At 43.9% G+C, this 144,179-nt stretch overlaps 3 protein-coding genes across 5 annotated transcripts; 1 reads left to right on the forward strand and 2 right to left on the reverse strand.

Moving 5' to 3' along the window:
* Window positions 1-10,498: 10,498 nt before the first annotated feature.
* On the reverse strand, window positions 10,499-19,532 carry C19H2orf49 (chromosome 19 C2orf49 homolog). Of its 2 annotated transcripts, XM_069494789.1 has the most exons (5): window positions 19,418-19,532; window positions 17,159-17,325; window positions 12,947-13,073; window positions 12,698-12,820; window positions 10,499-10,684 (listed from the first exon to the last, which is right to left on the reverse strand). In XM_069494789.1, exons 1-5 carry the CDS (start codon window positions 19,514-19,516, stop codon window positions 10,628-10,630), a joined length of 573 nt encoding a protein of 190 aa, XP_069350890.1. In that variant the 5' UTR covers window positions 19,517-19,532; the 3' UTR covers window positions 10,499-10,627. The 2 variants fall into 2 exon arrangements, with proteins under 2 accessions (XP_069350890.1, XP_069350889.1); XM_069494788.1 differs by having other exon boundaries at window positions 12,698-13,073; window positions 19,418-19,516.
* Window positions 19,533-21,930: 2,398 nt separating this feature from the next.
* Window positions 21,931-77,106, forward strand: TGFBRAP1 (transforming growth factor beta receptor associated protein 1). Of its 2 annotated transcripts, none has more exons than XM_069494345.1 (12): window positions 21,931-22,010; window positions 43,714-44,415; window positions 48,485-48,679; window positions 50,689-50,843; window positions 62,502-62,584; window positions 65,416-65,757; window positions 67,475-67,532; window positions 69,079-69,222; window positions 71,121-71,264; window positions 71,808-71,967; window positions 73,622-74,055; window positions 75,755-77,106. In XM_069494345.1, exons 2-12 carry the CDS (start codon window positions 43,728-43,730, stop codon window positions 75,929-75,931), a joined length of 2,580 nt encoding a protein of 859 aa, XP_069350446.1. In that variant the 5' UTR covers window positions 21,931-22,010; window positions 43,714-43,727; the 3' UTR covers window positions 75,932-77,106. The 2 variants fall into 2 exon arrangements, with proteins under 2 accessions (XP_069350446.1, XP_069350447.1); XM_069494346.1 differs by lacking the exon at window positions 21,931-22,010 and adding an exon at window positions 26,955-27,023.
* Window positions 77,107-95,111: 18,005 nt separating this feature from the next.
* GPR45 (G protein-coupled receptor 45) lies at window positions 95,112-96,230 on the reverse strand. Its single transcript, XM_069495099.1, has one exon. The coding sequence runs from the start codon at window positions 96,228-96,230 to the stop codon at window positions 95,112-95,114; it is 1,119 nt and encodes a 372-aa protein (XP_069351200.1).
* Between the last annotated feature and the right edge of the window lie 47,949 nt (window positions 96,231-144,179).

The following is a 144,179-nucleotide window of genomic DNA, read 5'->3' on the forward strand; positions in this document are numbered from 1 at the left end:
AAAGGACACAAGCCACTTGAGGCCAGAGACAACATCTTGTTCATCTTTATATTCTCAACACCCTAGCCACTGAGGGCATACTGGAAGCCTTCAGTGTTTCTGAAAAGAAAAGAAAGATAGTAAAGAAAGTCACTGCTGTAAAAATAATACTTTGAGCTCCCAGTTTGGCAGTAGTATGTAAAATAATCTTGGAGAACACAGTATACGATTGGGAAGCACTGAGCCAATTTGTGGGATAGAGCATTGCACAGTTCTCTTGAGAACTATAGCATAAATGACCTTTTATCCTTCGTTTTCTTAGACAATGCAGCATAAAATGATATGCTATGCAACAGAAAAATTCAGTGGAAATCAAGTCTGATCTATGCTGAGCATATGTGAAATCAGTTTCTTAATCTGGGTAACAGTCACTGTTAGAAATGTTTGATAATGTCTGAGATGGGTCTTCTGGATTTATAGTTGACTTGAAGTTTTGCTTAAAAAGAATAACTCCATGCCTTGTTTCGCCGTTTTCTACTTCATAATGTAAAAGCACTCCAGATTTCATTTTAGAATGAAACCTTACTGTGTTCTTCATTAAAACCACAGATACATGAGACTTACTCAATCTTACACTACCCAACCTAAAATTAATGCTTAGGGGGGAGTTCTACTTCCAGTAAGTAGCTCCAATTTGACTAATCTTCCCTCAAATAACAATCATTCTGGACAAAGTATTTTTTAAATTTTTGAAAAATTGGAGCATGATCCAAAGCGGGCAGAATACATTGGAGGGGAGTGGACCCTTGGAAGAAAAGAAGGGTACTGGGGGATTTTCCCATTTTGGCCTTTTATCCAAGGGCAGGCCCCAGCAGGGCGGTTTCCTATTAGGAAACCTGCAGTCTTACTGGCTTAAAGAACCAAAGTTTGGGACAAACAGCCTCTGGAAAGTAAGGGAGAAAAATCCTGGAAAGGAGAACCCCAAGTTCTTTGTATGAACTCCCTACACACTTCTGAGTGACAACTGCTTAGATGTAGGCCACATTCTAAGCAGCCGGGACGCTCCAAGCAGCCTGGCATGGCTAAAAGCACAGACTGATGGGACTTTAGGAATGGTGGTGTGCAGAGCTCAGCTGACCCTCTTCCTATTAAAGAAAATTACATATATATTAATATAAACCAAAGTCTCTGAAAATTTCCCAAAAGGCATACAACAAATAAACATTCATTCAGGAAAATCTATTAATACTAAATCTTAACAAGAACAGTGAAAGTCTATGGCATTTGAGCCACAGCCTGATCCCATCCCCAATGTCATGTGACAAGCTCTACTCTGGGCAGGGATAGCCAAGAAAGTAAGAATTCCTTCCCCTCCAGCTACTCGTATAGGGCTCTCCCCAGGTGTGACAGGCCAAGAAACCTGGGGCTCCAGTTGCCCTGGCCTGCTCAGAGTGTGGAGGTTCCACTCTGGGAGGGGTAAGCTGGAGCTACCAACCACTCACACAAACACATACATGTAATTTCACTGAATTGTGTAAGTTAACCTCAATAAAAATTTAAAATATTTTTAAATACGTTTGCTATACTTTTATAGTTTCCTGTACTGGATAGTTATTTTCAAGCTTGTCTTTTTTCTTTAAATACAGCAAGCCAATGTGTTTGACCTTTACTTGATTATTACAATATATGAAAACTCTGGGGGCCAGTCTCCACTGCCTGATGTTGGGACAGCCCATGCTGGTCCCTTGTTTCTGTGTATACTAGTGCAACGCTGACTCGTCTTAATCACAGCCTTTAAAAAGTTACTTGTGGGTGTCTCCTGAGGCTTAGAATGAGGATGTCTTCCTGTAGAGATGACTGCCATTGCCTCTGCCAGCCGCCTGGCCCACCACCAGAATAGAGGGGCAATCTGGGACCCAAGTCATTTCCTGAGTTACTTTCACCCTCATGGGGGGGTGTAAATTTTGGCTACAAATCTGTATGAGAGCCTGCTTGCCTGCCTCCACCAAACTTTGTCCCTTCTTCTTTCCCTTTCCTATTCTTTCTCCCTATTTTCCTGTTTCTTCTTTCCCTTACCATTGTTACTTTGTTTCCTTCCTTGGTTACTTCCTCTCTTTGTTACACATTCTACAATTTTAAGATTTACATTTATTTTATCCATTTCAGTGTCTTAAGCTTTGATTTATCTTGAAGAATAAATTGCACACTTAAACCTTATGGTAATATTTAGAATATTGTGAAATTCTTAATAGAACTAGTCTACCTTCCATGAAAACCATGAAAATTTCAGTCATTGAAGTAAATAAAAGCAATAGTTTCACTTATGAGGCAATCACTACATGAACTCTAAACATGGCAAGAAGCTCAGTAAATGCTGTGATGCAGCATGCCCTGGAACTATGATTACTACTCTCTCAAAAAACTTTTAAGGAATGTCTGCAAAAGAACTCAGTGCTGTTGGTAGAGTGGAACTTTCGAGACTAGCAGAGAAATCCTTGTCGTCACATAAATGAAGCATGGGGTAGAACACATTGTTGACTTGCTACAACTAGACACAACTAATCTGTAAGCAGAGGGGCTGCCCTTGAGTCATAAATCAGCCCAATAAAACTCCCTTGGAAAAGATTTTTAAAAACTAGCTATACTAAAGCAGAATAAAAGTACTGTTAACTTGTGTATCAATCACATTACTTTAAAAACTTACATAATCAATTCTCAATCATCTTTAGTGATGCCCAGACATGAGGGCATCTCTCATTTTCTGTCTGGCTATTAAATGACAGATTGAAAGGGCTTAAGCATAAGGTAAATTCTAGAAATACAGAGAAATAAGATGTGGAAAACACTTAAGGGTCAGAGTGAAATCCATCTGCTTGACAAAGCCAGAAAAAGAAGCCCAGAAAGAATAAAGCTTATTCAAGACTGCACAGAGGCCAACATTCTAGAACACACCGGGTCTCCTGTCTCCTAGTCCATTGTCCCCTAAAACATGAATTATTTTCTCACACATAAAGGTGATTATGGGGCAAGTGCCATCTCTGAAAACACAGATTTTTTTAAACACAGAGAAGGAAATGTCCAGGTAATACACATGCCAGTATGTATATAAGCTACAGAACTGACCTTTTAGTGCCAAAAAAGTGAGAATAAAAAAATGGAAGTTATAAAAATGAGAGTGACTTTATCCCAGACATCTATTAGAGTTTATATAATTAACATATGAGTAAAATAATCTCTCAGGTTCTGAGGATGCTATGGTTTGAATGTGTCCTTCAAAAGTTCATGTGTTGGAAACTTAATTGCCTTTGTATCAGCATTAAGAGGTGGGTCCTTTAAGAAGTGATTAGGCTGGGAGGATTTGCCCTCATGAAGGAATTAATGCCATTATTAGGGGAACAGGTTAGTTATCATGGAAGTAGTTTCCTGATTACAAAAAAAAAAAAAAAAAAATTCAGCCTGATTTCCCCTGTCTTGCACATGTACTGCTGCCTTTCTGCCTTCTGACATGGGATGACCCTCTTGGACTTCCTTGCCTCTAGAACCATGAGCCAAATAAACTTCTGTTCTTTATAAATTACCCAGTCTGTCTTATTCTATTAATAGCAGAAAACAGAATAAGACAGAGGGGATCATCTATAAGAAAAATCTACTCTGTTTTTGGTTGGTTTCTATGGTCTTCAAAGGATTAAAAAGATAACTGATAAACTAGTGCACAGAATAGTATGACTTTAATAATTATTAAATATTCTTTAATTTCTTCTCAAATTATTGTTTAGACTGAATCAATTTGAATAAAAAGACAAGGCCCTTGAGGGCAGGGACCATGTCTTATTTACTCCGATCCCTTATTTAGAACCTGAACATATAGTAGATACCTTATAACTGTTGAATGGGTGAGATGTTTGTCCAGGGATTTTTTGTTTAAGAAAATAGATAAGTTGACATGACATTCTCTTTTTCATTAAAATGACAAAACTGCAAACTCTTTTAAATGGTATGACTTAAGTAACACTGGAAATGAATTTATAAGACTAAAGGCAAAAGGAATTATACATAATCACTATATTCTAGTTGATAAAGCTGTTTCCCACATGGGTACAGGTTAACAATTCTGCAACTTCTGTACAAGTGTACTAGAACTGAACAATTAAGTAAATAAATGGATGGTGACTGGTGGTAGCCATGTTTCTCGCTGGTTGAATTAGAGGTTGCAGACAAGCAAGTGAAGAAGTCTAGAATGATTAGTATGCTAATGAATTAGAGTTGCAGACATCAGTATGAACTCATGTTTAACTTATTAGAGATACAGATGGTTACATAAAGAAATATATATATGTATGTGTATATATATACACACACACACATACACAGTGTTTAATAAACAAATAGGTATTTACTTGCTCTGTCAGTTGAGAAGGCCTACAAGGAATGACACTTCAGTAGCAGTGAGTACACCTAGTGCCCAGATCTTGGTTTTTTAATATCCTTCTCCAATAAAAGGAGCCAAGGCTCTTCAGAGAAATGGCTAATTCTACGACTTGGGCAAGAAATATACAAAATGAACCTGGAGCATCTTATAGTGCCAGGAAGTTAGGTTATGCCCAAAAGAAAATACAATGATGGGATAAGTCATAGGGAAATAGGAGCCACTGAAAGAGCTTTCAATGGCAAAAGCTAGAAAAATTTGAGCCAAAAAAAAAAAAAAGAAATTAGATTTTAATTCAAAGTATAAAGTATCCATGAATCATACTACATCAGATAAACAAATTAATGGAATTAATGGAATACACAAATCACCTGTGCAGAATTCCTTTATGTATGTGGCCCACAGGTACAGCATAACTCCCTACTCCTTAAATGACTTCCTTCCAAAGAGCACAATATGAAAAGTGGGAAGAGTAACTACAGTGAAGAAACCTGACAAAAACTTCAGCCAGATGACCCAGGTTAACCTCAAAAGTGATAAATAGGCTAGGCATAGTGGCTCACTTGCCTGTAATCCTAGCACTCTGGGAGGCCAAGGTGGGAGGATTGCTTGTGCTCAGGAATTTGAGACCAGCCTAAGCAAGAGTGAGACTCTGTCTCTACTAAAAATAGAAAAATTAGCTGAGTATCCTGGCGAGCGCCTGTAGTCTCAGCTACTCAGGAGGCTGAGACAAGAGGATTGCTTGAGCTCAGGAGTTTGAGGCTGCAGTGAGCTACCATGCCCCTCTATCCAGGGTGACAAAGCAAAACTCTGTCTCAAAAAAAAAAAAAAAAGTGGTATGTTGTATAGTGTGTGTCCTCAAAATAATGTGATGAAAATGGCAATCTACTTATGTGGGTTTCCCCCAAAAACCCCATAGCCCCAATCTAATCATGAGAAAAACATTAGAAAAATCCCAATTGAGGGACATTCTCCAAAATACCTGACCAATACTCCTCAAAACTGTCAAGGTCATCAAAAACAAGGAAAGTCTGAGAAAATGTCACAACCAAAAGGAATCTAAAGAGAAATGATAATGAAATGTTAATAATGTGGTACCCTGGGTAGGATCCTGGTTCAGAAGAAGGATATTAGGTAAAAACTAAGGAAATCTGAATAAAGTATGGACTATAGTATTTTGACAATGTGCCATACTAATGTATGGAAATAGGGAAACTGGGTGTGAGGTATATGAAAACTCTGTACTATCACAGCAATTTTTCCATAAATACAAAACTATTCTAAAAACTTTATTTTTAAAAAGTCTATTTAAAAAAATTATATAGCAAGGCAGAATAGACATAACAGAAGGCTTAAATACATATGGTGTTTTTTTATTTATGAAAAACATTTGTCTTTCACCATAACTAGTATTCTACAGTCTCCTAAGGATCTGTTTGTCAAAGAAATAATACTTTAATTCAAATTATTTACCTAAAGACTAAAAAACAAAACTTGCATACTTTTACTATACGAAAAAAAGATGTTTAGGGCTATGATATACTTATAGAACTAGTCTTATTTTTGGCTAAACTGAATGCTTGGTTAAGTCTGAAAAGAGTTAACAGCTTCCTATTGCTATTAGAATCAAATCCAAAGTCCTTACCACGGAGTCTTACATAATCTGGCTCCTGCCTACCTTCTTTGACTTCATTTTAAACTACCCTCATCCCTATTTGCATTTACTTGAGCCATACCAGTCTTTCTGTTCTAAAAACCTATTAAGCCTTAGGGCTTTCAGATTTTGCCCTTGTCTGTCACATGTTCTGTACTCCTGGGTAGCAAACTACCCCCAACACTTACAATCCCCATTTTATTCACTCACGATCCTGAGAGTCAGCAACGTGGACTGATCTCACCTGGGACATTCACGCAGGTCTGGTCACCTGGCACTTAGACTAGGGATGGGTGACTAGCAGTCACATGTGTGATAGCGCTGGCCATTGGCTGAGCCACGTATTTCCAGGGGGCAAGCCCGGGCCCTTTCACATGGCTGCAGCAGAGGTCCAAGGGAACAGAAGCATTCACTGGATCAAAAGCAAGTTACAAGGCCAGTCCATACACAAGTGGTGGGAAACAGACTCCACTCCTGATGGGAGGAGCAAAACAGAAAATGCAGCCATCTAAAATCGACCACGTGTAGGATGCTCTTCCTGAAAGCTTTCCATAGCTGTCCTATAGTCATTCTCCCTTTAAAATGTAATCTTTTCAGAGGCCTTTCCTAACGACTGTAAAGTACCTCTTTACCTTCCTCATCTTTCACCAATTTATCACCCTGTTTTATTTTCTATCATTACGATTACCCATTATTATTCATTCTTCACTTGTCTGTCTCCTCTATGGGAGCAGAAACTTAATCTTCCTTGTTCACTCCCAAGAGCTAGAATAGTAGGCACTGAACAAATATATAGGCAATTCACATCTTTATTTTTTATTTCACAATAAGGAAGATAACCAAGTTATTAAACAATTGAAAGAATAAAGCACTTCAGTTAGTAAAATGTACTTTAGTAAAAACAATCTAAATGGAAGTAAGATATTTTCTCTCTTCTGTCCAGACAAAAAAAATGAAGGATCTACTTTTTAAGTTCAAAGCAGAAAGCTACCCGAGCCTTTTGTGAACTAGTTAATTTAGGGCTTCAGTCTCCAAATATAATAACATTAAGATACTAGTTTAGAAATTAACTTTTTTTTTTTTTTTTTTTTTTTCAGATCACCCCAACACAAACAACCTCAACTGAATCTCTGGTTTATCTCATTTTGTTAAGAGCTCATCACATGGGAAGGTTCAGGGACTTCTGCCTCTATCCCTCAAAAGCATAGTGGCAGTCAGCATGTCAGCCTCTGTAGCCCCAAACACTCAAAACACCAGACCACTCTAGCCATTCTACCATCACAGCAGGGGCCCCAAAATGTGGCTGGACTATTTGTATCATGCCTAATCTCAATCAATCCAGGTAGACAAGGTTGTACTATATAAAGAACACTACTTTCTAATATAGTTTACTCAAATAAAAACAGATCAAGTTATTACAGAATATTTTTACATTTTATTTTTTTATGAATGACAGACCTACTCAAGATAATTTTATTCAGTTTATTTAAATAAGGATAAGGCTACTTAAAAGACTTTTTACATACAAAAATTTACATTACAAGGTTAAACTTTTCTGTACTGAATTACAAAACCTGCACAAGCATTTAATAAAAGAGCACACTTATAAACATTTTGACCATGTTGTATAGCCTCTAAAAATTACTGAAGTTCAACAGTAGTAAATAAAGGAAGCTCTTACATATATATATGATTTAATCTACTGGCAGTTTTACTTAATGTAAGTTTTTAAAAAGTCACATTGCTATTGAATGAGTCTCTAGATCAGTTTTAGAATCTTCTCTCAAAACTTAAGTCAACCAAAATATTATTTCAAATGATAATCCCAATTCTTAAGTATTTTAATACTAGCAAATATATTATGGCCTCACAGTAGTAGTTGAACCAACTTTCCAAAGTGCCTGGTAGCTGTCTACATTAATAAGGCTATTTTGGAAAACTGTACAGTCTTTACAGCCATTGAGAAGTAATTTAGTGCCCTGATGCTGCAGGGTCTTGAAACTTTCCAGAATTCACAAAGCAGTCTATGATCCCTTATATGTAAGAGGACTGGGGGTCAGACTATTTTCACCTCTCAGTGAATGAGTAGGGCCAAGCAAAATGACTTGCAAACCTAAGCCTGAAGCTTAGGATCTACAGAAATGAGGAAGGAAAATGGAAGTATAGGGAAAGGGGAAAAAGGAAAATGGGGAACAATGAGGGAGAGGAAGAAAAGAACAAGGACCAGGTGGTAGGAAGAACACGGTAGGAAGTGGTAAAGTGCCTGTAACTGTACCTTTACAAAGCCATCCACTGACTCTAATGCTCTTCATTTGCCTACCCCCAAAATAAGAAAAGCTGACTTTACTGGAATATAGAATCAAGAGCAATAGTATTAACCCATGTTAGTGAGTAAAGGGTACTCTAAAGAGTATTCTAAAGTTGTTCGCCATTCAAATCAAGTTTTCTAACCTTTCCACCAAACTAAAACAACACTTCAAAACATAAGACTCCCAGTGCCGCTGCTCCAGATCCCCATCATTCAGCACGCTTTATTATGCGGAGAAAGACATGTCAAGATAAGCAGTATCCATATACCTTCAGAAGGCACAGCGCTCTAAGGTGGGGAAATTATGTAATACACAGTACATGGTTTAGCGCTCCTCTGTATTTCAAACTCAAAATAGCTCAATAATATGCTGCTATATGAGCATTGATTCTGAATGTTCATAATATAAACTTCAATTTGAAGCAACAATGTTACACAGTTCAGCTGTTATTACCAACCTACTCTGTAAGTTAAATATACAAATTAAAAATTAATTTCACTGAGTAACTAAAAATAAGTTCCCACTGACTTAAAATTGTCAAATGGCTAACTCTCTCTCAAGTAAGAGAGAAATGCAGATGGAAGCAGAGGGGACAACTGAATATAAAATATAATTTGTCATTCTACCCTAAAATCTGAACTTTTAAAATCTCCCTTTACATACATTTACGTATAGGATCAAAGTTGCCCACCAACAATATTACATATATCAGCCCTGCAGATAACTAAACTATATATTTAACAATTTACTATAACAATTTATTCAATGCTTAGCATGTATCAATTTTGTCTTATGCATACACATTTAGAGTCTGAAATAAAGGCAAAGTGGTTGAAAAACTATGGGGTTAAAGTCTTAGTACAGTACTTACCTGCAAGGCTGAATTAATTTTTTGGAAGGCTATTCAATAGCTGAACTAAAATGTTTGTTTTAACAAATCAAAAGAGGTATAAGACTCCTCTAAAACATACTGAAAAAGGCAAATCCTCATTTGAAGATCAATCATACAAGGAAAAAAGTATAAAGTATCCTTTGCTCTTGGTTAGAAATACATAGCAAAAAAACAGAAACTAGAACTTATGTATATAAGGTAAACTCTACTTTCCCAATGACTTCCATTATACAACTGGAGTGATAATACCACTTGAACAAAAATAAACAAAAAACCTTACTAAATAATCCTGTGTGGGACAGCCCTGTGGGCAGCTGTCCATGTTACACCTGTAGGAAGCCTCACTTAAGCCAGGAGTCCATTTTCCTATGCGTGCACTCGACTACCGACTCCAGTAGCTCTTTAACTGCCAATTCCAGATGACACTGATTTTCCCCCCACTGCTATACTTCCTAGACTTTCATAAGTTCTAGAAGTCTACTACCCCCCGCCCCATTCTTTAAACTTGCTGCCATCAAGTACCACCTCTAACATGATTACTCAGCCTGAAGATTTTTAAATCAACTTCATTCTAAAAAGATTAAGCTCCTAGGAGGGAGTAACAGCCAAACTCACAGTGACATCACAGACTGCTCATGAAATGAGTATGTTGGACTGCTGCATGACAAGAATATTCTAAAGGATGGACCAGGTACAGGACTGACCAGTCAACTCATAGTATATATCAATTCTGTTATGATTTCAAGAGAAGGAGCAACAGCAAGCACTGATTTCCCATTTGCTTTTTATGGGAAGAGCAATGTTAGCAATTAATGAATAGCAATTTTATCTGTATATCCTGAATAGTTTTCCAGCAGTACTACAAAGATGCTTTTCTTGGTGAACCTTTGAGGATGAATGTGGCAATATTTACTAAAATATTGTGACAAACTGTTATATGCTTCTACTGGTAAAAGAAATTAATTAAAATATCAAACTACTAAAATATTGGAGTTTTTTAAAAAAAAATCTCAAATTTCCCCAAAGACTCTGAAAGAGGCTGAGAGTAATTCCTAAAATTCATTAGATGCTTTATACCAGACTTGCAGCTAATGATTTGACTAGGGTCAATAGAAATGACATATACTAGGCTATTAGATTAAAAAGAAATTCTTTCCTAATCAGAGTATGACAGGCAAGAATTTTAAAAAAGAAAGGAAGGGAGGAAAGGAGGGAAGGAAAAGAATGCCTTTATTTTTCTGAACCTATTTTTAAACCTCTTAAGAAAATTCCACAATAATCAGGATCTCTGTAAATACTGTCAACATATATGAACTTGTTTGAAAAACTACAGTTACAGTTATATTTACATTTTTGGAAACTTTCGTTCATGGCCATGTGACATGTTGTATCTTTCTCTTTGCTTCTGGGGGTTTCAGGTTATTCTGAAAGACATAAACAGAAATCAATTTATACTTGCAGAAATGTCAGAGAATAACTAAAATGAGTATTTTAAACAACCAAGGTTTACTATTGCTATACTAATGAAAGATCACTGCTGCCATCTGGTGGGAATATATTTTAGGAGAGTAGATGGGGAAAAAAGCTTCCCCTGGCTCCAATTTTTCTAGCTCTGTGGTTCTCAAATGTTTGCACATTAGAATAATCCAGAGCACATGAAAACATGCCCAGGCCTGGGCCTTATCCCAAAACCAATTAAACCAGAATTCAAAGGAGGTAGGGGGACGAGGCTCTGACTCCTTTTTGTTTTGGAAGCTCTTCAGGTGATCTTAACAAGCACAGGTGAAAACCACTGACTGCTCCAGATCTGCGTCCTCCCTGCCTAGCCCATGTCCTCCCTAAACTTCACAATCCAAAGTCAGTGGGAAATGTTAACAATAGGAGAAAAGATTTTACATATTTATAAACACACACATATACACATATATCTCACACCTCTGAAAGAATATATTTCTTTGGATAGAGAAATGCTGTTTAAGAGCCTGAAAAAAAAAAAAAATCCTCAAGGCTCATTCCTTATTGCAAATTTGAGATGTGGCTTATTCTTCCAACTCTTATCTCACACCCTCCTCCTCTTTCCCACAAAGGTGGCTGAAAAAAGTATGAAAGCAGTATGGTGTGCGCCCTGGGATCAAACCAGCCTGAATTCAAATTGCAGTCTGGTCACTCACTAACTCTGGAATCCTGGACAAGTTTATTGAAATTTGATAAGCTTCTGTTTCCTCACATGTGAAATGGGAAAAACAAGAATGCCTACTTCATAGGGTTGCTGAAAGGATTCAATGAAAAGTAAGAACTCATGGCTGGTCAAGCAGCTTTATTTTTCCAGGATCTACTATTTTAGAAATGTTTGAACTCCTCTGAGTTTTGATCCCTTGACTCACAATTAGAAGATGATAATAAAGTCAAAGTATACTACAGGAATAATGACTATAAAACTGCTAGGTATTTAAAAGTAAAATCACTTTTCTGAGGAGCCTAAGGGAAGGATCAAACACATATATTACATATAGATTACATATATTAATATAAATATAAAGCCATCTCACAAACGGTAAATTGTGTTACTGTACCAAAGTTGCCAACATATGAACTCCAAGTATCCAAATGGTTCAATATAGTAGAGCACAACATAGTAGATTCCCCCAAAACTTTCTCTATTCCTCCAAAGCGAGGTACATTTCAGGGATTGGGGAGGCAAGTGGTAAATCTTAAAAACATTCTGGTGTGGTTGTAAGTAAGGTAAGCACAGGACAGACTTAAGGTCAAGCCCCAAATGCTACTTAATAAATGTGTGAGCCTGGACAAATTATCCAACATTCTGAGCCTCTCTAATAAAGGAAAACTCTTTTAATTCCAAGACAGTTAAAGGAACTAAATTAGAAAAATCTAGGAAAAGTATGTAACAGACTGTCTCTCTTTACACATTTTAAGCAGAAAAAAATTGAGTCCATTTTTTTTTTTTTCAGACAGGGTCTAACTCTGTTGCCTGAGCTAGATTGAAGTGGCATCATGATAGCCCACCAAAACCTCAAACTCCTAGGCTCAAGTGATCCTCCTGCCTCAGCCTCCGAGTAGCTGGGACTATAGGTGAGTGCCACCACACCTGACTAATTTTTTTATTTTTTCTAGTAGAGATGGGGTCTTGCTATGTTGCTCAGGCTGATCTCAAACTCCTGGCCTCAAGTGATCCTCCCACCTTGACCTCTCAAAGTGCAAGGATTACAGGTGTGAGTGCATTTTTAAAAACATTAATCATCATGGATTTTCAAATTCCAGGGTTCAAGCATATAAGTAAGGAGATGTAAAAATCAGACAGACCATTAAAGGGTTCAAGAACAGCATACAGCACAGCCGACACCCACTTTGGGGTAAGAGGTAGATGGCTCAGGTTTCATTCACACCACTACTAGCATGGAAAGCACCCCCACACTTACCATGGCCTCTGCTTCTTCTTTAGGAGCAACTCGCTTTAACTTCACTGGAGTAGTTCCAACAGGGGACAAAGGTGGTGACTTCACAGAGCCCAAAAGACTTTTCCTATGCGTTAAGTCATGGTTCTGTTTAGTGTCATTATTATTATGTTCCGTTTTATTGTTCATAGGCAAATTGGAAGACAAAATTAGGGGTGAAACACTTGGAGAGGAATTTGATAATTTTCGAAAGGCATTACTGGTAAAGCTTGCCTGAGGGGGAGGCTTGAGTCGATCATTATCTCCATTCTCTGTCTTTTTCACTTTTATGCTTGTACTTGTTGAACTTCCATCAAATACAATGAGGGGTCTTTTCCTTAACCCATCAACAGTGCTACTCCTGAAATCAAAGAGAGGCACTCTTGAAAAAGACCATCTGGAATGGAAAACCAGTTCACTGGAATTCAACGTTAAAAGAAACAATAACCAAAAAGATTTATTGATACGAATACTTTAAGGACTACTGGAAATGAAATTTTCATGTTCACTCTAAATGAAAGAATTTCCTAGTGCTTTATTTCAAAGTTTAAAATATTTATGTAAAAAAATTTTAAAGTTAGCTTTAATATACATACAAGATATAGTTATTTTTAAAACATCAATTAACCATTTAGTCCTACAATTTAAAACAGGATTTCCTAGTTAAAAAAAAAAATCATAAGGTTATCTTACCCACGTAATCAGATATTATCTAGAAAGGATAATAAACCGTAAAACTATACAAAGACCACCACTTTAGCAGTCTACAAATAATGAGGCACAATATTCTATTCCATTCACTAAAGGTCTCTAAAGCCATGGCATTTTATAAACTTTTTGTTAACTATTTGTATCATTTTAATTGTAAAATTTGGTAAGCGTCTTCATATTCAGCTTCTGAAAAATCTAATTTCCACTCTTAATGGTAAAGGTAAATAATCAAAGCATTCATTTATTTATCATTGTACCTCAAGCTATACCACAAATCTGTCTATGAAAAAAACCTATCAAATATGTTAAAAGAACTTGAAGTAGCCAGTTACTAGGAAGAACACTTTGGCCTTGCCACTCACAGTGTAATCTAAGGACCAGCAGTAAGAGCAGCAGCAGCATCTTGGGAACTTGTAAGAAATGCAGAATCTGGGGCCTCAATCTGAACTCCTGAATCAGAATCTGCATTTTAACCAGATCCCTAGGCAACTAGCCAAACTCACCAATTCTTGGGTGGTGAGTCTTCAGTCTTCAGTGGTGACTGAACATCATTTGGTGGAAGATGAAAAATAAGCTTACTGTATACCCACTGTCATTGCAGAAGGGAAGAAAGACTAAGAGCAAGGCTCAACAGATTGTCTGAGGTCAATCTGGGATGCAAGAGGCACATTAAAATTTGAGAAGCATCTCCCTATGGATCTGGTCCTAGCTGTGTGACCTTGGGCACATTACAGCACTTCTCTGTATCTCGGTCCCTCCAAAGATAAATAAGTGGTTCAACACTATGAGATGATCTCTTGGATCCTTCCAGTTTTAATGCTCTGATTCAAGAATTAAATCATAAATTTTTAAAACAGAGTCAAAGATCCTTTCCAAGCTGATATTGAAGGACTAATAAGGATGGTCATATGAAGTTTGCTTCAGAAGAAAAGTATAACCAGCACTGAAAGATTTGCTTACTAGAACAATGTGCCTGAATGTGTTGATCAGGAAGAAAATAATGCCTGAATAAGAGCCAAAGAAAAGTAAATTAAAAGGTATATGTAGCATAATCCATAGATTTAGGAAAGTTAACACGAACAAAGTCTGTACCAATATGTAACCATCAAGTTTAAAATGATGCTTAATCTGAACTGAAATGTGTTCTTGATCAAATGAGTTCTTCAAGACTATATGTGTATTTATTTTTGAAAAGACAATGAGCACACATGTATTCCTCAACTATTCTTCATGCTTGGGGAATAATCTCTATCATGAGTTTTTCTTTATAACTACAGATTAAAACTAATCAACTAAGGGCTACACATTTCCTTTTAACCCTGCTCTCTTACTGTCTTTTCCCAGTGTCTCTAGTGCACTGCCTACAATAGTGCCTTACCAACAGAAGGCCCCAAAAAGAAATTAAGTAATTGATCAATAGCACCCACTGTGATATAAAAGACACAGAAGAGGTAACTAGCTCACTCAGGGATCTTAGGATACTTTGTCCACATTAACTAACAACACTGAGCAATCCAATATAATTTTATTTAAAACAGAAAATTCATTTGCTTTTGGTTTTATAAAAAATAATTTAAAAATTTTAAATAGTATGTGTGAAGCTATTAGGTTGGTGCAAAAGTAATTGCAGTTTTAGCATAGTTGGCATTTGCCCTTTAATATTGGAATATGTTCTTAAACAAATGTGGTTATGTTTCATTTTAATGCACATTTCTTGCTTTGTTTTTTTTGCTACTGACCTATTACTTGCTGCTTATTTTATATTTATTTTAGACCATGGAAATTATGTTAGACAAAAAACAAATTCAACTGATTTTCTTATTTGAGTTCAAAATGGATCGTAAAGCAGCAGAGACAACTGGCAACATCAATAACGCATTTGGCCCTGGAACTGCTAACAGTGCAGTGGTGGTTCAAGTTTTGCAAAGGAAACAAGAGCCTTGATGATGACGAGCACAGTGGCAGGCCATGGGAAGTTGACAAAAACCAATTGAGAGCAATTATTGAAGCTGATCCTCTCACAACTACATGAAACATTGACCATTCTACAGTCATTTGACATTTGAAGCAAATTGGAAAGGTGAAAAAGCTCATTAAGTGGGTACCTCATGAGCTGACCAAAAAATCAAAAAAATCATCGTTTTAAAGTATCATCTTTTCTTCTTATATGCAACAACGAACAATTTCTGGATTGGATTGTGATGTGCAATGAAAAGTGGATATTATACAACAACTGGCAATGACCAGCTCAGTGGTTGGACCAAGAAGCAGCTTCAAAGCACTTCTCAAAGCCAAACTTGCACCACAAAAAGGTTTGGTCACCATTTGGTGGTCTGCTGCCAGTATGATCCACTATAGCTGTCTGAATCCTGGCGAAATCATTACATCTGAGCAGTATGCTCAGCAAATCAATGGAGAAGCACTGAAAACTGCAATGCCTGCAACCTGCATTGGTCAACAGAAAGGGCCCAATTCTTCTCCATGACAACTCCCCACCACACGTTGCACATCCAATGCTTCAAAGGCTGAACGAATTGGGCTACATAGTTTTGCCTCATCCGCCACATTCACCTGACCTCTTGCCAACCAACTACCACTTCTTCAAGCATCTTGACAACTTTTGGCAGGGAAAACACTGCCACAATGAGCAGGATGCAAAAAATGCTTTCCAAGAGTTCATCAAATCACGAAGCATGGATTTTTATGCTACAGGAATAAACAAACTTATTTCTCGTTGACAAAAATGTGTTTGATTATAATATTTCTTATTTTCATTAATAAAGATGTGTTTGAGCCTAGTTATAATAATTTAAAGTTCATGGGCAAAACCACAATTACTTTCACACCAACCCAATAGATGACAGGCTCTTCTTTTGTGTATCATTCAAAGACCTTAGAGTCTTATTTCACCCATCTTTTTTTTTTTTCAACATTCAGCAAATTCTAGTGGCCCTACCTCCAAAATACATCCAGATTCCCACTACCAAATTTATCATCTTAGTCAAATAATTCCTTACCTGTACTACATCACAGCCTCTAACTGGTTTCCCTGCTTCTACCCTTGCACATATCCGCCCCCCGCCCCATACACGTACCTTAAATCACTTCTTAGGACAGCAGTTAAAGTGATGTTGTTAAAATGTACATCTGACGGTGTTACCACTCTGCTCAAAACCCTCCAGTGGCTTCTCATCTCAAAGTAAAGCCAAAGTTCTCGCAGTGACTTGCAAAGCTTTTCATAATCTGACTACCTCCCCACTCAACACCAACAGATCTCTTTCCTCCTAGTCTCTCCACTCCAGCCCTGATGGCCACTTTGCTGTTCCTGGTATATGATGGGCACACTTCTGATCCAGGTTCTTGTATTCTGCCTGGAATGCTAGCTTGCTCTCTACTTGCTACAAGTCTCTCTACTGAAATTTCATTTTCTCACTAAGGTGGTTCCTGGCCACTTGACGGAAAATTATAATCCCTCTCCCTGTTTCACCTTCCTCCTTAGCATTTTTACTACATAATATACCATATGCTTAACTTTTTTATGTTTCTCCTAATGAATGTATGAGCTGAAAATTTTGTCAGTTTTTTTATTCACTCCTATAAGCACAGTGCCTGGTGCTAAAGAGATAATTATTGAGTAAATGAATAGTTTTTACTTACGTTTACTTGAGGAAAAAACAAAAACAGAACTATTTAGTCATATAAGATAAAATGAAAACTAGAACCACTAAAAAGTACCTTTTAGTCTCATTTTTTATCTCATGTTGTTCTCTTTTCTTTTCCATCATTTTCCCCCACCTATTCTTTGGCAAATCCCTCTGAGGCAATGGTATCGCATGCTGGACATAAAGGTCAGTAAGATTGTCTTTGTTTATTCTTACGTCATTTTCAACAGCTATGTTCTTCTGTGGAAAAAGAAACAAAAGTAATTTCAAAACAACATTTTTCATTTTAATAACCACCTTACCCAACATGGTAAAACACTACTTCTTAAATAACAAACTATAAAACCATTTTCACAATCACACACGTGCTTAAAAGTCCTGTAAGGTACTGCAAGAAGTGGTATTATACATAGGTTAGGCTCTGTAAATATTCATCTTAAAGCCTCATCTTAGAGACAATGATCACATTTCCTCAATATGACAAGGACTGCTGCCCACAACTGCTCAGCCCACACACCATTTCCAGAAACATCATGATAATCTATAAAGGGGACTGAAAATGGGGGACTGACTGGGGGAAACAGACTAAAGAAAGCTAACAACGATAATAATTACCACATTCTGCCAATAAGCTAGCTTGAGTGCTAGTATTGTGATTAGATCAGTCAGATAGAGGTCTCAGTCTCATCCTGTATGTTATTTCCTGTGTTCGTCTTATGTAATGTTTCTTGAGGTTAGTTACCAAGATTTCATACAGCACCACAGATGAAACTGTAATCTCCTTACTGATGACAATAGTAGCACATCATTAGAACAGCCCACCTCACCCCCCATGTTTTCACTGATCCTTTCAAGTGGCTTCCAGTTGCTGTCCAACTATCTCTATCTAGATCACCTCATTCTCCTCAACATCATGGAAAACATATAGCATAAGCACAGGAGTAGCCATGGAAACAGAGTTTGATTTGGGAAGGAGAATGAAAGTAAGATCATTGGCTCTTCAATTTCAATTCAGAAAGGCTTGAAAACATTTGTGTGTAGTACAACTGACAAGACAAACCTATGTCCTTTGATAAACTTATCCCAACTCGTTTTTTTTTTTCAGATGGAGTCTCACTATGTTGCCCAGGCTGGTCTCAAACTTGTGGGCTCAAGTGATCCTCCTGCCTCAGACTCTTCAGTAGCTGGGACTATTGGTTCACACCACTGCACCTGGCTTTTTCAAATTTAAAAGCATATCTTACTTTTCTCTCTCATACAGTGGGCTAACTAATTGATTCTTATCCAGTACTCATTCAGAGGTAGGGGAAACCCTAGGGATTCTCTTGAACAATATTTCAAGAGGATTCACAGGCTCTTATTTTGGAAAGCAATGCCCTAGGGCAGTGGCTCTCAAAGTGTGGTCCCTGGACCAGAAGAAAAAACTGGTTAAAAATGTAAATTTTCAGGCCACATTCCAGAACTATTGAATGAGAAACTCTGGGGAAAGAGGTCAGCAATCTGTTTCAAGAAACTCTGCAGTGATTCTGATACACTTAAAAGTTTGAAAACCACAGGTAAAAGGTAACTGACATCATAAAAATAATCTATTTAGCAGGAAGGCTTGAAGAAATTAGTGAAAGATAGGGTACTAACAGGAAAGCCAAACGGAAAACAACAAAATATGCCACATAACATCCCAAGAAAACGTTCAGTAATTCTCTATCACTTTAAACAAAACATCACTTTTTTCTTTTCTTTTCTTTTCTGTTCTTTTCTCAATTTTCGCCTATTACCAGAGGCCACACAAGCTGAAAAAGAGCAAGAGCAACAAACAGAGCCAGAAGTCCTGAATCCTGGCTGTACCATTTACAGATGGTGTGACTTTAAACGAGTCACTTCATCTTTCTGGGACTCAGTTTCACCATCTTTAAACGAGGTGAGGTGTAGAATGGACGATTTCTCAGATGCTTTTCTGCTCTGACAGTCCATGATTTCTACCTTCTGTATCTATTCTTCTTCATTTCCTCAGGCCCTTGCTTACACACAGGCCATTGGGGGTCGCCTTAGGACTCCTCTTTCTGAGCTATCAAAAACCCAGAAAGGTTAAGTTCTACTTCCCAGGAATTCCGGATATTTGAAGGACGTCTCTTTTTCGGTCAGTGGATGAGGGGCGGGAGTTAGGGGATACCTAGCTGGTCTGTGTGTTCGGAGAGTAGTACAACAGTGCGGAGGAATGATGACGACGGGAGTGTCCGTCGTCACCGAGAGCTATTTGGGGTGAGCCCAGATGCGAGCGGCTCACCCGAGGAGGCCCACCCGTCCGCCCTCCCTCCACTTTGGCGCACCCAACCTGCTCTAGAGTGAGGAGAAGGAACTCCTGAGACAGCAGCTCCGGATGCAGCAGCAGTTCCGAGTCCGTGCAGCTGCGACCGCCCACATCCCCCGCCATCGTCGTCGCCAGGAGACCCGGTCCGGCTACCCACAAGGCTCCGGGAAGGAAGCGTTCCGGAAGTGACGTACTAGAAATGTAGTCTGAAGTGTGTCGTCACTCTGAATGCGCCGCGCGCAGCGCCCCTTGCCCCACTTTTCCCAGCGGGGTGGGGTTCCGGGGCCTGCGCCTGCGGACAAGTTCTCCAGGGGATGGGAGAAAAGATAGGGATGTCAGACGAAGAAACGAATAGCGTGTCTAGTTTTGTAGGAAGAGAAAGAAGAGCGAAGTTCGCGGATCCGGCTACGATCCGTCGCGCCTCCTGTGACGTCCAGTGGCGGAGGCCAAAGGGATATCTGGGGCAGCCTTGAGGGAAAGAATCCGGCGCGCGGGGCCCGTAGACGTTACTCTAACTAAATACGGCACTTGCGGTGTCTGAAATTCTCTTGGTTTTTTTCTTTTTTAACGATGCTTTAAAAAAACATCTTTTGTCTCCTAATCGGCCTTTTATATAATGTAAGTCCAGTGAGCCCAGAGACTTTATTTAATTAATTCCCAGTAACCCCGATGCCTGGACATGTAGGTATTCAAGTATTTGTTCCCTGAAACAATACTCTGAATTAACCTGCTCACATGTGAAGACTAATAACCAGCTGGGAAACGCCAGCAGTATCAGCTAAACGTTTGTTAGAGATTTACTGTGTGCCAGGTACTGCATTGTACATAGATTATTTCATTCCTTAGAACGGCTTTGAGGTGTAAATTACTAAAATGCCTGTTTTTCAGGTGAGGAAACTAAGGTGTAGAAAAGATCATTTTCTCCGTATCACAGAGTGAGGAAGGAGCAAAACTAAAATTCAAGTACATTTTCTCTGTACTTGTTAATAACTACAATGCAGTAGCCGTTTTTAATTAAATTGTTGTAGGTGTCGATTATGGTGTACTGCCTTTTCTTTCATCATTCATGGGGGAGAGATACATCCCCAAATAGTTTGTATATTTAAAACTTGCATACATGTTCTGAATATTCTTATTGTTTGCATCCTGTATAGTGTATCATTTTATTGGAAATTATGGCACTGTGTACAAAAATACAACTCTGAGGATGCCAAAAGATAAACCCTGAAAGAGTACTAGAAAATAAGCGAAATACTGACTCAAAAAGACAAGTTAGGCCAGGCGCGGTGGCTCATGCCTGTAATCCTAGCACTCCGGGAGGCCGAGGTGGGAAGATTGCTCAAGGTCAGGAGTTTGAGAGGCGCCTGAGCAAGAGTGAGACCCCCGTCTCTACTAAAAAAAACCCAGAAAAAATTAGCTGAGCAACTAAAAATAGAAACAAACAAAAAATTAGCCAGGTGTGGTGGCCAGTGTCTGTAGTCTCAGCTCCTCAGGAGGCTGAGGCAGGAGGATTGCTTGAGCCAGGAGTTTGAGGTTGCTATGAGCTAGGCTGACGCCACGACACTCTAGCCCGGGCAACAAAGTGAGACTCTGTCTCCACCCCCCCCCCCAAAAAAAAGGCTAGATAAAGCTGAGAGGTTTCTGTGTTTTTTTTCATAATCATATATATATTACTTGATGTCTAGAAACTAAATGTCAGTGCTGGGAGGAAACTTAAAAGTTAGTCTGGTTCTTTCATTTTAGTGACAAGGAAGCTGATCTGAAAGAGATTAAATGACTCACCCCAAAATGAACAGTCTTAAAACTGACCTGAGTCAAGTATTTGAATGTCCTCAGTTGGAGTTAAGTATATTAGCTTCATGGTATTAATATCATGATACTCCATATCCAAAATATGATTTGATTTTCATAACAATAGTGAGATTAGTGTGATTGGTATTATTATCCCCATTTCCTTCACAGGGAGGCACATTGTTTTAGTGTCAAAGCAGCTACCTTGAAAGGATCCTGGGCTTGAAACCATACCTCAGTTCAAATTTTATTCTGCTGTACCAAGCCCTTGGGTGAGTTAGTCTTTCAGCCTCAGTACCCCTTCAGGCATGCTGTGCTAACACCTTCTGTAAAGAATGATCAGTGGAGCAGAGATTACATAACACAATTGGTGCAGAGTAAGTGCTTAAGAGCCAGTAGCTAGTTTTTAGAAAGTTTTCCATCTTAGGAGATGGTCTAGAGAAGGAGAAAAAGAGCAGGCTTTGGAATGGCCCAGAGATAGATTATAACCCTTAGCTCCTGTACTTGTCTAGGACATATACTCACTCTCCCCCAGCTGTAGTTTCGTCACCTCTGAGATGGAAATTAAAATGCTAGTGTTGTGAGGATTGGAGCTAAGATATGTGAAATGCCTCTCCTGTTGGCTCTACCTGGAGATTTGTGGTAGTCTATTGACTGTCATCAAAGGAGAGAGGTGACAAGATGGTGGTATAAGAGGAAAAAAACCTTTAGTTTCATAGGCTGAAAATGTGGTTACAGGTTCTTGCTGTGTTCCTTCTCCCTGTGGTTTTCTGAACCAATAACCTGAAGCCTCAAGCTCTTCATCTGCAAAAATGTTTTGTATCAGGTAAGATCTTTTTTTCCCTCCTAGTACTTACCAGTTTAAGAATACTTCCTTGCTTAAAACGAAATGTATTTTATTTATATTATTTTAGGCACCTCTGATGCATATATCTCAGGATAGAAGAAGTGTCCTCTGAGACAACAACAAATCAAGATTAAGAGGGGAAGAACTAGAATGAGATTCATACACTGTCCCTCCCCCATCCAAGAGAAGGAGAGGCTGTTTGGTAATGCCTGCTCACTCCTTCCTGGGCAGAACCTTTGCAGAATGGAGCCTGGGAGAATTTGCAGTCTGCTAAGGGCATTTTAGTCAGTTTCTGACGTAGGCTGGTAGGGAGGCCCTTGAATTTGCATTTCTAACAAGTTCTGTAGTGATGCTTCAAATATGTCTAAGCGGAAGGGTTACCTCACAGAGATTTCTGCCACACTGCATGCAAAGGAAGCCACAGATATCCCCAGCCCTGAAGCCTGAAACCAAAACACTGAAAATGAAACACCAGAGTGGACAAGGAACATCTCAGAATTTCTGTGGGAACCAGTGACTCAAGGACCTGACATCTCCTTCTTCTCCATCTTGGCACTTCAGAAATCGTCCCAGCCTGGATATATCCCTGGGGAAAGGGAGAGATCCTCCCCTTGATAAGATTATTGTCACTGCAGCTAAATGGGGCCTTTATGTAGAAATCAGTTTCACTTACAGAAAAAAATTTTATTTATTACACATTTGAGTTTGTAGACTGAATCTCATTCTTACCACAGTATTAACTGTGAGCATTATATAGTGGCCATAAGGCACTAAACATTTTAAGCTTAGTATTGTGAGGATTCTCACTTAAAGACTGTGAGGTTTTATTCATTAACATTTTTATTTGGTGGCTATAGTTGACAAGGACAAAGCTAAGAGGAACCAACAAACATTGCCCTGCCTGACATTGTAATCTTACTAGGTGGTAGGTTCCTCTAGAGCAGGGTGAATACATTTCCTTTGACTCCCTCCCCTAGTCACTAGTATACAAAGTGCTTGTGTTTAGTAGGTGCTCAATAAATGTTTGTGGAATGAATACATTATGAATAAAATATATACTCAGGATTTTGGATGCTGATTCTTGTGTAATATTTAAGATATTTATGTTACAAATACTGTATCAGTTATCAACAATATACCTGAGCATAAATACAATTAAGGGGCTTCAAAATGAAGTTAACAGTTTAAGCAGTACTTCACATTTAAACCTATATTTTTAGCTATTTAGAACAGGGTTAATTGATGACTTTTTTAATGTCATTTCTCATTCCTTTTACAACCAGATCATAACGAAAACGCATTTAAACTGCTGGCTTTCTTATAAATCCATTGTCTTAGTCATTTCTGGCTGCTATAACAAAATACCATAGACTAGGTAGCTTATCAACAAGAGAAATTTCTTTTTTACGGGCCTGGAGGATGGGGAATTCAAGGTCAAGGTACTGATAGATTCAGTCTCTGGTGAGGGCTCATTCATCATAGAATGCACCTTGTAGCTTCCTCCTCACAAGGTGGAAGAGGCAAACGGGCTCTTGGGCTTCTTTTATAAGGGCACTAATCCCATTCATAAGGGCTCCGTCCTGATGACCTAATCACTTACTAAAGTCCCCACTTCCAAATACCATCACCTTGGGGATTAAGTTTCAACATATGAATTTTGGGGGGACACAAACATTCATATGATAGCACTCATAGGTTACTTCTTTCATCTTTAGGTTCTCAGCCCCCAGAACAGTGCCTGCTACCCAGCACAAGAACATTAAGTGTATGCTACATGAATACAAATGAATGAATCTTTCCCAATCCTCAGACACTTCCTAATTGAGCTCCCCGGTCACCAAACCTCTATAACACATTACTTTTTTGCCTTGTTATCTGGTTGGGTTGGGTTTCTCTTCCACATCCCACTAATTCAGTGGTTCTCAAAAATTGAGTGAGCATTAGAATCCCCTGGAAGGGTTGTAAAAACAGTTTGCTGGGCCCCATCCCCAGAGTTTCTGATTTAGAAGGTTTGGGGTGGGGGCACAGGGATTTGCATTTCTAACAGGTTTGGAGGTGATACTGATACTGCTGGTTGGCAACCATACCTTATAAGCCACTGTACTACATTAAGCTGCCTGAGGGCAGAGACTGTCTTCCTCATTTCAGTATCCCTTTCCAGACTCTGGCATAGTATCTGGCACATAAGTGCTGCTCAAGAAATAGTTGATTTGAATAATATAGTTCAAAAAGTTTATTTTACTGAAACTAGATTACAAGTATATGAATGTGTGTGTTTATATGATTAAATGAGCTAATACATGTAAAAGCTCTTAAAACATGGCACATAGTAAGCTATGTTTGCTTTAAAAATGTCATAAATGTAACTGCTTAACATCATCTTCTAAAATAACTCCAAGCATCCTAGATGTGTGTTTTTAAAAGAGATTATACATTAGGATAACAGAAACTTAGTGTTAAAAACCTCTTTTAAAGATAATCATATTCAACAATGTTGACCATCAGAAATTTTTAAAAATTGGCTTAGTGCTTTCTACATGCAGCAAGATATGGGAGAAAGTATGGTGGCCATGCTCCTTGCCCTCCTGAGGTTATACCCAGTGAGGAAGTGAGAAGCACAGGTTATGTGGAAGTGTGGAGACATTAAGTTTTGGTAGTAGACAGCAACTATTAAAGCATTCTGTTGTATCTATGCAACTCTTAATCTTCATTAATCTTCTATTTGAACACATCCTTTTCACATTCTATAAAATACTCTTAACATGTTTGGTATGGGTCCAAGGGATATTTAATAAATATTAATCAAGGAAGTTGATAGTTCATTTGAAAACCATGACCTTGATATTTCTTCTTAAACAGAATCAGTAGAAACAATACAAGGAATTTAGAGTTAGTCTATGCACAAATTTGCCCGTGTTTATAGTACAGGCATTTACCTATAGACGCCTGTCATTTGTGACATAGACTTCTCAGCAAGTTCCAGAAAGAGTAGATGTTTCTAGATGGAATAACATGCACATGTGGAGCTTGCTATTCTAAGAATGCTATGGCAAATCTTTTCATAAAGTAAATAATTATTTCTGAATTATCTCTATTTTGTTAGTATACATTTTCACTCCTAGATCATCTAAAGTGGGACACAAAGGTTGTTCCATAAACTATTCAATCAATACAACCTAATTTTATATTTAAAAAAAATCACTGTGTTTTTGAATTCTGAGTTCTTGTAATTGCTCTGTTTATTACTAGGATGGGATTTGGGACAAGTCATTAACCTCTCTCTCATTGCCTCAGTCAACTCTGTAAAATGGGGAAATTATGTTACCGTACTTCTTCAAGGTATGTTGCGGCGTATGAGATCATCGCTGTAAAGCAATTGTGCTGTAAAGCACAAATGTGGATTCTAAGCCCAGCTGGGTCAGTGATTAATTGATGATAAGTCACACGTTTCCCGTGGGCCTGGGTAAAATGAAGAGACTGGGCTGGATTTGCTCTGGTGCCTTCTCCCTCCCTGGCTCTACTGGCACTGTTTGCCCTTTAAGATCAATTGCTGGTCAAACCTCTACATTGCTGGAAAAAACGGGTTCCGCACCTGGAAGCTGAGCCAGCTGAAGCACTGTCTGGGGATGGGGCATATTTGTTTTTTGAGACAGGGTCTCACTCTGTCACCCCAGCTAGAGTGCAATGTCGTCAACATCGCTCACTGCAACCTTAAACTCCTGGGCTCAAGCGATCCTCCTGCCTCAGCTTCCCGAGTAGCTAGGGCTACAGGTGCATGCCAGCACGCTCAGCTAATTTTTACTTTTTTTTTTTTTTTTTTTTTGTAGAGGCGGGGTCTCGCTATGTTGCTCTGGCTGGTCTGGAACTCCTGGGCTCAACCGATCCTCCCTCCGCGGCAGATTAATTCCTGATAGTTCTTTTTTTTTTTATTTTTTTATTTTTAACCTTTCTTTGCCCATGTTTTTTTATCCCGTCATAACAGAAGATCACAGAGTAGAATCTGTATCTGCCTTCAGACCTGGGATGACATCTTTGTTTTACAATTCCGAGCTTGGTGGGAAGAAAGCTGAGGCCAAAGGTCACTTAGTCGGGTTCTAAAGTCAGTGAAAATCACTGGGAACACTTGGCTTCTTATATGCTAATAATTGAGCACTGCCAACTCTGGAGGGGGCTTTCCAATTCTTTCATCATGAAATTGGATTTTGACTATATATGGAAGAGCGGTTGGTTCCTGGATTCACGGTAACCTTTGGTTCTTCATTGTGTGCTGACCCAAAGTAATAGCTATCGACGGACTTTCCTAAAAGGAATGGGTAAAATAGTCCCAGGACTCAGCCCTTAAATAAGTGCACGACGCAGATGCACTCCTGCCCTCAGGCAACTCCTCTGTGCCTGGGCCCGGGACCAGCCCCAGGCCTGGGGGATGGGCGGCTCCGTCCCCGAGGCGCGGTCCAGCTCCGCCGGGGGCACCGCCAGCCACTCGGCGCCACGAGCCCTCGCTGTCAGGTGGCAGCGGAGCCAGGCGATTCCCAGGATTCATTCATTCATTCATTCTGCAGGTATTGCCCGAGTGCCTGCCGCGCCGGTGGGGGAGGAGAAGGTACCTTAATCCCAACAGCACTCGGAGCTGGCGCCGACTGAGTGCGCGCCGGCGGCGGGGCGGCGTTCTCGGTGCTGTACCCGAATGAACGCCTTGCACCCCCGGGCCGTCCCGCGAGGCAGGCACTGTTGGGGTCCACGTGCGCAGAGGGCGGCCCTGAGGCCCAGAGCGGGGCCCACCTCGGCCTGGGCCCGGCGCGAGGCCGGCAGGGCCCGCAGGCCGGCGGGCTGCACGGGCACGGCCGTGCTCCCGCCCTCGCCGGCGCCGGGCGGCCGCCCCACGTGACGGGAAGCGGCGGCGGCGGGGCCGGGCCAGCCCTGGAGCGGCGGGCCGGAGCGGGGCGTCGGGGCCCCAGGCCGCGGGGCGGCGCGGGGCGGCGGGCGCGGGCGCTGGTGAGTGCGGCGGGCGGCGGCCTGGCGGGGCGCGGGCCGCGGACAGGGGGACTGGAGGGCGGGGGACAGGCGGCGGGGCGGGGCGGGGTGGAGGGGCCAGCCGGTGCGTGTGCACTCGGGCAGGTGTAGGGCGCAGGAATGCAGAGGTGGGGGGGGGGCAAGTGTCTGTACAGGTGTGCAGGCGTGCGACTTGAAGGCAGGTACACATTGTGGGGGCCAGCGTGCTTGCTGGGGTGAGCAAGTAAGTGTTCACGTTGTGTGAGATGGGGCGTTGTGCACGAGTGTGGACTCAGCAAGTGTGTATGTTGTGGTGTGTGAAGAGTGTGTGTGTTCAGGGCAGGGGAAGATCCGGAGACCTCGTCCTCGATTTGGGTTTTATGAAGAGAGGTGCCAGGAAGGACTGCACTCCCGTGCCCCTTGCGCCTCCACCCCTTGTATGGAATGGTTTGGGCGCTGTAATTGAGGGCTTCCCAAGCTCTTTGCATGTGAGAGCTCAAGTTCAGGTCACACTCAGGCCTGAATTGTTGCCTTGAACTGGGAGAGTAGACAGGGATTTGTCAGAGAGGAGGCAAGAGGCCTGTGCTGGGGTTCCTGACCCCTGTTTTTAGCACCAGGTCAGGGGCTGGAAGCTGCCACCTCCTAGGGATTTTTCCTTTCCATTGCTTTCTGAAGGTGCAGGTGGAAGTTGGTCCACTTGCTTCCCTGTGTTACGTTGGGATGACTTTAAAGACCGAAGCTGTCCAGTTGTCTGCACCTACCCGTTGCTTACACCTAAGGGCTGTTGGGTGACCCTCAGCAAGCATCCCCCAGGCTGCTCTGGGCCCTACCTGGGTGCTGGAAGTGGGGGATTAGGAATCACACGGTGTGTCTTAATGAACTGCAGTGGGGTGTAATCACTGATGAAGTGCTTTTGGGCAGGTGCCTTGTCTATTGGGAAGGAAGGCAGCTGTGGCCATGGTTGTAGTGGCAGGTTAAGGCACTGAGAAGGTGTGCAAGGAGGATTATACTGTGGTGTGAGCTGGCTTGCCTGGAATCAAAACCAACAAGTGTGCAGGTGCTATGGTGCCCACCACTCCCTTGTGGTGGACATGCTTCTCTCTATTAGTCAGCTGGAACCTGGCAGACAATTGAGGGCTCGAAGATCCATGGTCAGATAGGAAGGAACATTTGGCCAGCTGCTTCCTTTTCTTTTCCCTTTCATTTCTGCCAGCCAAGCAGCCTCAGCAGTCATTGCAGCTGCCTCTGGTGTATAGTGAAAGGCACTCTGGTGTATCAGAAAGACCACTGACTGGCATCTGCTGGCACCTGTCTCCAGCTAGCCTTTCCCAGGCCCTCTATGAAATGGGAGCAGTGCTCCATGGTGGTGATGAATGTGGGGCTGTGGGTTCAAATCCTGCCTTTGACACTTCTGTAACCCTTGAGCAATTGGCTGGGCATTCTGAATCTGGATTTCCTCAATCAAAATAGGGATAATATTAGAAAAGGTACATGAATTCTAATAAGAAAACTTGCCTGGAATGCTTCTGGCACAGGGCCTGGCACTGGGTAGGTGCTCAATAAATTATTGCTAATATAATAAATATCAGTGAGGGTGTACGGCCGTATCTCCCTTAGCTCTGAAAACCCAGGGTTTTATGCTCTGAGTAATTTTTGATCCAGTGAGTGCTTTGCTCTGGAGTTATACTTGCTGTGGATTCTGAATTCTAATTTGCTGTACACATCAAGGTATGCGTTCAACAGTTAAACTGGGTGAGAGCTGTGGCAATACTCCAGCCTTCATTCACTCTGCCCTTTCTCTTCTGCTTGCAATAGTGAGTGGCAATCTTCTGTCCTAGAGTTGAGGGCAGAGCTTGTTCACCACTGCAGGTTCTGGGATGAATTCAGCCTCACCCTAAATCTTCCCACAGACAGGATTTGTTTTTATTTTTTAATTTTAATTTTTTACTTATTTATTTTTTTGAGACAGAGTCTTGCTCTGTCACCTGGGCTAGAGTGCCGTGGCATTAGCCTAGCTCACAGCAATCTCAAAGTCCTGGGCTCAAGCAATCCTCCCGCCTCCTACCTCTCTAGTAGGTAGGACTACAGGTGTGCACCACCACACTGGGAGAATTTTTCTAATTTTAGTAGAGACAGGGTCTCACTCTTGCTCAGGCTGGTCTCGAACTCCTGGGCTCAAGGGATTCCCCCTGCCTCCACCTCCCAGAGTATTAAGATTACAGGCTTGAGCCACAGCGCCTGGCCCACAGACAGGGATTTGTAAGAGGCCTATTCTTCGTTTAGGCAGCTCCAGTGAGGAGTTTAAAAGCATAGAGCTCACTGTTTAAAAAATGCTGTATTTTGTACGCCTGATTTGCAGCTGGCATTTCTGTTAAGAAAAAAAAAGTTATTATGGCTTCTTCATTCATGCTGATATTAAAAATTTGTGATCCTTGAAGAAAACTCAAGGAAATTTTACTTAATGGGTTAAGCGTCTTCATCTTGGGCTGAATCCAGCCCTCATTAGAAATACATTAAAGTAATCATTTGTGGCAGCCAGGTGTTTGGATAGTGCTGAATAATTTGACCTATACCTTACAATTCATCTCGATGACAAAAAAATATATAGCTACTAAGTGAATTTAGAAGTAACAGCTTAACTTGGGGCTACCCCAAATGAGATTGAGTGCTTCATGAAAAATGAATTATGAATCTTACAGATAATTGGACATCAAGGTCTTTTCTTGATAGTCAAGTAGCTGCTATTGAGTACATTAAAGATTTAAGAAAAATAATGTATGTAAAAGAGGACAACTGATTAGCTACTATGAACTGTGGACTCCTATAGGCAGTCGATAATTCCTTGTGGCTGTTTGAAGGTTCAGTGTGGAGAAAGTGTTATGAAATAAATGCCATATTCCTATTCTGCACTTCTCCACCTATCCCTTCCCTTCTCAAATTCCTTCTTCAGTTATAACTGTTGATGTGACTTTTATAGGATTTCTGTTACGTGTAGAATGTCCACCTCAGTCATTGTGAGTACTCTTTATAGGTTGTATATTATGCATCCATACATATATACATCTCCTATCAGCATACGTATGCACACCCCATATATATGGGGCATATATGTATATGCATATATACATGTGTATTTATGTGTATGTGTGTATACATGTCTATATGTAAATAATTTTTAGATTAGTATTGCCCAGGAAAAGGTCATATAGAGGTATACACCAGGGATAGTATTAAGATGACAAATTAGGTGTTAGACCTTAGCTGTCCTTTTTCTTCTGTTTTTAGATACTCTTGCAGGTCATTGGAACAGGTTCATTGTGCTCTAACTAGTCTTTTGCTATCTCTGTCCCATGAGTGCAGAAGTTAACATGAAATGGTTGTCAAGTAGTATCTTCATTTTCAAAAGGAGAAAAAGTTGACTTTGATACAAGGCAACAAATTTATTGTTGATTCCTGGCAGATTTCAAGATTGCGTCATTCAACAGATAGCTGAGGGACTCAGAGAAGAACGTGGGGCCAGCACAGGGTGCAGCTCAGCAAGAGCAGTTTATGTCACATAAACCTATATCCTGTTTCGATAGGGTTACTAGGTTAGTGGAGAAATTTGTAAATTTACAGTTCCGTATCTGAATTTCAGCAGGGCAAGTGGAATAATAGGATTCCTCTTCTAGGCTCACAGTGGAGAAGCAAGGGCCCTGCTGACGACAGGATCCCCTCAGGAGGAGGTGGCAGCAGGACAGTCATCTTGAGTTACCATAGTGGCTTCATGCTCAGGTTGCTGCTTTGTTCAGGAGAACTGAATTCCCTGAGAGGATCTGCAATCACAGTTATCTCCTGCAGCCAATAGAGTGGGAAGAATATGGCCTTGGAATCAGAAACAAAAACTGGGGTCAAACCCTGTTTCATCGCCTTGTAGCCATGTAACCTTGAGCAAGCCACAGGAGATCTATCTCCGTAATAATATCCGCCCTCAGAATCATTGTGAAAATGAAAGGAAATCACTATATCGATTGCCCAGTGTCCGAGCAAACCCAGGCTCCAGCTCTGGTAAGGAGACAGGGTGTCGGCCAGGGCTGTGTCCAGCCTTTGTCCCAGAGCCAATATGGCATCTAGTTAAGGGCATGTGCTCTGGAGTGACTGCCTGGGTTGGAATCCCAGCTCTCCACTTACTAGCCATGGTTATTCCTCCTTTTAGACCTCCATTTCCTCCCTCTTTGCCCAGAAGGAGCTGGAAAATAGTATAGGAGAGCACACAGCCCAGTCCAAATTCCTGTTTAACAGAAGAGGAGACAGGCTCAGAGGCTTCAGATGACTTGCCTAAGATCATCTGGAAATGGGCAAGCCATGATGAGAACCAAGGATTCCCATATTAATACTGGGCACGTCTGCTGTGCAACCCACCCACCTTCACCACCCCTGGGGCCTTGGTCCTTATGGAGGAGCTCTGCTCCTCCCTAGCCCCCATCAGAGCCTCTCACCTGCCTGCTTCTCCCAGAGCTCACAGTCTGTCCGTTTCTGCACCCAGCAAGAGTCAGCTCACATTCTTCCCAATCCAGTCTGAGCCCCTCTATGAGAATATTTCAAATGAGCAAAAGTGCCAAACTCTCCTCTTGGAAATGCATTTTTAGAAGGGAAAAATTTAATTTACAGGTATTCATACCTGTAATTTTAAGGTAGGTTACTAAACTGGAGGAAAATCACCTCCCAAAATGACTCAATGAGAAAGGTCATAAAGTTGCTCCAAGGGCACTCCCTAGGAGCCGTCTGTCAGCCTGCTGGACGTGAGTTGAATCTTGACTTTTTGGTTTCTGACACTCAGGTCATTCTGACCATCTTTTTTCCTGTTAGAGATAGAGATTCCCAGGTCTCTCTTCTCTTTTTTGATTACCCTAAGGCAACATAATTAACCAATATACCATGACTACATTTTCATTTTAACTTTTGAAGTAATTTGGGCTTACTGAAGAGTTGACAAATAGTTCGTAAATGCCCTTTGCCCAGCTTCCCCTTTTGTTAACATCTAATATGATCATAGTGTACAGTGAGCAAAACGAGTAAATTAACATTAGTACAATGCTATTAACCAAACTGCACACAGTATTCGGATTTCACCAGTTTTTCCACTCATATCTTTTTTCTGTTGTAGGATTTTTTTCGATCACATTGCATTTAGTTGTCATGTGTCCTTGGCCTCTAATCTGTAGCAGTTCCTCAGTCTTTCCTGTTTTTTTCATGACCCTAACCCTCTTGAAGGGTGTCAAGGATTTTTGTTGAATGTCTCTCTGTTGGATTAGTTTGGTGTTTTCTCATGATTTGGTTGAGGTGATGTATTTTTGGCAAGAATACCACACAGTGACATGATGTGATTACTTTTTAACTCAATGCTGGATGCATTAGTGTCCTGTCCTCTGTCCACCCCCGAGCAGCAGGAACACCTCTGATGAAGCACCTCTGGGTCCCTACTGGCTCTTATGTCCTCAGGAAATTCACTGGCCTCCAGGCCCTGGGAAGCAATTCTCCCTCCCTCTGCCCCTGGCGAGCAGGACCTAAATGTCCCCCTTTTCCCCATCATATTTCTCTTTCGTTTCCATAGGCTCCAGTCCCCTGATTACCCTGTTATTTTACCTCGAGGACTTAGGAGATAATTTTTTTTTTTATTTCTGAGAAAGCCAACTGCAGCTTAAAAAACAAAAATTTCAAACCTTCTTTTAATGAAAAAAATAATTATGTGTGTGACCACTGTGCCTTTAAGTGATAACAAACTTCATTTGACTTTAGGGTAGTAACTAAGATAATTCATATTTTTCTTGATCTTGAGGTGATGTCTATTGTAGTTATAATTAATTAGTCAATTTATATTTTAAGAAGAGGGAATCCACCCATAAAGCCACCAAAATGCATCTTTTAGGTGCGACTTAAACTTTTGAGACACTGATGTGGTTTTATTAAATGTTATTTCTACAGACTGAAGGTGATTGTCAGAGAGCCGGTTGAAGCGGCCATGGGAGTTGGAGGTGTTTAGTGTTTTATTATATAGTAGAGGACTCCCAATCGCTGTTTATCTTGCATATTTAGCACAAAGAACACATCGGAAAATAGCTTGCAATGGGAGACTTTTGTTAGCAAAGTTTGCCTCTTTCCACCTAATACGGGACTTTGAGACTGTGATTTGGTTCTTCTTTCAGTCAGGAATGTAATATAGGAAATAGAGGTTCTCAGGCAAAAAAAAAAAAAGGTATTCAGTCTTACCTACCTGTCCTGCTCGATATCTACGATGCGGTAGCCAGGAGAGGAAGGGTGAGCGTGGGGCTGGTGCCTGTGCCAGGGAGGAGGACAGGAGGTTAGCGTTTGCACTGAGTCCCACGGGGTGGCAGAGGCTGGGCAGCAGGCCCCTTAATAGCTGATGCCCACACTGTTTCTGCTTTAGCAAGCTGACAAAGCCAGGCTCCAGCACGTGTCCCCCACCGTCTGAGGCCATCACCTGACTTCCAGGCTCTCCCACGTCAGCCACTGTCTCTTGGACGAGCAAATTGGCCTTCATGTGTGCTTCTAAGTCTTCCTCCCTTCAGCATCTCAGGACCAGCCTCAAGCAGCACAGGGAGCAAGGCGAGGTGTTCTGCCTGCGGATCACCTCTTTCCCACACCTTCCTCCTCTCCACCACGGCTTGCTTTTGGCTATGTCCCCTGTGATTTACCTTTTGCTCCTGATTATGGGGCACCAACATTGTGACCAGTTGTGGAGCCGCGAATGACTGATGACGTGTGCCAGGTTCTGTATTCTCTCCAGCCCTCTCCACGGCTGTTAGGATGGATGGCAACTTTTGTTAATTCCCTTACAGGTTTGGTTTTTAGAGCTAGTATATGGTATGTAGTCATATGTTTCTTAACGATGAAGATACATTTTAGGAAACATGTAGTTATGCCATTCTGTCATTGTGCAAATGTCATAGAGTGCACTTACACAAACCTAGATGGTATAGTTTACTACACACCTAGGCTGTGTGGTACAGCCTATTCCTCTGAGGCCACAAACCTATGCACCATGTTATTGTACTGAATACTGTAGGCAATTTTCACACAATACTGGGTATTTGTGTTACCTGTGCATATCAGAACCTAGAAAAGGTACAGTAAAAATACAGTATAAAGGATAAAAAATATTACACCTATAGAGGGCACTTACCATGAATGGAGCTTGCTGGACTGGAAGTTGCTCTGGGTGAGTCAATTAGCGACTGGTGAGTGAATGTGAAGGTCGAGGACATTACTGTACACCACTGTAGACTTTATACACATTGTATACTTAGGCTATACTAAATTAATAAAAAAATTTCTTCAATAATAAATTAACCTTAGCTTACTGTAACTGTGTTACTTTATAAACTTTAAATTTTTTTTAACTTTTTGACTCTTGTAATAACACTTAAAACACAAACACATTATACAGCTATACTAAAATATTTTCTTTCTTTATATCCTTAGTTTATAAGTTTTTCTGTTTTTAAATTTTTTTATTTTTATTTTTTACTTTTTAAACTTTTTTTTTAAAAAACTAAGACACAAACACACACATTAACCTAGGCCTACACAGGGTCAGGATCATCAATATCACTGTCTTCGACCTCCCCATCTTGTCCCACTGAGAGGTCTTTAGGGGTAGTAACAGGCCTGGAGCCGTCATCTCCTATAATAACAATGCCTTCTTCTGGAATATCTGCTGAAGGGCCTGTCTGAGACTGTTTTACCGTTAACTTTTTTCCCTAAGTAGAAGAAGTACACTCTAAAATAATGATTAAAAAGTATAGTATAACATAGTTGTTTGTTATTATTATCAACCATTATGTGCTGTACATAATTGTATGTGCTAGACTTTTGTATGACGGGCAGCAAAGTAAGTGTATGGGACCACCATTGTATATGCCATCTGTTGTGGACTGAAACGTCATTATGCGACGCGTGACTATATTCAGTTTTCTCAAGGTTTTCCCCTGTAATGAATATTGGTATCTGTCTATGGCTTCGTGGTCTCAGTAAATATGTTTACCCAGGTTAATTGAAAAGCTGCTTCTTAGAGAAACATTTTTTCTATGAAAGGAAAGTTCTTTATTAAAATGGCAAAACAGAAACTTTAAGAAAGTCATTGTATTTATAGAAAAACTGCAACTCATAGGAAAATGCAAAGAAAGAAAGAATATTCATGCCTAAAGCTGGGATCCCTGTGATCAGCCAGTCAGTGGCGGGTGGGTGGGAATCTGTGGGCGTCCTCCAGCACCCATACTGAGGCTGGCCTTGTCCCCCAGACGTCACAGCTTTCCTAATGCACGTGTGATGTGGTCGGCAGAGGAGGAGGAAGCAGCATGTTTTCCTTTAGGGGTTATTATTAATAGGCTGTTAAATTCGACCCTACCACTGTAGGTAATAATAACTATTTTCTGATTGATGGTTTTAATCCCTTGAAAAGCTGTCCAGAAAATAGTGTTTGCTCAAGATCCCTTTTGACAACAGGTCGGTTTGTAGAGTGACTTGGACACTTAGAGGCTCTTTGGAGCACCAGAGACTAGTTCAATATAATTCAGAACTGAATGTAGCTTATAAAACAAGCGGCTGGTATTATGGAATAATATGAATAGGTTAATAGCTGTAACTTTTTTTTTCTAAATAAGGGAGGAAAGGTTAGCTGAGGTTAGAATTTTAAGGGCTTTGTGTCTTACCTGAGTCTGGAGTTAGGCTGGGGCACACCTTCCCAGACGAGTTAAAGACGGTAATGACGTGGTGTTTCCGGTGCACAGTCCACATTTCTGCCCACCTTTCCAAACTGGCTTCAGTTCTGGCCTGGCTTTGGTCCAAATGCTAGAATGACAGTTTGATCCTGTGGACTGTCATAAACTAAAAAACAAACAAACAAAAAAAGCAAAAAATTCTTACTGTAAAATAAGAAAATAGCAAATATAACTTTAGGTAGAGTGTCCTTTTTAAAATTAGGTGAAGAATTAATCTTCAGCTTGTTCATAGGAAAGTGCCTTCTGTTATAGGGCTGTAAGACCCATTGATGGGTTTTTGGAGATTTTTTCCCCCCTGAAGTGATAAAGTTCTGTTGCACATATAGCTACATAGGGCTCTGAAGAGTTTGTTTCATTTAAAAGTTGTGAGCTAATTCTAAAATGTGAGATTTTTTTTTTTTTTTGCAGAAGCATAGGATGCCAGGCTGATCTTAAAGTTGACTCTCATATTATGTGTACATTATTTGCACAGAATATGCCATTCTTGCAGACAACAGATAACAGAATGTCATTCTGTGGTTCAAGAATAATTACTGGTAAAGATCCCATCTTAATAAATGCCACTTTGTCATAGCATTCTTTTAGCAGGATACATTTATTGTATATAAATACTCTCTATTCATGTATTGATATCTATTTCTGTCTCAGGAGTTTTTAAATTATACGTATGTTAAAATCTTGTGCTATTGAATCAACAAGCCTGTTTCTGTCTAGATAATGTATCTACTTAAAAAATTGCTTTTATTTCATGTTTATTCTTTGTATTGTGACTTTTTTATGAGCCCTGGCGTTGGTGAGATTAGTACAGCAGAAATGAAAAGGAGAGTCAGACAGTTGGTAAAACCAGTATTGAAATGGTTGAAAAATAAGAGTGGAAATAATATATGGCCCTGGAAGCTGAAGGACGTGAGAGGCTGGCCTCTTGGAGAACGTACAGGTGCCCAGCCAGGGCGGGGCATCCACCCTCCGGAGCAGTCGCCATATGCTACTTTTTTCCTTCATCTTCCAATATCTAGGGGATATTTATGAGAAATAATTGATAAGATGTCCCAAATTGGACTTTGATACTCTGAGAAATGGCCAGTAAATGTGGATACCAAAGTAAACTAAGCATTGAATTTAGATGAAAAAAGAAATTACAAGTAAATCACTTATTTGTGTGGTAAATATGCTTCCATGCAATGAAGTTTTAAACAAGGACATGCTATTTGTGAATTCTGCCAAGTTCATTAAACTGAGATTTTTTTCCCCTTCTATTTCCAAGGTAAGCTGGTTTGGGAAAATGAGTAGAATTTTATATATAAATATATGTATTTTAAGTTAATATTTAATACTTATAAAAGGATATTTATAATCTGCATAAGATGTAGAGAATAATAAAGCAACATTTAGCTTAAGAAATAAAACATTCTAATACATTAGAAATTTGGCATATGCCCATTCCCAGTCTCGCCCTCCCTGAATTTATGTTTATCATTCTCCTAAGATTCCCTTACGATTCATCCTTACAGGTAGCTGTAGTTCATTCTCTTGCTGATGTGTAGTATTTCATCCTGTGGAGAGACTTGAGGCATTTTTACTTTTCCCTTATCTCAAAAGAGATTGCTGTGAACTTTCTTGCTTCTTGCCCTGGTGAACACAAAATAAATTCCATAGGGCGTATGCCTACAAGTAGAATCCCTGGATTACTAGTCATGTCAGGGGCTTCCTAGATAATGCTCACATGTTTTTACCAGTTTAGAACTTTCCACTGGCAGTGTGGAGCATTTTCATTGCACCATGTTCTTATGAACACCTGATGTTATCAGACTTCACAGTCTGTCAATTTAATGGATATAAAGTGAATTCTCACTATACTAACAATTTGCAAATTCCAGATGATTAATCAGGTTTTCTTTCATTTTTATTGGACATTCCCGTTTCCTCTTCAGCAAAAAGCCTGTTCTTTTGCCCACTCTTCTGTTAGATTATTGATTCTCTGGCTGCGGGATTTCCCACACCATCCAGAGGCCTCTGGTCAGATCTGTGATTTCAGTATCTTCTCCCCAGCCCCTTATATTTTTCCCATCTTATCTTTCACTTTCTTTATGGTTGGTATCTTTTGAAGAATAGACGTTTTACATTTTAATGTGGATGAATTGATCTTTTTTTCCCTTAGGGTTAATTACTGTAGTTTTATAGCAATTTCTGAAATCAGTTAATGTATGTCCTTCAGTTTTGTTCATTTTCAACATCGTTTTGACTATTCTAGGTCCTGTGATTTCCACTTAAAATTTAAAACCGGCTTGTCAATTTATGCAGAAATCCTGCTGAGATTATAATTTAGGTCTTCCTTAATGTCTAACATCAGATTGAAGTTTCTAATTGTTTGTAGAAATGCAGATTACTTCAGTAGTTTTTTAAAAAATTAAACTATTTTTTAAACTCGCTAATAGATTTTTTTGTGGGCTTCTATGTAAACAGTGACATCATCTATGAATAATTATAGTTTTATCTTTGTTTTCAATTCTTTATTACTATTCTTCTTTTTCTTGTTTTATTGTACTGGCAAAGACTCCCAATACAATGTTGAATAGAGACAGTGTATTAGTTTTCTAGGGCTGCCGTGACCGAGTGCTACAAACTGGGTGCCTGGAACAACAGAAACTTCTATTTCATGGTTCTGGAGGGTAGAAATCTGAGATTAAGGTGTCGGCAGGGTTGGTTTCACCCGAGGGCTGTGAGGGAGAATCTGTTCCTGGCATCTCTCCTAGTTTCTAGTCGTTTCCGGCATTCGTTGGCTTGTAGGTCCCCATCCTCTTCCTGTGCCTTCACGTGTCTTTTCTCTATATGTGTCTGTGGGTTCAAATTTCCCCTTTTTATAAGGACACATTTCATATTGGATTAGGGCCCACTCTAATGACCTCACCTTAACTTGGTTGTCTGTAAGGGCCTTATTTCCAAATAAGACCACATTCACGGATACTGGGGTTTAGGACTTCAGCATGTTTTGGGGAGGGGGGGGGGTCTCATTTCAGCCCATAACAGATAGTAATAGCAGGCGTTCTTGTCTTGGTTTAAAGGGAATGATTTTAAAACTTTGCTGTTAGGGTTTTTGTTTGCTTTAGATAGCAAGATAATATGCTACAAGTTTGTGCGCTAAATGGATGTTGAATGTTATTTAATGCTTTTTCTGCATCTATTGAAACATTTACAGTTTTTTTCCTTTATAAACGTGGGGAAGTAAACCAACTGATTTTATTCCCTTAAACCAATATTGCATCTCAACATAGCCATATTGTATTTTTAAACATACATGGGTTGATTCAGTGTGCTAATATTTAATATTTTTGCATGTTGATTTATGAGTAAGAGTGACCTATGATTTTCTTTTTTCCTATATCCTTATCTGGTTAGAATATCAAAGTTATACTTTATACTGGCTTTATAAAATAAAGTAGGATATGTTCCCTCTTTTTTTTTTTTTTTTAGTTCTTAGAAACATTTATTATGTGAAATTGGAATTATGTGATTCCCAAATGTTTGGTAGAACTTGCTAGGAGAACCACCTGGACGTGGTGCTTGCTTTGTGGGGCAGCGTCTATGAAATCAGAATACAGCCAGTGCTCTGCATTGCTCCTAAGTGTGTCCAAAGCAGCTCTCCTAGCCTTGGCTGTGTACTGTGAGATAAATGGGGCCTCTAGAAGCCTACATGCTGGCTTAACAGGTCTCCAGGTAAAGAACACAGAAACATTTTTTTGAAACTTATGGGTAATATGAAAGTCTGCGGTGTCCAGTGTATAGCCAGAAAGAATGGAACTGTTTTTGAACTGAGTTTTAGGAAACTTACTAAGGAATCTAAGGGAAGATGCCGAAAGTAACCAGTTCTTTTAATAGTGGCTACAGGTGCTAACTAAAAGATAATGTTTTTGTGTACATTTGTAGAAAAAAGATTAGTATTTGTACGTTAGCATTTTCAAAGACATGGACTTAGATTCCAGTTGTCACTAGCAGCAGTGTCTTTAACATGACAATGTGGGTATTCTTAGTCTGATAGGAAATAGTTACTAATATTTTTATTTTGGCCCTTAGCACATATTGCTTTATACTGTTAGTTGTTTATTTTTCTAGTCCTATTTCCTTAATGAGACTGGGAGACTTTTGGGAAATAGGACTGTGTCTCATACTTTTTATTTTATTTTTTTGCACTCTTAAAGGTGCTTGCTGTAGGTATAATATTTATTTAAATTATGGTCTTTGAATGTACTAGCATCTTTCAAACTCTTCCATAACTGGGTATGTATTTTGAGAAAACATTAAAATGTTGATCTTTTAGCTGGGCGTGGTGGCGCTCACCTGTAGTCCCGGCTCCTCAGGAGGCTGAGACCGGGATCCCTTGAGCCCAGTTAGCTATGATTGCGGCTAGAGGGCGATAGAGCAAGACCCTGTCTCTAAATGCTTTTAAAGTGAAATGCTAACAAAAAGTTTAAGTTTTAGATCAGTTTGAGATCACACAGTAAAAATATGAATTGTATACCTTAGAGAAACTTTTTATTAGCATATTGATTTCTCTCTGATTCAGAGCCTGGTTAGTTGGATTTAATGATAATACAAAGGTGTGGCCTAAAGTTTATCTTTTTATGATTCATATTTTATCTATATAAATATATTACGTGAACAAGATCATGGAGAGAATTTTCCCACTGAAAAGAGTAGTTTTTAAGTGCTAGCATATTATGTGGTCGGCTTTCATTTACCTCCATGTAATTTTGCTTTATCATTTAATTATCATTTAAATATTATTATCATTATTATTTTTAGAGACACGGTCTCTGTCGTTCAGGCTGGAGTGCAGTGGAGTGATCATAGCTCACTGTAACCTCGAACTTCGGGGCTCAATCAATCCTCCTGCCTTAGCCTCTTGAGTAGCTGGGACATAGGTGGGTGCCACCCACACGTGGCTAATTTTTAAAAATTTTTTGTAGAAACAGCATCTCACTATGTTCCCTAGGCTGGTCTTGACCTCCTGGGCTCGAGTGATCCTCCCACCTTGGCCTCCCAAAACTGCTGGGATTATAGGTATGAGCCATTGCATCTGCCTCTGTTTAATTATTAAATCAGGTTTTTTATTTAAAGGCCTCTACTAGGAAATTTATCTTTAGCAAGGCTTGAGTAAATATAGTTACCAAATAATGAAACAATATTGTATTTCCTTTTAAATGTTATAGTTATGACCTTCTAATAAACCACATGCTTTTCTTAACGGGTGTCTCTCCACTCCTTTTCTATGCCCCGCCAAGGACTTAGACTAACTGTGGTGTTTGATTCTTTCCATAATACTCTGTACTGCAAATGGGTTTAGTATACCCCTTATGCTAACTAAAGACAGAGGCTAGAATTACGGACAATATGCTTTTAAGAAATTAAATTAGAGTTTGATTTTAGGTGCCCAAAGCTTGTTTCTCTATTTCTTCCACAAAGGGAAAGACACAATTTGTATTTTAAATGGCAGAATAACTTTATCCTGCCATTTTAAAGGACAGCCCTGATGATAGATCAATCAGTGGAGGGAGAAGTGTTTTCTGTTACTTTGCTTTCACAGACTTAGACGTCTCAAAGCCTACATTTTGATATCTGGGTTTTACTCATTAGCATTTAAATGGAGGAAAAAAATACTGTCTTAGGTGAGTTTGGGTGATTATGGTCAATTGGGACACATAGATTATGGTGTTAAAGAGTTGTTTGTGCCAGAGACCGTTTGCAGGAGCCTGCCAGAGTCCTTCGCCCAACTATCCCTGGGATTCCAGGAAGTTCCTGAACCCCGAGATAGGTGGACAGGATTCCTTCTCTGTGGGACCTTTTGAGCTTTCCTCCTCACTCTCCCCTCCTCTTTTCCGTGGTTTCTGTGAGGATGAGCCCCCTAACTGAGTGTGAAGATGCTGAGGGTGGGGGGATGGTGTGAGAGTGTGTTCTGGTTGGCATTGCTGTCTGTCGGGGGAGGTGATCAGGTTGCCCACGTCTGAGGACAGAAGACAGCATTGTTCTGTCTCTTGATGCCCAACTTGGGAAATAAAGAACTGAAGCCAGACGGGAGAGTGGGGGAGAGATGAGAGCTGGTCCAGACTGGGAGGGAATCACAGTGAATGATGAGATCAAGCACATAATTTATTGAGTGCTGTGTACCAAATGCCGAATGATATAGTAAGCGTATTACATGAGCTGATTTACTTAACCCTCAAACAATCTATGAAGTAGGTGCCGTTAGTATTACTCTCATTTCACAGATGAGGACAATGAGGCTGGAAAAGCCAAGTGTTGTAGTCTGTCTGGGCTGCTATAACAAACTGCCATAAACTAGGTAATTTATAAACAATAGAAATTATCTCCACTCACAGTCCTGGAGGCTGGAAAGTCGGAGGTTGAGGCAGGGCAAGTTCGGTGTTCGGTGAGGGCCAGTCCCTTCTAGCTGCCTCCTCCCGCGGTGGAAGGAACGAGCAAACTCCCTTGGGCCTCTTTGATAAGGGCACTAATCCCATCCACGAGGGCTCCACCCTCATGGCCCAGGCACCTCCCAGATGCCCCACCTCCCAGCACTACCGCGCTGGAGTTAAATTTCAACATGTAATTTTTGAGGGGACACAAACATTCTGACCACAGCACCAAGTAATTTTTGCTCAAGTGATGGGAAAAGACAGGAGGAACGGATGTGGCCTCATCCCCAGGCCTGGGGTACCCTCCTGCATGGGGATTTTGTTTGCCCAGGGAAGGGAGCTAGAGCCTCACTCACTCTTGAGTATCTGTTGTTGCCCCAGTGGACAGGGGGATAAAAGAAATTGCCGAGTTCTAAAATCTTTGAGTTGAAAGGCACCAGAGAGGTTATCTGATTCTTCCTCTTCCCTGATGTATGAATCTTTCTTGAATATTTCTGTGAGGTCTTCTGGCCTTTTCTGGAATGCCTCAAAGAATTAAGGAACTTAATCTCTCAGGAGGCAACCCTGTTCCAGTTTTGGACAGTTTGCAGTGATGAGAAGGCTCTCTGATGCAGGCCCAGCCAGTGTCCCTGTGACTCCCATCATTCTCTGCAGTCCTTTCTCCCGGATCCCCTGCTCTGCTCCCGTCACAGGGTCTGTGCCTATGAGTTTGCCCCCAACTCCTGAGAAGTCAGGAGAGGCCGTCTCGCCTGGTCTGCTGCCTCTGCCCATAGAGTGAGAAACCAAAGTCCTCTCCAGAGGGTGGGTAGGAAGCCAGGGGTTAGCATGTGGGGCAGCCTCTCCTCCTGTGGGAGCCAGTGACCGGCTTACAAATCTACCAACTCGTACCTGAAAGACTTGGGAGATCTGAGGCACACCTTTACTGCTCAACATGAACACGTTTACTCTGGAGCGAGGGCCAACATGCATGCCTCGCTGGGAAGAATACAAAGGAATTCAAGACACAGTTCCTGCCTCAGCATTTCAGACAGGATCCAATAGTTGCGTCCCACCGTTGACTTAAATGCATGTTCAGGTAGCTATAGACACTCAGGGAAGATTGATGAGGGTCGTTTCTGCCTTTTTCGGAAGTTCCTTTGTTATGTTGTCTGTGGGTGAGTATGTGCACCTCTCTCCGCCATGGGTGTGTCTCCCATGGGCAGCCTGAGGAAGTCCCAGATAACTCTCTGCTTTGGTGGGAAAGAGCGTGATGGCACGGTCACCAGCACGCACGCATGTATGCACACGTGTGTGCATGTGTGCTTTTCTGCTGGGGTCTCCCGATTGTCTGATGGGGGAGGTCAACAGGGAAATCTTTTCTTTCCATTTTTTAAATCAGTGTTGAATGATTTTCTGTAGTGGAAATAACTGGTGAGTCAGTGCATCTTTATTGCAACCTGACCTGTTTCTGCTTATTCCTTGTTCCTCTAAAATTAATTTTATTTCCCTTTTCTCTCCCCACAGATCACCCGGTAGACATGATGAACATCAAGGCCTTTACGCTGGTCTCTGCCGTGGAGCGGGAGCTGCTCATGGGCGACAAGGAGCGCATCAACATAGAGTGCGTGGAGTGCTGTGGCAAGGACCTCTACGTCGGCACCAACGACTGCTTCATCTACCACTTCCTGCTGGAGGAGAAGACTGTGCCCGCTGGGACCGCCACGTTCACTGCCACCAAACAGCTGCACAGACACCTGGGTTTCAAGAAGCCAGTGAATGAGCTGCGAGCGGCCTCAGCTCTCAACAGGCTGCTGGTGCTGTGTGACAACTCCATAACCCTGGCCAACATGCTGAACCTGGAGCCCGTCCCCTCGGGGGCCCGCATCAAAGGGGCGTCCACCTTTGCTCTGAACGAGAATCCCGTGAGCGGGGACCCATTCTGTGTGGAAGTTTGCATCATCTCCGTCAAACGCAGAACCATCCAGATGTTTCTGGTGTATGAGGACCGGGTGCAGATCGTCAAGGAGGTGTCAACCCCGGAGCAGCCCCTCGCCGTGGCTGTGGATGGCCACTTCTTGTGCCTGGCTCTGACCACTCAGTACATCATCCTGAACTACAGCACCGGGGTCTCCCAGGACCTGTTTCCCTACTGCAGTGAGGAGAAGCGGCCAATCGTCAAGAGGATAGGGAGACAGGAGTTCCTGCTGGCGGGCCCTGGAGGGCTGGGTGAGGAGGATGCGTTAGCGCCCCCGTTTTCTTGGGGTGGTCTCTGTGAATGCACAGTGAAATCGGAGAGTGAGATTTTAGCCGTGTGCAGTAAATACTCATGAGGAGTATTGGCCTACACTGGGAATATGTGGCAGGATAGTGGCAGAAGTGCATGAGCGCGGTTTGCTAAAATCCTGTTTGAGTGTTTTGGCTCCTGCATGGTGACTTTCTGTTTTTGTCCATTCCTCCTTCACATTAATATATTATGGTTGAGCAGCCCTAATCCAAAAATCCAAAATCTAAAACTTTGAATGAGGATATGACATCACAAGTGGAAAATTTCCCACATAAGTACTTAACACAAACTTTGCTTCATATACAAAGTTATTAAAATTATTGTATAAAATTACCTTCAGGCCATATGTCTAAGGCATATATGAAACATAAATGAGTTTGGTGTTTAGACTTGGGTCCCATCCCCAGGATATCTCATTGTGTCTATGTAAATATTTAAAAATCCGAAGTCCAACTCACTTCTGATACCAAGCATTTGAGATAAGGGGTACTCAGTCCATGTCGGGAATGCTTCTATGAAGCAAAACTTGTTGTAAGTATTTAGTTACACCAAGTACGTTGTATCCAAAGGCAGGATGAGGCAGTTTTCAATAGGGTGGGGGAGTCCCTTCTGTCTCCTAGAAATGACTTTCTAAAAAGCATCGTTAGGAACTCACGGATGTGCTTGGTTCCTTTGGTGCCTGGTGGTAGCTCATTTGGGTAGACTCCCCCGTCCCTCTGACATGTCCAGAAATCTCTTAGTGTCCCTGGCTGCTGGCATGTACCGGGCTCACCTAGTGTACTTCCTGCCCTGGGTCTGGTTTCAGCCATTTCTTCAAGGAACCCTGATGTTTGCAGACCATAGCCTGGGGGCTAGAGGTGCTTGTTTGCTATTGTTTCTAGGCCTTTTCAGTGCAGTGCTGGGAAGTGTGTATTTTTTAACTATAACTCCGCAGTGAGATCACGTTGCTAGAACCAGTCTATCAGCGTACCTGTGCCTCCTTTCAACCACACTAAAAATCTTACTTCTCTACCACCCAACATTATTCTTCCTTTAATTTATCCCGCAGTGTATAGAGCAGAATAACAATACTGACACTACTGTTCCCATGGTGTTAATTACTGGAAAAAGTTTGATGGTTTGTGGTTCTTTTTGTCCTGAGGGTATTAGAAATATACAGTCAAATTACTGTGTTTTAAATTCACTTGGAATAGTTCCCCTCTGTGCGGTTATGCCACCAAATGGACATACAGTTAGATTGGTTTGTTTTATTTTACTTTTCAATTTTTGGAAATTGCTTTAGTTTATTTATTTATTTATTTATTTATTTTTTTTTTGAGACAGAGTCTCACTCTGTTGCCCAGGCTAGAGTGAGTGCCGTGGCGTTAGCCTAGCTCACAGCAACCTCAAACTCCTGAGCTCAAGCGATCCTCCTGTCTCAGCCTCCCGAGTAGCTGGGACTACAGGCATGCACCACCATGCCCTGCTAATTTTTTTTATATATATTTTTAGCTGTCCATATCATTTCTTTCTATTTTTAGTAGAGATGGGGTCTCGCTCTTGCTCAGGCTGGTCTCGAACTCCTGAGCTCAAACGATCCGCCCACCTCGGCCTCCCAGATATTTATTTTTTATTATATAAATATTTACAGGGTTCCAAGGCAGATAAATATAGCAAGATAGAATCAAAGAGGTTCAGCTTATATCCTGCTTTTTACTTAGTCTTTCCCTCTTCTATAGGTAACCTTTATTTTTAGGATTTATCCTTTCATTTTTAAATAAAACATAAAACCAAATGTGTAAACATTTGTATCTCCCTCCTTCTTGGCTAAATGGTAGTGTACTGTTCTTTCCCTTGCGTTTTTTACTTAATATATTATGGCAATCACTTCGTAGTATAACATAGAGGTCTTCCTTCTTTATTTTTATATTAATAGCTGCATGCTACTTGACGGTGTAGAGGTGCCACAGCGCATTGGATCTGCTGGTGGACGTTCGGGTTTTTTCTAGTCTTAGGCTATTAAAAGGGACTTATCGTTGTGTGTGTGTTTTCAGTGTGTCTATGAGAAAGCTTTCTAGAGGTGAGATTGGTGAGTCAAAGTGAAAATGCGAGGTATTACCACATTTCCCCTCCATAAAGGTTGTACCATTTTATTTCTCCCCAGCAACGTATGACAGAGCCTGTTTCACCCCAGCTTTGCCAACAGAGTATGTTGTCCAGACTTGCGCACTTTTACCAGTCCGGTACATACGAAATGGTTTGTCAGGGTAGTTTTAACTTGTATTTCCCCTATTGTGTGCAAGGTTGAACATTTTTTGTATGTTTAAGAGCCATTTGCATTTCTTTTGATGGGAATTATCTATTCTTTAGCTTTTTAAAAGTATTCTTTATGTATCTGAGGTACCAATCTGTACCTATTATATAAGTTTTAAATATTTGTTTCCAGTTTTTACCATGCAAAAGGTTTTCTAGAAATTTCTATATAATCAAATATGTCGACTTTTTTAGTTATTGCTTCTTGATTTTTAGTTGCAATTAGGAGCTTTTTCCTCGTCTTCTGAGTTAAAGATAGAGTCACCTGTGCTTTCTGCTTGTATGATTTCATTTCTCAGAGTGAAGAGTGTAAAGAATGGATTTAATTTTATCTTTTTTATGTGGCTATCCAGTTATCTCAACCAACTAAGGCGTCCATTTTTTCCTCACTGATTGGCTGCCTGTAAATGTACACTAAATTCTCCTTTAGCCTTTTGGCTGACAAGTCTCTGGAGTTTCTGTTTTGTTCCATCAGTTCATTTACCTGTTCATATACCTAACCGTTTTAGTTATAAAGACTTTACAGTGAAAACATTTGACTCCAGTATCCCTTTGTTGGTTGTAATGGTAGGACTGAAGGGAAATGATATTCATATTTAGGATGCGTTTTTCCCTAAGCTCACTATCTCAGCTACATGGGTATCATGCTAAATGAAGTAACCTTCTTAATATTTGTTCTGCTTGTAACTGGCACAATTATAAGCAGATTGAAAGGTCACTTGTAAGGTCTCACATTACCTATTTACAACATAGTAACCACCACCATCTTCATATAGATTCAGGAGTTACTAGGTCAAACAAATTAATGAATATAAATGCACCTTTAAACGAAAAAGCTAGATATTTTCATTTTTCTTGCTGCCATTCTCCATAACTTGTGACCATTCCCATGTCATGAGAAATTGCTCTGAACTTTTTTCAGAGCAATACTTTGTTAGAATTTTCATACTACAATTGATTATTGTGACTTTGAACTCTATCTTGTGATACTGCTTCTTGAAGAGGGCGGATAACTCAGCTGCTCTTCACTTCACGTGTCCCCCCCACCCCCAGCTTAGGTAAGGAGCTGGACTGAAACTTAGAGGGTGCTCAATCGAAAAGAATGTTTTGAAGGTGTACCTCCTTGTTAAGTTTGCACGTGGACAGCACTCGCACTCCTTCCCTAGTATAGAAGCAGTACACATCATGGCCTGCTTGGCCAGAGTGGAACTAGTTGGTGGGTGTTGGTCACAGTCGCCCCTGTCCCCGGGTGGACTTCAACTCTGAGCATGGGCAATTCCTGATAGAACACCTAGTAGAGTACCTGGCACACAGTAGGTGCTCAATACGTATGTGTGGAATGGCTGGGTGAGAAAGAGCTGTCACTTAGACAAACCAGTTGGACTAGATATGAAAGAAAGCTTGCAAAGCTTCCTGAATTGATTGAAAATAGCTTTTGCTCCACGTGAGGACGTGTACTTTATAAATCTTCATGTCGGTTATACGGAAACATTTTTTTAACCTCATTTTTTATTGGAAGTAAATGTCAGATACGCATTCTGGGTAAGGTAGTTCTTCACACATGCAGCGCATTATAGTATCTTTCCTTTCTTGAAATATAAGGTGCTGTAGGAAAACTGCGGGGGTGCGGGGTGGATTTCTGCATCCAGACGTATCTACAGAAAAAAGATACCATAGTTATCTGAAGGCCCACCTAACTCTTTCTTCTTATTTCCATAGGCATGTTTGCCACGGTTGCTGGGATATCCCAGCGTGCCCCTGTGCACTGGTCAGAGAACGTGATTGGGGCAGCCGTTTCCTTTCCGTATGTCATAGCGCTCGATGACGAATTCATCACAGTTCACAGCATGCTGGACCAGCAGCAAAAGCAGACCCTGCCCTTTAAGGAAGGCCACATCCTACAGGACTTTGAAGGTACTCATTTATATAGGACTCTTAACAAAACTTGCTTTCCAACCCTTTTATGATGATATTTCTTTAGTAAATGTTATTAAGGGTCCGTTAGGAACTGGGCCTTGTGTTAAGCACAGCAGATAAACGAGTGACTCTAACACGGTCTCTGTGAGAGTGCGGTGTGACTGTAGGGTACGGTGTGGAGGGGCGGTGTGCGCTGAGCTGCAGCCCACCGGGGCAGTCGGGGAGGGACTTCATCGTGTGTGTAATGGTGAGCCAATCGAAGGATTTATTTTACTTTTCCTCAATTTTATTTTGAACATTTTCAAACATATAGAAAAGTGGAAAGAGGAAGAAAGCCTTTCCTCTAGATTCAGCACGTTAACATTTTGCTGAGCCATTTGAAAGTAAGTGGAAGATAGCATGATTGATTTATTTATTTATTTATTTATTTGAGACGGGGTCTCGCTCTGTCACCTGGGCTACAGTGCAGTGGCATCATCATAGCTCACTACAACCTCAAACTTCTGGGCTCAAGCGATCCTCCTGCCTCTGCCACCTGAGTACCCAGGATGGGCACGCACCACCACACCCAACTAATTTTTCTATTTTTTGTAGGGAGGGGGTCTCACTATGTTGCTCAGACTGGTCTCGGACTCCTTGCCTCAAGTAATCCTCCCACCTCAGCCTTCCAAAGCGCTAGGATTACAGGAGTTAGCCACCACCTGGCATCATTATGCCATTTAATCTCAAAATAACTTTAACACTCATCTCCTAAGAGTAAGGGCATTTTCCTACAAAACCACAATGCCATTTGCACACCTAAAAAAATTAACACTAATTCTGTAGTACCCTCTCATGTCCTGCTTTTATATTCACATTTCCCCAGCTGTCCTCATAAGGCCTTTTATTGTATCTTCTGTAAACCAGGAACTAATCAAGATTTATGCATTGCATTTGCCATGTCAGGATTTTAGTTCACCAAGCATTTCCCCTCCTGTGTCCAGCACAGTCTTAGCTGCTGGAGAGATAAACTTAGTAGGACACACAATCCCCACCGTTAGGTGGGTCGGATTCTGGGTGGGCACTGACAATGTCTTGGAGTGGCATATAGAGCAGTATTATGGTGCTGTGTGTGTCGAATGGTAGAGGTGGGAACAGGATGTCATGGACACATACGGGAGATGACGTAACCCACCTTGAGTGGGAACAAAGAGGCCAGCTGGAAAAAGTGACACCAGGCGGAGGAGGGACAGAATTTTATGTGAGTTTCAGAAAAACTGCTTTAGTTGTGATACAGAAGACAGAAAGAGAAGATCATTTAATTGCTTCCTGTGAACAGGTAGTGCTTAGCTGAACGTTTCTTCAGAAGAGAACAGAGTTTAATTTGAAAGCTTAGTAGTGGGATCTAGTCTTGGATTGCAACTCTGACTCTTCTGTGAACTACCTGGGGAGGGTCTCACAGGTAAAACCAGGACAGCAGTGTTGGCCATGGGCGGGGTTAACTGGCAGGACTGTGGGGAAATGAATACGCTAATGGCAAGACTTGGACATATTTGGATGGTAGGTAATATGAAATATCTCACGGTTCAAGATGCTGCATTAAAATCTTAGTTTTATATAAACTAAATTGGAAGATAAAGAATTTTTACAATTGTTATATAAGGCATATCATAATTCTTACTGATAATAATGTTCCCTGATTGAACTCGAAACTTCATTGGATTATATATTATATACCTAGCATGATGATTTTAAATTTACTAGCACTTTTGAATAGAAAAAGGCAAAAAAGCAGATGTTATTCTTTGGAAATGTAGTATTAAGAGTTTGCCCTTTTCTAACAGTTGACAGTGTGGAAAGAAGAAAAGGGAAGCATTATAATTTCTGATTTCTGTAGGAATTCTATTGAGAAAACTGTGGTGAGATTGATCAGCAACTCAGATAATGATCTAATTTGTGGAAAGCAATGTGTTTTCTTGCAGGCAATATGTTTTTTCCCTTTCCAACAATGTTGAATTTCTTCCCAGGAAGAGTGATTGTTGCCACAAGTAAAGGAGTTTACATCTTGGTTCCATTACCTCTGGAAAAACAAATACAGGATCTTCTAGCAAGCCATAGAGTGGAAGAGGCTTTGGTTTTAGCAAAAGGGGCCCGGAGGAATATTCCAAAAGAGAAATTTCAGGTTTGTAATTAACTGGTCACAAGAAAGCATGCCTCTAAGCCACCAGTTAGAAAACATTTGGATTTAACTAACATGCATTGGCCCTTCCTGTATACGACTGCTTTTGTAACTGTTATTTAATTTTCTCAACAAATCCACATTTTATAGATAAGGAAATAGGCTGCAGAGCAGTCAAACAGCTTGACTGAGGATACACAGCTAATAGTGGAGATACCAGGTTTTGAACTTCTGACTTAATTCTGCTACTTTATGTACTGGGTTGTATTTCTAATCAACTTTCTTCTGCAATGAACATTCAGAGAATAATCTAGACCTAGTTCTCTTTTTTTTTTTTTTTCTTTCATCTTATTGTTATGGGGGATACAGAATTGCAGGCTACATACGTTGCCCATGTACCGCCTTTCCCCCCAAGTCCAAGCTCCAGGCGTGTCTGTTCCCCAGATAGTGCAAGTTGCACCCATCATGTATAGACCTAGTTCTTATAAACCAAAAGAGTTAATTTGTCTCTGAATTTAGAATTTGTATTTGTTGGGATGGGGTTGAGTTAAAGTTTAGATTTTTTATTGTCTATACGAAAAGCTTTGCTAATCATAGAGATAAAGTGCCTAATATTGCAGAAACCTATCTAATTGATTTCCTTAGGAGAAAATTTTTAATGCACTTAAGAAACACTAATTTTGGATATCATTGCTATGATAAATGTAATTGATATAAATCAAGTTTCCTAAAAATCATTACTTAATCAATTGTTAGTTGTTCAGGTTACTCTATATCTTTAAGAGTAATAAAACATAATATTGATGTGTATGTATGCTTCATATGAATATCTAAATTGATAATAGGTTTAATTATTAATATCTATTAATAATGTCGGTCAGATTTTATACCTGACAGTGTGATTGTTGAGGATGAAATGCTCTTTGGCCTCAGGTGCTTTTTTCAGCAAAGGATAGATTCTGACAGTAGAAGAAGACAGGGTGTGTGATTTATGGTTATGGGCTGTGAAGGAGAGCATCTTTTCTACATTTCAACATTGATAAACTTTCTGTCTTTGTTGCTGGCTTTTCAGTAAGACCGATCTGTTAGCGTTCAGCAGGGGGCAGCAAAAGCAAAAGGAAGAAAGCTCCCTTTGGTTCAGGGCCTGTGACTGTGCTGAGCACTTTTATTGCTTTATGTCTGCAGTGAGCCATGCAGGGCAGGGCACGGGACCGGAGGAGGGTGGCCAGTTGGAGGCTGGCCGCCACTGCGCTTGCTCTGGGTCCCTGCTCTCCTCCCGTGAGCTGCCCTCCGTGGAGGTGTTGGAGTCCAGAGGGGCCATGCCGAGGTTGTCACAGCTGCTAGGAGGGGGTCTCCCCTCCTTGCACACACACTATATGTACACTTTAAGTGCATAATATTTTCTTACGAAGGCTTTCAATGTTCTTTATCTGATTTTTTGCTTTTTTTCCCCCTCTACCTTTTTCACCAAGAGTAGAGATGAACAGTCGTTATTAGAGAAGTCATCTTGTTCTTGAATCTGATTATCTCGAGGTTTTTAGGGTTTTTTTTTCCCTAACCTATTCCTTGTATTGCTCCAAACTCATATATCCAGTTATAGAAATATGTTCTCAGAATTATCTCGAATTTCAGCCTTTATCCTCAGTTCCCATTGTTGCTGCTGGTGTTCAGATCTCTCCCATGTTTTGCCTGAATTATTTTCACAGCTTCCTTCGTGTGTGTTTGCACTCCATCCTCCAGGTAGATGTGGGAATCCAAATCCTTTGCTTAAAATACTTGACCGGGCGCCTCCTTGCCCTGGTAAAGTCCTTGAAACGCGTCATAATCTGGCTCCACCCACTTCTCTGGCCACATCGTCAGAAGCACACTCCTAAATTCTACATTCCTGCCTCAAAGGATGGAGGACAAAGTGGGCAAACAACTCTTGAGCCCTATAATATGTCAGGCACTCTGCAAGGCATATAAGACATTTGTTTTTTTAATCCTCAAAAGAATTCAGTAGTAACTGCTGCCCTCATTTCACAGACAAGACCCAAAGACAGGGCGGCCCAGATCAGTCGCTCCTGTAGACATTGGTTACGTCAGGGCTGGCCCTCTCTGGGGCTCTTTGCCCTGCCCCACGAGCCTCCCCATTTTTGGAACATGCCGTGTACCCTCACACACTCCTCTATCCTTCTCCCTTCTCTGCAATTGTTATTTATACTATTTCCTATTACTGGAGTATATTAATACCTCTGAACTTAGTAAGATACTATCTCAATACCTTGCTTAAATCCATCTCCTTTGGTGAGCCTTTTCTCTCTTCCAGGCAGAACTGAGAACTCCTTCCCCACCCCCACCGCCGCTCCACCCCGCACTTCTGCAAGGGTGTGCACAAGTGCTGAGTATCAGCTTACTCCTCAGCCCCATGCTTTTTCCTCCCTGATTCCTGGGTAGACTCTTCCCTCTCTGTAGAAGAAAGGGAGGAATGGGTAGTTCTGAGCTTCGAACTGGTCCTGCAGCAGAGCCCTGGTAATGGATGGTGCAGCAGAGGGGTTTTGTTTGAAATAGAAACCATAAGAGAGCAATAAGACAATATTGATCAAAAGAAGGTTAGAAATAACATCTCCTAAATGTGTGTGTTTTTAAGGACTGGATGCCACTCATACAGTTAGGTGCATTACTTATACTAATTTTAGGATGCCACATGCTAGACCCCAGGTTTAGAGAAGCAGAAAGGGAGAGGAGAAGAGGCCAGAGCTCAGTAGACTGCTTCCTCACCGTTGCACTCCTTTCCCTTCATTTAAAGCAACTACTACTTTTGCTTCACTGAGTTCTGATTTGGGAATGGGTTGATCAAGAAGTTTAACTACAGGACTGAGATTATAGGATTGTTTCTTCCAGAGGTCCAAAAGCATTGTTCAGAACTTTAAGAAAGCAGGCCTTGAGTAAAGGTTTAGGATGCTTTAAAGAAAGAGTAAGGCCGGGCATCGTGGTTCACACCTGTAATCCTAGCACTTTGGGAGGCTGATGTGGGAGGATTGCTTGAGCCCAGGAGTTCGAGACCAGCCTGGGCAATGTAGCAAGACCCTGTCTCAACAAAAATAGAAAAATTAGCCAGTGTGGTGGCACATGCCCAGCTATAGTCCCAGATACTTGGAAGGCTGAGCCAGGAGGATCACGAGCCCAGGAGTTAGAGGTTGCAGTGAGCTATGATCGCAGCACTGCACTCCAGCCTGGGTGATAAAGCGAGACCCTATCTCAAAAGAAAAAAAAAGAGAAACAGTAAGGAGACATCTTGCTTTATAGACAGGTCTGTGTCACACATAAAAAATTACTTGATTTGTATCATGTCAGTATGGATAGTGTTTATATTTAAGCTTGAGCTCTAATAGATTTTTTTTTTCATTTCATCTAAAAACATTTCAGTATGTATCTCTAAAAGGAAAGATGCCTCTTTTAAATAACTATAGCACATAGCTCCCCCAAATCAACACTAATTCCTTCATATGGTGGGTATCTATCTTGTGCTCTTATTTCCCCAATTGTCCTATGAATGTTCTTGCTTTGCATTTTTTTTTATCCTTAGGAAAAATCTCACTAGACTATACACTCAAATTACTGTTTTAAAGTCACTTGGGATGGTTCTCACTTGTGTGGTTCTGCTACCAGCTCTTATATATGTAGTTAGGTTCATTTGTTTCATTTGACTTTTGTTCTTTAGGGATTTCTTTTTAAAATTTAATTTGTTTTATAACTATGTAAAATATTTATGTAGTTCAAGAGTCAAATCAGTGAGACAAAATATATTCAGGGAAATCTAGACTCTGTTTCTCCCCTTCACTCTGGTCACTTCCTTCCCCTTCATACTGTGTGGTCTGTTGATTTGCATTTCTCTCTCTTTCCTCTCCTTTCCTCTTTACCCGTATTCTTTTGGTGTGAGTATATTTTTTATTCTTTACTTTAATAGTATTAACTTTATAAAATCCCGTTGGCTTTGTCTTTCCGGGGAGGTTCCTATTGTCTATTGGTTCCCCACTTTGAGCGTATTTGAAGTTAGCCAGCACCGTCTTCGTCACTCTCCCCTCCTCTTCCCCAGCGTCTGCTTTGCAGTACTGTCCCTGCATTCGTATGTAGCCAATACCTGGAAGGCGGTCGGCAAGCATGTTGTCCTTTTTGCATAATCTCCCCATTCTCCCCTATTGTTTTGATGAGCGTATTATCCGTACTTTCTCTGAGCTCATAGCCCATCACATATCATTCTGTCTCCCTTGTTTATCAGTCTCAGTTGTGTAGGCAAATGTATGTCGAATGCTCACCACCAAATTTAATGCCGATGTCCCTCCAGTCATTTTGGTTTTCTGAACAATCCTCTGGTAGATATTTTGGGATAGGAACATGAGAACACTGTCTCTGAATTGGCAGTCACAGTTCATCTGCAACATTTACCCTTGAGGGCCAGTTTGGTTGAATATAAAATCCTCAACTCACGTTATCTTTCAATGAGGAACTTAAATATGTTCCACCATTATAAAGTATTACAGTCAAAAATCTGATGACAATCTGAATTTCTTTCCCTTGAAGTGACTTGGTCTTTTTGTTGGGATGCCCAAACCACTCAAATTTCTGTGAAGTCTCATGTCTCCATGTTGGCACACTCAGCCAATTGGAGCCTTCCAAGTCCCCACTGCCATCCTCACGGTGGCCTGCCGAGCTTTCGGGTGGTGCTGGTGGCATGTTGGGGTGCCCTGGCTGTCTCGGGCCCAAGCCCCTTTGCCTCTCTCCACTTGTCCCCATGGTTTCTGAAACCACCAGGGCCTGCAGCTGGTGGTGAGTTGTCCCCACTGGCTTGTGCTTTGGGGTTCGTGGGGAGGCCTTGTCACTTATTTTGTTACAAGTATGTCAGTGAGTTTCTGGTTTTGCTCTCCAAATTGTTTTTTGCTTTTGTGTTGTTTTTTTTTTTTTTTTTTTTGAGACAGTCTCACTCTGTTGCCCGGGCTAGAGTGCCGTGGCGTTAGCCTAGCTCACAGCAACCTCAAACTCCTGGGCTAAAATATACAAGATATTTACCATTTTAACCACTTTTAAGTATTCAGTTTAGTACATAGCAAGTACTAAGTGTAATTCACATGGTGTGCCATCATCACCACCTCCCTTCCATCTTCACAACTCTTTCATCTTCCCAGACTGAACCTCTGCACCCATTAACACTAACTCCCCATCTGTCCCCTCCCCCCGGCCCCTGGCAACCACATTCTATTTCTGTCTCTGTGAATTTGACTACTCTAGGTACTTCATATGAGTGGAATTACATTTCCTACTTGTCCTCCTATGACTGGCTTATTTCACTTAGCATAATATCTTCAGGGTTCTTCCATGTTAACATATGTCAAAATGTTCTTTCTTTTTAAGACTGAATAATACTCCATTGTATGTCTATACCATGTTTTCTTTCTTTACTCATTTGTCAATGGACTTTTGGGTTGCTTTCACCTTTTGGCTATTGTGAATAAAGCTACTACGAAACAATAGTTTTCTTTTTGAGGGGAGAGCTGAGAGATTAAAAAACATTGACACTTTCTTAGCCATCTCAGGTTGCTGTGACAGAATACTGTAAACTGGATGGCTTAAACAACAAACACTTATTTCCGGCAATTCTAGAGGCTGAGAAATCCAAGATCAAGGTGCCTGCGTGGTGTGGTGTCTGAAGAGGGCCCCCTTCCCTGTTCGTAGAAAGCTGTCTTCTCCCTGTCTTCATATGGCACAGAGGGGAAACAAGCTCCCCTGGGACTCTTACAAGGGCACTGTCCCATTCATGAGGTCTCTGCCCTCAGGACTTTATGTCATCCTGATTACCTCCCAAGGACTCCATCTCCTAATACCACCCTACCTAGCTACCTTGGTAGGAAAATAAAGTTGCCTGTTTAATAAATATATGAAAAGATGCTTTGTCTCTCATATAGAGATATGCACACTAAAAATACACTAATGCATTTTCCATCTATCAGATTGCCAGAGATCAAAGCATTCGGTGGTACCATGTTGGTGAGGGTGTGGGGAGGTGGGCACTCTCATGTCACTCGTAAGAATGTAAACCTGATACAGCCTTTGTAGGAGGCAATTCAAGAAAACCTGACAACATTACAACTTGCAGTTGTGTACCTTGAAGTGTCGTCTATAGGTCTAATCACTAAAATTTGAAATAACAAATGTAGAAAACTCTTGCTCCATCTTTGTTTAAAAAAACAACAGAACCTAGAGGCCACCACTGGGGCGTGATTCAATGTGTTTTTGCCCAATGGGTGGGTGCTACAGTGCTGTGCAGCCAGGACAAAATCAGTGCCTTTATGCACATACATACAGTGTGAAGATAGAATAAGTTAAAAAAAAAAAACAAAGTGCAGAGCATCGTGCGTAGCATGCTACCACTATTAACATGGGGTAAAAGCATTTGTTTACCAATATAGAACATGTCTCTGGAAGGCTGCACGGAAATGAACAGCACTGATTACCTCTGGAGGGCATCTCTGGCTGGGGTTGGGAGTGGAAGGCCTCACCATATCCCTTTTGAATGTTTGAAATTTGAGCGTGTGAATGTATTACTCACTTGGGGATTTTAAATTTTAAGAAGTACAGAAGAAAAAATAACATGCATGTGGTTAACAAAAAGTCAAATGGCAAGTTTCCTTTTCTCCCTTAGCATCTTTCTCTCTAAAAGCCACCAATGTTCTTTTCGAAGAGTTTGGGGCTTTTGGGGGGGTAAAGTTTTCATGTGTGCTACCTCTTGTCACCACCTCGCCGGCACACTGTTCCCACTTTTCCTGCTTTGTGTGTGTCTGTCGCGTGGCTTCCTTCCAGGTCAGGGCTTCCCAGAGCACATTGCACCAAATGCTTACGCGGGGATGGCAACTGATGCAGGGTGGGAAGAAGCTTCTGTTTTGAAATGGTAAATTAATTGGGTTTTCTAACTGAAGGTTCTCTAATGTGATTCCCTCCGAGGGTATATGTCATACATTACTATATTTGTATTATGTTTCTGTGAATCCTCAAAAAGGAATGTATATAAAAATATATCATTCTATATATGATATAGTTGTATGTTTTATAATTACAGCATTTAAATATATCTTTGCTTATACATTTTATATATCAACATTTAAATATATAGACCTATATACATACATACGCACGTGTTTACAAACTTACTCATTCGGGACAGATTGCCTTTTTAACAAGGAGACTGTCATGGCATTAATGCTCCACCTAATATATTTTGGAAAAGGTGTTTCTATTTCGGCAATAACTAAGTAAGAGGGTTTTTTTTAAGTGAAAAAATAAAAGTATGAATATAGTCCAAATTGTAACAGTCATGCCAAATTTTGTTTAGAATGTTGGCTGTACTTACAAGAATGATACATATCATATAGCCCAAGTCTTCTGGGTGTTATGAGACATCATAGCGTGCGTCTTGGTGGTCTGTGTCACGTCAGGAGTGGGCTGTCCTGCGTGGCTTCGTAGCTGGTTTGTAATGACTGCATTTGGCATTTCGCCTTCTCCAGGTCTGCAGCCCGTCTTGGTAGAGAGGGGCGTGCCGCCAGCCCTGCTGTCCTGGAGGCGAATGCGCCCACTGGCAAAGCTGGAGTGCTCCCTTGAGGCGGGAAGGGATCTAAGCCTAGTCCTGTATGTAGGCTTTTCTGCCCTTAAAAGAATCTCTTTTCAGCTGAAAACTCCTAGAATAGGTCTTAACACTGTCTTGATAATCTAGTTTCTTTGTTGTCTCCTTATATCCTAGTAGGGGTGACCTACAGCTTCTCGGTTCCCAGCCCGTCCCCTGAACTAAAAAACCAGCCACAGCCTCAGGTGGCTCAGGAAAGGGCAGAGGCAGCCTGCTCATGTTGTCCCTGCCCCTGGCTTTGAGTTCACATCATTCTAGTGTGTATCTGTCATCCCCCCCTTGGCTCCAGGGAAACCTCCTGCTGTGGTATTTGCAGACTCATTTGGTTGTGGTTGTCATCTTTCTCAGAAAACCCTTTTTATAGCTATGAAAAATATTCTAGTGTGAGTCCACATTTGACCTACCCAGTTTTTACAGACTTGAAAGAAAATATCACTTTTCTGAATTGCAGTAAATGACTCCATTTTATTCCTTATGCTGGCCTCAGCTCCACTCATTGTTGCGCGTTTGGCCTACGGTCAGGTACAGCCACGTGGGTGCCATGTTTTAGGAACTGCTCTTGTCACAGTGCCAGTATCTGTGCCGCCATCATGTGGTTATTCCAGCTGCTCGTAGGAAGTTTCCTTTTAAAATCTGATTTTCAACTCTTTCTTTCATTAAAAAGGATTTATCCACCTCCCCTCCAATACTCACAAAGATGTGGTAGAATAAAGCAAACAGACTTGAAAAGATAATGGAAAAGGTTAAATCGTGGCATTAGGAATGCAGACTACGTGCTCAGTCTAAAGAGAGACATTCATTGAGTGCTTACTGCATGCCAGGCACTGCTGTGAAGCCCACACGATTGAACTCTCTTACCCTCACCGCAGCTCTGAGGTAGGAGTGGCTGTGCCCTCCTTGCAAAGATGAAGACGCAGCTTAGAGACCCAGAGTCACTTGTGCAGTGTCACACGGCGAAAAATGGCCAGAGCCAGGATTCACAGCCCAGCATTCTGTTTCCAGAGTGTTTCACTTCGGTCTAAACCAGGTCACCACAGAAATAAGAAGCTTTCGGCTATTACCAAAGTTCAGTAAAGGGAAAAAATTTACTTGGAGAAGCTCTTTTTCTATTATTGTTGTAAAATATATGTAACATACATTTGTACCATTTTAACTATTTTTAATCATATAGTTCAGTGGCATTAAGTGCATGCACAATGTTGTGCAGCCGTCACCACCGACCATCCCCGGAGCTTTTTACCTTCTCACGCAGAGACTCTGTGCTATTTAACAGTAACTTACCCCCCCCCCCCCCCCCCGCCCCATTCCACTTTCTGTCTCTATGAATTTCACTGGTCTAGGGCCCTCTTATTAGTGGAACCATACAGTATTTTTCCTTCTTTGCCTGGTTTATTTCACTTAGCATAATGTCCTCAGGGTTCATCCAGGTTTACCATGTGTCACAGTTTCCTTCCTTGTTAAAGTTGAATATCATTCCATTCGCTGGAGGCCATTGTATGTCATTAGGCAGTGCACGTTAAGGAGGAGCCACAGAACAAGCTACACTGTGAATTTAGTGCTCAGAAGAGCTGTTCTCAATGTGTAAAGAAGCTCTTGTGTGATATTTAACTTGGACAATGCAACCTTGAAAACAGGTTTAGAAATCTTTAGCTTAGAATCTTCTGTTTCACAAAACCCCCAATTCCTCAAATCATGAAAATTAGAAATCTTAATTCTGAAATGTAATACTGATAACATGGGTTTTAACTTCAGTTTCAATTTGCTTCCAGAGTACATGTGACCTCATAAGCCTGGCTGAGGTATTGGGCCTCCAGCCCTTTGTACAGAGTAGATACTGAGTGACTACTTAGAGGTCTGTTTTGCTAATTTACTCTCTTCACCTGGGAATTTCAGTCACTGCCTTACACTGAAGGCTGGTAATAAAAAAAAGTTGAAGCCTCCATCGTTGAATTAGCTGTAGACTTTCTTGTTCTCTATCTTCCTTACGTAGTCATCCTCGTCCCTACCTGGCTCCAGGTGTTGTATTATAGTTCAGAATTAATGAGCAGGAGCAGGAGGAGGCATCAGTCTAGTAGACAATCTGGAGATGAGACAGTCACCTTCAGAGAACCGAGAATTGGCCATACTTGGTCAAGTTTCTAATGAGGCATTTTTTAGGTAAAATCGGATGGGGTTCTCTATCTGTCATCCTTGGTCAATACCCATGGGGCTTATATGCAGGACGAACGAATCTCTTTGCATGCTTCTTCCAAATCTGCACGTGGCATTTCCAGACTAGAATACAGTAGACAGCCTCTTATTCTTAGAGATTTGGAGCGTTAGCAAAAGTAATTTTTATTTCCCTTCAGGTAGGGGACCAGTGGATGACATTTGAATCCTGCAGCCATAATGAATAAATTGTCGTTCAGCTGATTTCTCATCAGCAAGCCTGGATGTGGTTGAGAATTCTTCTGCCACAGCTGATGAGTCCTTTTCATCCTTTTTGCTAAGTGGATGGCCTCTGTTATTTCTGCTTTCAGAAAGGGAACTCGAATTCTGGGGCAACAGGACTTCGCCCTGCTCATCCATCGCCTTATTATTGGGCAGTACGATTAGGTCAGTCTTTAGGTCGGAAATGGCTGGTTTCAGAGAAGAAAACTAAAGACAGATGGTGAGAAGAGAAATGAAAGGTTTAAATAGCCTGCTTGTTCTGACATTTCTAAAGGAATTTTTGCTGGGGGCAGAGGGAGGAACTGTGGCTTTGCTTTTGAGAGCTCTATAAAACTACTGTACAGTGAAAGCCCTTTGAAGGGTAATTTGAGAGAACGGGATTGGTGGTGTTTAGGCCTGCCGGGCTCCACTTCGCCAGTGTCTTCAGTGGCCAACAGCACTAACCGCCTGCTGTGTGGATGGATCAGTGAGTGGAAAGGATGGGCTCTAGAATCAGAAAGATCTGGTTTTAAATCACTGTTCAACCACTTGTTACTTTAGTAAGTTGGGGCTAAAAACTTCACATTTCTGGGCAGAACTTCCTTATCTGTAAAATGGGGACAGTGAATGCCAAAGTGGAATTTCATGAAAATTGATCAGATAAGCACCAATAAATGACAGATATCAGGCTGGCAGTGTTGGGGTGCTAGTGAGTGATGTGTGCACCCCGGATTCACAGAACTGTTGGCTTCTCAGCACTTGAGTAGGCAGGAGGAGGCTTTAGAGTCAGAGAGTACCCCAAACACAGCCAGGGTCTTCACTTGTGAGGCAAGGAGGGCCTGGGCTATGATGGTGGCACTGTAAGGACAGAGCGAAGAGACACATCCAGGAACTATTGTAAACAAAGGGTGCACAGAACTCAAAACTGACCTGGTTGGACAGTGACAGGGAGGAGGTGGGATCAGAGACACCACATGACAAGTTCCTGAAGTGTGTTTTGCTATTACTGGATGTTACGAGAACAAAGGGATCACGGGAATGTGGGTCATAGTGGATTAAACAAAGATAAACTGGCACCCTTACAGCAGGAATTTCAGATGGTGATGTGTTAGTGTGGGCCGTGCATCACCAGGAGGAGATGGAACATGCAGAATTTCCCCTAAGAAAGCCTATGTGTTTATCTATTTAGTTGTTAAATGGGATCAGCCTGTGCTCTGAGGGATACTCTGAGAAATGCTCCTGTGAAGTATCAATACCAGAAGAGCAGGAGAAGGCTGGGAAGCTCCTAGTTGGCCAGAAACACCAGAGTTGTTCATACTCTTCTGAGCAACTGGAGGTAGAGGCGGCCATTGAAGCCCTGCAAGTTAATGAAGATAAAGGGATGCATTTGGGAAGGATCGGGGAATTATGAAAACCAATCCACGAAGAGAGAGATATCTGTCAGTTCATATATGCCTTGTTTTCCCCTTTAACTTACAATTTCAAGCTTCTATGTCACAATTAACATTGAGCTTGGGTTATGAATTAGAGATCGAGTTTCCCTGTGCTGTGATGGTTTTAAGGTATCTCTAAAAAATTAAACGTGTCTTTCCTTGCAGGTCATGTACAGAAGGATTCTGCAGCAGGCGGGGTTTATACAGTTTGCACAACTTCAGTTCCTGGAAGCTAAAGAGCTCTTCAGGTAATTTGAGGTGTTGGTAGCAAGACTTCCACTACCGTGTTCCCCTGTGGTCAAACCTCTGTTTCCAGTATGATGTCGTGATGGGAAGTGTTGCTGTGTGAGGCTGTGCTTCAGGTGGAAATGGCGAGGGTTGCTGGTAACAGCAGACACCAACAGTGCTGGTTCCTCGACGTCACCCCTCACGCTCAGCCTCAGGTCAACTGTCCTGTGTCTTAAAGAGGGTGGGGGCTGAGGAGGGGGCAGAGAATAGTCCTGCTCCTGTGAAGGCATCAAGACTGTTTGGCCAGTCTTGCCCAAATGGCAGGGTGAGTGAAAAAAAAAAAAACAGAAAAAGATTGTTTAGCCAGGAGAAGAGAATTCTAAAGAATGAACTTGATGGCATTGGAAGAATTCCTAGGAAAGCACTGTAGTTCTGGCTTGCTTTTCTCCAGAGATTTTACAAGAAGTTTTGAGTTTAGAGGAAGAGCTGGGGCTTCTGGGAAGACCTATGAAAACTTTTTGTTATCTTCTAAAGACTTTTTAAATGTTATATTCCTGATCAGCTGTCTTAGAAAGTTGAGTCTCTCTTGTGGAGGTCTCTGGTGGCATTGCAATGGATCCTGTATCCGCAGGCCGCGTTCTCTCTCTCCCCAGCGACCACGCCTGTCTTAGGGGCACACCCTTGGCGTCAGGCCCCTCCCCTCCCTCCCCCTGCCCTTCCCGCAGCCGCTGTGCTCGGTGAGGCAGTGCTTGCTTGGTCAGCGCTCCTTGCAGAAGACTAAGTTAGACCTGCTCTGATAGTTTTTAACTATCCTACCAAAGCACTGTCTTTAGAGTACGTTTTCAAAATCTCTCACTAGAATAGATTCTGCACAGTTTAGAGCTATCTAAAAAATAAGATGTATAGGAAGCCTCCGAATAGATCATTTTCATCTAAGTAGCAAGCAACTTGAGCAAACACCTCCCGCGGCGTGCCGTCTCCTGCCAGTCCTCTAGGATGTTTGCAAAGGACCCAGGCAGGTCCCAGCATCCACTGCGGCTCTGATCTCTCTGTTACACAATCTAGTGTAGACAATGGATTTCTGAGCAAAGAAGGAATTATTCCTTAAATAATGATGTCTATATAACTTTTACTTATGCAAATCCTGTGTGCTGTTCTCATATTTTCCTGGAAAGATCAGTAGCCTTGGGGTGTAAATAGATTCTTTGCCCCTTTGAACCTAGGCTCTCTTCTGCCATATCTTATTTTATCCCTGAGGTGTTGAAGACCTTCTTAAGTTGGTCATAGGTACATGGCAGGGCATCTCGTTTTTCTCATGGGCTGATCTGAAACAATGGCCACAGACACATTCCTAGAAGAGTTCACTGATTTGGGAAGGAACAGATGTAGGGCCTGTCTGTTATTAGGGTGAGATCCCTGCACTTCTGTACATCAGCTTCGTACTAGCTGAACTTTACATTGCCTGCTGCTCAGCTTCTGTCCAGAGCGTGACTGAGAGAACTGATATTTGAAGAGGATACTCCTAAAACAGGGATGAGTGCACTTTCCCTTCCTGTGCCCTAGGCAAGCATCGCCAATAAATTACGATATTTTTTTTTTTCTTCATTGAACTGGGACTTGTCCTCAGACTCCTTCTCAGTACTGTGCTAGAGGCCACAACTGCCAGCTGGTCGTGGCTAGTGCCAAAGAGGGACGTATGCGATGTGTCTGTTCCTCTGGACAGTCTGCGGCCTGTCCTCGTATCCAGCAGGTGCAGCTGGTCTTTCACTCAGCAGACATGGCCTAAGCGGCAGAGCAAGGGAGGGAAGGGTGAGACCGCACCCCTGCTGTTATGGTGCCCAAGGCCCTTTGGGAAACAGCCGTGTACCCCTTGCACAGTGTGGGTGCCGCTCTGCTGTGGAAGTGCTGTATGGGCTTACATTAGCCAGTGAGGGAACCCTAGACCTTATGTGACGAACAGAAGTTTCCCAGATCAAGAATCATACTTTAGCCCAGATTGGCACTATTGACGTTTCAAACCAGATAATTCTTGGTTGGGGACGATCTTGTGCACTGCAGGGTGTTTAGAAGCAGTAACCGTGGCCTCTACCTGCTAGATGCTGGTAGCATCCCCCAGTCCTAACAAAAATGTCTCCGGACATTGCCACATGTCCCCCAGGGAGCAAAATTACTTCCTACAGAGAACCCCTGCTTTAGACAAAGGAAACAGCAACAGCAAAAGCTTAAGAGGCATGAACTTACAAACAGGCAAAATTATTAGGTACGATTGAAGTGTCAGGGTGTGGGAGGGGCGCTCGAGGCTGAAGTCGTAAGGTAGTTTGGGGACAGTTTAGGAAGGGCCTTGAATGCCATGCTAAGACATCGGTGAGGAAATTGTGTCCTTATAAAGTCCCTTCTTTAAGGACCATTCAACAGGTCTGTTTACCATTTATTGCTAGTTAAATGTTGACATCAGAAGACCCGTGATGCTGCTGCCTTTGCGCAGGCGCTGAGGGCTGCTGTCCTTGGTGTTGCCTTTTCTGCCTTGATTGCTGGGAGTCCCGTGTTCAGCTGGGAATTCCTAGTGTCGAAGTGTTTCAGTGTTCCCCTTCCACACTGGCTGTTGGTTGTGTACGTGTCTTTCACCCCGTCCCCTCTGTTCTCTTTGGGAACCAGGTGGTGGCACCCAGTTCGATGGTGCTTTGCTGCACTTGCAGATTAGGACAATCGCTCTGCCGTGCCTACCCTGTCCCCAGCTCCCCTGCTCCCCGTGAGCACGTGCCGACGTGCACTCCCCTCCAGTGCTGTTTTGTGTGCCTATGTGTACTCTTTCTCTCTTTTTGCTTCATTTAGTTTGACACTGTAATTGCAGAAGCGGCCAGCTTGACGTCCGGGAGCTGATCTCTCTCTACCCCTTCCTGTTGCCTACCTCCTCCTCCTTCACCCGGTCCCACCCTCCTCTCCACGAGTATGCAGACCTGAACCAGCTGACCCAGGGGGACCAGGAGAAGATGGCCAAGTGCAAGCGATTCCTCATGAGCTACCTGAACGAAGTCCGCAGCACAGAGGGCGCAAACGGCTACAAAGAAGACATCGACACAGCCTTGCTCAAGCTGTACGCAGAGGCCAACCATGACAGCCTGCTGGACCTCCTAGTCACCGAGAACTTCTGTCTTCTGACGGACAGCGCCGTGTGGCTGGAGAAGCACAAAAAGTGAGTGTTCTCCTTTTGCCTGGTCCTTCTGCACCCAGTGGCCCTTTGCCGTGGATGTTGTCATAAAGCTGACTTAGCCAGTGTGACACTGGGGCTCCCGAGGATCCATCCAGCGACTGCCGTGAAATCATAGTGACAACAGGCACCCTTAGACGTCACTCGCATCACGGTCTGTAGGCCACTTGAAGGGCTCCTGGGGGGCATTCACTCTCAGACGCATTCTTTAATGATACGGAGTACTGTTTGGAACTAGTCATGGGCTTTTATTAGTAAATGAAGTGATTTCTAAGTTTCCTATGTGGTCAACCTAGGATTCACCTGCAGGAGATGCCATATGTGTATTGGTGAAATTAATAGTATACTTTAGTCATTGATAACGGAATTGAATAGATAGATATCTGGATAAGTAGCTACAAAGGGAGGCTTCTTGATTTTGTTGATACAAGGTATAGTTTAAAACTTTGCCTTCTTTCTGTGCATGAGTAAGTAGGTGGCCTTGGGGATAGTGGGCGGGTCATTCATAGTGACTGGCTTGGTTGGGCCCCGCAGCTTCTTCATCCTGGGCAGGTGGTCACGTAGCCCAACCATTCCAGGCCTTAGTTTTCTTATCTTTGAAAATGAGGGGTGTTGGGTGATCCCTCAGTTCCATCTGAGCAATGAGAGTTTTGTCTATGACTCTTGTTAAGTACGTGAAATGGCAAAAGTGTGGATGACATCCCACGGGGACCAGGGGGTTACTGTGCTAGGTCCCATTCAGGTGCCTGAGGTGACACGGGCTTCCATGTGGGTACTGGCTCTTTCAGCAGTTTCCATCAGTTACTCGAATATGCTGTGGAGTCAGGTTGTTTTGTTTAGGAGCCAGGCCTCATGGTAGTGACTCAGGATGGTAGGATGTGTAGAGTCAGCATAACTTTGCAAAAGTTTAAGTAAATGAGAAGAATTCAAGTAGATACATCAGTATCTTGAGAGTTTGTTCTTGTAAGGAAGAAATCTGACCTCTTACTGGGTCAGCTCACTCCAATTAACTGCCAGGAAGGAGGAGGCCCAGGGTCCTGGCACACATGCAGAACTTCGGGAGGGTGCCAAGGGCTCCCTGCCCAGGCAATGCCAATATTATTGCTAATCCTTTCCGTTTATAAATGAGGAAATGGAGAGCTGGGGAAATTAATCTACTTGCTCAAGTCAAACAGTTTATACATAATGAAGCTTGAATTGAAACTCTGGTCCTTGAACTCTGGGCAGCCTCCTCAGGACTCTCCCTGACTTCCTGCTGTCTGCCATGCCTGGATACCGTTGCAGTTACGCTGTTACTCATGTTCAAACTCCTCTCCCCTTCTTTCAATACTTGCTTAGGTAGTATACCTTTTAGTACCCCGTGATGAGTTAATGGTTTATGAAGGGATATGAAATTATATTAATATTTGAAGCAAATTGTAAAGCAATTCCAAATGTGGTTTTTCCATAGTAATTGTTTTCTTTTTCAGCTCATCTTAGATTGGAATCAGATTCTTTATAGAAACTGATAGAATATACCTTTTTAGTACCATGAGTGAATGAACAAAAATGAGAATCCTTTGGCTATTTGAAATTTGTTGTTGAACTCTGAGTTGAATAGAATACGGAGGTGGGAGGAGACCAGGACTAGGGGGTGTCACTGTGCAGGGGCTGCCTGTGTGGCTGGTGGGAGGGTTGTACTTACCACGTTGTTGTCCTTCAGGTACTTTGCCCTGGGACTGCTCTATCATTACAATCACCAAGATGCTGCTGCAGTTCAGGTGAGTTCAGAAGCATTTTCACATGATTTTAAATCAGTGCCATTTAACTTACTGTTACTTAAAAAAAATTCACAAGTTGACAGAGACCACTTTTACCTAATTAACACCCTTTTTTCCAGAACAAAAATAATGCTGTTTTAGAAAGTGAATTCCTTTTTTTTTTTTTTGAGACAGAGTCTCACTCTGTTGCCTGGGCTAGAGTGCCGTGGCATCAGCCTAGCTCACAGCAACCTCAAACTCCTGGGCTCAAGCGATCCTCCTGCCTCAGCCTCCCAAGTAGCTGGGACTACAGGCATGCACCACCATGTCTGGCTAATTTTTTCTATATATATTTTTAGCTGTCCAGATAATTTGTTTCTATTTTTAGTAGAGGCAGGGTCTCACTCTTGCTCAGGCTGGTCTCGAACTCCTGAGCTCAAACAATCCGCCCGCCTTGGCCTCCCAGAGTGCTAGGATTACAGGCGTGAGCCACCACGCCTGGCCTAGAAAGTGAATTCCTTGAGAAATGTTGGCCAAGAATTTTCTTTTCTTTGACTTTATATCTCCTTAAAGAATATTATTGAGACTGAGTTTTTGGAAATTTAAGAAATGAAAATATGATTTCTCATGGAGCCTTGAGGTATATAACATCACTGCCCTATCAGAAAATTAAGGCAGTGAATAGCAGTTGATGTGTCATTTCCACTGTTAAGGACGATAACTATTGCCAATGAGCTGGGTCAGTTATTGTCCTCGTGTCACCTGTGACAAAACCAAAGCTGATCAAGGCCAGTCTCTTGCCCAAGGCCATGTTGCTGGTCAGTGGTAGAGCTGGGATTTTAACAGCCCTCGGTGTGGCCCTGGCAGGGCTACTGTGCGTGAACCAAAACCAGCATCCATTTGTTAGTGTTGTTTCTTGTCTTATGTCTTACTGCAGATCTTGAAAAAAACCTCATCTCGTGCTCTCAGGAAACTTTCTCCCCTTCTGCTATTGGTTATCTACTTGCATTGCAATGTGTAGGAGGTTCCTGATGTGCCTTTTTGTTTTATTTTGTGAGGGGCCCAGAGTGTCAGCCATATTCACTCAGCTAACGTCAACTTTGTGACTTTGGCAAAGCTGAACGAGTATTTAGTTGCTCTGAGAAACTATCATGGTAACATGATTGCAGAGCAGAGTGGAAAAAACGTGGGTTCCCATCAGTGTGTGCCCAGTGGCCAACAGTAGATTTGGGTGTCAAAGATAAAATTTTTATTCTTTAAAACATGGTGTTATCAGAATTACAGCTGGATATGAGTGCTAATAACATTAGCAGATATATATATGTGTGTGTGTATGTATATATGTATGTATAGTTAGAGATTTGTAAACTTAAAATAATATGGAATAAATCTCCATATGTGGCATTCTATAAAAAATGACACATGTCAATGTATGTATGGTTAAGTTATTTGGTTTGGAGAATGCAGTGTTGCAGAAACTAGTATCATAAAACATGTCTATTTCTTTTATTTGTAAATTTAATTAAATTTTTATTTTTTTCTCTTTTCATTCTTTATTCCGGTCCAGTTGTGGGTGAACATTGTGAACGGGGACATCCAAGACTCCACGCGCTCAGACGTGTACGAATACGTCGTTGATTTCCTCACCTGCTGCGTAGACCAGGAGCTGGTGTGGGCCCACGCAGACTGGGTCCTGCAGAAGAGCGAGGAGGTTTGTGCTTCATAAATACATTCTTTGGGGGGGGGGCCTGGTAAAAATAGACCCCCCCAAAACCTTGATTTTAGGTGGGGAAAGAAAGCTACATTTCAACCTCTCCGTCTGTTTTCTTTGTTCTCTTTTTAATAACTTCTTTTGAACTATCTGAATTCCAGCTCTGAGGGCAGTTCTGCATTTTGGTGTTTCTGAGACATCCTCTTTCTGGGGTGGGGTCACTTTTATCGGAAAGCAAGAAGTATTGCCAACTCACATTCTAGCGTCTTGAAATCACGTGGTTTTGAAACCTCCCCCCCAACTGAATGAAGTCTGCCACTGCTGTTCTCTGGAGCAGGAGCAGGTGGTTGTCCTGCAGGCCTTGGTCCTCGGGAAGAGAAGGCCCCCAGCCTGGGCCACTTCGGGCAGACCGTCACGCTTGTCTCTGCTCCCCCTGCCCCGATGTGGAGGTTGTGATCTGGAGAAGGGGAGCCATGGGCAGGACCCGCCTGTCTTAGGGGCTGATAAGTGATGACAGTGAAAAGCAGCAGTTGGCTGTAGGGGAGGCAGCGTGCTCAGGACAGAGGGCCAGAACCCTTAGTAATGCCCCACAGACTGGGAAAAAGACAGCAAGCGTTTCAGGTCTCACTGTTAGAAATGTGTGCTGTACATTTCCATGGCTCCCCTTGGAGAGGCAGAATTAGCTTTCTGATGCAGGACCTCTGTCCTAAATGGAGAGTTCCTGAGTGTTGCATCCGCCTTTCTAAAGCCTGAGTTGGAATATCTTCTCATATCCTCTCTGGTGCTGTCTTAACTGGAAAGTCAGAGCCTGTGCACCCTGTGTACTTTCTGCTCCATGTTTACCTTGCCTCTGTGCACACACCTGCAGAGCACATCCTGACACACTCACATGCACCCACAACACGGATCTAGCGCTGTTGCAAGGTTTAGGTTCTTCCCAGGGTTCACAGGTGAAAGATAACAGCAAACCATCCGTAGACTTCTGTGTGCCAGACCATGGACAGTCACCTGACCTATGTCATCTCTTCAACAGCAGAACAGCCCCATAGGTGGGCGTTAATTACAGATGAGGAAACTTTCCCAAGGTTGTATAGTTGGTAGAGCTGAGACAAAAATCCAGGCTTATAGAACCCAAAATTCATACTCATAACAGCTGTGCTATATTTCTCATATTTTGTGTTTGTGGAGTGTGTGTATGTACATGCATGCGTGTGCATGCACTACGATAGCACCAGCACACACACATAAGTGCTCAGGGGAGGCGCAGCATGGATTCACTTTTCCTACTTGCCTCATTATCAGCCTTTCTTTGAAAGACAGCATTGGACCAGTCCACTCCATTGGACAGGCACAGGAAGGCAGCCTGCAAACTTGTGCAGGGACCAGAGCTGAGATCTCACATTAACCGTCTATGATAAATAATCCACAGAGCAGATAATCCACGGTCAGAGAACTGAGTTTACTGTACTGAATTTTTTACACTTTTGATATTTTTTCTTATACTCTTCAGCAAGTGACCAGCCTTGTTTTAGGATGATCTTAATATTACAAAGTTGTTACTCCATGGGCTGTCAAAACCTGTTACCAATAAATGTTTCATTCTTTAGTTTCCAACCCTTTTCAAAGAAATTCCTGCTGGATATGAGAGGAGAGTTTCCGAGTCTAGGCTGCTTTCCCTATCTTGGTTTTATGCCCTTCGGTCTTTGTGCTTCGTGCTGGACTGCTTTTCTCTATAACCATATTTTTAAGCCACTTTATTGAGATATGATTGACATACACAAAGCTGTACATATTTAATGATGATGATTTTATCCAAAGTGTGAATGTGCAGTGATGAAAATAAAGATGAAAAGGTGAGTTTAAAAAGCACAATAACTAAATTGCTGCTTCTCTTTCAGGTTGGAGTTCAAGTTTTCACCAGGAGACCTTTGGACGAACAGCAGAATAGTTTTAAGCCAGACGATATCATCAATTGCCTTAAAAAATACCCTAAAGCCCTTGTTAAATATCTGGAACATCTCGTTATAGACAAGAGACTGCAGGTGAGCACTTCAGAACTTACACTACAGTGTGTGGGATGTAATAGCACAGTACTAACTGAAAACACAGAATTTAACTATAAAACTTGGCGCGTGGCTCTAATGCAATGTTCCTGTTACCTGGGTGCTCAGTCCGTACTCGCTGGTGGTCTGAGGGGGAACTTGAGGCTTGGTGAAAGAGACCTGGAGGAATAGGTAGCTTTTTTTCCCCTAAACTACTATCTCATGTCCACTCTGCTTATATTTTTCTTCTCTTTTCCTCCTTTGTTATTATCCTTAAAGGAAGTGAGAGAGGCTGCACCTTTTTGTAGAATACCTAAATCCTGTGCCCCTTAAGTCTCAAAATGAGGAGGAACCTTCTTTTTATATTCCCCATAGATGTTAAACTTGTCTTGTCTGTCTTGTGATTTCTGAGAGGTTTTTGATCCAGCAAGGAGTGTCTGCCCTGGCTCACCTCCCATCACGGGAGCCCTGGCTGCCGAGCGAGGGCTGCAGGCTTCCCACTTGCCAACACTGTCTGTCTGCTTGGACCCCCGTTCCCTGCAGAAGGAAGAGTACCACACACACCTGGCTCTCCTCTACCTGGAAGAGGTGCTGCAGCAGAGGGCCCCCGCCGGCAGCAAGGGTGCAGAAGCCACCGAGACGCAGGTCAAACTGCGGCGTCTGCTCCAGAAGTCCGATTTGTACCGAGTCCACTTTCTGATAGGTGAGGATGGTTTCAGTATTCTCTCCAGTTAGAAACTTCTCTCAAGGGGGTGGGGGGAAGCAGAGAGAGAAGGGCTTTGGCGTAGCTCCCGATTTTGATTCCATGGGGTGATTCTTTCACCCTCTTCCGGTAGGGTCAGCCTTCCTGGAGGGAGGGGTGGGCTTCTTGTGCTCCCACCCTCTGCAGGTCAGTAGTGCCTTTCATTGAGCTGCCGCGGTAGGTTTTGGATGTCTGCATGTCTCCCCACCATACCTTTGTTCAGACTTTTTATTCAGTTTCAAAGCACCGAATCGTAGTTCCTTCTGATGGTTCTAATATCTGATCGGAGCTCTGCCAGCTGGCCCTGCCCCAGCGGCCTGCTCGTGGGCTGCTCAAGGCTCGAGGCCTCTCACGCCCTAAGCCAGAGGAAGGTAGCCTAGGTATCATGGAGGGACTCTGGGTTTGCAGTTCCTCAGGGGTCCAGAGACCACAATTTCTGTATTGTGCAAAGTGCCACAGAGCAGCACGGTGCTCGCACCTAGTAGAATCAACTAGTTTCTTTCTGCATTTGACATTATAGAATTTCACTAACCCCCCCCGGGGTTAGTGACATGTTTTTCTTATTCTCGTTATAAACAGTAGTTATGTTCTATGAAGTTTCCACAAACACTGACTTAGTGAACAATGGACTACTGTTACTAGGGGAAATACAGGGTGTTACGTTCCTGCAACCCTCTAGTCACAGTATTTTCATCAACTGATCCATACATAAGCTTGTTTTATGGGTGTTTCTGTTTAGAGACACCTTATTTAATACATACTGTTGATTCACTAACATTGAACACAGCCAACAACACTGTACCTCACACCCGAATGAGGCAATCTAACACAGGTATTTTCTCTATAAGACACATCATGTGCATAGGCACATGAGATAGCACTTCAGCACTATGCTTGGAGGACCTTTTTTTTTTGAGGCAGAGTCCCACTCTGTCATCCTGGCCAGAGTGCCGTGGCGTCAGCCTAGCTCACAGCAACCTCAGACTCCTGGACTCAAGCGATCTCCTCCTGCCTCAGCCTCCCGAGTAGCTGGGACTACAGGCATGTGCCACCATGCCCGTCTAATTTTTTCTATATATTTTTTTAGTTGTCCAGCTGATTTTTTTTTTATTTTTTAATAGAGACGGGGTCTCACTCTTGCTCAGGCTGGTCTCAAACTCCTGAGCTCAAACGATCCGCCTGCCTCGGCCTCCCAGAGTGCTAGGATTACAGGCATGAGCCACTGCACCTGGCCTTAGAGGACATTTTAAACAATGAAATCGCCAACAAAAGCAAAAAAAATACAAAAAATGTGGCACAAATTAGACTAGACCGGGCAAAGGATATGTGTATGTTTTGTGAGAGCTGAGACAAGACGGCAGGGTGTCGTCACCTTGTTTGACTTCAGCTGTGTGGCTAAAATTTTTTGACACCCTGTGTTTAGCCAAAAATGACTTGAAATTATCACGAGTATTGATTTGGATGTTACAAATAAATATCAGCGAGTAGATGAATTCGTAATACAAAATTGACAAATAACGAGGATTGACTGGCTGTGCCAGACATAGAGAGGCCGACCAGTGGGCCCCAAGGTTCCAGGCCCACCTGTGTCTGAGCTGCGGGTTCTGTCTCGCAGAGAGGATCCAGGGCGCCGGCCTGCCCATGGAGAGCGCCATCCTCCACGGGAAGCTGGGCGAGCACGAGAAGGCCCTGCACATCCTGGTGCATGAGCTGAAGGACTTCTCGGCGGCCGAGGACTACTGCCTGTGGTGCTCCGAGGGCCAGGACCCGCCCCACCGCCAGCGCCTCTTCCACACACTGCTCGCCATTTACCTCCACGCGGGACCCTCTGCCCACGAGCTGACGGTGGCTGCCGTGGACCTGCTGAACCGCCACGCCACGGAATTCGACGCGGCCCAGGTGCTGCAGCTGCTGCCCGACACGTGGTCAGTGCAGCTGCTTTGCCCGTTCCTGACGGGGGCCGTGAGGGACAGCGTGCATGCCAGGAGGACCATGCAGGTGGCCGTTGGCCTGGCTAGGTCAGAAAACTTAATCTACACCTACGATAAGGTGAGTGAGTGCCTGGCCCTTCTGGACGAGCTAGCTTTTTGGCCAGTTGACATTTTATTGAAGGCAGATTTTAACTATGGAAAAACAGTCTTTCTCAGTTTTTCTTTTTTCTCTCTCTCTCTCTCTGTGACTTCAACACATCAATATCTGATCTTACTTATATGGAAACTGAGTCTGTGGCGGCAGAGCAGAGGCTGGGCTGGCAGGTCTGACGGCAGTGCACTTGGTCTCCCCTTTTGGACACTGATCAAGAGAGCGTGGGAGAGGCTGAGGGAAGGAGAGCGGTGTCAGAATAGCAAGCCCTTCCCAAGCAGGGATGATGTGCCGTTAGAGGCACTTTCCATCATGACACCATTTCCTCATCGTGACAGTTTATGCAGTACCTACTGTTATCATCCCCATTGCACAGGAGAGGAAACTGAGGCAGGGAGGAATTGCACAGTGAGTAAATGGAAGAGCCCAGAGGTGCCTCCCAGGCCAATTCAGAACCCCATTCCCAGTCCCCATGCTGCCCTCCCCGTCTGGAGACGGCTTCTCTGTGGGGCCTGTGTTCCACGTGGCTCAGAGGGTTCTTTCCAGAGCAGAATCCAATGCGTTCCTCTCCCACTGAGAGCCTTGGTTGACCCCCCGTGGCCTGGAAGATGGAGTCTCACCCTTCCTTCCCCACCTCTCTCTGCTTCCCAGCACATGTCCTGGCTTTAGCTGCACAGAACCTTCCAGATGTGACACGCTTTTCATACCTCTTCGCCTTTGTACATGCTGTTCCCACTGCCTGTGCCTTTTTCTTTGTGCCTGGCAAAGGCCCAGTCAAAACCCAGCCTAAGTATTCTTTTCCTTGGTGAAACCATCTCATACTCCTTAACAGATTAATCAGCTTTTGCCCACTTTTCTACTTCATGCGTGCATTCATAGTTGTCTGCCTTTACTGTTAGACTTTGGGTTCTTTGAGGTCAGGGAGCTTCATTTATTTATCTTCACTTCAGCTTCTCTAGGACCAAGCCTGGTGTGTTAAAGGCATCTGATCAGTGTTTGTGGAATGACTGACACAACTGTGTGTGCAGGAGGGATTCACTAAGTTGCTACTTGACCCTGCCAGTAGACGGACTTGCCTGGGTTGACACAAATGAATTGTGCAGAAAGATTTTGTAACTTGCTAAACTCAAGTCCTGTTTATCAGCCAGGGGCTGCCGGCACTAGGGCTCAGTTTCAGCAGTTACTGCTCAAGAAACAGAAGTGTGTTTTCCAGAGCCAGTCAGGAATGTGCCACATGAGCCGTATGACTTTGACTACGTCCCTCATTATTGCCTTACTCTTCTTACTTGCAAAGGAGAGGACCGTGGAATTAGATGATTTACATAGTCCCATTCAGTGCTGACATTCGTGACTTTATAACAGGCCTCGCTTGAAACGATCAGAGCTCTGGGAATGTTAGAGGATCTTGATAGAAATGCCTTGGCCAGACAAGCATCAGTGACTTCTGTAAAATAAGAAAAGCAGTTTTGTAGCTCTTTTACTTCTGTAGTTAGTAAGAATGGTTTGCTTTTCAGCTTTAATATTCTGTTTCAAGATAATATCAAAATAAGCCTCATCAGTAATAATAATCCACGAGGTAATGCACATCAACTCTGAAAAACCAGAAAGTAGCTACCGCAGGGATAATCGCGTGTGAAGAATTCTCAGTCTCGCTTTCTCCTTGCAGATGAAGTTGAAAGGAAGCTCCGTGCGGCTCTCCGACAAAAAGCTTTGCCAGATGTGCCAAAATCCCTTTTGTGAGCCCGTGTTTGTTAGATATCCAAACGGTGGTCTTGTGCACACCCACTGTGCTGCCAGCAGACACACGAACCCCAGCTCACCCAGCCCTGGCACTCGGACTTGACACGCTTGGCCCGAGGGCACGAGGGACTCCAACGCCGCATTCGTTACCAGCCTGCCGGATGCAAAGAGCAGACAGCCAGGCCCTGTGTCAGCCAGGACGAGGGGAAGACATCTGGGTGCTGCGTGCCGGGGAGACTTTCGTCCACGGGAAACAAGGACTCCTCACTTCTGACTGCTCTCTGTGAATGTACATGGCAAAATCCCTGAAAATCCTGAAAATAGAGACATGCAAGAGTTCACCTGTCCATGAACATAGTAATCTAAAACAAAGGTCTACTTTGAAAAGTGAGTCTTCCCTGTGCAATCCAGACACAGGTGAGGCCCCCCCGCCCCCAGCCCCATCTTTAGACACGCACCTGCATTGGAAACATGCTTTAGCGTGGCCTGAGGTGCAGCCCTCTCCTGCCCGGCAAGTGGCCAGGGCACAGACACCTGTGGTGGCAGCCTTGCATTCCCACGGAGGTGTGTTCTCCATCCACACGGCTCAGCCTTGGCAGTCCTGTTTCCCAGGGTATCCTTGTGGGCCCTGCCTTTGCCCTTGGAAACAGCTGACCTTGGAGAAGGATCTTTGTTCCTTACTTCCCGTCTGGCTCTCAGTCCCCAAAAGACTCTGCCTTCTTTACCTAAGCACTCACTTTTGGGTAAATTCCTATGCTTCTGGCTGCCGAGTGAGTGAAGTTCTGTTTAGAAACTGAGAAAACTCCAGGAAAGAAGCCTGGAGGCGGCGGGAAGGGGAATCCCGTGGCGGGTGAGGGCCCAGGTGTGCGTTCCTTTCCTGTCCCTTGTCTGCTGATTTGAAACTCCATGATTAACATGTTTGACTAAACATTTTTATTTAAATTGCATCACCTCTGTAGTTTTTCTCTTGTTTAGAAATTCATCTGTCCTATTCATTAGGGATATTTTCTCTCATTAGAGTGTACCTCCTATCGAATACTCGGGAAATGAAAAGGGAAATGTGATGAGCACAAACCGAACACTCTTTGCAGGAGAGGCGGCTTTAACCTCGCACTGTTAGCAGGGCAGGCACCGGGTGAAGCTGCCTTGGCACTTGGTGGAGGCGGCGCCGTTCCTGGCGGGTGCCTCTGCGCTGCACACCCTCACGGGGACTTCCAGTCAGGCTGCTTTTCCTCCCTGCACTTTATGTGCCTGCTCTGAGGTCTCCTGAACACTCGGAAGAAAATGCCTCTTGTTCACAACAGGCCGGGGATTCCTTTTGTGTTTCTGTATAACATCACCAACAAGCTGAAGGTGTTGTCACTTCACTGCCCTCTTTTGAATTTCTTCATTGTGGTTATTGATTCTCTTAGGAACTAACAATAAAGACACTGTCCCCCCAATCATAATGCCTGGAGACAAGTGTTAGCTTGTACGAATGACAAGAGAGGACCCTGGAATACACCCTCTCTTCCTCAGCCCAGGCCTTCCTGAGCTGGGTTGAGGAGCTCATTCTCCATCCTTTAAAAAATGTTTCCTGTACTAATAATGGTTAGTGTATTTTTTTTTTCGTTTTATGATTTTAATTGGGCCAAGAAGCAAAAGCATCCATGTATTGTTTTGGAGGTGGGGGGGGTGGAATTGGCACCATTTTTTCCTATTAAATGTTTCAATTATCTAAAGAGTAAATGATGAAGAAATTCTCCTTTAGCTCAACTGTATGCTGTATTGGTATGCGCTCAAAGCCTGGTCATGAGTTTTGCCCTGTGAGTGACTCTTGTTACAGGATGGTCATATTATTGCATATATTATCATTACAACTTGTGAGTTTGAGTTTATATTTCTCACAGAATCAGTTACCCATATATGCAACATTACACTCTTAAAAGCACTGTTTTCTCTGTACAAAATGGGTAAAGTCTTGAAAAAACCGAGCAATTGCTCATTCCTAACTTGGGGACACTTGTCTCTTTTTTCTCGGAATGTTGATCAATATTTTGGAACGTTTGTCGTCCTTTAGAATAATGGGGATTAAAGTTGAGCAGTTTTCCATCTCTACCGAATCCTGTAACACAAGCAGAATTCTATGACGATGTGCAGAATTGTCTGGTATGTTAAAAACCGTACCTTTGTCTAACCTTTCTCCTACAAGGCCCTTTTCTCAAATCATATTTTTAAGAGAAATATACGGTTCTTTCTAACAGGCCTGCTGATTTGTGACTGTGCCGTTGAATAGAGCAATTAGAACCATCACTCAGACCTTTCCCCCTCATTAGGTTCAGTGTAACCATCCTAGTTAAAACACAGCATGAATTGAATTCAGTTTACATTAATTTTCTATGGGCAATCTCATTTGGTTTTATGAACTGTTTATCTGCTGTTGCCTATCAAGGATTAATTTAGGGGTATCCTGTGGGCCAGGGTGTGTGGCTTCTGCCCATGGGCTTGCTAACGTGTGCTCATTCACCTCGGGAGCGTGGGCAGGGGGCCACGGGTGGCACGGCTCAGTGGACACCTGTTACATGCCCAGGGTGGCTCTTGCTTTTTGCTTTCTCTCCCATAGAAACCTTTGTCCTTGCAACTTTATCCTTCACTCCTGATTGGGTCCCAGATACACAAGATGTACAAATGTAAACTTATTGATTTTATTAAAATTCTTTTAGTTCTTTGTTCTTTCTGTAATTTTTTAAAAATAAAAATGATCTTGATGGAATGATGGTTTCCACTCAACGCCGTACCTGGTCTAAGGAATTCTAGAATCTGTACCTCCTGGCTCCTGCCCCTCAAATTCTGTTGATTACCAAATTTTAAGCTATCTGCCTGTGAGTTTGTCTCCTGCCTATGTTTAGGGCACTCCTTGACATTTTGTTGCCTTCAGATTAATCATGCGCTGAGGAATTTAACCAGGGAGGTTTCTGATTACTTCTTATATACTTCACCTTTTAGCCAGATGCTCTTAAGCCTGCTGCTCTTGGATTTCTAACTCTGAACATACTCAAGGAATATAACTTTTTTTTTTTAATCTTTTAAATTTTGCTTCATCACCTAGGACACTGTTGAGAGGAGGTCTCTCTGAGCCATCCTGTTGAATTTCACAGCACTTTCTCCTGTTCTTTCCTTGCTTGTACTGTTCTAGCCCTGAAGGACATCTCCTTGTCAACACAGATGATGTGCCCTGACCATTCCAGCCCTACTGCACATGCCAGTCGGGTGGGTTGGATCCCAGACGTGTGTGAGGAGAGGCAGAGTGTCATGACTCCTCCGCATTTCAAACTGAAGAAACTGAGGCACAGTTTGTTCAGGTGATTTTCTTGGAGTTTGAGTGGGCAACAAGCCAGAGCCGCAGTTCCTGCCTGCAGATCCTCCCACTTAGAGCTTCAGCAACCAGAAACCACGCCTGGACTGCCTGCATTCAAACCATTGTGCTGCTGCGTTTAGAGAAAGCAGGAAGCAGCAACTGTAATACTCTTTTCTCATTTTTACATCACTGGTATCCGAAGGCCCATTAGTGTATTAGAGAGTAGGGAAGTGGGGAGGGGCCATTTAGATGGATAAACCTGACGGAAAGGGAGGAGGTGTGGATTCGTGGTGACTGAATTGTGAGAATAGTACCAAGGCAGGAGACCAGGCCTGTGGCTGGGGTAGAGAGAACGTAAATTGACATCCTAAACGTGTCTGTCTGTGGAGGCAGAGACTGACGTCTGACTCAGTTAAATGGGCTGTGACTCGTGTTAGGTGTAATTAGATGTTAACTAACACCCCATTTGCTCTTAGCAGATCTGTCAACCTTAGCATTTGAAATGAAAATGTACAAGAATCTAGACCATATGGACTGGAGGCCCTTTCACCTTCTCAAAAAAGCTAAATGGCTGGAGCACCGTCCAAAGGCTTGTTAACAGTTGTTGGGAGATGAGCACTTGAATTAATGAAGCCTGCTTTTCCTTAGCTTGCAACCAGGGAAGGGAAACAAATAGCTATAATTTAGTCTGCAGTCCAGAGTCGTAAATTAGTTAAATGAGATCACGTGGCAAGAAGGGATTAGAAAGCAACACACACAACTCAACAGGCCAAGTGTGACTTGAGAAGTCAAATCACACATCTCAATGTGTGTGGCACGTTGGGCTCTGACACACCCCACTGTGGTCCTGGGCAAGTCATGTCACCTAGACCTTGGTGGCCTTGTCCATAAACAGGAGGTGGAGCTGGGTTGTGTCTGAGGTCCCTTCTGGTGTTAACTTTCTGTTCCAAGCAAGAGAAATCAGGGTGAGGGAGCAGGTATGGTCTTAGCCTTTGATACCCAATGCTACCCTATAGCACGGGGGTCTCCCAGGGTAGCCCCCATCGGCCCCAGCACAGGAGCTCTTGTATGGCAGCCCATGGTGTCCCTGTGGGGGTGTGTGAGCATTCCCAGATGCTCAACTCCCAGGATCTAATGGTGGTTCCATGATTAGAAAAGTGACTTTGTAATTCACCCCCACTGGTTCAAGCTCCACCGTCTGGAGCCGTGAGCAGAGCTGGTCTATACGTACCCTTCTCAGATGCCCTTTCCTCCAGCCTCCTCCAGTCTTGGCTGAGAATCATCCCTTTGCTTATGCTCGTGTGCTCTGGCTTCCACAAGTCCTTCCCTTGACCATCACCTTTCTCTAGAGAATGTTTTCCGTTTATGTCACTTGAAATACCAGTTTTACTCTTTGAAATTCCATGTGTGTCCAGACTAAGCCAGGGAGGCAAGTCCCCACCCACCCTGATCTTGATAGGAGCGAGAGCTGAGATGACGCAGAGTGCTGCAGGCTGACTCACTCCAGCCCCTGCGCTGTCTGGGCGCCCACGCACACTGGTGATTCGCCTGGTGCAGCGGTGTGATGTGTGCGGTAGAATCGCGTGGTCAGCCTGCCCACCGCCCCTGCCCCGCCTCTGCAGCCAGCGAGTCACAGTAAAACCCCACCGTCTAAGTTGTTTTTCAACACATTGCTGACTTACAGACAACTGTTGACAGGAGCTCCTAAGTAAATATCACTGAAATCCCAAACCTTTGCTTTCTTAAAAATTGGAGCACCAGAGAGCATTTCCCTGATTATTGTTTACGAGACAAAATAATGCACAATTCTAAAGAGATTTGATTTATATTTTCAGTCAATTTACAAGAGTATATTCACGTTATGAGTAAATATAGGCGGAAACTCAATTTTATGTCCAAAAAAAAAAGACAATTTATCATACTATTGATATGGCTATATTTAAGTACATTTTCCATGTAGGTTAGTTTTCTTGCCATTTTATTATGGTAAAATATACATAATATAAAATTTACCATTTTAGCCATTTTTTAAGTGTATAGGTCTGTGGCATTAATACATTCACGTTGCTGTGAATCCATCTTCAGAACTTTTTTATTATCCCAAACAGAAACTCTGTACCCATTAAGCAATAACTTCTCATTGCCCCCTCCCCCAGTCCCTGGCAACCATCATTCTACTTTATGTCTCTATGAATTTAACTATTTGACGTATCTCACGGAAGTGGAGTCACACAGTATTTGTCCATTTGGGACTGTCTTATTTCACTTGGCATAAGGTTCACCCATGTTGTAGCAGGTTTCAGAATTTCCTTCCTTTTTGATGCTGAATAATATTCATTTCATGTTTTTTAAATAGTGTATTTAGTTACCAAAAGTGTGTGGACATAGACTGTTTGCATTATTTATTTTATATAAAACTAGAATTGCTATTTTATACATTCATAGCAATGTAGGAAATATAACCCCATATCAGCGCATCTAAAGGTCATTCATTTATTGTCCTAATCCCTTCCCTTGGGTTAAGCTCGTGAATGGTCTAATGCAGGACCTTGAAAATGGATGCAAAATCAGCACAACGTCTTTGCCAACAGGGAGTGGCACAGAGATTTCCCCATCCGTGATGTGACACGTGTCTGTCTGCAAAGGTCTGCATAAAGCCGACTCAGAAACGAGGGCCAGACTAACTTACAGGAAACAGTGACCAGAGCCAGGGCAGCTGCCCTGTGGGTCAGAGCAGGTGACAGGGTAGTCAGGTCTCCTAATAAAGGTTTGCACAATTTGCATCATAGTTTTCTAGCCTCCTTTACATAAAGCTCTGCAGCATCTTTTGGGAAGGGAAGAAGCTGTGTTCCAGCCCCAGAAACCTAGTCATGCCCCTCCTTGGGCTTGCTGTGGCTATTACGGCTCCAATTCCTGTTTACACCACTACTCGACACCTGGGAGTGTGAACAGCCTGCTGAAGCTGACCACAGGATAGGAAGGGGGCATTTCCCTTAGCTTCCTGGGACAGCAAAAAGTGACTTTGTAGGCGGTGTAGACAGCATGTGCATGTGTCTGGGTTTGGGACGGGAAGGGCTCGTATTCACTGCTCCCTGCCAGCAGTTAGAGCCAGCGTGTTTCTTTTGGTTCGTGCTTCCCCGCTCCTGTGGAGGGTTTTGGTGCTGTAGATTTCCCAACATGCTTCCACACCTGCATTGCGGGCCTATGTCCTGGGCAATCCGCTGTGGAACAGACCACAGCGAAGCCTGTGTAATTACAGAGGGAAGATTGGCTGTCTCGGCATGTCAAACACGAGAGCATCCTGCAAACCTTCATTATCTCTGCTCCCATAACTGTAATTTCATGCCACTGAACGTTGAAACACGCAGCGACAGTGCCAGTTTCCTATTTGTGCTCAATTGGCGCCGACTGGTGTAATTTTCAGATATCTTGTGTTTGTACAAATACTAGAAAACAAGCTGCTTCCTAAGCAGCTGACAGGGAAGGTCAGCTGTTCCCAAGCCGCCCTGTCCGTGACAGGATGTACATTGTGTCAGGGTTCAGCAAAGAAAGAGAACCAACGGGAGGTGTGTGTGTGTGTGCAGAGAGAGAGAGAGTGATTGATTGATTATGAGGAATTGGCTCGTGTGATTCTAGAGGCTGAGAAGTCCTTGCTATCTGCCGTCTGCTAGCTGGAGACCCAGGAGAGACAGTGATGTCCTTCAGTCCGAGTATCAAGGGCTGAGAACCAGGAACTGATGGTACAAATCCCAGCCTGAGCTCAGGACAAGATGAGAGGAGATGTTCCAGCTCAAACACTGCAGCAAGTGAAAAATAACAAAGGGTAAATTCCTTCTTTCTCTGCCTGTTGTTCTATTCAGGCTCCCACTGGATTGGACAGTGCCCACCCGAGTTGGGGAGGGCCACCTACTTTACTGAGGCCACCGATTCAAATGCTAATCTCACTGGAAACACCCACACCAGAACAAATTTAATCTGGGCACCCTGTGACCCAGTCACGCTGACACATAAAATTAACCATCATCCGCATCTAGTGGGCCAGGAAGACGGGAAGATCTGTCTGCTTGGGGACTATCTGGGGCTGTCCTCCGTAGTGAGTGTCCTTGTGCCCTCCTGGGGCAGAGCCACGGTGGCACCGACTTATTGCAAGTTTACTGTCACGTTCATGCATCTGTAGAATTAGACATGACCCTGCCACAGAGGGAGGCAGCTGAGGGACTGGAGGACTCACCAAGAATTATATTTCATGCAAAGCGGGGTGGTTTTTCCCTTTTGTATTCATGCATTCATATATCCAGTCATTTATTCATCCCACAACTGTTATGTGTGGAGACTGCTATGTGCTAAGTTCTGCAGATAAAATGGTGAAAAAGGCCCAGCAGGTCTTGGCCCTGCTGCAGCTGTCCCTGAAGACAGTTGCAACAGAGCGGGACAGAAGCGTAGAGTGGGTGGTGCGGGTAACTGAGTGCCTTGCGGGGAAAGTGCTCCAGGGAGAGGGAGTCGTGGGGCCAAGCCCAGAAGTGGGTGAGATGATGGATTCTCGGGAATGAGAGAGAGGGTCAGTTTGACTGGAGCCCAGAGAGTGAGCAGACTGGAGTGATGAGGTTGGAGGACGAGGCTTTTTCCGGGTTCTCGGCAGAGTAACAAAAGGATTTGTGCTGTAGAAAGACCTGTCTCCCAGCACCCAAGGTGCCACTGCTGACACTGCCGTGTGGTATTCTGCCTGCTCATCTTGTCTCTGCAATAATCAAAGTTTTTAACGGCATGGGAAAGGGTGTGGGGGCAGGAAGGGGGGAGGGCAGAATGCAAACTGTTTTAGCCAATCAGCTTATTGGAGGATACTGTGTTTTAAAATACAGTGTATTAATAGAAGTTCTGAGGTATAGCGAGGCCGACAGATGAGGAGACGACTGCCACTGAGAAGGTAGTGCATTACTCAGGGCTCCCGAGGGAGGGCCCGCCATGCTGCGCAGGGCCACGCGGGAAAGCACCGGGGTCTGTCGGGAGGGGCAGGGAGTGTGGACAAGAGCCTTTAGTGTGGTTTCCACAGGCAGGAGCGAGGCAGGGCCAGCAGGCTTAGATCGGTTAGTTTGAATAATCTCAGTAGGCTCTGAGGTGCAGGGCTGTCCCTAGTTGTTTGGTGTCTGGCCCCGCAGTGATTAGGGCAGGTGGGTAGTGCCCCCGAGGGCAAGAGCTTCATAAAGGAGGTGATCGGGGCTGGATTCTGGATGGACTGGTTTCTGTCTGGAAAGCATGCTTGTAGGAATTGGCTAGTCCCAGGAGGGGAAGACCCTTGGGGATCAGCAAGGGTCTGATCAGATGTCAAAGCATCAGTTACAGAAAATAAAAGACATGGTGAATATCCTTTTGATTAGGCCATCGAGACAGCCTCAACTGTATTCTTCTCTACCTCTCAGGACAGAGAAGAGGAGGTAAAAATGTTTAATATACTTCTCACAGCAAGGCAGGAAAGGCTGCCTCAGTATTTGCCTTAATCAGCTTGGTCTGCTGTAACAAAATACTGTAGACGGGGCTGGGAGAGGAGGTGGGTGCTGAAACAACAGAACTTTACTTCTCACAGTTCTGGAGGCTGGAAGTTCAAGATCAAGGTGCTGGCCAATTCGGTTCCTGTGAGGGCTCTCTTCCTGGCTTCGAATGGCCTCATTCTTGCTGTGCCCTCACACGGCAGAGGGAGGGAGCTATGGTGTCTCCTTCTTTTCTTATAGGAGCACTGATTCATGGGGCTCTACCCTCATGACCGAATCACCTCCCAAAGGCTCCACCTCCTAACACTATCCCATGGGGGCTTAGGGATCCAACATACGAATTCGCTGGCGGACACAGCTCATTTGATAGCAGTAGGATACAGAAACAGGAGAGTCTGGAAAACCCTTCCTAGCCCAGCCTGCCAGGCAGCCTGCCAGATTTCTGCTGTGTTCAAAGGGTTTTCTTGAGTTTCGTTGACTCAAATTGGCCTGAAGTGGCCATGATTAATCCTTTTAGCCCAGATTCGTTTCTGGGGAGATGCAAAATACCTTTAATAGTTGTTTCTCTTATACTTTTCTATATAGAATTAGTGAACATATATTAATTGGCCTTACCTTTTGCAAAACTGCAAAGTTCTTGCATAACGCCTCCTAAGTCAAAAAGGCTGTGTTTACTCTCCCGGGTACCTTCATAACTGGGTTCATAATCCAACTTGTGGCCCAAAGGAAACTTGGCACAGCCTGCTTGGCAGAGGGCCCGTTGGTGGCTGATGGGAAGTACTTCACCACTTACCCAAGAATTTCCTAAGTTGCTGTAAGCCCACCTGGTAGGAGAATAACTTGATACACACTTTCCAAAAAGCAATTTTATTATGGCACCAGAAGCCACCATTTCCACTTTTAGAAGTTGATTTTAGGAGAACAATCAGTAGCTGAGCAGGGAAATTTTTGTCAAGGATGCTCATTACAGCATTTTTTTAAAAAATAGTGAAAAATAGGAAAAAAGCCTTGAATATCCCAAACAGGGCATCCTTCAGGATCTGTGGCACATCCACACAATAGAAGACTCCTGGCCATCAGAAATCACTTCAAAACATGAAAAAACAAACAAACAAAAAAAGATAAAAACTGGGCCACGAAATTGTGGTACTATATATATCTGAATTTTGCAAAAGAAAATATCTATTTTTATATGGTAAAAAAGACTAGAAAAAAATTTTTCTTTAAAAAAAACTCCAATAAGCACAGTAGTTGTTTGGTTTTGTTTTTGTTTTTACAAGGAGCAAATTCCTTCTATAACTGAAAAAAAAATCAGTACAGATTTTTTTTAACTTTTTTTTTTTAAACTATTCGTCAATGTCATTTTTTTACAGAATCTAAAACCTAAACTTTAAGACGTTAGTGTCATCTCATATCAGGTGAAGGACTTAACCGTATCTGCTTGTTGCACTGTTTGAGAAGAAGAAGGAAAGGTCTGAGAAAACCAGAGAGGAGGGTCAGGGAATGAAGAACATGTGTAGACAGAGGGAGGGTCACATGAAGGTGTCACATGGATTTAGAGATAACTGGGGCAAAACTTGTAGAGCATCAACTCTAGAGAATGCAGGGAGCAGCTGGGAGCACTCCTCTGGCCTGGCTGGAGAGAAGCCAGCCACCTGTGCAGGTCTTAGGGGATGCATTCCAGCAACCTCCACCCCCTGCAAGGGGGAAGGCGCTCCCTCGTAGCCTAGACTGGCTGCTTCCTGAAAGACCCATCAAATCTCTGATCCCACCGAGAATCCTGAGGCCTTGGGGAGAAAAAGCCTCCAGTTTCAGATATTTCCTCCCTTACTTCTGTTTACTCTTTGAAAACAAATTAAGATTTCTATTTTCCCTTATGCATTTTTTAAATCATTCAGGCTTGTCTTTACGGTGAGCTTTGTGACCCTCTGTTCATGGTGTAATAAAGCATTCAAAGGCTTCATGAGACCACAGCAAAATACTGAAATGAGGGAGTATGCCATCAGCATTTCGATGAGGGAGGAAACAAGAACTATATTCCCCCAAAGGACCATGAATAAGGAGCAGCAAGACTTTCTTTTAAAAAAATGCTTCTGAAAATGAGCTTGGTTATTTTTCCTAGATTGGAATGGTCGGCAAAGGGATAGCAGATGCTGGAGGCAGCAGGAAAAAATGCAGAGATGAAACATGAAGGTCCTGGGCAAGTAATTTGTTCTTATTAACTAGGCTTTGGGGATCTTCAGGCATTTACCTGAACACCTCAGGAGGCTGAACTTGCAATAAGTTTGTGAATGCAGAAGGTAAAGTTCTGGTTGCATCTAAGTGGTTGTCACACAGATAAGTTCCTATCAGACTAATTAGGAAAAATCTATCTGTGCTGCAGCCCCCACTGGTTCCCTCTCTGACTGTGGCAATCTCTGGCACCCCTCCTATTCCTAGAACACCTTGTTCTCTGCTGCTCCAGCATGAAGGGGCGAGAGAGCAGAAGGCGAACTGGAACCCTGGATGCCTGCCCAGAACCATGTACACACCCGAGTGCACACACACACATACCCACGATGCTTTTGCATTCACACATCCTTTTATTCTTACACGATCCAGATGCTAACCTCCCGGTTAGGGTCCCCAAGCCCTCCCTTTCCTTGAATGGTTAAGTCACCATGGTCTGGCCTCAGCCAGTCCCATGCTCTGTGGTGGTCCATCTGTGCCCTGGGCAACTGTCTCTACCATTCAACGACCGAAGCTTTGAAATTTCTCTTTCCTTTAACATGATCAAATTCTTGGGCAGAGTTGGTCTTAATCAATGTTGATTGTTTGTTTGTTGTTTTAAAAGGTAATGTTTTTTCTTGTCTTGGCAAAGTTCATTTCTTTGTGGCTGTAAATTTTCAAACAGTTTGGCTTTTATGTCTCCCGTGGTTTGTGTCTAAAAGGTAAAATGTGCCTTTTCCTCCTTACCATGGTCATACCTGCATGCATTTTCTGTATTTGGATGTAGGACTCTGTGTATTGGGGGCTGGGGGTAAGGAGAGAGGCAACTGTCTTTGGCTGATGTGATAGAGATATGTTTACTTTACAATGAACAAAGGCTCTGTGGAATTTGTACATAGGACTTCAGAATCTTATGTGTGCTAGGAACTCTTGTTTTTTAAAATTGTGCAAAGTTTTGGCAGACACTGCTGGGAGTCCACCAAATCCTTCTCCTCTTCCACAGGAAGATACAGCTGGGCACACTGCTGCCCCACCAGGGACTCCATTTCCTAGCCTCCTGTGCAGCCAGAGGTGGCCATGGGACTTCCAGGGTTGCGTGGGGTGTCTCATCGCACATGCTCCCCCATACTCTTCCCCTTCCTTGTGAGCTGGAAGAGAAACACAGAAGTGGCCACAGCCCAGACTGACCACACGGATGAGGACAATGTCCAGGGGTTAATGAGAAGCTAGAAGGAATGAACTGAGTCCTGAACACCCACACGGAGCAAAGCCTGCCTGGCTGCCCTGGACTCTCAATGGGAGGGAAGCAAATGTGTCTGTCTGGTGTTGGTTATTTGTATTTCAGCAGCCTTGTCCCAACCCACCCACCCCCCCCCCTTCTCCCTGCACTCCTGCACAGGCTCCGCAGTACTCTGGGGACCTCAGAATGTGCATCCATTCAGCCCTGGGAGGCCAGCTGGCAGCCCAGGGAGCGTTTTGAATGGAGTGTGGTGGTACAGTTGAGGCCATCAAGCAGAATTTGGCTCTGTAAAGCCAAGCCCATGCTCCTAGCTTCTGTGGATGTGGTGTTCTTGTCAACTGAACCCTGAAACCTTAGGCTACATGAGGATGAGGAAAGGGACTGTGATATTGTGATACAATAAACACATATTCAGTCTCTGCCCTGGTTCCTGGCATATATTTCCTAAAATCCAGTGGAACCCCCAGAATGATAAGAGTGTCTTTTGTATGCTAATGAGATGGCTGGTGGCTGGGGACAGGATGGTGGGTAGTTACTAGAAAGATCAAGGCCTGATTAGAGAGTTGTTGGGACTTCAGCCCCAGCCCTGACCTTTGGGTTGGGGAGAGAGGAGAAGGACTGAGGGTTAAGTTGACCACCAGTGGCCAATGATATAATCAGTCCTGCCTGTATAATCAAACCTCCATAAGATCCCCAAAGGACTGGGTTCAGGTGGGCTTCCGGATAGCTGAACACAGGGAGGTTCTGGGAGGGTGGTGGTCCCAGAGAGGGCACATGCCTTGCCCTGAGCAACTTTTCCATTTGGCTGTTCCATCTGTATCCTTAGTACTGTCTTTATAATACAGGAGCAAACCTAAGTAAAATGTTTCCCTGAGTTCTGCGAGCCACTGTAGCAAATTAATTGAACCCAAGGAGGGAACCCTCAATTTGTAGCCTGTTGAATAGAAATATGGGTGACCACTTACTACTTGCGACTGGCATCTGAAGTTGGGGGCAGTCTTGTGGGATGGGGCCCCCAGCCTGTGGGATCTGACTCTGACTCTGGGTAGATGATGTCAGGATTGAATCGAATTAGAGGACACCCAGCTGGTGTCCACTACAGAACTGCTTGGTTTGTTTTTTTCTTCAGAAGGACTGAATAGCCAGTTTCTGAAACAAATTTCCACCCTTGCCCCCAAAAGGACAAACCTTGGCTATCAAGCAGGTTGAAAGTACAACTGTAATAATTATTGCTTTTGTGTCTTCAGCATCTACGATGGCCAAGGCCTTGGTCTAGACTCTCTATATGCATTCTTTCATTTATTCTTCACTGAAGCCTTCTGGCTGGGAGTATTTCTGCTGTCTCAGAGATGGGGGGCGGGCACAGGAATGCTGTGTGACTTGCCCAGAATCACACAAAGAGGTGAGGCAGCTCTGGGTCCCGACTGTCCTGTTCTGGGGCACATGCTCCAGTGCCCCGGTTACCGCCCAAACTGGGTCCTATTGGCTGCTGCTCAAAAGGAAGCCTAATCTTTGACAAAGCAGGCAAGAACATACTCTGGGGACAAGAATCCCTATTCAATAAATGGTACTGGGAAAATTGGTTAGCCACATGTAGAAGACTGAAACAGGACCCACAGCTTTCACCTCTCACAAAATTCAATCACGGTGGATAACAGACTTAAACCTTAGGTGTGAAACGATTAGAATTCTAGAAGAAAATGTAGGAAAGACTCTTACAGACATTAGCCTAGGCAAAGAATTTATGAAGAAGATCCCTAAGGCAATCACAGCAACAACAAAAATAAATGAATGGGACCTGATTAAATTAAAAAGCTTCTGCACAGCCAAAGAAACAGTCATGAGAATAAACAGACCACCTACAGAATGGGAAAAAACTTTTGCATACTACACATCAGATAAAGGACTGATAACAAGAATCTATTTAGAACTCAGGAAAATCAGCAAGAAAAAAATCAAACAACCCTATCAAAAAGTGGGCAAATGACATGAATAGAAATTTCTCAAAAGAAGATATAAGAATGGCTAACAAACATATGAAAAAATGCTCAACATCCCTAATCATTAGGGAAATGTAAATCAAAACCACAATGAGATATCACTTAACTCCAGTGAGAATGGCCTTTATCAAAAAGTCCCAAAACAACACATGTTGGCATGGATGTGGAGAGACAGGAACACTCATACACTGCTGGTGGGACTGCAAACTAGTGCAACCTCTGTGGAAAGCATTATGGAGATATCTTAAACAGATTCAAGTAGACCTACCATTCGATCCAGCAATCCCATTATTGGGCATATACCCAAAGGAAAAAAGGTCATTCTATAACAAAGACACATGTACCCGAATGTTTACAGCAGCACAATTCACAATTGCAAAGATGTGGAAACAACCCAAATGCCCATCAATACATGAATGGATTAGTAAACTGTGGTATATATATACCATGGAATATTACTCAGCTATAAGAAATAACGGAGATACGACATCTCTATGGTTCTCCTGGAGAGAGTTGGAACCCATTATATTAAGTGAAGTATCCCAAGAATGGAAAAACAAGCATCACATGTACTCACCAGAAAATTGGTTTCCCTGATCATCACCTAAATACACATCTGGGAATGATACCAATCGGATATCAGACTGAGGTGGGCGGTGGGGGAGGGGATGGGTGTATGCCTACATGATGAGTGCATTGCACACCGTTTGGGGAATGGTCACGCTTGAAGGTGCTGATTCGGGGAGGGGGCGGTGCAAGGAGGGGATGGGTATATACCTACATGATGAGTGCAATGCACACTGTCTGGGGAACGGACACGCCTGGAGCTTTGACTTGGGGGGACAGGTGGTACATGGGCAATGTATGTAACCTGAAATTCTGTATCCCCCATACTTAGATGAAATAAAAAAAAGGGGTGGAAGCCAATACACTGAGACAGCAGGGGTTGCAGCAGAGAAAGAGTTTAATATTGCAGGGCACTGGGTGAGGAGATGGGAGAAATTTCTCAAATCCATCTCCACAAGAATTATCAGGCTCAGGTTTTTAAAGATAGTTTGGTGAACAAAGAGCTAGGGAATTGGGTATGCTAATTGGCTGGGGATGAACTTATAGGGTTGGGAAACAGAAATTGTATTCTTGGCTGAGACAGTTCCTGGGTAGAGGGTCACAGGGCCAGTTGTGTCAGTTCCCACATATGCCCACTGGTCCAGTTGATGTCAATTGGTCCCCCCAAATGCAGAGTCTGGAAGAGTTATCTACAGAAGCAACTGGACTCTTAAGCAGTTAGCAACTACAGGAAGGCAAGCTAGGTTACCATGGCTGGTTAACTTTTAGCTATGTCTATACTTCTGTGGGAATCAGACTTTTACCATAGTTCTTGCCTTACGGCCTTACATTAATATAGGCAGTGTCACACCTTCATTTCTGTAAGAACAGGTACCTGAGCACTGGGCAATCCTGCAACTACAAGGGCTCCGGGGGCCAGGATTGCCAAATGCATGAACAAGGAGAGCAGAGCAGCAGCAAAAATACTGGATGTAGAAGGTTTTGTAGTCTCAAAAAAGCATGCACTGTGAGTCCTGTGCAGGGAACATATGCCCAGGGCTCAGAACAGCAAACTAAGAATTGATCTGCATTTTTTTCTTGCTCATCTTGGTTGTCAGGACATCCTAGAGAACCTTTGCTTTTATTTGACTCTGAGCTCCGGGACCAAGATTCAAGATGAAAAGGTGGTGGATTTTTGGGAGTAGTCATAATTAGGAGGACACTTCTGAGATTTAATTGTGTCTCATTTCTAAGGCGAGGCTTTCTCAGGGAGCTTGGACATCTGCCTTTCAGGGCTGATTTATAACCATAGTCCACAGGTTTCTGTCTCTTGCCCAAGACCCCCACAGAAACAATTCAGGTGTGAAGCTGCCTGGACTACATATAGAGCCCAGGGTTGGAGTGAACATTAGGGCCAAAGAGAAGATGAAAAAAAAAATAATAATAAAACAACAAAGCAGTGCTTGTCCTGCAAGACCCAGGGAAGGAGACCAGAACTGGGTATTTACTCGGTATCTTAGGAAATCAAGTTTGTTAAAGGCTCAAGTGAGGCCAGAGAAAATTATGAAGGTGGCAAGCTACAAGTCAGAGTTGAAGACTGACTGGCTGGGGTTACTTAGTAGGGCTGTGATAGGACAACAAAACGATGAAAGTGGACACCCAACTGTGACCCCTGTTGCTCAAACAGTCCCCAGCTGTCATCTTAAGATCACGTCCTTCTCTAGTCTTTCCAGCTTTGCTAGTAACTTATAGGCTCTAGATGTCCTCAAGTTGTGTTGTCTTCAGTGTTTGCTATGGTCCAAATATTGGTATCCCCGCCCCCCAATTCACATGTTGGAACGTAACACCCAATGTGGTAATATGAAGAGGTGGAGCCTTTGGGAAGTGATTCAGCCCTGGTGGCTCCACCCTCACAAATGGGATTAGTGTCCTTATAAAAGAGGCTTGAGGGAGCTCCCTTCTCCTTCTGCCATCTGTGAAGCAGAGAGCGAGGCTTCACTAGACACCAAAACTATATCTTGGACTTTCCAGCCTCCAGAACTGTAAGAAGTAAACTTCTATTTCGTATAAATTACCCAGTCTAAGGTATCTTGTGATAGCAGCTTGAAAGAACTGATACAGGGGTGTTGGGCTTGGCATTCTGGGCTTACTGTTCATGGTCCTTGTGCACATATTGGCAAGAAGGTAGGCTTATACACCGAAAGAGCAATAATACTTTATTTAAAATATATACAAAATTATTACTTTGAAACATATATATTACTGTCCAACATACATCATATAACACTGAATTATGTAAATTTTGGTACCTTCGTTCATTCAGTTTTGTGATTTCTCTTTTGCTCAAGGCGCCTGAAGAAAATTATCTGAAATGCCCACCACAGGGGAGGTGCCCATGGGCCTGGTCCCCTTGGTGGCCTAGCTGTGCTCTTGGACACTGCTGTGGCCCTGAAGCCCTGGCCCAAGGGAGCTGAAGGCAAATCCTGGCCTTGCTGGGGGCACTGGGGACTCAGAATTGATGGGACTCACTTCAACCAATCACACACCAACTGCTCATCTTCTCTTTCTCTCTCCCCCCGAGTCCCATCTGGGCATAAAAGGAGGGTGGACTTGGTGAGCACAGGTGCCAATTACTTTCTTAACCCTTCTCTGGGCTTAGATGAATCTAAATTATGTTCTTCTCTTCACCCTCCTTTCTCCCCTGCCCTTGTCACCCCTACCACGGAGAGGGAGGGAGAATGGCAGCCAGCCTCTTAATACATCTTGGAAAGAAATAAGAAGTAAAACAAAAATGGAGTTTCTGTGCTCTTAGGCTGCTTTTGAGTTACCATTATCCTGAGATAAATCAGACAACTGCTTTTAGGCACAGCCCATGCCTCCTTCATCACTGCCTCCCCACAGTGCCTTACATCTAGTAGGCACTTAATAAATGCTCATTGCATGGAGGAATAAATGAATGCAGGGGATCTGGTAACTGCGGGTAGGAAACACACACTTTACAATCAGAGTGTTTGAGAGATGAGAGGGATGTTGGAGATCATCTAGACCTGCTTCCTCAGTTGGCCAACAGGGTAACTGAGGCCCAGAGCAGTGAGATGAAACAAACAAGGTCACATGAGTAATTCCTGATAGAGTCAGACCTGGAATCTGGTTTTCTGAATTTCTCCTAAACTTCCCACTCTCCTCAGATCTGAAACTATAAGAGAGCTCCGTGGACGCAGTGCTATGCCCTGAACTCAGCACACTCATCTCCCAACATCAGAAGCTCCTAGTGGTGGCGGGTGGCCGAGTGTAGGGTGCAAGCAGAAAGGTCCCCTCTGGGCAGCTTCACTCCTGGGATCCAGTCCTGGGCGGGTGGACCGGACAGCAGCAGCGGGTCTGAATGAGGTAGGAGGAACACGGAGACCCATGGGGACCACCCTGCGGGTCGGGCTTGCTCATTCTGCCTCTGCAGCGGTGCTAGGGCTGAAGGGCACTGGGTGGCTCACAAAGGCTCTGGGGCCCCAGGATGTCCAGAGGGAGCGTGTAAACAAGGCCCAGCGACTGACCGCTTCTGACACTGAACACAGGTCACTGCAAAGACTTGCTCAATGCGTGGATTACAGGGGGTGTTTTTTCAGCACACTGGAAACATGGGAGAAAAGAAAGGGAAAGAGGGAAGGAGCCGAGGGACTGTCCTGCAGACAGGGAAGCCAAGAGGCTTTGGGGCACAGGGACAGGGTGGGCTGGGCCAGGTCAGGGAGGCATGGGTATGGGGGACATGCATGAGTGTCTGGGTGTGCTTCGCACTTCAGCTGAGTTGCCCCAGAACATTCTGTGGGCTTTGAGTTACTCAGGTCTCCCATGCACCACACCAGGGAACTCAAAAGCACAGGAGCTCACTCTGTGTCCCAGTGTGATTTTGGTTTCTTTCTAGAAAGAATGATTTGGCATGGCCGGAAATGCACGTCTGACAAGGTAAAGAACCTTGTGTGATTCTCCATATGCCACAAACGTGAATAATTGAAGGCAGGTGTCAAAGAGGGAATGATAACCCACGAGCTGGTACCTACTTGGGTTTCTCACCTCAGAACATGGCACCACCGGGTTTCCCTGGAGCAGGTGCAGAGGGAGCTCGGAGGCAGGATTGAGCTCTTGGGACAGACCCCCACTCCTGCCCCACCCTCAGCAGCCTCACTCCCTGCCTATCCCTAGTCCCTGACTTTCTGCCCAACTTCTGCACTCCCCACCTCACTCCATTTTGCCTTAACTACCTTGCAGTTCCCATTAGACCCACACATGGCTCCTCTCCGATGAGAAACAAAAATAATTCATCTTGCCAAAATTTGAAATTTGGGAGCCGCAGCTCATCTGGTAACAAATCAGTACCTTTGTGCTTAAACAGCCACCACGAAGTGCAGACTACGACAAACGTGCCAGGGAGCAGAGCAGGACGGCGCGTCCTGGGACCCGGGGGCCGGCCCTCCCTAGACAGCAGACTGGTTCTCGTTGCACACATAGACCGTGCTCGGCTGGATTCTCCTCCGGATCCGCTCAGGCACTTTGGGAAGGATCTGGAAGGTTTGGGGCAGCAGCTCTATGCAGGCCTCGCGGAATTTTTTGATTCTCCAGCAGTAGACGATGGGGTTGAAGACGGACTTGAGGTAACTGAGCCACAGGACGCAGGTGCTGGTGGCGTAGAAGGAGGAGCCGTAGTAGAAGCGCCGGCTGAACACAGACAAGAGGCTGTAGACCGAGTAGGGCAGCCAGCAGAGGGAGAAGCCCACGAAGAGGATGAGGATGGTGGTGAAGGCCTTGGTCTTGAAGCTCAGGTCCACGCTGACCTGGTGCTGGCGCTGCAGCCGCCGCCGGCCGGCGCGGGACAGCTGCCGCAGGTCCAGGCTGTCGGACTGGTTGTGCACGCGCACGGCGTTCTTGCGCACCGTGTTGAGGATGCACGTGTAGGCGCACAGCATGACGCCGAAGGGCACGAAGAACACGGCCGCCACCAGCGTCACCACGTAGGCCCGGGCGGCGGGGAACTCTGTGTAGCCCAGCACGCACTGGGGGGCCCGCGCCGGCATCTCCACGAACGTCCAGCCCGAGAGCGAGGGGACCGAGACGCAGAAGGACAGCACCCAGGAGACGGCGATGATCACCTTGGCCCTCCGCGGGTTCAGCTTGTCCTGACGCTGCACGATGATGAGAAAGCGGTCCACGCTGATGATGAGCAGGATGGCCACCCCCTCCAGGACGAAAAACCAGTAGAGAGTGGCCGAGAGGCGGCAGAAGCCGTCCCCGAAGTGCCAGCGGACGGTGATGAGGGTGACGGTGGTGAAGGGCATGCAGCATACGGACAGCATGATGTCGGAGAAGGCCAGCGTGGCCAGCAGCAGGTTGATGGCGGAGCGCATGGCCGGCCTCTGGTACACGATGACGCAGACCACGGTGTTGCCGAGGAAGCCGACCACGATCATGAGCAGCATCACCACGGCCAGCGTGATCCTGAGCGGGGCGGGCAGGGCCGTGGCCCCGGGGTCCGTCACGTTGCTGGCGTTCAGCAGCAGGTGTTGGTAAGTCTCGAGGGACGTGCTGTTACAGGCCATCTTGGAGAGACACTTGGAGCCGGGACGCAAATGGCCAAGGAGGGGTGACCCTCAGTGCTTTGGTGGCTGCCATCTTCTGTCTGTCAGCTGCATCTTCTCTCTAGACATCGTTGGAGCTCTAGGGCACTGGAATGGTCGTCGGGAGAAAGTCTTTCTTTGGGAGCACTAGCTGGGTTTTGCAATTCATGGATCACATCCTAGTCATCTCTGTGGCAACCGATTGTGTCCACAGCTTCCGACTTGGACACTCTGTAGCCTAGAGCAAGCAAGAGGACAAAAGAGAAGGGAATTAGTTCTTCCAAGCACGTACTGAATAGCGCACACATTTAAATTTCACAGGTATCCCTCAGCACTAGAGTGGAGAGAAAGAATGACTCATTTAGTTACCATTTGGGACAAACGTTGGTATTCACAAATACTGTCTTTGTCTTGTCAAGCATCCCAGGCAAACCTAATCAGCTCTACTTTGGGGACTGAGGAAGTAGATACTTTGTAATTAGCACTTATGTAATAACTTGAGTTTTAAGCAACCTAGCTAAATGAGGCTCCATTAGAATGTCAGCTCCATGAAGGCAAGGTTTCTGCATGTTACACTCTGCGACTCCCAGCACCTAGTACAGTGCCTGGCATACAGATAGATACATGTTGAGTTGATGCATAGGTGATAGTTGATGCTGCTGCTATATTTGTTTAACTTTTTTTTTTCTTTTAAATAAAACCCACTTTATTGAGGAATAGTTGACATGTAAAAAGCTGTGCAAATTTATGTCTCAATACACTGTGAAACCACCACCACAAAGGCCGTAGACATATCCATCACCTCCCAAAGTTTCCTCCCACCCCCTTCATTATTATTATTTTATTTTCGTGGTGAAAACACTTAACATAAGATCTACCCTCTTAGCAAATTTTAAGTAACTATATATTTTTTTAATTAAAAACTTAAGTCTGTTTGTTTAACTTTATTTGAAATAAGTGTAAATTCACATATAAGAAATAGCATGGTGGGATCCATATACCCTTCAAGTTGTTTCCCTAATGGTAACATCCTGGATAACTGTAGTGCTGCTGTAATATTACTTTTGGAGGCACTGATGGGCAGAAGGGGACTCTCCCCAAAGATAAGGACTTTTTAAGACACGATGTTAATTTTTATTTTGTCTCTCATAGCAAGAATAGCGTTCAGGAGCTCAGCTCTGCAGTCAGATGGCCCGGGCTGGGTGAGATCCAGCCTGCACCATTTATCCATGCCTGGACTCCTGGCTGACTTCTTCATTTGGAGCGCAAAGATGCTAATCAGGACTAGCACAGCCTCCCTGCAGGCCTAGGGTGCTCCCCAGCCCTCCTTGGTTTCCCTTCACCTGGCCTCACCTTTGACAAGAGTCCCTTCAGTACCTCTCTTTATGAATCAGGGTCTAATCTCTTTCTTACCTGTACCCTAACTGATACAAGAGGTCATGGCAAACTGAAGTTACGAGGCAACAGAAGCTAAGAGTAAGCAGATACTAGGAGGTGGAGGAAAGTTAGGTGCATGTGTATGGAAACAGGGGCACAGAAATCTACTTCAGTTCCTGAAAGGCTTCCAATTCCAGCTGGATTTCCATATGTGCATTTATAATATTTATTCCTTCGTTTTTAATGGAATTTTTAGCTTTTTGTTTTCATCTAATCTCTTACCCTCCCCTTGCCATCACCTCTCGGAGACAGCGTCTTTTTCTGAGACACAGGATCTTGCTATTGCCCCGCCCGGAGTGCACTGGCTATTCACAGGAGTGGTCATAGTGCACTGCAGCCTCAAACAGCTGGGCTTAAGTGATCCTCCTGCCTCAGCCTCCCGAGTAGCTGGGACTACAGGTACGTGCCATATGCCTGGCTTCAGAGACAGCCTCTTTGAGCATTTTCTGGTTTGGGTTTTGCCAATGATAATGCCCATAGTGCTAGATCATGAGTTCCAGTCTTATTTCTTGATGTACTCACTTTATACCGTCTGTGGCCTCACCATAGAAAGGTGAGAGTTTAGCTCACCCTGACTACCTCACTACTCTCCTCCTAAGAACTGATGACTGATTATCATTGAAATAATTGCATTGAGTACCATCGTAACTATAAAAATGTACTTAAATGTCTGCATGGCACTCCATCAGATGTGGACGCATCTCTTTGCTCTCCTCCATAAGATCCCTGATTGGTACCTCTTGTCTTCAGCCAACTCTTCCCTCTCCCTTTCATCAGCTATGCTTTAATTTTTACCTAGTTAAGGTCATTAATATTTACATCCTTTCCTGCATCTGCAACCAGATCTTCTGTGCTTTTTCATAAGTTGACTCGAACAGTTTAACTCCCACAAAAGGTGCTTCTGTTTCATGGCTATGTAATGTTGCTCAGGGTGGGGTGGATTGTCAGCTGGAATGACATCGTCCTGACAGGTTTAGCCTTATGATCCAAGAGGGGTCATACGTGCACATTCCCAGCACTGAGGTCAAATGGGATCTGTTCAGGCCAGAGTACAGTTTATTTCATACGTGGTCCATGACTTTCTTGTACAGCTCTTTGTGTTTTCCTTGAGTTTCTTATTGCCTTTCTTCTTTTTCTTAGCCTTTGTGTAGCCTTCCAGTCACGCTCTCCTTCTGCAGCTGGTCCTTTCTCCCCAAGGCTATACTTCCTGCAGCCTTTGCCTCCGCTCCGGGTCTGGGCTCGCTGGGTCGGTGGCACAGCTGCCATCTGCAGCTGCCCTTCACAGACCCCCGGGATCCACTTGTTCCCGAATCTTTTGTCATTTTCTCTCTGGGTTTCCTTTATTGTGCTGGCCAACATCTTTAAACTACTTGCAAAGAAAGGCTTTAGGGGAGGTGAGCTTTCTGAGTCCTTGCGTATCGGAGAAATCCTTCTTCTGCCTTCCCATGGACCAATGCTTTGTCTGGCTGTAGAACTGAGGCTGAAGTGGCGTGCCCTCAGGAACTGGAAGGCATTGCTCCTTCTAGCACCCAGCGTTGCTGGTATTAGATATGAAGTGGATTTGATTCTTTTCCTTCATAGGTGAACAAGTTTTTTTTTCTCTTGAAGATTTGATAATATTTGTTTTTTTCCTGAAACTGTTTGTACCAGGTGTACCTAGGTTGAGTACACTTATCATGCTGGGTACTCACTCAGCGGGTCTTTTAAATCCAAATGCACATACAGCCCGAGACTGGGAAAGTCTGTTCTTTCATATCTGCGGTAGTTTTCTTCCCTCTGATCTCTGGGGGGTGCTTATTGGTCGTATGCTAGACCTCATGCATCGGGCCTCAAATTTTCTTTTCTTTTCCTTTTTTTTTTTTGTTTTAAATTTTTGCCTCTGTTTTTGGTATTTGTTTACTTTATGTTCTAGGGGAATTTTTTTTTTTAATTTTACATCTAGTGCTATTTAATTTCTAATTTTGGCAATCATGTATAAAATCTAAGAGTATACTTATTTTCTGAGCCTTTTGCATAGCATTCCATTCTTATTAATGTATGTAATATACTCTCAAAATTCTCTGAGGTTATTAGAGATTTTATTTTATTTTATTTTAATTTTTTCTGAATTATATCTGGTTCCTCTAGGGTCAGTGCCTTGGTTTATCTTGGCCTTTCTCTTTAAAACTGCTAGTCCTCATCATGTGGCTGGTGGTTCCTGAATTTTGATCATGCTTGAGGTCTAAGGGCTGGGTCAGTTCCCCCCAGCTCTCTCCCTGAGTAGAGTGACAAGCTCACTGCAGGTCAGGCCGTTCCTCAGGGTGAATGGGTGAGGAGCCAGCCCTCCAGCTGAGGGCTTCCCAGTGCCAGGACGAGTAGCACTTCCCTCTGGAACCTCCCCATTCACATCACAAACCTTCACTGCCACCGACAATATGGTCAGGACATTTACTAAAGAGTATTCTACTTTTTGTCCTGGGGAGGAGTAAGTGTCAACAGCCTGAACTTCATGGGGTGAATGCCTCTTTTTAAAAAATAGGGTTGGAGGGGGTCTCTGTTTTTCCAGTGCAGATGTTAAATAAGTATTTCGCTTAGCATGTATATAAGGATGATACCAACCTCATCATTCATCTTTTGGAAGTGCTAAGTGTATAATAGGAGCCAAGAGCCCAGTCCTGGATTCAGATAGCTCCTGTGAACTGGTGATTTTGTTATTTAATTTCTCTAAGTCTTCATTTCCTTATCTGTAAAACGGGGATAGCAATAGTGCCTCCTGGAGAGGGTTATTGTGACATGCACACGAGGGAATGGATTCAAGGTGGTAGGCACACAGCCGGTGGCCCATTCGAGTTAGCTGCTTATTAATCTTCAATTCAAGGATGGAGGCTTCATTTAGCTTGGCAGAAGAGTCTTAAAATGGAAGATGCTTTTGAATTGCTAACAATATATCATTACCTAAAAGTATAATAAAATTTAAGGGCAATGTACGTAACCTGCAATTCTGTATCCCCCATAACAATAAGATGAAATAAAAAAAAAAATAAAAAAATAAAAAAAATAAAAAAAAAATAAAAATAAAAAAATAAAATTTAAAAACATAGGAATCTATTGGGTCAAAAAGTTGACTAAATTTTCTTTTTACAAGTCTAAATTTTTTCCCCTTTGGGAAACAGATATATAATAATTTCAATAGGAAGCAGCTTCTGGCGCTTCCCTGTCACCTGGAAAATCTCTCTAGGCTGTGATGATGGCCTAGGCAGAAATCAGCTGCGACTGGCTCAGGCAAGACCTCAGGATGAGCCAAAAGAACACACTTGACTAACTGGAAACTCCTGACATAGGTAATGGTCCCAGAATCAAAGCACTGAAAGGAAACTCGAATGGCCAAATGAGCTGAGTAGACGTCTCTCAAAAGAAGACACACAAATGGCCAACAGGTATAGAAGATGTGCTCAATATCACTAATCATCAGGGAAATGCAAATCAAAACCACAATGAAACATCATCTCACCTCAGTTGGGATGCTTATTAATCAAAAAGACAATACAATAACAAATGCTGGTGAGGATGTGGAGAAAAGGGAACTAGCACACATTGTTAGTGGGAATGTAAATGTACAGCCATTATGGAAAACAGTATGTAGGTTCGTCAAAAAACTAAAACTAGAACTACCAATATGGTCCAGCAATCCCACTACCATTTGGGTATATACCCAGAGGAAATGGAATCAGTATGGTGAAGAGATATCTGTACTCTCATGTATTGCAGCCCTATTCACAACAGTCAAGATGTGGAATCAACTTGTGTCCATCAATGGCTGAATAAAGAAAAATGTGGTTTACATTCAAAATGGAATTCTATTTAGCCATAAAAAGAACAAAATTCTGTCATTTGCAGCAACATGGATGAGTTTGGAGGACATTATGTTAAGTGAAATAAGCCAGCATAGAAAGATAAGTACTGCATGTTCTCAGTCATACATGGAGGTGAATCCTTCATCTGTGTGCTTCTGGGCTATAAAGTTGGGTTTCCCCCACAATGATAATTACAGAGTGATTTCATGCTTAGCTAAGGGAACAAATAGTGCAAGATATTTTTTTTTAATGTGTGTGTCATGAAGTTGAATCTGATTAAAATTATTTTGGCTTCTGGGCATCAACCTGTCTTAGCTATTTTACTTTAGCATTTTGGTCATGGTCCTGTCGTTACTATCTGAATCAACAGTACTGTTATTACAAGGGACTTGGGCACATTCAAGATCAAAGTGTTAATAACATGTAGCAGTCAACAAGAAATGTTCTGCTGCTGTTCTTTGAGTAACAGCACTCACCAGTTTTCACTTTGAGAAACGGGATCCATGATGTGAATTATCAGCCAAGGAAGAAGCAGGCTGGGAATTGAACTGTTTTGAGGTACTTATTATAGTTCCTCTCCAAATGGGCTCACTGGTCGTGCAGGTGTCAGAAGATAAATAATCATCTCCAACTGAAGTGTAATTAATCAACTAAGGAAAGGGCGGCCAGGCTGTGTGCTGGCTGTGTGCTGTGGTGTGAGTAGATGTCACTGACAAAGTCTTCAACGAGTTGTGTCCACGCCAAAGATAGAAGGTGCTTTCAGCCACGAGCAAAGAGGAAATGCCACCATCCATGCACGGAATTAATTTACTGCAAGGTTTTCTAAAGCTCTTTCTGCAGCCACCGCCACCCCTACTAACCTGCCCTCCACACAGCGAGCCTTTCCTTGCCAAGCCTTCCATGCACGCTCCTATGTCCTCACAACTGGGGGAGGAGGCAGGGAAATTGTGAAAGGGACGCTCAGACACAGTCGCAACGAGGTCAAATTCATAATAGCGGTAAAACGTGGACCAGAGCCTGGGAGCCCGGTTTCATGGTCCTGAGACCCCAGAAGAAGGACAAGCCTGTGATGAGGATGGTGGCTCAGGGGAGGGTGATTTCATGTCTGTGACACTGACAAGTGTGGAGAAGAGGGAAACACCACCCCGCCCCAACCATACAAATGGAGGTACAAACAATCTTTTTTTATTTTTATTTTATTTTATCTTATTCTGAGACAGTCTCACTCTGTCGCCCTGGGTAGAGAGCAGTGGTGTGATCGTAGCTGACTGCAACCTCCAACTCCTGGGCTCAAGGGGTTCTCCCGCCTTGGCCTCCCAGTGTTAGGATTGCAGGCGTGAGCCCCCACGCCCCGCCAACAATCTTAAAAAGAAATAATACTCTTGTTCTCCTTTCCTGGTAGGTGAAGAATGGAGTTTTAAAAAACTGAGTTTCATTGGTTGATTGTGATGATGAGGGAAGGAACCTTTTTCTCTGCTCTGGAGATATGACAACTCTTTGTGTGACCACCAGGTGGCGCTCTGAGGTTTTTACCCTCGGCCGGGGCAGCCTCAGGATGCGGGGAAGGGCCTGGGACCTGCGCTGCCAAAGCTGTCTTTCTCCTCTTCTCTCTCTTCTCGCCTTCCTCCCTCCCTCTCTTCCTTCTTTCCTTCCTTCCCTCCCTTCCCTCCCTCCCTTCCTTCCCGCTGTTTCTTTTCTTTTCTTTTCTCTTTTCTTTTCTTTTCTTTTCTTCTTGTTCCTTCCTTCCTTCGTTTTCTTCCTTTCCTTTTTTTCTCTTTCTTTTTCTGTTTCTCTTTTTGTTTCTTCGTTTCCTTCCCTTCTTTGCTAACTTTTAAAATCCTACTATACTAAATTTCAAACACATACAGAAGTAGATAAACCAGTATAACAAAGCCCTACTTGGCCAAGCTTTTGAGATATGTTCCCCATTTCCTTACACGTAAGCTGGCGCCTCCTTGTCCCCAAACACCTCCTGTCCAGGCTTTTGTTTCCAGTGCAGGGAGGAGATTCTGCCAGGTGTTCCGGGGACAGGAGGCCGGGATGGCTGGGAGGGAGGAGTGGCCAGACAGACACGGAGATGGGGGAATCTGCCCAGGGGAGGCCCGGGCACAGGAGGACGCAGGGGACAAGGGCTCCAGAAGGCGCCTCTCTGCGCAGCTCTGCAGGTAACTGGCTGGGCTGTGGCCGTCTGCGTGCAAACTTGCCATTTTAGGCAGCAAATCTCATCTTCAGCTGGGAGTATGTTTGGCTTTCAGTTGCCAGGACGAAGAAAGCAATAAATGTCTTTCTCCCTTTCTCATCCTCAAGGTCCGATGTGAGAAGACCAATCAGGCTGGAAACTGATTGAAACCGGGATGCATCAACCCGGCGGCAAGAGGGGGCGGCCATGGGCGGGCAGGGCCCGAGGGTCTAGCAGGGACCGATCTGCACGGTGGCCGGAGTCCGGAGCCGGACAGCGGCGGGGCCAACGGCAGCGGCGATTTCCGCGTGTGGAAGGAAGACCTCCTGTGGCGGGGTGGGGACCCCCCAGCATGGGCTCCCAGCCCAGGGCACAGGCCGCCTTCCTCCTAGCCGCTGACGCTGAATGGGTTATTGTGTCTGAGGTCCCGTCCAGTCCAGCACGCCCACAGCACCACTGTTAGGTGTTCAGGAAAATGACTGAGTCTTCCCACGCGGTGGCAAAAGCTCATCCATCGTTGAATCCCACCCTACTATTCTCCCCGGCTAGTCCCCTCGCTCCTCTGTGACATCCTCCTTGTTCCTCAAGCAAAAGCTGCCGTGGGCTCGTCCCTGTTCCCAGGTGGCTTGGTACCTGCGTCTGTGGGAGCATCCATCCGCCCTGGCCCCTTCCCCTCTCTGAGCTCCCAGAAGTGTCCCGTGCATCCCGGTGCCTCTGTGCCTTCGCGGTGGCGCCAGACAGTTGCTGGGCCCAGGTGCGTTCCTGGGGCGTGCGCTGCGACGTAGAGTGAGCGGGTCTTTTGGAACTATTTTTCACAAACATTATTTAAAAAGTCAGGCACACACTACACACAGGTACACTACATTTTAATTATCAGATTTAGAATTATATATATATGCATGTACATATATATATACACATCCAGTAGAATTCGCTCTCTCTCTACTCGTTCTGTTTCAGCCAAATGGTGGGAAATTTGTTGGGCTCTTTCTCCATAGTGTTTAATATTGCTTCAGGTAACCAATTGGTTTTGTGATATTGGATTTTTAATCTCTGTTCCAGAAGAACATATTGGTTCAAAAATGCCAAATCTAAGAAATGAAGTCAATTTTGGCAGATGGGAAAGCTAGGAACAGCCCTTTGCTGTGCAAACAGCTTGACTCTGTCATTACCTGCAACCTTGTCACCTGTCTTTTTGATACAAACTCTCAAACAGATGGTACATTTCAATTTCAATAACTTTATTGGCGATGAAAAAAATATGCAAGCGCTGCCAAAAGTAATACATCAAGCAGCTGTGTTTAGAAACAGGTGTTGTCCCACGTGTCTCAACTTCTAAGAAAAGTGAGCTGAAAGGAACCAGATTCCTCAACTCGGGCAAGATTCCTGGGGAGAAATTTCCAAATAGGGCAGAATTGGGAAGACTTTTAATGAAGCAAATCTTTATTTCCTAGTCTTCTTAGTAATGGCTAACATTTCTTGTGCACTTATTATGTGCTAAGAGGAGCCCTTTATATAGCTCAGTGGTTCTGAAGCTTGGCCCCTAAACCTTCAGCATCAGCCTCACCTAGGAACTTGCTAAAGGAAAATTCTCAGGGCCACTCAAGACTTACTGAATCGCAAACCCTGGGGGTGTGGCTGGGGGTGAGGTGGGACTTGCAATCTGTGTTTTAACAAGTCCTCTGAATGTTCCCAAGTGTGGGCACTACTGACACAGCTTCTCTCATTTAACTCTCACATTGACTGTGTTTTACAAATGAGGAAGCTGATGAGCAGTTATTTACCTAGAAAGTATAGTAGTGGGGTCATGTATTAGAACCAGATGGTCCAACCCCAGGACCCATGGCCTTAACCCCTGGGCTGTGCACAGAGAGGCTAAAAATAGAACTGGGAGCTCCCATCAGACTTTTATACCAGAAATGAGTCAGCATTTTGGAACAACAGCAAGGATGTCTCTCAGCAGGGAAGGTAAGGAGTGAGGTGGGCGCAGGGCCTGTGTGTGGGAGTGTCACAAGGCCAGGGCATCAGAGCAGGACCCAGGACACAAGGCTGCCCTTGGGCCTGTGTTACACTCTGTATGGGAGGTGGAGGAGCTCGTGCAGATGCCTCTTGAGCAAATGTGGATGAGACCTATTTGTCCCTTCAAATTTAAAATCTGCTTGCTGTCGAGAATGTAGGATTCAACATTAGACCCGTGGGAGACACCGGGTGGCGTGGGGATTCAGACGCTATCTCATCTCTTTGTTCAGCCCTTGGCACTTCCCCACCTTTTCAAGTCAGGACACATATAGAAAGTGATATTTGTACCGCACACCAGAGTGACCAACTGCAGGCCCGTCCTACTGCTACCAGAGCTAAGAGTGTTAATGCCTTGGCCACACAAGCAACCCGTTCCCCGTGGCCAGACCTTACGTACCGGTTGGTGGCTGGGAGACTCTAATCCGAGCAGCCCCCTTGACCATCTCAGGCCTCTACGTATACAACATCTAACGATGACTGAATTTTTGCTCTGGCCAAAGAAGCAGTAATAATATCTATTACTTGAATAAGACTTTAAAATATACAAAGTACTCCCCAAATGTGCTCTTATTTCTTTCTCACAGCCATCTGATGACATATTACTATTTCCATTTACAGATGAGAAAACTCAATGCAATTAAGTGATTTGCTTAAGATGCTACTAGTGGGAGAACAGGGAAGTAAGTCACATCTTCCTCTGCTCTTCGACTCCTCGCTCCCTTCCTCTGTCTTGGGCAAGCCCCTTGTCAGAGTACGCACTCGGTGTACACATGGGTTTCATCGTGTGGACAAATTTATTTCTATAGATTCAGATTATGACTTAGATCGACTAACTGGCTATCCTCAGTCTGGTTTATGACAAAGGACAACTGGTTGTTTAAGAACTTGTGAAAAGTCCAAAATAACCCACAGGACATTCAAAAAGTATTTGTTTTTATGTATCTTTATCGCTTTTCTTTGCGGGGTGGGGGGGCAAAGCATACGACTCACTTAGGGTCATCAGTTTCCAAGTGAATCTTTGGCAATCCTATTTGTGCATTTCAATATTAAAAGCCAACTTTTCACCCCCTTTCTAAACTAGTTTAGAGGTGTTACATCTAAGTAGGGTTTTTAAAGTCCCTGAACCATGTATGAAGATTTTGCTAGAGGCACAAAGCATATGGTGCTTGTTTAAAAATGGATATAGCTTGATATTTTAACGGAATCTGAGACAATTAGCACTTTTTCAAGATGCTAAAAAATAAGACGTGCTAATGTTGCGATTCTCCAGGTAGAGCGTGTGACGTCCCAGGCAGCCTGCACCGGGGGGCTCCCAGGACAGCTGTGGCTTACACAGGAGAAAACCCGGATACTGACACCTGGAACTTCTCAGGGCTGCAGGGTGGCTGCTTTGCAAAACCTTTTTTCCTTCTCCAAAATTATATCTGCAGCCCCCCACCCTCCTTTTACCTGCCTTTCTCAAAAACTTATTCTAAACTTTTTTTACCTTATGCAATTTTTCTGATACTCTATACCCTAATTCTAAACAAACAAAAAACCCAACTAAATTTGGTAAAAAAAAGTTTTTTCATTTGGAATGTAACAAAGACAGACACAGCTTATATACTCCATGAAAATTATTTTTGATTATATTTTAATGTTAGCAGCTTTATTGAGACACAATTTACATATTGTAACATTTGCCCATTGTATGTTTGTAATTCAATAAATTTTAGCCAATTTAAAGTGTTGTATAAGTATCAACACAATCCACTTTGAGAACATTTCCATCATCCCCCCAAAATATCCTTCATGTTTGTTTGCAGCGAACTGATCAGATTTTTTAATAGTGGTTCAATTTATTTTCCAAAAAGGGCTCCTAACATGACCCAAGAACTTGACAATGTGAATGGAAGGCCCGGTAACTCTGGCGGCAGCTCTGGCCTCGAGTTCCCACCTGGGCCCCTCGCACACGAGGAGTGGTGTTGAAGAGGCTGCCCTTCTACTAAAGGTGAAACATCATTAAAATCACTGAGTCCTTGTACCCTGGCCCACGTTGCTATCCATGGTTCTAAATTAATAAGTATTAGTAGGGCAGGAAGCCGGGCAAGCTTAACTTATTTGCCCATGTAAACATATTTGCCAAAGTACCACCAACTAACATAGAGTCATGATGAACCAATGACATTAAGGAGGCAGCGGGGACCTGGGAAACAAGGTAGGCACCAGGGCTTGGACTTGAAAGACCTATGCTATAGTCCTTGCTCTGCCTTGTAACCCGGGGAAAATTCCCAACTGTTCAACCCCAGTTTCTTCTTTTGCAAAATGGGATTGGGGTACCTACCTCACAGGGTTGTGAAGATTAAAAGTTTAGAAAAGCACCCTAAAAATCCCAAGGTACTAGAGAAGAGAGTAGGGAAGGGTCTTTATGAAGGCAGATGGCAAGTTCAGTCCCAAGCATACAACATGCTAAATTTGGGGGGCTGTCTGAAAAACTGTGGATATGTGGGTCCCTGGGGGTGGGGTTCCGAGTTCTTCCTGAACATTTTGCTTCTTAATAAAGTCAATTTTAAATATATGTTGTCTAATACTTTGTGAAACTTTTCATGATCTCATTATCTGTGCCATTTAACTCCCATGAGATCACAGAGTATAGCATAGTGAAGCTAGAACTCGTCCCCTGGGCCATGCTTTTTAAGTTCCTTCTTCTCTAACAGAGGTCAGAGCCCTTCAGCTGGTGGAAAACACACACCCAGCATTTCAAGGAGCATCAAACCCTTTCCTTAGCAGCTTTTGAGCTGACTAGTATAACTCTATGCCATTTTCCTTTTCTGTCATGACAGAAAAAAAAAAAAAAAGGAAATTCGATGTAAAATCTTAAGTTTCTGAGACACTGGACAAGAAGTTTATTCATTTGCTCAACCAATATTTACTGAGCAATTACCATGGGGCAGGCATAAGGGATTCAGTGGTGAGCTCTGCCTTTTGGATTTACAATCTGATTTGCTTTTCTCCAAATGCTCTCTGCAGGTAGCTGCATAAAGATAACATGGACTGCTTATGGAGAGGGCAGATTCTAGGCCCCATGGCAGACTCACTGAATCAAAATCCCTGGAATCCACTCTGAGAGGACTTTTAGTGCCTCCAACCTTTGAGACTGGCAGTGGATGGTCACAGATAATAAGAGAGAGAGAAAACACGGGCTGGGCTGCACCTTACACAATCTGCCTCGTGACGCAAAGAGACTTTATCATCTACAGTAAGGAGCTGTGCCAGACTCTTGATGAAATGAGCTATAAAAGATTGTAACTTACAAGGTTGCCCTGGGGGTGGGGGCCCACGATCCCATCTGCACTGAGATCTGCACGCCTGGTTCTACTCTGCACCCCATCACTTTTTCCCCTAAGACTTAATTTTTTAGAGCAGTTTTAGGTTCACAGCAAAATTGAAAGTACAGAGATTTCCTATTCCACCCCCCCCCCCCCGCCCCCACAGCTGCATAGCCTCCTCCACTACTGACATCCTCCACCAGAGTGGTTCATTTGTTACAATCCAGGAACCTACACTGACACATCATCATCGGCCTTGGTTCACTCTTGGTGTCATACATTCTATGGGTTTTGACAAATGTGTAATTTCCAGCATTGTAGTGTCATACAGAATAGTTTCACTGCCCTAAAAACCCCTGTGCCCTGCCTCTTCATCCCCTCCCCAACCCCTGGCACCTACTGATCTTTTTACTATCTCCATAGATTTGCCTTTTCCAGAAAGTCATATCCAGTCAGTCCTCCACACCAGGGCTTCCACTCTGTGGATTCAACCAACTTCGGAGCAAACATATTTGAAAAAAAAATTCTTCTGTACCGAACTTGTTCAGACTTATTTTTCTTGTCATAGTTACCCAAACAATATAGCATAACAACTATTCACATAGCATTTATATTGTGTTATGCATAATCAGTAGTCTAGAGGCGATTTAAAGTATTTGGGAGGATGTGTGCAGGTTATATGCATGTACTATACTATTTTATATAAGAGACTTTAGCGTTCCTGGATTTTGGTATCTGAGGGAAGTTCTGGAACCAATCTCTTATGGATATTGAGGAAAGAGTGTAGTTGGAGTCATACCACATGTAGCCTTTTCAGATTGGCTTCTTTCACTTAGATAGTATACCCCTACATTTCCTCAATGTCTTTTCATTGCATGGTAAGTTGATATTACTGAATAATATTCCATTGTCTGGATGTACCACAATTTATTTATCCATTTACCTACTGAAGGACACTATTATGGTAGGAATGTTTGTTTTCCCCCAAAATTCATATATTGAAATCCTAATCCCCAAGGTGATGGTATTATATTAGGAGGTGGGGCCTTTGGGAGGTGATTGGGTCATGGGGGCAGAGCCCTCATGAATGGAATTAGTGCCCTTATAAAAGAGGTCTGAGAGAGATGTCTCACCCCTTCTGCCCTTAAGGACATGGTGAGAAGGTGCTGTTCTACGAACAGGAAGTGAGCCCTCACCAGATGCTGAATCTGCTGACATCTTGATTTTGGACTTTCCAGCCGCCAGAACTGCAAAAACCAAATCTCTGTTGTTTATAGGCTACCCAGTTTATGGAATTTGTTATAGCAGACTGAAGGGACTAAGACTGAGGTCTCAGTTTCCAAGTTTTGACAATTATGAATAGAGCTGCTATAAACATTCATGTACAGATTTTTGTGTGGACATAAGTTTTTAACTCCTTTGGATAAATACCAAGGAGCACGATTGCTGGATATATGGTACGATTATGCTTAGATTTGTAAGAAACTGCCAGACTATTTTCCAAAGTGGCTTTACCATTTTGCATTCCCACCAGTAATGAATGAGAGTTTCTGTTTTTCCACATCCACACCAGCATTTGGTGTGCCAATATTCTGAATTTTGCTCATTCTAATGGAGGTGTAATGGTATCTCATTGTTGTATTAATTTGCTATTCCCTAATAACATGTGATGTTGAACCATCTTTTCATGTGCTTACTCGGCATCTGTGTATCTTCTTCCAGGTCTTTTGCGCATTTTTCAGTCAGGTTGTTTATTTTCTTATTGTTGAATTTTAAGAGTTCTTTGCATATTTTGAATAACAGTGCCATATCAGATGTCTTTTGCAAATATTTTCTTCCAGTCTATGGCTTGTCTTTTCATTCTTTTGGCAGTGTCTTTCATAGAGCAGAAAAGTTTAATTTTAGTGAAGTCTTGCTTATCAGTTCTTTCTTTCATGGATTATGCCTTGTATCTAAGAAATCATCACTAAACACAAGGTTATCCAGATTTTCTCCTATGCTATCTTCTAGGAGTTTTATAGTTTTGCATTTTGCATTTAGGTTTGTGATCCATTTTGAGTTAATTTTTGTGAAGGACATAAGGTCTGTGTCTAGATTCATTTTTTTGCACATGGATGTCCTGTTGTCTCAGTACCATTTATTGAAAAGTCTTTGTCTTGGCTCCATTGTATTGCCTTTGCTCTTTTGTCAAACATCAGCTGACTCTGCTCCCACTTTTGAAACAGTCATCATTTTAAATAGAAAGTGCTCATATTGGACTTAGGGAAGAGGTGACATTTGGGTGTTTGTTAATAAAGGGAGGAGAGCACCAGCCATGAAGTTCCTCTCTCCTTCCTGACTATCTAGATACATCCCAGCTAGAGAGGGGGTGCCCAGGCCCAGTGAAACGGCTCATTATATGGTCATCTAAATTCACCCAGAAGTGACTCTTGTCACAATGTTTACTAGTCAGAAGGCTAACACTGGAAGCCTGCTTTGGAAAGCCTAATCCAGGAAGGCTTTTGCTCTGAGAGGAAGTGCTTCAGAATGGTTAATGCTAAGGGTGGTCTTCAGAGTTGGTTCTTAGAGCCTGTGTGCCAAGAGGAAGCCCTGAGCTTCCTCAATCTAATTTTCCTGATTTATAAAACACAGATAATAATGTTCATCATCCAGGGTTGTTGTAAGGAATAAATGTAACAATGCACACGGACAGTGCTTAAAAGAGTGACTGTTACTATTATTGATATTATTATATTATTATTTCTTCTTCCTCCACCCCACTGTGATCCTCCCTTCCTTCTCCCCCTCCTCCTTCCCTTCCTTCTCCTCTTCCTCCAATCCCAGGCTCTGGGATCCCTAAGGACTTGGTGTTATTAATATGTTCTGCCACTAGAGGGCCACTTTGTCTTGTAGCACCTACTGACCTGACCTGAGGCCCAATTTTTAGAATCTGTTCCTTCCCGAGGGCTGCCATAACAAATAACCACAAGCTTAAGTGGCCTAAAACAACGGGAGTTTATTCTTTCACAGTTCTGGAGGCTAGAAGTCCAAAATAGGTGTTGGAAGGGCCCCACTCTCTCTGAAGGCATCAGGGGAGACTCCTGGCCATCCTTGGCATTCCTTGGCTTATAGAGGTATCCCTCCAATCTTTGCCTCTGCCTCACCTGCTGTTCTTCTCTGTGTCTCTGCCTGTCCTCTCCTTTTCTTATAAGGACACCTGTCATTGCATTTATGTTCGCCCTAATCTAATATGACTCCGTCTTAACTTGGTTACATTTGTAAAGACCCTGTTTCCAAATAAAGTTACATTACGAGGTCCTGGGTGAATGTGAATCTTTGGGGAAACCCTGTCCAACCCCATTACGGAGTCAGTTTGGTTCAGCACAGCAGGCTTTCAACATCAGTAAGGACAAGTTGGTCTGTCTGCTCCCAGATCCCACTCCCAGGGCCCCTTCGACGCTGGTGGCATGGGACAAGCTCAAGCTGACTTTACTGCAAACTGGGACTCCAGGACCATTTGAAAACTCTTCCAGTCACCTGTGCAAACTAATCTGGACAAAAACCTTCTGGAATTATTATATATCGTTTGTTTCTCTTTTCTAAGAACAGCTTCTGGGGATGTCCTTAAAATAAATTACACAAAACAATGCCTTTGAGTTCTACAAATTGAAAAGAACCCAAATGGATAAAATAAACCTCTTAATTTTGGCAACAGGATAATTCATAATAACATAGAAGAATACACCTAAAACCTCCCTGGTTTAGAATATTACTATTTGGAGAAAATTGCTATTAATTAAGAGCAATTTTATTATTATTATTATTATTTTGAGACAGAGTCTCACTCTTTCACTCCGGGTAGAGTGAGTTGCTCACAGCAACCCCAAACTCCTGGGGTCAAGTGATCCTCCTGCCTCAGCCTCCCAAGCCTACCGGGCAGATGCCATGACACTCGGCTAATTTTTCTATTTTTAGTAGAGACGGGGTCTCACTCTGGCTCAGGCTGGTCTCGAACTCCTGACCTCAAGCAGTCCTCCTGCCTTGGCCTCCCAGAGTGCTAGGATTACAGGCACGAGCCAAAATGATACATTAGTTTTCATTTCCTAAAAAAGTTTTTCTTTCCTTTCATCCTTTCTCTGTCTCTGGCTCTCTCTCTCTTTCCCACCCCTTTCCCTCCATTCTCCTTTAACCCGAGCAGTTAATGGCAATACATTGGTTTGCCTGGGAGATGAAAAATTAGAAAAAATTAATAGAAAACAATATTAGTTTATTTCTATAACTTTTTACAGAATTTTTTTTTTTTTTTTTTTGAGACAGAGTCTCATTCTGTTGCTGGGGCTAGAGTGTCGTGGCGTCAGCCTAGCTCACAGCAACCTCAAACTCCTGGGCTCAAGTGATCCTCCTGCCTCAGCCTCCCGCATAGCTGGGACTACAGGCATGCGCCACCATGCCCGGCTAATTTTTTCTATATATATTTTTAGTTATCCATATAATTTCTTTCTATTTTTTAGTAGAGATGGGGTCTCGCTCTTGCTCAGGCTGGTCTCGAACTCCTGACCTCAAGCAATCCTCCCGCCTCGGCCTCCCAGAGTGCTAGGGTTACAGGTGTGAGCCACCGCGCCCAGCCACAGAAAATTTATTATAGCAAACTATGGGCTTTTGGGTCAAACTATGATTTTTTTTCTTTTTTTTTTTTTCAAACTATGATTTAAAGTGGATTCAGCTGCCAAACTTTCGAAGGCTATTTTAATCCTAATTGGTATGACTGTAGTTAAAAGAAATACTGAAATCATTTTCATTAAAAAGAAGGAAAAGAAGAGGAAACAAAGTTTTAAAAATGTATCAGTCTTAAGGATCTGTCTTGAAATGTGTAGTTGCCCTGTTGGGGACCAAGCTTCTGTGTTCTCCACAACTAATGATAAGCATTTATTTTTTATTTCATGAAAGTTTTTAGCAAAGCATTTGGTTTCTTGTAGTAACTTGATTCATTAAGGAAGAAAGTAGAAAGCACACCACAGAATGGGGAATGGCACGGGACAAACTGGGTGCCAGTGTCTGATGACAGAGAGCTCTGGGTTCTATGTCATTTCTTCGGTTCCTTTGATTTGGCCGATCCGTGGTCTGTGCTGCCTGGGCTAGCCCTTCCCTGTCTGAGCAGTGGCCCAAGAGCGATGGGAGGGAGGCAGCCCCCAGGAGGTTTGGAACTAGGTCTTTCTCCCAAGGAGGAGGAGAGGTTCTCAGAGCGAAGGGGGGTGAACTTCAGCGTTGGATGCGCTCTGGAATCACTGGGAACCATACATAGAGCCCCTCCCCAAGTGACAGAAGTGGCACAAGGCATCCAGATCTTCAAATCCCCTCAAGCAATTCCCGCAGGCAGAAGGGGCTGAGAACCCCTGGGATAGAGGGTTTCAAATAGGGTGAAGCTTTGGGGAAAGCAATGGATTTGTTGGTTAGGGAGCAACGCTGGCTGTGAGAGAGGAGATGCAGTGCGGTAGGGGCGGGGTGCGTAGGTAGGTGTGTGTGAGCATATGAGCTCAATTTCCTTATTTTCTCAATTCTTCATGCTCTGGCCTCTGAGGCTTTACTGACCAGTTCCCTAGAGATAGCAAATGAGTGACGCACGCAGCAGTGTGCCTGTCCTGTGCAAACCTGATGCAGAGCCCACGCCCAGCCCCCTCTTGTATAGGGCTCTCACCCTCCGGGCCTCCACCCATCTGCCCTAATCCCTCGAGGGGAGGAGCCACACAACTCAGGATGGCCCCCATGCCCCTGAGCCCACGGAAACTATTCAAACTGGCCAATCCTAGCCTGCCTACCCGGCCTTGCCTTCCCACAGAAACCGCAGTAGAGACCCTTGCCACGTTTTCCTCCTTCCCCTCTGCCCCCGTGTGGCCCTACATGGCACGTAGCGTGCTCCCTCCTTTTGGCAACTGTGGGTAAGAAACTATTCCCAATGGCAGTTGTCTCTTGATCTGTTGGTCTCATCCTACCTGAATAATAATTAAACCTACATTTTAACACCGGGAGCTGCAAGCCAGGTTGTTAGTGGTGGGAGAGAAGTCGGAGAGTAAAGCATTTTTGAAAGGTGGTGGGTGGAGGCAGGAGGAACACAGCAGGCAGAGGGCCAAGGGAAGGCTTTGTGTTCTCTTAAATTTTAATAACACCTATCTCATAGGGATGTGGAAGACTTGGAGTTATATTTAAAAAAAAAAAAAATACCACAAGACTTCATTAAAAGAGATCTTGCTCTGCCAGGAATGTGCTCATCCCGCCACCCAGCTGTGGCCTCCGTGGACTGCATGGGGCAGGAACACGGCTGCAGGGGACAGGCAGTGGGGGCGGGGCCCCCCTTGCGAGTGGCAGGGCTGACTGGCGGGGCAGAGGAAGCTCTCTGTGCTGCCTTGGTCCCACCTGCAAAATAAGGGGAGGGACACCTCCCTCCTGTGGTTGTTGAGGGACCAGTGAGATGACAGTCGTGAAGGAGCTTTGGAAATTATAACCACAAAGCACAAAGTATACTTGATCACGGAAGTTAATGGGACTATTGTGGGTACAAGCACATTATTTCCTGAAAAAATTATTTTTTTACTTTTATAAAAATTATGGGAAAAGACATATAAAATTTACCATCTTAGCCATTTGTAAGTGCACAGTTCAGCTGTAAGTACATATACATTGCTGTGCAAACAATCTCCAGAACTTTTCCATTTTGCAAAACAGAAACTGAACCTATTAAACAACTTCCCACCCCCTCGGCCCCAGTGCCTGGTAACCACCATTTATGGAGACTTTCTACCCCCATGAACGTGGCTACTCTAGGTCCCTCATACACGCACCTTGTTTTCCCTCAGCATATATTTATATTCTGGTAGCAGAGGGCTGGGAGGAGGAAAGAAGGCCCGAGAAGAGGAGAGAGGGGCTGAGGATGACAAATCTGAGTGAAGTCGATGATGATATTAGCTGCAGTGTACTGAGAGCCTCATCTGGGCCAAAAATTAGCATAATAGACTGTCTAATTTAACTTTACCACAAAGCAGAGGTAGGGTGATTTTTACTTAGAGATTGCATAACTTGGCTGCCCAGCTGGTAAGGTGGCTGGGAGGTCTTTGAAGGTCTAACTTCAACACTGCCCATCCCTGGGCTGGCAGACTTCTAGGATGTGACAATGCCCCTCCAGCACACTGTCATCGTGCAGCATAGCTACTCAGGAAGTGTCTGCCTGAGTCTCTGAGGGGCAGGATCTAGTGTGGGTGTACTGTAGAGCAGAGGTCCCCAAACTTTTTGGCACCAGGGACTGTTTTCATAGAAGATAATTTTTCCATGGACTGGGGGATTGGGGATGGTTTGGGGATGATTCAAGCTCATTATATTTATTGTGCATTTTATTTCTATTATTATTACCTTGTAATATATAATGAAATAATTATACAACTCACCACAGTTTGGGGACCCCTGCTGCAGAGCACTGCCACCACCCTACCCAGGGCACACAGAGCTGAATCTAGACAAATGCCCAAGTTCTTACTCAGGAGAAACTATGTTACTAGGGAGTCACAGTTCAGAGAAACCCATCAGACCACTGGTAATTATTGCTTTTAGATTGACCATCATCCCTTGTGTTCAATATATATGTGGTTTTTCTAAGCATCTGGGACAATTTGTTCGTAATTGTTTAATTTACAAAACAAATATCATTTCATTGTCACGTTGAAAGAATTGACTTAGAAATTTCACTCTAGGAATTGGTTCTAGGAAAACAATTATTGACATATGCAAAGATTCAGCTACAGGGATGCTTTACGCTTATCAAAGAGAGAAGTCGCAAACCCCTTCGGCATTCATGTCAGCAAGGTGGGTAGGAGCAGAGGGGACACGGGACCTGGAGCCACAGTGCTTGGGATAAATATTGACTGTTTGCCAGCCTTTATGAACCCTGGCAAGTCACTTACCCTTGGTTCCCACACTGAAAATGGGCGTCGGGAGAGTGCCTCTCTCCTCCTGCTCTGGGAGGAGCCCGCAGCGCCTGGAATGTGGTGAGCGCCAGGTACAGGCTAGCTTTTCATTCGTTGTGTTTGGCCATATAACGTGCTAAAACAGAATTGTATTAGGCATCAAAAATGACATCATAAGCAAATATTCAATGGCATGGAAAGATATCCGTGAGCTAACAAGAGAAAAATGAAGGTTAAAGAAAAGTTTGACGAGCTTGACCCATTTGTAAATGTGTGAGTTAAAAACAAAGCTTGGAAGTGGGTGTGTGTGTGCCACGCTTCTCTTGGGCTGATCTGGGCGATCTCCCTGCTTCAAACCTCCCCTCCCGAAGTCCCTCCCCAGCACAGCAGCCAGGGTGCTCCTGCTCAAATGCAAGTCACTGACTCCAGACTCACTCAGAAATGGGAAGAAAAGCCAAAGTTATCACTTAATCTAGAAAGTGTGACATGCCCTTCCAGCCGCACCCTCACTCTCTAACCCCACCTTCCCCCCCACCTCCTCACTCTGCTGCTCCACGCTGATTTCCTTGCTGTGCCTCCAACAAATGGAGCCTTGCTCCTGCCTCAGGGCCTTTGCACCTACCTTTCCCACAGCCCAGAATATTCTTCCTCCAGCTATTCACATGCCTCCTTCCCTCACTGCCTCCAAGTCTTACTTCGAAAGTCACCTTCTCAGGGGGTCCCTTCCCACCCATCACAGCAATGATGTTAACAGGCAACCTAGTTGGGGGCTAGTTCATGCCTGTCCCCCTTTTCTTAACACGTATTACTAACATGCGTGAAGACAGGAATCCCTGTGGGTTTTGTTCACTATTGTATCTCCAGCACCTACAATTGTTTCTGGCATGTAGTCACTTACAATTGTTTCTGGAATGTAGTAGCAATTCAGTAAATATTTATTAAATGGATAAATTATTTTATTTTTCTTCCATTGCTAATTTATATATTCTAAGCTTTTTGCAGGTAATATATCTTATTTTTATAATAAGAAAAAGGTCAATTTAAAAACATGAGTAGCATTTAATCTATGTGCTTCCATTTTATACTATTTCTGTTTAGACTGAAGCTACTTGGATGTGCTGGGTGGGAATGGAAAACAGAGACAGTGAGACGAAGGGAGGGAGCAAGGGACAGACAGAACCTGCTCTTTCAGGCCATGTCCTGGACAGCAGCCAAGTCCTTTGCTAAATCAAGGGGCTGCAACTTAATGTTACTCCTTATCTAGAAAGCGAACTTACTAATTTAAACCTAGGGCTAGAATATTTCAATGCCAGCTGCTCCAATGTCTAGTAATTTCCAACATATTTTAATTGTTCAGTTTTCTAATAACATCAGGCACATGCCTACTCCAGCATGAGGAACACATTTAGTTCAAAAACAGCCAAGATGGAAAACATTTGAAGTACACGGCCAAGCCATGGGGGTGAACCAGCCTCCAGGTTAGCAATTTCCATGTGGGCTTCCCCATATTCAGCCAGGAAAAGAGGTTCATTTGCCATAATGGAGGCTCAGTTCAGTTTCTTGAGATAATCTTTAACAATCACGTCAAACACAAACCTGTTCTGTGTTAACCTCCTCTGAGTAATATTATCCCGAGGTCTGGAGTGCATAGAAGATGATGCCTTGATTCTTACTTGGATTCAATGATCATTCTATTTCTTTATTTTTATTTTTTATTATTACACACGGGGTCTTGCTGTGTTGCCCAGGCTGGATTCAAACTCCTGGGCTCAAGCGATCCTCCCGTCTCAGCCTCCTGGGTAGCTGGGACTACAGGTGCGTGCCATCCCGCCAGGCTCAAAGATGATTCTAGAGAAGGACTGTGAGTGTCTCAGGCTCTGCTTTTGCTTCCTCATATATCCTCCCTAGGAAATCTCTTCTACTGCAAAGTTTCAGGATGCAGCTCAGTCCCAGTTCCACACAGTCAGCCCAAAGCTTCCTTTCTCGAGTTCCAGAGTCCAGGGGACGCTGCCTCTTAGATATTTTGTACCCAGCATGCCTCCACCCCCAGGTGGGGCTCCCCACGCTGCTCTGTATCTCAACGGCCAGCACCATTGTCCTTCCAGTTACCAGAGCGGCACGCTGGGGCCACCCTTGACTTCTGCCCTCCTCACCCGCCTCCCATCAACTGTCTCTTCTCTGTCTTAAGAACCTCAAAAATCAACCCACTTCTCTCCGTCCACACTGCCTGTGCTCATGTTTGGGGTGTGCTCATCACCCAACTGGATCAAATTGATCAACAGTCCACTCCTCACACCCACCACAATCCCCTCTCTGCCACGGCTGGAGCGTCATTCCACGAAGGAAACTAGACCCATCACTTCTCGGCTCAAAACCTATCAATCGATCCTACTCATCCCAGGACTTTCTACCATGATTTACAAAGGTGTATGGAGACTCATTAGGAAGCTATAAAATCAAATTATTGGGTCACAACCAGCATTGAAAAAACAGCATGGAATAGAAATAGAGTGGTTTGTGCACGGTGAGGTCTAGTGTTGCTTGTATTGTTGTTTCTTACCTACGTGTGTTCTGAGTATTTCCTACCAGGAGTGGCATTGAAGACACGTCTGAAAGACACTAGCAGACAAGACCTTTCAGGCCCCGCCCAGCTCTCCACACCCCTCTTTCACTTCTCCCCTTTGCAACGCTCTCTAGTCACACAGCTCTCAGCTGTCTACAGCCCTTTGCACGTGCTGTCCTCATTTCCTGAAGCCCTTTCCTGGCACCGCACCTGCCAGGCCCCACCCCAGCCTTCTGTGACCCCAGGCACAGGCAGGTCACCTGCCATATGTCACACTCGCACTATCATGTGATCTCCTGATTTCTGTCTGCTTTGCTGCTTTTGGCTCCATCAGGGCAGAAGTTGTATCTGTCTTTTCACCTGTGTCCCCAGCACATAGCACAGTGCCAGACATATCGGAGGGACTCAATGACCTTGTGCTGAATGAACAGACAAATGAGCCCACTCATTAATTCAAGAGCCATTCACTGAGGATTTCCGGAGCCCCTCTGATGTGCCAGGACAGCATTCCTACCTCAACTGCAGAGACCACACAGCCCTGACCTCTGTGGCAGCGTTGCTTCTCCCCCGAGGGATGGGCACAGGCAAGTTCATGAGCACAGCATGCTGCAGGGTGGAGCATTCTAGGGGACTCAGGAAGGTTCTTGTATGCCCCCAAATAAAAATCAAACAAAACCTCCTTCAGCCCACCTGCCTTCACCTAAAATTTCATCACTAAATAATGAACTCCCTGGGTCATGCAAGAACTTTAATGTTTTAGAGCAATAAGAAGATATCATTCCTTGGGCCTAAGCCAAAGACATTGCCAAACCCCTAATACCCGGGGAGAAAAGAATACGGTAAAAATATCAGTTATTCATACTTCATGATGAATGACTTTATCAATCCTTTCCAAAATAAAATGATGTCATGCAGAAGGGATAGGAACTAGGCAGTCCCAGACCCTGAGACTAGGAGTTTGGTAGAGAAGAAAGAGGAACTAGAAAGACATTTTCCACTTCTTTCTGAGTGTGCTGAAGACCACAGGGCTCTGGGGTTGGCCAGCCTGAGTCCTGTCCCCAGCCTGCCCCTGCCTGCTTGGGTAGCCCCGGGCAAGGCGCCTAAGCTTTCTGACTCTCAGTTTGCTTACCTGTAAGACAGGCAACGAAGTTCGACTGCCTATGATTAAGAAAGAAGGACTTTTGCAAACCATTAAGCCATATGGCACCTTTTGCATTTGTTTTATTTCACCTTTATGTACATTGTGAGCTTCTGTGTCCAGAAGAAAGTTTTCTTCAGTGACCATGTCAGTTTGAGGAAATAATTAAAAGTGAATAACGCCGCCTTTTAGTTCCTGGTCAGCCTTCCAGCCAGTCTGCTTATCTGCCGCGCCTCGGGAGCCCGGACAGCCTGTTCCCTGTTTCCCGACCTGCGGGAACGCGGGCAGGAAATGAGAGGGAAGGCAAGGCCAGCGGGCCGGGGAAATGGAATACCCAGTGCTTTTGTTCAAAATAACTTCAACTGATACCTTTGAGAAAGCTAATACAAACCATGCGCGTCTCTCCAAACATTTAATATTAATATAAAACATGCACAAAACAGTCCTCGGGCTTTGGAGGAAAGGTCGTTTGTGTTCCCCAGGAAAGTGTGGAGTCAGATTTTCAGGCAGTTTCTATAAGAAATTTGTGAAAATGAGGAAAACGAGGGGGCCACTTGGCTCTTCCCATGGGGCAGATTATGCTGGACAGAATAGAAAGGGGGCCGTGAATCTTCTCTCCGGCTCACCACGGGGGAGGTGACAGCAGATGTCAACGTGGCTGGGCCCCAATACCTGGACATTCGGTCCAACCCAATCTAGATGTTGCTGTGAAAGTATGTTTTAGATGAGATTAATGTTTCATTCAGTAGTCTTTGAGAAAAGCAGATGACCCTCCGTAATGCGGGGGGCCTCATCCAATCAGTTGGAGGCCTTAAGAGAGACAAACTGCCTGGCCCCCGAGGATGAAGGAATTCTGGGTGCAGACAGCCTTCAGACTTGGGCCTCCAGCCTGCTGGCCCACCCTGCAGAGTTCAGACTTGTTGGCCCCCACACTTTCATGAGCCAGCTCTATAAAATAAATCTCTCTAATATATACACGGCATCCTACTGGTTCTCTTTCTCTGGAGAGCCCTGACTAATAGGTGTGAAGCAGGTGCCGAGGGGAGAAAGGGCCAGAGGAGCTGGACTGACGAGTGCGGGTCTCCTGGGGTTGCTGGTGAGGTGGGTGGAGTCAGGCTAACACCCGGGCTGCAAGATTCAGGAGAGGCTCTTCTCTCCCCACCAAGCTAGGAGATGGCAAGCTGGCTCTGAACGGTTCGGGGTCATGCATCTGTCCATTCACTCATGCTTTCACGTAGCAAAATCAGGACTCCATGGCCCTCTCCAGGCAGTGGGGTGCAGCGAGCAAAGCAGGCCCTGCCTTCCTGGGGCCTACAGTCTGGGGGGAAGTGACCCTAGACAGATGAGTGGGACATGAAGAGGAATGAAGTAAAAGGGTAGAATTTAATGGACTGTTTATCTTGAGGGCCTTTTTTGTGGCAGACACTGCGCTAGGACAATAGGAAAAATATAACCCCTCCTTTAAGGAAGTGTGAACTAAAACAAAATCCTAAACCCCCTGCTGACTGAGTGGACCCCTTTTTGGCCAAGGGGACCCCAGAGAAACCTTAATACTGAGTTCCCAGCCATGACGGGATGGGAGGTCAGACACGCCGCATCATGCCCCCTTCCTTGCTAATGGCCATTGGGCTTTTTTCTTTAAGGGCTGAACAGAAACCAATCTCCTGCTCTACTCCTCCCTGGGTGCAGTTTCAGGGCTACAGCTAAGCAGCACTCTTTCCTGATAAGAGACCGCCAACCATGGAGTGGTTTTAACCAGTCTATGGGGCCTGTGCAGAGGAGATATCATGTCCTCTGCTTCACTTTTGACGCCAGACGGTCGCCATTTTCTGAACATGGACCCCACGAAGGGGCATGAAGCTCAATTGTGCAGGTGCCTGTTTCTCCTTTGATAAATACTCATGATTCCTCCTATAGCTTGTGAAATATGTATATTTGGCCACCCTGCTTAGCATAAATTCCTGTTCCCATTGTCCACCCCTTGAAGCATGTGTTCTTAGCTTCTGGCCGGGGCTCTGCTTCCTAGCCTGTCGGAATGGCCACCCACAGGCTGCAATTCTCTATGAGAAATAAAGCTCTCCTTTCCAAATTTATGAACCTCGTCATTTTCTTCAGTTAATAGGCAGTTAAAACTCAAGCTCTGTACCGGGGCTATGTAGTGTCCTATGAGGCTGCCAAGCTCTTGGGCACTTAGGAATTATTCCTGGAGGACGGATTTGTCCTCTGAGCTTCCGAGCAGCTGTGTCCCTCCTCAGGCCTTCCCTTTAGGGAAGATACAGACAGCAGTGGATTTAGACACCTGGGAAGCCCCCAGGTGAGCTCTCAGGGGCTCCTCTTGGATGCAGTATGATTCCACTTATACGAGGTACTTAGATTAGTTAATCGTCCAGGAAATGCAAATCAAAACCACAGTGAGATGGCACCTGACAGCTCCTTGAGTGCTGCTTCCTGAAGTCTTTGCTATTGAGTTAATCCAGACCAGGGGGCTGCTTCCTCCCTCAACCCAGATTCACGTAGGCCTGCGTTGTTAGTGTGAGATGTAAGTAACATCTCCATCCTCCCACGCAGAAAAGCCGCAGTCAGTCCAGGGGGTGGGGAAGAGGCAGAGTCTAAAGCTGTGGTTCAGCCAGGAGGAAAAATCAGGCCGGGATTTCCTGCCACAGAAACCAGGTTGTGGAAATACTGTGGTCTCTCTGGTCTAGGCAGACTCCAGAAATCAGTGGAGGGGAAGAGCCCGGGGCTGGCTTGGCAGCAGTGGGGGTTCTGAGCTGAAAGGAAAGTGCTTTCCCTTGCCAAGGCCTTATGGGAATGAAGACTGGGCCACGGAACAGAGACGACAGCCCTTCTCTGTCATTAGTAACTGTTCCTGAAAGGCAAGGCCCGATCGCAGCATCAGCAACGTTTGTTAATCTGTGTGTCTTCATCAGGGCCCTTTCATTTTGCTCAAATGCCTGATGGAAATGTCCTTTTAATTGCTAGAGATACAGTCGCACCTCTCTTTTGTGTTTCCCCACAGAATCTCAGTGGAGGAAGCCCAGCTGGAAACAAGCAGAGGATTAGTAACAGCTACAAATGGAACGAATATTGCTCCCCAGCAAGAGCTGGGCCTGCAAGGGAGCCAAGAGGTGGCATTGTGAACACATGTGGCTAATATTTTACCTGTGGATTAGGCCTTATTTGAGAGAAGAGATCACGGCTTTCTATTTCTTTTATATTCCCACTACCGAAGTTAGTAGAGAGATTTATGTGTGAGTGAACACAGTCAGTACTGATTAGATTAAAATGAACCATGGTAAGCTGTTAATTTTCCACATCAGTGGCAGGAGTCTTTGGTGAGCAGCAGCAGCAGCAGTAGTAATAATAATGACAATGAAATTAATAATAACTACTACCTAAGACTTACATGTTAAGACCTGAAACTATGAAACTACTCAGAGACAGCACAGGGGAGAAGCTTCATGACATTGGATTTGGCGATGATTTCTTGGATATGACACCAAGGCACAGGCAACAGAAGCAACAGTGGACAAATGGGACCACTTCAAACTTTAAAACTTCTGTGCATCAAAGAAAGCAATCAATAGTGTGAAAAGGCAACCTATGGAATGGGAGAAAATATTTGCAAATCTTATGTCAAATAAAGGACTAAGATCCAGAATATATAAAGAAATCCTACTACTCAACAACAAAAAAATCAAATAACCTGACTTTAAAATGGGCTAAGGACTTGAACAGACATCTCTTCAAAGAAGATATACAAATGGCCAATTAGCACAAGAAAAGATGCTCAACATCACTCATCACCCAGGAAATGCAAATCAAAACCACAATGAGATATCACCTGACACATCTTAGGATGGCCACGACAAAAACAACAACAATCAGAAAATAACAAGTATTGGGGAGGATGTGGAGAAATTGGAAGAACCCATGTGCCCTCTTGGTGGGAACATAAAACAGTGCAGGCTGGGCACGGTGGCTCACGCCTGTAATCCTAGCACTCTGGGAGGCCAAGGTGGGAGGATCGCTCGAGGTCAGGAGTTCGAGACCAGCCTGAGCAAGAGCGAGACCCTGTCTCTACTAAAAATAGAAAGAAAATGATCTGGACAGCTAAAAAAAAATATATATATATATATATATATATATAAAATTAGCCGGGCATGGTGGCACATACCTGTAGTCCCACCTACTCGGGAGGCTGAGGCAGGAGGATCGTTTAAGCCCAGGAGTTTGAGGTTGCTGTGAGCTTAACGCCACAGCACTCTAGCCAGGGCAACAGAGCGAGACCCTGTCTCAAAAAAAAAAAAAAAAAAAGATAAAAAAATAAAAATAAAAAAGTAAACAGTGCAGCCATTATGGAAAACAGTATGGAGGCCTCAAAGAGTTAAAAATAGGATTACCATATGATCCAGCAGTTCTGAGGATATACCCCAAAGAATTGAAAGATATTTGTACACCCACGCTCATAGAGCATTATTCATAATAGCCAAGAGGTAGAAACAACTCACGTGTCCAATGATGCATGAATGGATACACAAAATGTGGTACATACATACAATTGAATATCATTCTGCCTTAAGAAGGAAGGAAATTCTGACGTACATTGCAACATGATTGAACCCTGAGGACATTATGCTGAGGAAATAAGCCAGTCACAAAAAAGAAAAATGCAGTATGATTTCACTTGTATGAGGTACCTAGATTAGTCAAATTCGTGGAAAAAGTAGAAGAGTGGTTGCCAGAGGCTGGGTGAAGGAGAGAATGGGGAATTATTGTTTAATTGCTATATAGTTAAAGTTTTACAAAACCAAAAGAGTTCTAGAGATGGGCTGCAAAACAATGTGAATGTACTCAATGCCACTGAACTGCACACTTAAAAATGATTAAGACGGTAAATTTTAGGTTATGTGTTTTTTTTAACCACAATTAAAAATTTTGAAAAAATTGGCAACTACCATTTATGATCACTATGTGTCAGGTGCAGGAGTAGGCTCACCTATATTATTCCACACAATCATTACAATATCCACAATGCATCCTGCTGAGGGACTATTAGTTAACCCATTTTGCAGAGGAAGTAACTAACACTTAAAGGGCAAATAATGTGGCCAAGGTCACACACTGATTAGTAGACTGAAGCTTAAGAGGTTGAGTAATGTGCCCTAAATCCCACAGCTGATAAGAGCTGAGCTGGGATCAGACCTTACTTCCAGCCCATTCTAGTAACTACCGTGTTATATTGTGGGGCTGTCAGAGAGGCTGGGCCGGGGTGACCTTTCCCGATCTGCATGTGGGACTAAGGCAACTTTTCTCCCAATGAGGTGTACTGGGTACTGGGCCAGGGCAGCAGGCTGCAAGGCTAGGTATTTGGGAACCAGGGGTGGGTGATGGTTTCTGTGGACCACTGGGAGTATACATTTCTAAATCAGTACCAAGGGTTTGGGGAAGGTGTTAGGGACCAGGGGACCCCCCTTTACAGAAGCAACAAACAAATCAGAGGTTCCTATGGCACCAGTGTCGAGGAGACCTATGTTTTGAGTCATGAGCAAAAGGAGAAGGAAAGCAGCATTCATGTGAGTGGGACCCGGAGTTAGAGGCGTTACTGATCTCATTTAATCCTCAGAAAAAGAGTTAGGAGTCGGGCTTCTAATCGCCGTGCGACCGATGAGGAAGCTGAGGGTCACAGCAGTTCAGGAACTTGGCCGAGGTGCCATGGGTGGTGCACAGCAGAACTGGGACGACACCCCGGGTATTTTGGAATGCTGCCCACCGTCACTGCAAATCCATGGACAGAACCTCCAAGGGGACCAGCTGCCACAGCTGCCTACATTTTCCTGGTCAGCTCAGCCTCCCTCTGTCCTGGAAGACTCTTCCGTGTCTTTTTCTCTCTCCCCACCCCCATCATCTCCTTCCCACCCCTGCACTGGGTGTCTTGCTTCCTGCCTAAGAGAGTTGACAGAAGCAATGAGCATAGAGCCTCCCCAAGCTGCCCCCAAACCCACTACGCTAACTGCATCTGCCCTATTCCAGGCCTGAGGTTACTTCCTCCCTCCAACGGGACCTGCCCCAGCACATCTCCTTCCCGTCTCTGGCATCGTTCATTCCCCTGCCCTGTCAGCTCATTCCATCAGCACAAGAACATACGGCAGCAGCTCACATTTCTGAAAGTCCTCCCTGGGTCTCACAGGATCCACTGCCCACCGTGCTCCTGGTTCCCTCTTCCCTTCTCCCATTCTGTCTCGACTCCAGGCGAGTTCTACCCCCACCACTTCAGCAACACTGCTCTGTTTGGGGTCACCCCACGACCTCCACAGAGGGCGTCCCTAGCATGTTTCACACCCAAGCAGATCGTTATCAGCCTCTCCTCTGCACAGCACAATTATATCCAGTAATAGTCTTTGTTTTCTTGATTCATTTTCTAGATTTAGAACAATTAACAATTAAAAAAGAATAAAGTTCTATTTCAAAGCTATTCAAATTAAGCATATTTCATGATTAAAATTTGCACTTATCCAACCAAAACATTACACCTTGCAGTTTGTACACTATTGTACTGTTCTAAATTTTAAACACAACTAAAAATATCAGTTGGTCACATAAAATGACAGAATCGAAGTAACTCAAGTTCTGTTTCTTTGTTTTGAGAATCTCTGTGCTATCATTGCCCCCGTCAAAGCTGTTTAAATGCAGGAATAGGGTCCCAAGGGGATATTCCTGGTTCGACCTGAGCTCAAACCTTTGTGGACTGTTCTGAGTGACTCTAGGAGCAAACACGTAGCTGAGTACGCACTTGTAGGGCCTGATTATATACTGGTTGTTCTCTGTGTTTATCAAGGGAAAGTAACGTAAATGTGCTAATTTGAAGCTTTCACGTATATTATTTAAACTCAGTAACAACTGTGACAGTGTTTGGAACTTAGACCAACTAAAGATTTTTTTCACTGACATTATTTAGAATTGGCACTGCACAGTTATGATAAAAAAATCAATTAATTAGTCAGTTAATTATTTTTTAAAATTCTCTCCAGAAAACGCACCCACTGTTTGCGTGCTGCTGAGAAAGACTTCCTCCTGCCCTGCCCTCCACCTTGCCAAACCCGACGGTCGCTTCTCAGCTTTCATTCTAACTGGCCCCACCACAGCACTGGACACAACCCATCAATCCCTTCTTCTTAAACAGCTTTAGTCACGTGGTCTCTGGTCCCCCAGTGCCTCTGGGTTTTTCTTCCACTTCACGAGCTGCTCCTTCTCAGGCTTCATATTAGATCCTCCTCATTTTCTCAGCTTCTAGATATCGAAATCACAAAGCTCAGTCCTCAGATCTCTCACTCCATAGGTGATCTAACATCCTAAGACTGAATCGCTGGTAATTCTCCTGAGAATATCATCTCTGGACATTTAAAGACATCGGTGTGCTGACCACTTCTGAATTTATATCTCTGGTTGAGACTTCTTCCTTGAACTCTGATGCTTATATTTGACAAACATAACCTTGACACCTTTGCCAGGACATCTCACTGGCATCTCAAACTCACTCCTCACCTGTCCAAACCCAGCTCTGCTCCCAGTCTTCCCTCTCAGCAGAGGGCAACTCTAGTTTTCCAGTGCTCAAGCCAAAGTCCTTGCAGTAATCCTTTGCTCCTCTTTCTCTTATAACCCACATCTGACCCATTATCGAATGCTGTTCACTTTACCTTTAAAATGTATCCAGAACCAACTTACTGATTCTCATCCCCACCCCCATTCAAGCCATCATCATACCTTGCTTGGACTATTGCAGTAGCCTCCTGTCCCTAGTCCTGCCCCTCTAATGGGAGCCACTGTCGTCTTTTTAAAATGTAAGGGAGATCACTCATTCCTTTGCTCAAAACTCTTTTCTCATCTCACCCAGAACAAATTCTGTAATAATATCTTTACCAAAACCTTTAAGGTCCAACATGATCCAGCACAATCCAACCCCCCAACCACTATTTACTCTTATCTACTACCATTCTATAGCCCTCTCAGTCTCTGCAGCCACACGGCTTCCTTAGTATTTCTGAGGTATCTCAGGTACTTCCTTAGTATCTCAGTATAACTGAGAACTCTCAGTTATATTCGCAACTCCAGGGCCTTTGCACCAGCTGTTCTCTCTGCCTGGAGCACACCTCCCCCAGATACCTATAGGTTTACTCCATGACTTCTTCACCCTACTCAACAATCACATGATTAGAAAGGCTTGCCTGCCCGCCTTCCTTTCTTCCTTCCTTCCTTCCTTCCTTTCTTCCTCTCTCTTTCTTTCCCTCCCTTCCTTCCTTCCTTCCTTTCTTCCTTTTCTCTCTCTCTCTCTCTCTTTCTTTCCTTCCTTCCTTCCTTCCTTCCTTCTTTCACAGGGCCTTTCTCTGTCACCCAGGCTAGAGTGCAGTGGCATCATGATACCTCACTGCAGCCTCAAATTCCTGGGCTCAAGTGATCCTCCTTGCTCAGCCTCCTGAGTTGCTGGGACTTCATGCATGTACAACCACACTTGGATAATTTCTTTTTTAATTTTCATAGAGATAGAGTCTCACTATGTTGCCCAGGCTGGTCTCAAACTCCTGACCTCAAGCGATCTTCCCGCTTTGGCCTCCCAAAGTGCTGGGATTATAGGTGTAGCCACCTCTCCCAGGCCAAAAAAGCCTTTCTTGACCAACATCTCCTCCATTGTTTTCTATCTCTTTGCCTACCTTTGTTTTTCCTCTTACCCTACGCCACAACGTGACATCTTAAATATCCATTATTTTGCTTGCTTTCTTCATGGAAAGTGGCCCTGGAACATAACCTCCCACGAGGCTGAGGCCCTGGAGCACACACTGAAATCTCAGCAGACATGCATGGCCCATCACAGCCTGGGTGTGGTCTCTGAAGTCCTCAGTATTCACCAGGCATGACTGAGAGAGTTGGCATTTTTTTTTGCCATCCCTAGTTTGCGACTGATGTAATGTATACATTTTGTTCCCTTGCTGAACCCTGACCCTATAGTTTGCAATGAACCTGAAGGGCAGGTCAAGACGCCATGACAAGTTGGGGTAAGGGGAGATGACAGCCCCTAAACTTCCCCTACACAGATGGCTCACTGCACGGGGGCTCCCCACATGCCCTCAGAGTAGCTTGAGGCCCCTCAATCATCCTCAGCTCTTTGAAAATTCAGAGTCCAAAAATATCCCACTCCTTTTCTCCCTGGCTCAGCACTATCAGGTGTTCCGCAGAAAAATTCTGTCCCCTGAGTTCAGGGCTGACTTCAGTCCCCACTGCCCTAATCGTCATCTCCCCTTGTGTTTCTCAGAGACTTCCCTCACTCAACTCACCCAAGCCATACTCCTACTGTTCCCCTCTAAAGAGGGGCCCCTCTGTCCACTCTCACCTCAGTAGATGGCCCCACTGTCCACCCACTGCCTGAGCTGGAGAACCTCAAAGCTGGGCCAGACACCGCCCTCCCTGCGGATTCCTCCCCAGGGCCTGCTGGTCTCATGGACCAGTCTCTCTCCTGCTGTTCATTTCTCTCCAGACCACAACCACAGGGCTCTATCATCTGAATTAGCGTGTCCAAGACTCTGGGAAGTCCTGCAGGGAAGAAGCCCTATTAGCTTGGTTAACTCAGGGTTTCCAAATCCTACTTGACCAGGAACACTCGCTTCCCACAGCACATATCCCAAGACTGTGTGCCAAGGAATATTTTTTGGGAGACATGCTGCCGACTTGTCTCTGGGGGCCCTGTGTCATTTCCACTCTGTGCTGATCAGGAGCAGCTTCCGGGCTTTAGCATCGTGGTGTGGCTTCCTTTGCCCCATAGGGCTGCACTGTGGGGCTCAGAGGTGGACACCTTCCCATGACATAGGCTTTGTGACACACCCGTTGAGCTCCTCACTCAGATGGCTTCTGCCTACATTTCCTTTCCCTTTGTGTCTACCTTATTTTTTTGTTTTCTTATGTATACACTTAATAAGGCACACTCCAACCCCCAGGCCAGGGATGGGTGCATGCCATCACCATATCCTGCCCTAATGATACTCATTCACTCTGCCTTTTTTAACTGGTAAATTCAATCAAGTTTCTATTATTTACATACATATTTATTTATTCAACCAGTGTTTATTATGCTAGACACTATATTGTAGATGCTGTGGATACAGTGGTGAACAAAATCATCAAAGTCCCTGCCTTTACAAAAATGACAGGGAGGTAGATAGGAAACAGATAGAGCAAATAAATACGAAAATGAAGTCAGATGATGGTCAGCGCTATAAAGAAGAATAAGGCAGGAGCTGGCTGATGGAGGGCTTGGGTCTTCTGCATACAGCTGTGGGGGTTGGTTGGCTGGGGTGGGACAGGTCACGGTGCTGGCTTTGTGGGGTAAGGCCGCTGGAGGCCAGTCGGACCGCAGGTGCCAGGAAACCAGCCAAAGTCTCAGATTTGACCTTTTAATGTTTAGTTGGCATCGATAATGGGATCTTCTGTCTCTTTTGTAAATAGGCAAATGCTGGACGGTACTATGTATACAGAGACTCACACGCTAAAAAAAAAATTCTTACTTAGCGAATAGATTTAAATCATTGCCTGCGACTGCTATGGTCCGAATGTTTGTGACGCTCCAGGGAATTCGTATGTTGAAATCCTAACCCCAAGGTGACGGTATTAGGAGGTGGGGATTTGGGGAAGTGATTAGGTCATGACAGCAAAGCCCTCATGAATACGTTTAATGCCCTCATAAGATGAGACCCCGAGAGCTCGTTCACCCCTCCCACCAGGTGAGGACACAGCAAGAAGGCGCCACCTAGGAACCAGGAAGTGGGGCATCTCCAAGAACTGAGTCTGCTGTGCCTTGATCTTGCACTTCCACCCTCCAGAACTGTGAGCAATCAGTTTCTGTTATTTATATGAGTAAGCCATCCTGTCTAAGGTATTCCGTTAGAGCAACCAGAGTGAACTAAGACAGTGCCTAAATATGGACAATTTTTTCCTTAAATTTGTACTTTTATCTTTGAATTTAAATACAGAAAGCATTCCTTGGAGATAGACTTTTTCTAATTTTGACTATGAGACTGCTTTGAGGGAGACACAGGAATGGAAAATTGCATGACTCGTCTCTCCACACCTACTTCCAAACAGGATCTGCGCTGCAACGCAGACATTCTCCTGTGCCCTCACAGCCGGGAGAGACACAGTCTCTCGCATTTCGCCTGAGCTGTCCTCGCAATTAGGTGCTGCTTTCCAATAGAGGCAGTCGTTAGATCTGAGCAAAAGGGTGAATACCAGCAAAGACAGTGCCTCGGGCAATTTGGAGGCCCCAGTGGCCCTGTGCGTGGAGATGGAGGGTGGTCAGGTGCGGGGGATGTTTTGCAAAATTGTTTAAATCGCTAATGGATGTGGATCCTCTCTATTTCCTCCAGGTTCACATCCTTTGGGTAGATTTCCCTGATCATGCCAGTCCTCAACACCAGCTTCCTTCTCTAAAATCCCAGGCCCTGTCTGTCCACACACTCATCTGGCACTGTGTTTCTATCACTCCAGTGGTGCTCTGTGGTGCCCATTTTCCATCTCAGCTGCCCTTGGCTGCATGAGGGTACAGCAGAGTCACTCAGATTTCCCTCAGGACCACTTGGGGTTGGCTTACAATGCAGGATCTAGGCCAAACCCCCAGGTGAAGCCCATGCTTCCAGGCTGGCCCCTGCTCTGAATCATGAGGGTGAAGATTGTGGCTTGCAGACAGACAGAGCTAGGCCCGAATTCTGCGCTGCCCTTATCTAATGCTGTAGCTTTAAGATCTTTAAGCCTCAGTTTTCTGGACTTAAAATGGGCATAAGTACACTGTAAGTTTGTGAATAATGGATATTGTCCACACCTATGGAACTTCTAGTTTATGACTTCTTCACAGCTTTCGTACCTTCCTTTGTCATGCTCAGACTGGAGGCCAATCTGCCACAGCCAGGTTCTGTGCCCTGGGCTTGCTGGGCTAGTTGGAAAATTTAATGGATGTAAGTGTTTTGCACATTTCCTGGCATACAGTAAATGGCTGTAGTTGCTGTGTTTATTTGTATTATTCTTGCTCCAAATTTTCCCAAACCCAGATGATTAACATAAAAGAACAACTTCAGTAATCTGTACCACTGTTAATTTCCAGAGCAAAACACTAAAGTGTACGCTGCCTTTGAGGATTATGCAGATGTCTGCCACAGTCTGTTTCCATTCTGAGGAGCACGAGCTAAACTCCAGACTCTTCACTCCTGCCTGACACCCCAACCCTGAGTGGATCCATCAAGACCCTCCACTGAGAAGAACAAATTATAATGATCTTTGTACGAGGCAGTTTGAACTTGCCTTCCCGTTGCTTATAAACTAAGTCGCAACCCAAACTGCTGAGAAATCTCTGCATGTCAGATATTTTTCTCCTAATTGATAAGAAAGTGCTCAAAAATAGAACTGTCATCTGACAAATCCTGGAACTAATTGCCTTACACATAGCAGGCTGCTCAATGTGACCGGCATTCTCCCCTCCACTCAGTGGTTCCCAAGGAAACAAGGTTAATGCATTCATGACTAACGTTCCCCTTGTCAATCCCAGTTCACTGCAGTAGGCATAGAGCACAGGCAGAAAGTGCTGAGAATGTGGTTTCATGCTTTTTTCCCCTTCTGCCTGAAGTGCAAAAGTCTCAACCAAAGATTAAACAAATGCTCAGTCAACCATCAGAAATTAATCAGCATCTATACTTGTCCCATACCTCTAAATGCTTGCCTGAGTGTTCCACTGGTACCAAAACATTGAGGCATTCAAAATCTTGAATTGCAAGGTTTTCACAGTAGTTAACCCTTTAGTCATGAATGGTTAAAGTTTTTTGGGATATATTTTGATAATTTCTTAATTTTGTTCTATGAACATGTGTCACTTTATATTTTAAAAATATTATGATAATCCCAGCTACTTGGGAGACTGAAGTGGGAGGATCGCTTGAGGCCAGGAGTTTGCAACCAGCCTGGGCAACATAGTGAGATCCCATCTCAAAAAAACTATGAAATATTTCAACCTGTAGAAAATCACAGAGATTACTAAAATGAGCATTTATGTACATTGTCCAGGTCTTGTTCTATATTTATATAATCAGAAGTAATAATAGTAATAACAATAATAAAATCCCTAATTCATCATCTCTTCCTACAATTTAGTCCTTTCAGACTTCCAATTTCTGATTATGGTGGCAATATCATAACTGAGACAATCGACATGACCATCTTAGAGCTATGATTGAAGGTTACCTATTCTTTAACTCACAAATACAACTGATGGCACCTCCAGCAAATTTCTCAAAAAAAATTCCACTTTTTGGGTTCCCATTGCCACATTATTTTAAAAGCCTCAATTGCCATTCTTTTTCCCATTCTAGTCCTTTCTAAGTTGGCAGTTTTAGTCCTTTGAAGATATCAGTCCATTGTCTCCTTGCATCATTATAGCCTGAGAAATCAGCTGTCAGTCTTCTTGTAATTCCTGTGTATTTAAACTGGTTGTTTTTTTTCCCCCTTTCTGGATGATTTAAAAATTTTTATTTTTGGTATTCTATAATTTGTCTATGTTATGCTCAGATGCAAATGTATTTTTATTTTTGGATGCTATTAAAGAAATACTTTATTTTGTTTATGTCATTGTGGATGCTAGTATCCTTAGTTTAGTAATACGAAACTACCACATGGTCTTCTCTATTTAAAAAGTCTTGGGATAAACTCTGGAGAATTTTCTTAGGCAAATTCTTCTGTGTGGGACGGATCAGTAAACACTTCAGTAAAATCTATTTCCAGGAAGAACGGACCATTTATTTTATTAGCCAGGATGAATCCTATAGGAGAGGTCTTGTCAGGTGGAAGCTGATAGTGGCAGCTCAGGTTCTTTCTTGATTAGAAAAGAAAAACTTGGAAAAAGGAATGTTTACTGGTTTATTATAAAGAATATTTCAAAGGGTACAGATGAACAGCCAGATGGAAGAGATGTGTAGGGTGAGGCATGGGAGAAGGAGCGTGGAGCTTCCATGCCCCCTCTGGGTGCACCATTCTCCAGGAACCTCCACATGTTCACTTATCTGGAAGCTCCGAATCTTTTTCTGATATGCTAGTTGACATTCATTAGGCTTCCTGAAGCAGAGAAAGCTGAAGTTTTTCCATCATTTCTAGGAATTCTTAAACATTATGTTATCAAACTTTGCTTCTCTCTTATTCTTCCTTTTTCTTCCTTTGGTTACTCTCTATAGACATTTGAGGGAAGTTCTCACTCTGTTCTCTGTATCTTCAAACTTCTCTTATTTTACATTTCATCACCTGTCAGCTATGCTTTCTGGATGATTTCTTCATATTTTTCCAGTTTACAAAGTTTTTCTTTTGCTGAATCAATTCTACTATTATCTGTTCACGGAGTTTCAGTTATTACATTTTTCATTCACATGTTGCTGGCACAGAGCTTTAAAAACCCTTGGAATTTATGACAGAGGTATCTTTGCCATGCTAATGAGATAACTCCTTGTGGGTCCCTAGATAGATGGTCACCAGAAAAGCCAACCATGGGATTAGAAGGTTGGAACTTCCAGCCACCTGACCTCCAGGAATTGGAAGGGGTTGGAGATTGAGTTCACTCACGAGGCCATTGATTCAATCAGTCATGCCTATACCCTGGGCACTGAGGCTCAAGGGAGCTTCCTGGTTGATGAACACATCAATGTGCCAGGGGAGTGATGTGGCCTAGATTCCCTGAGGAGAAGTCACAGAAGCCATGCATTCCTTAGAGCCACTCTGTAAGTCTTTCCATTTGCTTGCTCCTCTTCTCTGTGTCCTTTATAATAAAACTGGAATTGTAAGTATAGTGCTTTCCTGAGTTCTGCAAGTTGCTCCAGTGAATTACTGAACCCCTGAATTTATAGACATTTGGTCAGAAGTGTGAGTGGCCCGGGGACCCTTGAAGTGCAGCTGGCCTCTGGGGTAAGTACTGTCTTGTTGCAGATCATGCGCTTTAACGTGTGGGGACTGTACAAACTCTGGGGGTTAGTGCCAGAACTGCACTGCAGCACACCTGGTTGGGGTTAGAACAGACTAGAATACCAACCTTTTCATGTACTATATGTGAGACTTTGGGAAAATCATGAAAGTCTCTCTGGGAGACTGTTTCCTTATCTTAAAAATGACAGTATTAGCTGGGTGTGGTGGCTCATGCCTGTAATCCTAGCACTTTGGGAGGCCAAGGCAGGAGGATTGCTTGAGGTAAGGATTTCAAGACCAGCCTGAGCAAGAATGAGACCACATTGCTACAAAAAAAATAGAAAAATTAGCTGGGCATGGTGGTGCACACCTGTAGTCCCAACTACTTGGGAGGCTCAGGTAGGAGAATCGTGTGAGCCCAGGAGTTTGAGGGTGCAGTGAGCTATGATGATACCACTGCACTCTAGCCTGGGCAACACAGAGCGACCCTGTCTCAAAAAAAAAATGACAATATTCGCAACATCTACCACACTAAATGTATGGAAAGTGAATGAGATAATGCAGTGCCTGGCACATAGTAACTGCTCAATTATGGTGAACGTTATAAGTTTCTGCTCAAATACTACCATATCCAGAGAGCCTATACTGCTGCCCACAAGAAAATATTATTCCTTTTTCTTTGCAATGAGTACTTTCTGTCTCTTACTGCTTTTATTTTCTTTTAGCTCTTACCAACACTTCTATTAGTCAGCTCTTCCCATGATAATGCTTTGTAACAAATCACCCCTCAGACTCAGTTGCATCCAGTAGTGAGCCCCTATTCTCAGGCTCATGGATCCATAGGCCTAGTGGATTGGCTGATCCAGGCTGGGTTCAGCTGAGTGGTTCTTCTTCTATCTTCAGGTCTCCTGGGCTTGTCTCCCAGGCTATGTCTTGGGTCCAGGCTGGCTTCACAGGTGTCTCATTATTGTGGGACTAAATACTATTCAGGACATGTTCTTATGGCAATGGAAGAAGTAAAAGAAGCAGGCCAAACCATACAAGCATGTGTCAAGCCTCTGCTCACATCATGCTCACTAATACCCCACAGCCAAGTCCAACCACAAGGGGCAGGGAAATGTACTCTACCTCCTAGTGGAGAAACTTCACTGTCACATGACAAAGTCTGATACATAATTCCAATATGAGCAGGGTGTGAAAAATTGAGAAATAATGCTCCAATCTACCATACAGCTTGACATATTATATTTTCACTTATTTTTATCTAGAGTAGATTTGCTGCCACTGTAATGTAACCTCCATGGGAGCAGGGATATTAGTTGTTTTGTACACAGGTTTATCCTTAGCACCTAAAACAGTAGCCCTCCAGCAGGTCTCTGTTGGCTGATGGAATGAACAAACGAGCCAAGTAAGAATAGCAGCAAGAGTAGTCATACCCCTGACCATTCTATGAAACGACTTCTAATAAGCTGTGAAATGGCCAAAAAGAGGGGAGAGGTGGGAAGATGAGATTTCCTCGATGACGAAAGGAAGGGCACTGTGACAAGTGTGGGCCAATTGCCTGCTTCTATCAGAGACCCACAGTGGGACAGTGGAGTCACAGGTTGTAAACCAGGCCATTGTTTATCCATGTGGGTAACTTTATATTCATCTTCAAAGCAAGATTGTAAAGCAGGAGCCAAGCTGAAGCTACCATAGGCTGTTGATGAAACAACATGTCAGTATCTCACTTCCCCTTGGTTTCAACCATTCGTTGACTTCCCTGAGGTGATGCTCAAAAGCTGACTCAGCAGGATGAACCAGCTCCAAGTCAGTGAGTAGAATTCCACACCTGGAGTTGAAAATATTGAGTTAAGCCTACTTTTTAAAATTTCTTTGGCTTTCCTCAAGTAATGACAGCATGAATGGAGAGAGTCCTAAAAATACAAATTCTCTGCAATTTAGCAAATGGAGGGACAATGAGAAGTCTAATAATAAACTTGAGGCAGACTAAATACCACATAATTAGCATACTTGAACCAAAGGCAGAAGAAAAACATGTAATTAAATATGAATACTTTAGGAAGAAATAAAAATGGTCCCATAATGGTTAAATCAACCAGAACGGGAAAGGTTATAAAAAGCAACCTCTGGTTGATTTCCTCAATAAGAAGATGATATGGGACCAAATAGAAAAGGCTGGAAGAAAAGGGGGAAAATATTCCACCGACACAGAAAAGTGGAGATGATGTAATATCTGAAGAGCAAATAGTTTCTTCTCTAGGAGGACCCAGAAGGCTAAGTTCTCTTACGGTTGGTAAGAACAGATAGATTAACATGTGTAAAATTCTGTTTTCATTCATTCATTCAATCCTTACTATTCACAAAGCTCAAGGTTAGGAGTTCTTCTGGGGAGGGCGTGTGACTAAGGTGTGAGGGACTTGGTCCCTACACTGGTACACTTAAGGCCCTTGGAGGAAGACCCTTATCAATGAAAGGAAAGTGTGCACTAGAGCAGAAGTCTTCTAGCTCTTCACATCACTGGAGCTTCAGGGTTGTTTGTGCTTTTGCTGAGTTAGTTCACCACAAGGTCCCATCCAAGGGCAATCAAAGGTGTTCCCCATGGGAAACCTCTGCCCCGCCTGCCACTTCAGTCTGCAGTTTTTCCTCCTTTCTTCAAATTCAGTGTTAGACTCCAGTTAGGTACAGATCTGCCTTGGTTTAAGCTACATTAATTATAACATTCTTTAAATATGCACAAATATACACATTGGTATTGACAAAGATTCTTTGCTTGACCAAACGTTAGTCAGGCTTCTCAATCTTCTGCTAAGCCTGTCTGTGCACGTCCTTGTAAAATCCAGGCTTAGCAAAGAACCCTGCTAAGTCAGTTTAGCAAGAACCTCCCATCCTCAACATCTGATCACCCTCGACATCTGATCAGGTTCCAGCCTCCACCATCTCCTAGGGGATGTCTGATCACCCTGGCCTGTCTTCTGCAAGAATCCTGTTAGGTCAGTTTAGCCAGAATCCCCCTGACCCCTGATGTCTCCCTCTCACTAGTTTTCCATCTGCTGATTCCCCACAGAGCTGCCCCCAGCCCCCGTGCCCATGCTGCATTCAGAGTTGAGCTCAGTCTCCCCACTGCAAAACCCCATTGCCATGGTCCCTATACCTATCACCATGGTCCTGAACAAAGTCTGTCTTACTGTGCTTTAACAAGTGTCATTGACTAATTTTTTCTTTTACAGTGTAAATGACTTATGCTTGTGGCTCCCATGGTGCCAGAAAACCCAACAGAAATACAAATGATAAAACAGTTCTAAAAATCAGATAAACAGCAATAAACGTTCTGTGAATAACAGTGCCCAGCACACAGTAGGCACACGATACATGTCTGCGGAATGAATGCTGAAGAGAGATTTTATCATTACTGTGACGCTTTCGAGTTCACTTTGCAAAGGCCGAGAAGCAACATGGGGAAAGCCCGCAGCTGAAGTCTTCGGGGGAACATTTTTAATCCCTGAGTCATGACAGCAGAACCTCTACTTGGGAAGGAGGGCAGGAGCTCAGCTTGGGGAGCTGTCTCCCACTGGCCTATAAGCACCCTGAAAGCTGGGACCTCTGCCTGTTTTGTTCTCTGTGTCCCCTAAGCACCTGGGATAGTCTGGCACACAATGGCAGCTGCACACCTACTTGTTGGGCTCTTTTGCCCCCTCTGTGGATCGCTCTGGGTCCTTCCTGTCCTGCACACAGGGGTTCTCTGCCGATGCTCACCCTGATTCCCTAAGGGCTCTGCTGCAGACTCATCTGCTAACTGGGGTGCCTGCTTCAGAGTGCAGGAACCAGCAAACATGAGAAAGCTGAGTAACTATTTGAGGCCAGAAGAAAGCCCAGCATCCACTGAGGACAAGAAGGGCTGACCTTACACAGGTGTTCAGGTGCTGTGAAGCCCCTGACAGGAAAGAGGGACACTCCATACACGGAGACTGTGGCACCCAGAGGAAGCAAATACTTTGAACTCTGGGGTCTTTCAAGAAACCACTTGGGAGATTAAGGGGAAAAGATCACTTGAGCCCAGGAGTTCAAGACCAGCCTGAGCAACACAGCAACACCCCAGCTCTAAATAAATAAATGAAATAAAAAATCTACAGATTCATAAATTCTGCTTCAACTCCCCTAGCCTTCTTGTCTTTCTTTTTTATGCAGAAAATGGAAAATCTAAACCCTCCCAGCAGTTCATATGATTGCTGTAAAAAGAACTGCTGGAACAAGGAGACTGTTGGTGGCAGAGTCAGCAAGGCCCTGAGAGCTCACAGGATGCCTGTGGTGGCCCAGGGCACCCACTGTCTCAGGTGTGTGCCCATCCCCAGTGCCAGGCCCTGGGCAGGCTGCAGGTAAGCGTTCTCAGAGAGGATTTGCCTTGTGGGGCTGGAAGAAGTCCCCGGCAGGATGGGTAGAAGATTCCTGTGGCCAGGCAGAGCCCCGTGTGTCCTCAGCACAGCAGCCTCCTCTCGCCTCCTCTATTTGTTAGGCTTTATTAGGCCTTTTTATCTCTAGTAGATGTGTGTAAAAAGTGATCATGCCATGCTACTTCCACCCTCTTCAAAACCTTCCCACGGCTCCCCATCGCATTCAGAATAAAATCCCAGAGCCCGAGGCCACCCCCTCTGGCCAGGCTCTGCCCTCCCTCCCTTCACTGCAGCCACGTGGGCCCCTGTGGTTCCTGGAACAGCCCAGAGCATTTCTACCCCAGGGCCTTTGCACTGTGGGTTCCCTGCCTGGAATATCCTTCTCTAGACCAGGCCACAGCGCACGACTCATCGCATTCACGGCTGTGGTCCGGTGTCACCCCTTACCCCTGGCGCAAACAGCACCTCCAGGCTGTCCTTCTACCTCGCTTTCTTATTCTTCAAAGTACCTTCCTCTACTTAATGCCATGTGCCGTATTTGCCTGCTCTTTGGCCTGTCTCTGTCTCCCCATGAGCACTACGAGGGCCGGGGCTCGGGCTTTTCTCACCCCTGTCCCCTCCCTAGTACTTAGAATAGTGCCTGGTTCGAAGTAGGCGAATCGTAAAGATTTACTGATGGATGACATGGAGGTGATTTCCCAGGGCACAACACAGTAAATCTACCTGAAGATGTTTAACAAACACATCTGCAGAATCTACCGACTCAGCTAAAGGAAGGCACTGCGTAGTCATCCTCAATACTACTGTTACAGATGTCAGCGTTAGTTAAATAGTAACAGTGGTAACATCGGCTTCCCTTTGCTCAGGCCTTAGCACGTTCTGGGCACCAAGAGTGGCATTTGTGCTGAATTTGCTTCTCAGGATCCCCTTACAAAGGAGCAGGCTGTCTCTGTGGCAGGTGACACTGAGACCCGGTGACACCTAACGATCTGCCACGGAGAGGTAGAACTTGAGACTGTCCCAGTTGGGGGACAGGGAGCCGCAGGGAGTGAGCCACCAGGTGGCCTGTGGCTGCAAGGGGCTCTGCAGCAACCTGTAAATCCTGGGTTGGCAGAGAGAGTCCTGACATTTGGCTTTTCTACAGTTTCTGCAGAGAAAAAAATAAAAGTATAATTAATCACTTCCTCCTCTCTCTGCTAAACCCCAGGGAAGAGGTGGCTGCTTTCCAGCAGCCCTCGGGACTCTGGCAGTCGCTGTGATGAAGCCAATTCAGGCAGAGTTTAACTCGGTGCCCCTCAGCCCTGACTGCACAGTAAAACAAAACAGGCAGCTGCCCGGGCCCACCCCTGACATGCTGTTTGCGCTGACCCAGGGTGGGGCCCCGACATCTGCATTTTCTTAAAAGCTCAGCTATTGATTCCAATGAGCAGGGGCTCTGGAACCCAAGAAGGGGCGAGAGGGTGTCGAGGTCCGGCCAGGCTGAGTGGGGTGAGGCCTCTCACTTTCTACGTAAAGCCAGGATCAGAATTCTAGATTTTTCCTTTTGTCTCCTGCTCCAATAGGGCTCAGTACTATCAATGACCCTGTGTTTTCAAAAACATTTTGATATTTTGTTCCTCGTGGATTTTGCCCATTAATTTTGATCTTTAAAAACATTTTGTATTAAAATGGTATTTATCTTGATTATTGAGTTTTTTGGCACCACCTTCAAGTAGATCACTGGCCTCGCCCTGGTGCCAGACCTGGGAGGGACTGGACTGTTTCGGGACTGAGAACCAGCTTTGTTTTCAGGATCTGCGATGTGCGTGTGGCCCTGCGGGTGAGGAGGGGAGCAGAGGCCTGGCAGAGACGGGATGGAAGAAGTGATCGCAGCTGCAATGGCGCCTAACCCATCAGCAGAGCCTCCCTCCGGGTCTGCACCTGCTCCCTCGGGGCAGACACTGGACTTGGGCTCTGAGTACCACCTACTGGCACCTCCAGCCCAGATCATCCCCCGAAGCCTCAGACTCCTCAGTGCACCTTCCTGCTGGGCAGCCGCCCTTGGGTATCTACACGTGTCTCAAATGGTTCAAAGCAGGCCTCGTGGCTCCAAATCCCTCCCTGCCCAGGAGCAAAACAACAGTACCAAGGAACCCTGTTCTTCCTAGCCTTCCCCTCTCTGTGCCAGTGACGCTGCCATCCTCTGGCTGTGCACAGCCCTCTGGCACCTCCCATGGTTGGCAATTTCCTCAGATCACCCCCCACAACGTGCCAGAAGCATCTTCTCTCCACCTTCCCTTCCCGTCACCTCCTCCCTGGACCCCAGGCTGCCACTCTCCACACCCTTCTCCCCCAGTCCTCCACTGCAACCCAAATGTCATTCCAAACCCAAGTCTGAGCATGCCGTTCTGGCTAAAGCTTCCAATCAAACTGAAACAAAACAAACACCTTCCCACAGTTTTTCATGATGAATAGACACACACCCTTCACCATGGCCTTGAAACCCTGCCTGACCTAGCCTGTCAAGACCTCCAGCCTCCTTCTTATTCACTGTCCTCAGCCACACAGGCCTTCTTCCTGTTTCCTTAACAAACCAAGCTGCCTTCTGCCTCAGGGCCTTTGTACTTGCAGCTCCCTCTGTCTGGAAAGCTTCCACCCCCAAAACTTCACACAGTGGCCCCATTATTTAGATATTTGTTGAAATGTCATTCCTTAGAATTTACATCCCTGACCACTCCACCAGTCACTGATAATCCCATCTCTCTGTTTGCTTTCCTTACAGTCCCCTAAATCATTTTAGCCTATAATGTTTGTTCGGTTGTGGTTTTTTTCCACTAGAATATAGGCTTCATGAAAACAAGGATATCATCTGTGTGGTTCATGTTGTGTCTCTGTGGCCTACAAAAGAATGGGGCTCATGATAGGTGCTCAATACATGTCTATTGAATAAATAAATTATTGAATGAATGAATGAATAACTGAATGTGTAATAATGGAACTTGCCTTTGGAAATTCCCAGAACCTGTAGGCTAACAGGATGAATTTTACGATTCACATCAAAGAATCAAAGACCTGCTGCTAAGACAATCCCAAGTACCATATTGTATGGAGTTGCTGTTCTTCATGGAAACCCTCTGAGCACCATCAGTGGACTTGAAAGACAGACTCTTGTGAAGTGGTCTATGGTAGCAGAACAGTGGTCCTTGAAAATGTCCAGGTCCTAACCCCAGGAACCTGTGACTATGGTAGGTTACATGGCAAAGGAGAATCAACACTGTAGGTGGAGTTAAGGCTACTAATCAATTGACCCTCAAATAGGGAGATTATCCTGGATTATCTGGGTGGGTTTGGTGTAATCACAAGGGTCTTAAATGCAAAAAGGGAGGCAGAAGAGTGATTGTCATAGCGATGTAGTGTGAGAGAGACCTGACCAGCCATTGCTGGCTTTGGAGATGGAAGGCCCCACTGCAGACAGCCTTCAGAACCTGGGAGAGGCAAGGAAACAGATCCTCCCCTCGTCTCCAGAAAGAAGCACACCCCGGCAACACCTTGATTTTAGCTCAGTGAGATCCATGTCGGACTTTTGACCTCCACAACTGTGAGGTCATATGTTTGCAGGGTTTTTTTTAGAGACAGGGTCTTACTTTGTCACTCAGGCTGGAGTGGCACTGGTGCGATCATAGCTCACTGCAACCTCAAACTCCTAGGCTCCAGTGATCCTCCTGCCTCAGCCTCCTGAGCAGCTGTGACTACAGGTGTGTGCCACCACACCCAGCTAATTTTTTTAAAATTAAAATTTTTTTTTGTAGAGACAGGTTCTTGCTGTGTTTCCCAGGCTGGGCTTGAACTCCTGGCCTCAAGTGATCCTCCTGCCTTGGCCTCCTCTCAAAGTGCTGGGATTATAAGCATGAGCCACCACACCTGGCCTTATTTGCATGATTTTAAGTCACTAAATTTGTGTTAATTTGTCATAGCAGCAATAGGAAACTAACATAGGGTCTTTCAGCAGAAAGAGTTTAGTGGGTGCCCTCAGTCCTCCTTCTGTTTACAAAGGACAGATGGCTGTGAGGAGAGGCAGCAGGTGTGGTGGAACCCAGGGCCCTGAAGACCAGGCCTGGGACCGTGGCAGTGCCACCGTGGGGCCTGTGGTCAGACTGGCCAGGGGACCGGCGTGCTGTTATTG

The sequence above is a fragment of the Eulemur rufifrons genome, chromosome 19 (assembly GCF_041146395.1).
Source record: "Eulemur rufifrons isolate Redbay chromosome 19, OSU_ERuf_1, whole genome shotgun sequence".
Lineage (NCBI taxonomy): Eukaryota > Metazoa > Chordata > Mammalia > Primates > Lemuridae > Eulemur > Eulemur rufifrons.

What these genes read in the sequence shown, in the direction of transcription:
- C19H2orf49 (XM_069494788.1), bottom strand. Translation starts at nt 19,516, where the DNA reads ATGGCGGGGGATGTGGGCGGTCGCAGCTGCACGGACTCGGAACTGCTG. An exon ending in TTCTCCTCACTCTAGAGCAG is followed by an intron (nt 17,326 to 19,417) that starts GTTGGGTGCGCC and finishes CTTTTTCCACAG; the next exon opens with AAGAACATAGCTGTTGAAAA. An exon ending in ATAAAAAATGAGACTAAAAG is followed by an intron (nt 13,074 to 17,158) that starts GTACTTTTTAGT and finishes CTTTGATTTCAG; the next exon opens with GAGTAGCACTGTTGATGGGT.
- GPR45 (XM_069495099.1), bottom strand. Translation starts at nt 96,230, where the DNA reads ATGGCCTGTAACAGCACGTCCCTCGAGACTTACCAACACCTGCTGCTG.
- TGFBRAP1 (XM_069494345.1), top strand. Translation starts at nt 43,728, where the DNA reads ATGATGAACATCAAGGCCTTTACGCTGGTCTCTGCCGTGGAGCGGGAG. An exon ending in GAAGCTAAAGAGCTCTTCAG is followed by an intron (nt 62,585 to 65,415) that starts GTAATTTGAGGT and finishes CTGTAATTGCAG; the next exon opens with AAGCGGCCAGCTTGACGTCC. An exon ending in TCCTGCAGAAGAGCGAGGAG is followed by an intron (nt 69,223 to 71,120) that starts GTTTGTGCTTCA and finishes CTTCTCTTTCAG; the next exon opens with GTTGGAGTTCAAGTTTTCAC.